The sequence below is a fragment of the Psittacula echo genome (genome assembly GCF_963264785.1).
Source record: "Psittacula echo genome assembly, chromosome: 7".
NCBI classification, from domain to species: Eukaryota; Metazoa; Chordata; class Aves; order Psittaciformes; family Psittacidae; genus Psittacula; species Psittacula echo.
The window spans coordinates 36,345,237-36,489,415 of NC_137740.1; the positions used below are offsets into that span (position 1 = coordinate 36,345,237).

The 144,179-nt window shown below is 38.9% G+C and overlaps 1 protein-coding gene across 1 annotated transcript; it reads left to right on the forward strand.

The window, feature by feature from the left end:
- Positions 1 to 41,181: 41,181 nt before the first annotated feature.
- On the forward strand, positions 41,182 to 102,312 carry SI (sucrase-isomaltase; the record flags this gene model as incomplete). Its single annotated transcript, XM_080622299.1, has 47 exons — positions 41,182 to 41,305; positions 42,798 to 42,871; positions 46,973 to 47,093; positions 47,182 to 47,291; positions 47,960 to 48,111; positions 51,783 to 51,954; positions 53,294 to 53,393; positions 53,982 to 54,094; positions 54,921 to 55,046; positions 55,942 to 56,073; positions 56,255 to 56,374; positions 57,538 to 57,651; positions 59,328 to 59,412; positions 60,224 to 60,341; positions 60,730 to 60,901; positions 61,609 to 61,725; positions 62,729 to 62,883; positions 63,648 to 63,732; positions 65,008 to 65,064; positions 65,376 to 65,500; positions 65,888 to 65,976; positions 69,364 to 69,413; positions 70,675 to 70,845; positions 71,740 to 71,889; positions 73,494 to 73,700; positions 78,508 to 78,662; positions 79,906 to 80,074; positions 80,867 to 80,963; positions 81,075 to 81,187; positions 81,292 to 81,417; positions 82,485 to 82,613; positions 82,731 to 82,838; positions 83,115 to 83,177; positions 83,426 to 83,560; positions 87,392 to 87,476; positions 88,444 to 88,582; positions 92,354 to 92,487; positions 92,883 to 92,917; positions 93,009 to 93,125; positions 94,372 to 94,520; positions 95,530 to 95,614; positions 95,731 to 95,787; positions 96,447 to 96,571; positions 96,859 to 96,947; positions 98,659 to 98,708; positions 100,798 to 100,968; positions 102,250 to 102,312. The coding sequence occupies 47 exons, from the start codon at positions 41,182 to 41,184 to the stop codon at positions 102,310 to 102,312; spliced, it is 5,433 nt and encodes a 1,810-aa protein (XP_080478425.1).
- Between the last annotated feature and the right edge of the window lie 41,867 nt (positions 102,313 to 144,179).

The window sequence follows — 144,179 nt, forward strand, 5'->3', positions numbered from 1 at the left end:
TAACATGGGATAAGGGCAGCCCCTCAGAAATAAATCCTTGATACATTTGTTTACACAAGATGAGGCCATTCCCTTAACTTTTAAAAAAACCAAACAAAAGGGAGGCTTCATTGGAAGAGTGGGGATCAATGTGTTATTACGGTTCCACTATGTTTTTCACAAAAGACTTTTCAGGCACTGAATGTTATTACTAAAAACTAGATGGTATTGATGACGGTTCCTTGATTTCTGATTTTTTTGTTGATATGCACTTGAAAACCAGTAGATAAACATTCAAGTATTAGAGTCTTCAGTTTCTACTGATGAAGAAAATGAATACCAATATGTACTAATGCATTGCTGTGCATAGCATTCAGTACATATGGGCATGCTTCTTCAGTTAACATCCTTCTAACTCAGCAAATGATGGAAAAGTTCCCCTTAACAGCTGCCCTTTTACAAGATAAAATTTGTCTGTCAGCAGTTATTTGTTTCTGTAATCTGTGTGGCTCTCTCTTCAAAATGACTTCCAGTGCACACATTTTTCAGTAATTCCAAGATAAGACTCTTACATCTGCATGGAGACCTTAGACTTTGATCCAAGTTCTCTTAACAGTTCGCACACAAGTATGTGGTGCTGCTCTGTCAGTTCCTCACTGCATTGATTTGTTAACAGAGATAGACTGAGCACATACGGGTTAATATCAGGTGACGTGCTGAATCAAGCAATGATACTCATTGTCTGCTTCTTGCTTTTTCTGACTTTGTATTCAGAAAATATATAGAGAAAAGATTTTTCTGTACTTTGGGAATACAAATAAATATTATTGCTATATTCATGAATATATTTTGCTTGGACTATGGAAATTACTAAGGCTTCTAAGCACTCACTTGAGCTAATGCTCTGCATAAAAACATTTAAAACTTTACATGTCTAGTACATAATCAACACATTATGGACACTTTAGAGAAAGAAATCAACATCAAGCTTGAATGAAAGAATATTCGTTAACATGAATATTTTTGGGCTTTTTTTATTGAAGTTCCTAAAGTAAAGTAATCTATTTATTACTACCTGGTGAGCTTCAAATAAGCACCATTCATCACTATTACCTCAGCTTCATAAAGGAGCAATACATTTGCTTTACTTTGAGAGAGCACTTCAGTGTTTTCCTGAAATAGGATATATACTAATAGAAACTAGGGGGAGAGACTGCATGTAATTAATTAATAATTTGTAATTTGTACCTCTTACCTTGAGAAACCTTCTAGGAGAGTTTTTTCTGAGAAGACATTGCAGTGTTTGCTTTTATGTATGGCAAGGTAAGCACTCTCTGAGTGGGCTCACTTGGGACAACAATATCAGTGTTGGACATTGTTATGAGCTGAATTGTTAAAATTAATTAGGCATCTAACAATGCAGGTAGATACTTCTGAAAGTGAGCCATGGAAATATGTATGTCCTTAAGCTGTCTCTCCTGTATTTGTGATACCTGTGTGTCCTCTTCCATTAGCTGGCAGGGAGATGCTGCACAGAAGAAGGTCCTAGCTAAGCACAGCTGTAGGACAAGCATAAAAAGTTCCTGCTTCTCAGCTGTCTCCTTCGGTAGCATGGTTGTTTCCAGCTCTGCTGGTTGAGATGCCCAGGGGCCCAACAGGACCTTGCTTCTTGTCTAAATCCAACTGCTCTAACAACTGTAATTCTATATTAGCAGCCCTCTATGACACTGAAATAAACATATATGTACACACACCCACCCCTTCTATTTCTCTGTCTTCTGAGTTTTCTACCTTTCCTGTGGATTTGTTAGATTTTTTATTTTCTTTGCAAATTTGATAGCTGTGGAGGAATTTGACAGGAGAAACTAATTATATGCTGTCAAGATAAAATTACTGAAGAAAGTGATGCAGAGTATGATTTGCCCTGGTGAAATATCATGAAGCTCATTTTTGTTTTCAGGAGCAATATGTATGTCAGCTCACATTTGTCTCTATATAAACAAACACTGTTGTAGAAATAATCACATTTATTTTTTATGTCTACTAAATATTCCTCTTATAAGCTACCTCTTCTTAATAATTAGTACATTGAGGTTTGAAGATAGTTCTTATCTGAACAGCTCTATTGAGTGTAGACTCATTAAGTTAAACTAACAGTGAACAGAATCAAGTTTGACTAATTTCAAGTGCTCAAGTTCTGTTTCTCATTAAATTGTTCTAAGTTCTCTTTTACAAGGGAAACAACTATTACAGTAGTTGTTAAAATTTCTAAGGTTTTTGTTGCTAATAATAACAGAAAAACAACATAAGAAAAGAAATGAAAAAAACAAGGCACTCTTCTTTCCATAGATTAGACATAAAAACAATTATCTTGCAAGATTAAGAAAAATATAGATTAGATGTAAAATCTAATCTATGGTGAAAGGTGATGAAAGCACTCTATTGTTCTCTATTGTAAAGTTCTATTGTTTGCTAGATGTGCATAGATATTCCCCAGAAATAGTACTGCTATATGCAGATTTGCCTGAAGATCTATCACATCTGCTTGCTTGTGTTGCCTATGTATTTGGAGAAGCATTTGTTTTAATGGAAAACCTTCTCATAAAGGAGACAAATGCCAGGAAGAAAAGAAACCAGATCTGTAGGAAGATGTCAGGATTTTTATTTTTATTGTTGGCTATATTTTGAGAAGTTTCAAGTTCTACCTGTGATACATTTTTAAATACCCCAGAACAGATGATTTTAATCATCTTACTTTCCCTTTTTATCCTTTAAATAAATGGATAACTTATATGGAGTTCAAACTTTCTTCCTGTGTTTGGAAGACAACACTGGAGCCTCCTTTGGTGTTTTCCTAATGAACAGCAATGCCATGGGTAAGAAATCTTTCTCTGTAGCTCTGAACATTACAGTTAAATGTCTTTTAAAATGATCTGTGGGATTGGGATCAAAATTGAGATGTTATAGCTGTCCTTTTTTTAAAAGATACTTCATGCAACATTTTAAAGAAAGTTATCTGCAGATATCTGATGACAGTCATTACTGTAAGCAATAGTATTACACATGTACAATACAAGTAGTGTGCATCTCACAGATAACTTGAAGATTACAACTGAAACCTGATGGTTAGGAAGCCATTTGGTGCCTATGGAGTAGACCAAATTCCTTTCCATGATTTAAATTGGTCTGATTTTTTAACTTTTTTCCCAGTGTATGCATATTAGCACCAAACAGGAAGGTAAAGGTTGGGAAGAAATAGATTAATGGGCAGTGTTACCTAATAGTCAGTTTAAATGTGTTGAATGACTCTGTCATTAAAGATGGGCAGGGGAGAAAGTGCAGTTCAAAACAGAGGGAGCCCATAGAAGCTGCTTCTGGTGTCACAGAACTGAAAAGGCAAACATGTTGCAGCTATGCGCCATTGAATTTCTGTCTCTGAAATAGCACTTTTCAAATTTGGCAGACTGTTTTCTGCATGATGAAAAAAAATAATAATAGTAATAATAATATTATATTTATTTTCAGCCTCAGGATCCAGCTGTGTTTGGACCTGATTCAGTCTGTGTGAAAACCTCCAAGTATTCCTTTCCTTTTCTTCAACATTCACTACACCTTCCTGCCCTATCTGTATGCACTCTTTATAAAGCTCACACTCAAGGAGACACAGTTGTATGGCCACTTGTGCAGGAGTAAGTTTACTCATCAGCCTTTGTGATAGTCTTATTGGGAATAAATAAATCAAACACACTAAATGTTGTTAGATACTTTCTGAAGACTGATGTAGTCTGTGAAAATGCACACTGGAATGTTTATAGACACCTTAGTTCATGATTTACCATTTGGAGTAGTCAGAATCTATCTGTAATTTCTCCGTCTATGCATCTGTTATTATCAGTCACTCTTACAAGATACTATGACATGTTATTGTCAGCTAATTAAATTATTCTCCCCCATCATATATATGTATTTACATGTTTGTATATATATACACACACATTAGAATGCATGTGTCCTTGCCTTGAAACTCTTGAGTAAGCTATGTCAAGGACATATGCACACCTACACTTTCACACGTGTAAAGAATACCAACTAAACTAGTAAGATTTTTTTAAAAAGGCAATTTTGATATGCCACTCTACAGTCGTGATTCTAGACATAATGGTATAGTTCCTAAAAAATAAGCACTGCTATATCCTTTCCACTTGCCCAGGTTCTACTCTGATGAAGAGACATGGGATATCTATAAGCAGTTCCTGTGGGGTCCTGGGCTGCTTATTTCCCCTGTACTTGACCCGGTAGGTTTGGCTGTTTTGGTATCTATCTCCTAACCACTTCACAGGGCACGGGGATATGTTGAGGCAGCAGCTCCAGCTCTTTTCTCTGGCAGGCGACTGCAGCATAAAATCCCAGAGTTACACTATTCTTGTGATTCCTTTATTTCTCTGATTAAAAACCACCTTCAAGTTCTGAACCTTTGTTGTTTAGTCTTGTGACAATTCTGTTATTCAGCTTAAAGGTTATAGCTCACCTACTATATATGCCTTTCCTGCTGAAATCACACTCCCCCTCCTTTTTAATGCTGAACAAGCTGAACCACAAAAGTAGGCTCTGCCATTTCCCCAAGGATCCCAGGAAATTTGCTCTGGTCCAGTTCTTTGTCTTGACCAGACCTGTAAAGTCTTTTGGCAAAGTGATTGTGGAGGGCCTTGTTCAATAGCATTGCCACAGCTCTATCCCCAGTGCAAACATGGTTTTTGCAAAAATCTCAGTGAGAAAAGAATGGAATGATATGTACTTGCCCGCAGACAAACTGGGACTCCATTTGAGAGGAGGTTATATATACCCTATTCAATAACCCGCTAACACAACAGTTGCAAGGTCTGCCTTTAAACTGAGTGGTTTTATGCTTTGTTCTGGTTCTTTTTCAAGCGTGGGCATGGGACTTTCAGGTTTTCAGCCTGTAGACGGATTCCCAGCAAGCTTAAGTTTTCCTTTTTCTTTTTTTTTTTTTTTTTTTTTTTGCCCCTTCTTCATTTATTATTCCAATTTTATCACTGCTGAAATGAAAAATCTTGCACTTTTTGCTATAAAATCCAGTTATTTTCCAGTCCTCCACGGAGTCAAAATCGTCTGGTCTGATATTCTGATTCACCTCAACTTTGGTTTATCCCTGAATTTCCATCAGAATCAGCTTTTCTTGCTGATTTTCAGCTTGTCTGAGGTGCAAGAAGAAAACAGATTGTGGCTTATTCTGTGGCAGAATCTTGTAACTTGTAACTGTTAATGCCAGTAGCACATACGCCATGGAGAAAACCAAAACATTTATTAAATACATAAAATGAAAGTAAGGATCTGAAAGGTGCCATCCCAAAAGAAGGGAAAATAAAGAAGACACAGAGATACTTGTGGTTATGATATGAGCTACTGGATTTGAAGCGTTGTGACTTTGGGTTGCAGCCAATGAGCTGCTGCATTGTAAACTGTTGATTCAGTGGCCTCCCAGCAGCTTTGCAGAAATTGTGCTTGGATTGCTCTCTTCCTTTCTGGATATCATTTCTTTTTCATCTTTCAGGGTGTGGTTTCAATTCAAGCATATATTCCTGATGCTGTGTGGTATGAGTATGATACGGTAAGTAAATGCAGCGGAAGCTGTGGGGAGATTTTGTAAATGGTGATGTGATGAAATAAGATTTTCAGTCCTGCTTTGGTGAGAGACACCTAAAGTAAACCCTGCAGGAAGGAAACGGTGAGATAAGGGAAGAAAGGTGGTGGGTTAAGTGCATGAGTCAATGCCTTTATGTGCCCATTGGCACGTGGATATTTACAGAATTTGAGCCTTTTCTTAAAGGAAGCATTAAGATAAAACTCAGGGTATAAGAAAACGTTCACAGCTGAGAGTAATGCAACGTACCCATTCTCTTTTAATTCCCTGTCAACAAGGGAGCAAAAATCTCAGTGAGAAAAGAATGGACTGATATGTACCTGCCAGGAGACAAAATGGGACTCCATTTGCGAGGAGGCTATATCTACCCTACTCAACAACCAGCTAACACAACAGTTGCAAGGTATGGCTTAAAACTGAGTGGGTTTATGGATTTCTTTTCAAGACTGGCCTTGGGACTTTCAGGTTACGAACCAGTAGCAGCCCATTGTATTTAGCATTTTCACCTTGAAATATGGGGGTAACTGTGAGCTGCACTTCACTTCCACAGCTGTTTACATTACAGATGCAGTGATTAATTCCAGGTTTATTTGCATAGCATTTTGTAAACTTGCCATGTGTTTTAAGAAGTTGACATAAAAATGAAAGGCAGCCAAGGGCTAATCTAAGGTAATTCTCAAAGTATTGCAGCCTTGTTGAGCGTCACATTCTCAACATGAACATAAAGCATGCATTCAGACTGGTTTGATATTTGTTACAGATGTAAGACAGAAAATCTCTCTTTCAACAGCCGCAAGAATCCAATGGGACTTATAATTGCCTTGGATGACAATAATGCTGCTTCTGGGAACTTGTTCTGGGATGATGGAGAATCTACAGGTGAGCAGTTAACAATTGTGAAATAAGTACTATTAGCAAAACATTAATGCGTACAAGTTTCAATCATCCTGCTGATTTCATGGAGCAAGAGTAAGACATTGTGAATATTGAAGCATCCTGTTAATACCTGAGCATTACTTTTTCACCAGTTTTAATAGGGAAGCTGTAATTGTTCTTGATTTAGTTTTCACTTGTTTAGGTTTCACTATGGCCTTAAATACATAAATGCTTGTTACATTAGCATGCTGTCAAGCCATATTCTGGCATACATAGAGATTGGTATCAACAGGTGCAAGAATGCAAATAATTAGTGTTTGATGCTAAGAATCGGAGGAAGATTAAAAACTAACACTAGTTTTTATTCACATACTGGAATTATTTAAATTGCTTATGAAAAGAGTAGAAATATTGTTACCTCCAAATTATGGTGCCGAAACCAACTTTTTTTATGCCATGTGTTTTCCAAAGCATGGTGGTGTATAAGCATGTGAGTAAGCTTGTATAGGATATATTTGTCATGTTATAAACCTCTGCTTTAGTAAAGAGGCCAGAGAACTTGTTTCCTCCTTGGACTGTAAATATGCAAGGCCTGTCAACATCATTTCTTGTGATCATAGACTCATTGAATGGTTTGGATTGGGAGGAACCTTAAGGATCTTCTAGTTCCAACCACCTTCCATGGGCAGGAACACCTACTAGACCAGGAACACAGAATCTCAGAATCATTTCTGAAAGCCACATCCATCCTGGTGTTGCAGTTTTTCGCCATCCTCATAGTGAAAAATTTCTTCCTAATATCTTAATCTACCCTCTTCTAGTTTAAAGCCATTGTCCTTTACCCTATCACTTACAAAAAGTCCCTCTCCAGGTTTCTTGTTGACCCTTAGGTACTGGAAGGCTGCTCTGGGGTCCCCCTGGAGACTTTTCTTCTCCAGGCTGAAGACCACCAGCATGGAGGTGACCCTTGAATATTACCCATCTTTTCTTGGCCTCTCTTCCCTCCAGGGTTTTAGCCCATGTTACTCTACCAAGCAGATCCCGGAGGAGGCTAAAGTTCGCCCTCTGGAATTCCGGGGTTCTGAGCATGCTGTGCACCCTCCCCACTGCCTTAAGGATCTTAAAGACCTCTATTTGATGTCCGTGCAGCCAAGGCTGCCCTTGAGCTTTGCATTCCCCACCCGACCCTGCCTGTTGGTGAGAACAAGGTCCAGCATTGCACCTCTCTGCATTGGCTCCTCTATCATTTGGAGAAGGCAGTTATCATGTTGAACTGGTGATGACAGCACTTACCTCAGCATTCAGTTTTTTTCTTCCAAATGATTTCCAACATACATTCCTTTTTTCTTACTCTAAGATTAAGGTCACTGCTTAATTCAGCTGAAGTTAAAATTAAAACCAAGCAAACAACACAAGGCTTTAATATGAGGTAAAATTTATTTGTGGAATACATGCATGTCTGAGGAAAGCAGAGGTCATTCTCAAGCAATGGAAAAAAGCTTTTGTATTATATATCCATAGACATATACTTCATTTTAATCTTGAGATGAAGGAAATTTTGGAAAATGAAGTGTCTAAACCTAAGCACTTTAGGCTGCTCTTGCAACCTTTGTCTTTTATTACACACTTTTTAGAAAAGTCAGCAAACAGTTCAAAGGGTTCTTCTGAAATGAATTTTTGAAGAAGTTTTACAAAATGCTCAGGCTTGTATAGACTGATTGAAGGACTTGTATTTCACAGAATTTATTGTTTTATTTGCAAAAAACCATGGCATTCAGAGCTGAGGACTTTGGTTTACGGTGTATGCCCGTTCATCGTGTTGCATTTCAAGTAGATCCGATGTCCTGATTCATGTATCAATGCTGTATCCATAGACTACCGTCAGTGGCAAAAGTGCCAAAATTTCCTTTAGATGCAGTGAAAAAAATGTAGTTTAAAAAATAGGAAATTGGCAACAATAAGAATGTACAGATAAAAATGAAGTTGGAGTCATGCTATCATTGAGGTAAAAATAAGTGATGCTTATATTTTTGCTAATGCAAATAATGACATGCAATATTATGTGTATTCAATTTATAATCCTGAAAATTAGTTAGAGGTCCTGCGGGCAGTAATTCATGGAGGTATTTTATACACCAGGTGTCTGCCTATGCATGCGTGTTTTTTGGGAGAGATATTTAGGATGTATTCAGAAGATGACAGAGATTGTCCCATATGAATTAACCTCACTGCCGTAAATCTACAGCAATATCTGAATTCGTACATTCTTACTTCAGATACAACTAACAGAAGACTAACATCTTCTGATGTAACTAATCACCTTCTTCTAGAAACTTAAGTGGTCCAGTTCTCTAGTTTATTCTCCGTTTAATAAAAGCTACCTTTATCCTTTGTCACAATTTATTTGTTTCACTTGTGCAGGTCCCAGGCCTCCAACTCAGCTTCCATGAAAGCAGGCAGGTCTTGGCATTCAAAACTGCATTCCCATTTCCTAATTGCATAGCTACCTTGTTCTCTACAGTATGCATTCAACCTGTGGATCTCTAATTTGTCATTTTCACTTTACCAATCATATCACCCAAAAAAATACTCAAGCCTCTATTTCTTTATTTTTAATTTTGTGGAAGTTTGGGATGCTTTTAAGAAATAGAGCTGTGATTTGGCTGGTTATTGCTGCCATAAATATTGAAGGCCTTGAGTGGCTGCTATAGGTATGGGGGACAGCTCTATGTACTCCTTTGTCAAGGCCTAAAATAACAAAGCTATTATTGTACTCACTTCTCTTAAGAAACAAAGCAATAAAACATTTTATGAGTTTATTTCCTGACCAAAACTTACAGGTTGAACTCTCTTCAGGGAAACTCTTTACAATTTGTTTGCAATGACAGTATATTCCCTTACATACATGGTGGAAAAAATGCCAGATGGACACAACATTTGGATTTCTTTTCCCTGGCTGTGCATTATTTCCTCTCTTATGGTTCTGTGGTAGAGATTATTACCATTATTATTGTCATTTTTGCATGAAAAGCACTATATAGGGTATTTTAAAGGATTAGCTTCGAGCCATTTATCTACATTTAAGACAAGGTAAGAAGGTGTAACAGTAAAATAAAAAAAACCCAGTACATTTCAGAAAAGCTGGTTTCAATGAATTTTTGGGAAATGTGGAAAATTAGACATCCTGGGAGATTGTCCTAAGGAAAAAAGTAAAGGAAATATTTCGTTTCTCAAAGAAACATTAGTAAATGTTTGGGATGCTCAGGGCAGTTTCTGAATGCAGTAATGATAATAATTAGAAACCTATTGGTCTCTTGTAGTAGCACAGTCTTGGTTTTAATGCTATTCCTTTCCACACTGCAAGTGTAAACTTCTTTCTTTACCTTTTAGGTACAATTGACAGTAAAGCCTACATTTACCATGAGTTCGCAATTTCCAATTTAGGTATTTTATTTTCATAGAATCATATAATAGGGTTGGAAAGGACCTTAAGATCATCTAGTTCCAACGCCCTTGCCATAGGCAGGGACACCTCACATTGAGCCATGTCACCCAAGGCTCTGTTCAACCTGGCCTTGAACACCTCCGGGAATGGAGCATTCACAACTTCCCTGGGCAACCCATTCCAGTGCCTCAGTAAAGAATTTCTTCCTTATATCCAATCTAAACTTCCCCTGTTTAAGTTTGAGCCTCTTACCTCTTGTCCTATCACTACAGTCCCTAATGAAGAGTTCCTCTCCAGCATCCTTGTAGGCCCCCTTCAGATACTGGAAGGCTGCTATGAGGAAAACTCATGGCCCTCCTCTGGACTTGTTCCAACAGTTCCATGTCCTTTTTATGTTGAGGACACCAGAACTGCACACAATACTCCAAGTGAGGTCTCACGAAAGCAGAGTAGAGGGGCAGGATCACCTCCTTCCACCTGCTGGTCACGCTCCTCTTGATGCAGCCCAGGATACGGTTGGCTTTCAGGGCTGCAAGCTCACACTGTCAGCTCGTGTTCATTTTCTCATTGACCAACACCCCCAAGTCCTTCTCTGCAGGGCTGCTCTGAATCTCTTCTCTGCCCAACCTGTAGCTGTGCCTGGGGTTGCTCCCATCCAGGTGTAAGACCTTGCACTTGTCATGGTTAAACTTCATAAGGTTGGCATCAGCCCACCTCACAAGCGTGTTGAGGTCCCTCTGGATGGCATTCCTTCCCTCCAGCGTATCAACCAAACCACACAGCTTGGTGTCATCGGCAAACTTGCTGAGGGTGCACTCAATCCCACTCTCCATGTCACCAACAAAGATGTTGAACAAGACCAGTCCCAACACCGATCCCTGAGGGACACCACTCGTTACCGGTCTCCAGCCGGACATCGAGCCATTGACTACAACTCTTTGTGTGCGGCCATCCAGCCAGTTTTTTATCCACCGAGTGGTCTACCCATCAAATTGATGTCTCTCCAATTTAGAGACAAGGATGTCGGGTGGGACAGTGTCAAAGGCTTTGCACAAGTCCAGGTAGATGACATCAACTACTCTGCCCCTTTCCATCATTTCCGCAGCCCCATCACAGAAGGCCACCAAATTGGTCAGGCAGGATTTCCCCTTAGTGAAGCCATGCTGGCTGTCACCAACCACCTCTTGTTTTTCATGTGCCTTAGCATGCCTTCCAGGAGAATCTGCTCCAAGAGTTTGCCAGGCACGGAGGTGAGACTGACTGGTCTGTAATTCCTTGGGTCATCCATTTTCCCCTTCTTGAAAATGGGGGTTATATTTCCCTTTTTCCAGTTGTTGGGAAGTTCACTTGACTGCCATGATTTTTCAAATATGATGGCCAGTGGCTTAGCAACTTCATTTGCCAGCTCCTTCAAGACCCGCGGATGGATTTCATCAGGTCCCATGGACTCATGTACGTTTAGGTTTTTAAGATGGTCTTGAACCAGATCCTCTCCTACAGTGGGCACAAGGTCTTCATTCTCACAGTCCCTGTGTTCACCTTCCAACATTTGGGTGGTGCGGTCAGAGCCTTTGCCAGTGAAGACTGAGGCAAAGAAGTCATTAAGAACCTCAGCCTTCTCCAAATCCAGGATAGCCAGTTCTCCTGATAGTTTCTGGAGGGTGTCTATGTTGTCCCCAGTCTGTCTTTTATTTGCTACTTACCTGTAGAATCCCTTCCTGTTATCTTTAACATCCCTAGCCAAGTTTAATTCTAACTGGGCCTTAGCTTTCCTAACCTGGTCCCTATCTTCCTGGACAACATCCCTGTATTCTTCCCAATCTGCCTGTCCTTGTTTCCACCTTTTATAAGCCTCTTTTTTCCTTTGAATTTTTCTCAGTAGCTCCTTATCCATCCAAGAAGGTCTCCTGGCCCTCCTGCTGCACTTCCTTCTAGTTGGGATGCAACACTCCTGAGCTTGGAGCAGGTGATCCTTGAATAACAACCAACAGTCTTGGGCCCTCCTGCCCTCTAGGGCTATATCCCATGGAACCTTACTAAGTAGGTTCCTGAAGAGGCCAAAGTCTGCTCTCTTGAAGTCCAGGGCAGTGAGCTTGCTGCACGCTCTTCTCACTGTCCTGGGGATCTCGAATTTGACCATCTCGTGGTCACTGCAACCAAGGCTGCCCTGGAGCGTCACATTTCCAAGAAGCCCTTCCCTGTTGGTGAGCACGAAGTCAAGCATGGCACCTCTCCTTGTCAGCTCCTCTGTTACTTTCAGAAGGAAGTTTTCTTCCACACAATCGATGAACCTCCTGGATTGCTTGTGCTGGGCCGTGCCATCCCTCCAACAGATATCAGAATGGTTGAAAGACCCCCATGAGAACCAGTGCCTCTGAGCATGAGGCTGTTCCTAATTATCTATAGAGTGCTTCATCCACAGATTCCTCTTGATCAGGCAGTCTGTAACAGATCCCCACAGTAATTTCCCCCATTGCTGTTCTCCCTTTAACCCTGACCCACAAACTCTCTATTGACTGCTCACCTGTCTCCAGCCTATCCCTAAAATAAATAGCAACTCTCCCTCCTTGTCTGCAGTGCCTGTCTTTTCTAAAGAGCCTGTAACCTTCCATTCCAACACTCCAGTCATAGGAGCCATCCCACCATGTTTCTGTGATGCCTACTATGTCATACCCCAGTAGACGTGCACACATCTCTAATTCCTCTTGTTTGTTCCCCATGCTATGGGTGTTTGTATAGAGGTGTCTGAGCCGAGCTCCAAAGGAAGCCGGCTCATTGGCTGGAGTGGCTGGAATATCTCTACATTGCTCTGAGCATTTATTGTAGGTGCTGGCAGCTGACTGGGTGTGTTGGGATGGAACGATGCCCCCCTCCCCTGACACATCTAGTTTAAAGCATCCTTGACCAGTCTGGCAAGCCTTCTACCAAAACCACCCTTTTCCTTCTTTGTCAGATCAGCTCCACCAGCCCCCAGTAGACCTGGCCTACTAAATTGAGTCCCAGGACACGAATCCCAAGTCCCCATTTTAAAAGATCTTACAATAATTTTCAATGTTAGCAGCAGTACCTTCAAGGACTGTTCTTTTCTCTTTCCTTGTTCTACTGTAAGATTTACTAAGAAGCAAAATATTTAGTAAAATCAAAGAGAAGTCATGTTCAAAACACTGTCATTTTAACTGGGATTAAAATCTGCTGGGTTTAATTTTCCTGGTTAACATCAGAATCTACAGAAATTCTATTTAATAATAATAATCTCAGTAGCAACATTTATAGAATGAGAGGAATATAAAGCATCAGTGGCAGTTAAAACAGAGGCCAGAAGGTGGTGAATGTAGTCTTTGCGATTCTCAAAATACTGAAAAAAATCTTTGAATATGGTAAAAATATAGCTGAATGTTTCCAAAGAGTGAGGGAGACGTACGCCTTGTCTGTACCCACAGAATCTACTTCAAGGCTATGTTTTAGGGTTCTGGTTTTTTTAAACTGAAATATCCTTGGCAGGGTTAATTTATGGCAGAGTGAAGTCCAACTAGTGTTTCTATTCAATAAGACAAGGACTCCAAGTGATACGATAGCATATTTTTAGTATAATAATAGCAATAATTTCTGCTAAAGGTATTCTTTCCTTTGCCATGGTGAAACACCAGGGCAGCAACTGAGAAAGAATGCATGAGAACATGAGAGTGAAGCACGTGCATTAGTGGGGTTTTTTTAATCATATAATCATTAGTAGATAGGAAACCTCAGTTACTGTTGGAGTTTGAGACTCTTGTAACAAAATCATTACCTGGTTGTAATATTGTTGAATTAAAAATTAACATAAACTTTCACGTGGAGAGTAATAAGGAAGTTACACGCTGGCACATGTGCCAGTCACGATACAGATCCATTGTTTGGACTTCTAATATACTATGGAATGGAATTGACTTTGAACTGGTATTTTTGTATCAGGAAAAGTGAATATGAACCTTCACTTGTTAGAATGCCACAGGATCACAGTAGAGTAGAGGTTAACTGCCTGTAACAGACACCTGCCAGCCTTTTCTTATTTCTGAAGCAAGCAAAAAAAGCAATCTGGAACACACCTATGAGATATCTTTTTTGTAATTTTGGTCATTTGAATATGACTGTCCCTGTGAAGTCAAACTCCGGGCCTGTTATGGAGGGAATATACACTTGCTCAGGTTGAAAGGTGCTTTGATTTTGGTGAAAACAGATGATTAAATATCCATTTACAATTAAAATGTGCGAAGTAGGCGTAGTTTCATGTGAACGACTAGGCAGAATTGATGATAAATATCCAGAGGTGGAAGGCTAGTTCATTAACATACACTAGCTTATCTAAACTCAGAATACTTCAACTGAATGTTTATGTTCAACTGCAGCAGGAAACTGAAAGTAATTTTAAACTTGCTGTGAGGAGATCTTCAATAAATAAGTTGTAATTCTCAGTGGCTATTTTAAGGATAACTTGTATGAATAAAGCAAATGAAACTTCTCATCTAGTGTTGCTTGAATATCCATTAGGTTTTGGATAAATGCCTGTATTATCCTCTAATTAGCATATATCTATAGAATAGCATTTTAGAAATACTAGAAATACTTGTTATTAGCTTGGCTATATTTAAGTACTTATTAGCAAGTATTTATTAATGGTTTATTAAAGCACTCATGTTGCTTACTGTTGTAATGGGTTATTATGCAGAGTTTCTCAGGAATTCTTGGGAAAATAACATTCAGATATGGACCTTCCCACTGTGCCACTCATATTTTGTTTTTATGGATAACGTGGTAGCATTTAAATAGGTTTGGAGTTTCTTCTAAATTAGCATATACTGTATGTCTGTAGTCACAGTATTTTCAAAATTAATATTCTATCTCTACATTCATATGGCTAAAATTTTCACCAGTTTATTTAATAAGCTTGAGAAATCTTCCTTTTCATTCCATTATCTTTGCTTCTTCAGTTCAGCTAGAAGTGGACTTTGATGTTCCAAAGTTTAAGCAGCAGTTCTGTATCTCTGGCAGTTGGGATTATTTCAGTCCCTTTACTGGTTAGCACAGTGATCTTGCCCATGGTGCAGGAAGGGTGATATGAACCCGAGCTGCTGGAAGGGATGTGCAGAAGGGGAAGTGGGTCTGCACAGTTCTAAGCTGAAGCTGTGCTTCTGTGATTTCACTGCAGTAAATACCTTCTGCAACCAGAGCCAGCTGGAAGAAAAAACCCACACCTGCTCAAGCATGTCTACACCTGCAGCTGCATCACTGACTGTCTCAGGATAAGCAGGCAAAGTCTTTTGTTTTGAGTCTAGTGGCTTTAAAATCACTGACCCTGAGCAGATACAGTTTTCAAGGTACATTTTCAAGACAGTTTACCCAAGTCTGATACTAAAGAAACTTACTGCTTGCCCAGCTGGGGAGCAGTTCTTGGCATACCTGTTCCAAGATCTTCATCCATATAAACATTATGTTGTGCAAATTTAATTACTGACCTGGATTATGAAATAAGATGGCTACGGTGCTGTTTCTCATATAGTTTAATTTGTATGTAATTACTTGCCATTGAGTGTTTTCTTGTCCCAACACATTCACACACAACATGTAGCCTTTTCAGCAGAGGTTTCTATTATGAGGCAGCAACCAAGACCAAGCCAGGGCGATGCTCTGCATTGTAAATGGAAGCAATCAATCCAAAGACTCTGCTCAGGTATTCATTCACAAGGCAGAACGGAGAACAGGTCTGAACATTTTGATCAGCTCTTGGGAACAGTAATTACTCCAGGATCACATAATTACTGTAATTAAAATATAAAATACTTCTTGTTTCTAGATTTAGCTGGCACGGCCTAGTTTGCTTCTATAATTGACAATAATTTGACAGCAATAAGAATATTACCAGCATTTCTGTGTGTTAAGTATGAATGGAAATGTAGTGAAATGTTTCTTTCTGTTTTGAGAGGTACTGTAACTAGAAAGTATGATCATTTACGTACCATTTTCAGACATTCTCACACTTGAAATTTATAGCAAATAGCAGCCTCCCAGTATCTGAAGGGGGCCTACAAGGATGCTGGAGAAGGACTCTGCATCAGGGACTGTAGTGATAGGACAAGACATAATGGGTTCAAACTAAAACAGGGGAAGTTCAGTTAGGTATAAGGAAGGAGTTCTTTACTGTGAGGGTGATGAGGCACTGGAACAGGTTGCCCGAAGATGTGGTAAATGCTCCATCCCTGGCAGTGTTCAAGGCTATGCTGGACAGAGCCTTGAGCAACATGGTCTAGTTTGAGGTGTTGCTGCCCTTGGCAGGGGGGCTGGAACTAGATGAGTTTAAGGTTCTTTCTTACCCTAACCATTGTATAATTCCATGGTTCTATGAATCTATATATATAGCTCAGTTTCTGCTTTAGTCTTTGGTAATAACTGAAGGAGTACTTGTGCAACAGAAGACATGTAACTGCTTTTCACGGGTACAGCTTTGGCTCACCCCTGGAGCACAGAGTTGGCACCTTGAGTCAGTAGAACACTGAGGCCATACTCATTCTTGAGCAGTTCTATGCCTAATATACACTTCCTTTACATTTGAAATTTTATCTGCAATTTCCAAAGTATTGATGAAGTAGAGTAGACTAAGCAGAGGCTGAAAATGTTGCGTAGCATGTTACAAAGAAATAAAAGATACTAGAAAACTTACAGTTTGTCTTGGAAGAAATAATTGCAGCACATTAGTCTAGTCCAATTACTATGGTAATTAAAGTGACTTGTATATTTTTTCTGTAATTATAATGTCACTAAAGCTGCAAATCCAGTAGAAAAATAAATAAATAGTGCATTATTGAAGCAGCTGCTTAGACAATTATTGTGGAGCTAACATCGGAAAGCAGTGTGATTTAATCAGTGAAGCTTTATGATCAGTACTGTGGTTTAGTACTTTGCTGTAATGATTCACAGTGGATGCATGACTGCAAAGGAGTTGTTCTAAGAAAGTGGAGCAGTAATGCATCCATGCTGGTCACACAGCATAGACCAACAGCATATGCTAACAGAGAAAGGTGCTCATATCCTCAGTGGAGGAACCAGGAACCATAAATTTCCCTGAACTCAGCGATTTTGGTTTGTTTTTTTTTTTTTCCCTTAAGCTTACTTGGTTGCCTCTGCAGGTACTTTGTGGCAATGGCCAAGGCTTCATTTGAGAAAATTAAATATTAGTTTTAAGCATTTGAGAAATGGCATTACTTGGTGAAAATATATGACTTGTGTAACCATTAGCATACCAAAGTGGGGAAAATTTGTCAGGTATATCTGTTAGGTATGATGGAGTTCAGTCTCTTTGGAATATCTTATGTAAGCTAATGAGTTATTACCTTACATTTAATTTTCTTGATGCTGTATATAAATTTATTGTATCCCAATTGGGTCATTTTGAAACTTTCAGACAGGAGCTGATATCTGTGGCTTCTTCAGAGACTCAGAGTATGAGCTGTGTATTCGCTGGATGGAACTAGGCGCATTTTACCCATATTCAAGGAATCACAATCAGAAAGGAACAAGAGTGAGTCACAAGTTTTTAACAGTTGTTAACTGCTGGGCCTTTGCAACACAATATAGAGACCAAGCAGAACATCGCACAAGCTCACCTGGCTCAAAAAATTACATTCCAAGCAAAATGGACACAAAAAGATGTTTTGCTCTTTATCAAATAAAAATTGTCTTTATTTATGTGCTAGCTTGCCTATAAGGCTCCCCCTCACCTGGGAAGCTTTATGCTGCTCTGGGATTTGGACTGCTTGCAGGAAGCATATTCTAAGTTTGCTTTGACTGAATCCAACTCCTATGTATTTTTCCCTGTGTATCATTTTTATTTAAACACACTACACCGGCAAGACTAAAATAGAACGCCTTGGTGGCAAATGCACTTAAAGGAGCAAAGCTGACCTTAGTGCTCTCAGCCCTAATTGACCATAATTATACATCAAATGAGAAAATGGAACAGAGTAATAAGATTTTGGAGTAAGACTCGGCAATTTCTGTACTCTGCACATATGCCACCATCAGATATTGTATTTCTTTTAAGAGTAAAGGAAAGTAATTGCCTAAATGTCGGTCTGTGCTGGCTAAGGACTATATTGTAGAAAGCTGTAAAATAAGATAACTGGAAAAATAAAAAAAAAAAAAATGGGAACAGCACTTCTGTTCCAGTTAAAGCTCCAGGTCTAGCAGAGTAGAGCTATTTATATAGCATATATCTGACGGGTTAAAGTCTCCTTTTCAGAAACTGTGTGTTTTATCCTGCAGCAGCATACCTTTCGATAGGTCTCTTAAAGCCTTTAAAAAAATGCAGATTCAGGGTTATCATGTTGCTTCCAGTCTTGCCCAATTTGCCAAGGTATTGTGCAACACATTTAACAGAGATTGGAAGTGCTCCCTGACATCAGTCATTAGTGCTTCACTCTCTGCTTGCAAGTCCTGAGTGCTGCCCTGCAGAAAAGAGGGATAATAAATTATGTACACTAGGATGTGTCACGCCTTTGGGCCACTTTGCATTAAACAGTTTTTATAGTACTCCCCACAGGTTTTTCTCATCTTTCCTCTTTCCAGTTCCCCTCTTAGGGCTGACAGTGGTACCTGCTGGTTTTAGCGTCACTTACTTCTTAATTGAAGCATAAATAAATGAAGGTGCTCAAATTTGGCATAGAAATTTCCTTGTCTTTCTCTTGCTATGTTGCTTTTAGTGCATGTTTGGCAATTGCTAATAGGCTATATGACAGACAAACATAAATGAAAAGAGATGCCAACTGTGAAACCTTTTATAAATATTAACAAATTCGTTAACCTGGTTTTTGGCTTTTTGCTTTTGGTTGGGTTTTTTAGATTTTCTGAACAAAACAAACAAGCTGGACTAATAAAGGCTTTTCTCTTTCATAGGCAATATCTTGTTTCCTGTAAATCAACATCTGAGGAGATTTCCAAGAACATGCTGAATATAAGATGCATCCTGTTATCCCATCTCTGCATATTAATGCATGCCGCCCATGCCTATCCATGGCAGCACCATGATCTGCCCTATGCTCCATGAGTAAGTGAGACTCCTTTGATCTTCTTAGCAGGAAATTCCACTCAAACTTCTGTAGTTATGACACTCTTAGGATTTTTTCCTTAGTTACAGCAACTTCCCTTTCAACAAAAAAGAACAAGATTACGAATATGAGCTTTCAGGCTCATCTCATTTGAACAGTACTCTTAAAACTATTAGGTAGTTATTCCTGCAGTAAGAGGAGGATTTGCAGTTCTAATGAATCTGTCTAGCAAAACGTGATAATTTCATTCTAAGAAAAAAAAAACCTGTAATGTGAAAGCAATTTAGTAGAAGGCTGTTTTGTCATAAATGGATAAAGACACTGGCTTCTGGGGACAATTAAAACTTTAACCAGCTTTTTATGAGTGTATCCAAAGCAGATATAGCCTTTTTGGCAAAAGCCTGCTAATACAACTTTTTACAGGGAAGATTGACTGAAATTTAAAATCTTCTTTTGCACAAATACAAACAAATAGAATACTACCAGACTTCAGAGAAGATACAGGTATGATGGCACTGAAGCTTTATGGATGGTTTTTCTTTCCTCCTAATGGCCTCCTTTAAATTTCATAGGATTGGTTTAGGAAGATGACTCTGGGAGATAAATTGAGCGGCATACAATATTTTTTAAACACATTGTAACAATTGAGAAATATGAAATGTGATTGACTACCTGAGGATGCTGAGAAAAAAATACTATGTTTTCTACAGCCGAAAAAACCCCATGGGACTCACTGTTACTTTGAATGACGCTGATTGCAGAAGGACAGCTTTATTGGGATGGTGAGATTTGCATTGGTACGTATGGTGCATTTTAGAATCATAGAATAGTTAGAGTTGGAAAAGACCTTAAGATCATATAGTTTTAAACCCCCTTCCATGGGCAGGGACACCTCACACTAAACCATCCCACCCAAGGCCACATCCAACCTGGCCTTGAACACTGCCATGGATGGAGCATTCAAAACTTCCCTGGGCAACCCATTCCAGTGCCTCACCACCCTCACAGGAAAGAACTTCTTCCTTATATCCAATCTAAACTTCCCCTGTTTAAGTTTTAACCCACTACCCCTTGTCCTATCACTACAGTTCCTATTGAAGAGTTCCTCTCCAGCATCCTTGTAGGCCCCCTTCAGATACTGCAAGGCTGCTATGAGGTCTCCACGCAGCCTTCTCTTCTCCAGGCTGAACAGAACCAACTTGCTCAGCCTACCGTCATATGGGAGGTGCTCCAGTCCCCTGATCATCCTCGTGGCCCTCCTCTGGAATCGTTCCAACAGTTCCATGTCCTTTTTATGTTGAGGACACCAGAACTGCACACAATACTCCAAGTGAGGTCTCACGAGAGCAGAGTAGAGGGGCAGGATCACCTCCTTTGACCTGCTGGTCACGCTCCTTTTGATGCAGCCCAGGATACGATTGGCTTTCAGGGCTGTGAGCACAGACAGCCGGCTCATGTTCATTTTTAAATCGACCAACACCCCCAAGTCCTTCTCTGCAGAGCTGCTCTAAATCTCTTCTCTGCCCAACCTGTAGCTGTGCCTGGGGTTGCTCCGACCCATGTGTAGGACCTTGCACTTGTCATGGTTAAACTTCATAAGGTTGGCATCAGCACACTTTACAAGCATGTCAAGGTCCCCCTGGATTGCATTCCTTCCCTCCAGTGTATCAACCAAACTACACAGCTTGTTGTTATCAGCAAACTTGCTGAGGGTGCACTCAATCCCACTGTCCATGTCACCAACAAAGATGTTGAACAAGACCTGTCCCAACACCGATCCCTGAGGGACACACTGAGGAGAGATGAAACAAATTACATCAGACCCTGAAAACCAAGTAATGCTCAGTAGCTGATATATAAGCTTTTTTCTCGGTGGTTTTCAACAACAACCCAGTTGTCAAAGTGGAAACTCCAAGCTGTAAGAAGCTGCATCTCTTAGCCTTTGCCTGGGGAAAGAGGTGCTGGTGGTTAGTTTAGACTTAGGAGTCCTCTGTGCAGCATGGCGTACTGGGGGAGGATCATTAAGAGCGGATGAAAATGATGGACTCTGGCCAAAGCAATCACATTTCTGGAGGACATATTTGAACATGCCTTCAAGAAGCAAAATTGAAATTAAACCTTCAGAGTAGCATTACAGGAAGTTATTTTTCCTGATTTAAACTGCATAATGCTGTGATTTACAGAATTAATATGTTATATAAAGGAAATTGTGCCTGGGATGGAAGGCAATACAGATAACAAGGATTTGTCTTCAAACCAATGGTAAACATAACTGTTGATTATGTGGAAAGCTTTAACTAATTTTGTCAACATTACTGAACTTAAATCGTCTTCAGATAAGAGATATTTAAAAGTCATTTATCCTTTCCATCCAGTGTATTACTGTTGTAATAACAATAAACTATCACCCAAGATTACTGCAAGTAATGGCAGAAAATGGTGTTATTTTGCATAATAATGTGTAGGGAAGTTGGCAGGATGTTGTTAGTGTATTTTTTGGTGCTTCGCTTACACCACTCCCTGTTAGCACTGGATTTCAGAAACGACGGCTGGATTTATGGAAGTCTGATGATAAATGAAATTAGCATAGATTAGAAGGTGCCTCTCACCAGGGTGCCCATGATCTAGTTTTGGTAAGGCAGAAAGACAAGAACCTACAGTGCTTGTGATTATCAGCATTACTTTCAGTGCATTTAGTGCTTAATAATAGGATTGGTAAAATTTACAACGACAATTTCTATCATGGCCATGTTTCATTGGACAGTGAATAGAGCTGGATGTGGGAAATTACTTCCATGCCTTTTTCAATGAGAAACATTTTTTCTCTTTCTGGTGTCAGCACCCTGGATCTCACTAATGCTGTTTGTTTGCTTTTTGTTTCAGACCTCTAAAATGTTATTATTTTGTTCTTGTTTAATTAACACACTCTCCTATGAAAGTATTTTTTATGTAGAAGCACATGTCTTCTGGACATACAGAATTTTTCTTTATGTACGGTTAGACATATTTGTTTAAAGTATATGGACACAATTCTTGAACTGAAATGTTGATAATCTCACTTCTTCTGAAGTTATCAGCATTGGTTTTTATCTGCATGGTTTGTGCCTGTGCCTTACCCCCTCCCACATCTCACCTAGACAATAAATTCAATCACTCCTAAAAGCAGCTGAAATTAATATATATACCAGTATTGCCTTTCAAAATGTCTCTTCTGTGGAGCATCCTTCAAATATGATTAGCAACTTCAGTCAGGTGTTCACTCTTGTCATTCTTCTGATGGAGAGACTCTGCGTAACCTCTTTTTTTCTGGGATCTTACTACCCTTCCTTTGAATTTCAGTGTTCTGATAAGTCTTAGTTCTTTTTCTTTCATGGAAATCTGAAATTTTGTAAGCTTAGTACATCACCAAAAAGATGATTTAAAAATGTTAAAAAGAATGGAAGTATTTTATTCTGCTGTTGAATTTAGATGGAAAAACTTGGAATTGTACGCGCAGTTGAATTATATGTTTTGCTGCCTGCTCCTTTCCCTTCCCTACCCTTCCTTGCCCTGCTGTCTCCTCCTGTCTTTTGTTTTTATTACCTCTGTATCTCCATCTGAACACTTGTAACCACAAATGCTCAGCTTATTTTCAATGATCCTGAGGTGTTTTCTTGTGGGTGAATAATGATTTCTATGTCAATAGTATCACAACAGTTTTGGCATTCTACTCATTGTTTTGTCACTGAGGTTGCTTTCTACTCCCTTTGTATATGTGTCATCAGCTGCACTTCTAATTCATACAGAACACTCTTGAACTTAACAAGGTCCTTTTTTAATATTAATTTAGATTTAAGTCTGTAACACATATCCTTCCATCACTACTGACCTTCTAGTGTTTTGTAATTGAGAGTCTAGACATGAGCTAGTGTTTACAGGAGTGAGACTGGAAGGATTTCAGTAGTGATTATTGGATTGGAATAAAAGGCAAGGTGGCAGAGGTGGAGGATCACCCTGGTAGGAAATCTGGGGAGAAAACAAAGTCAGACTAAGGTGCAGCACCATGTGTAGGTCCTGGTAGCATGGTTCCTGGGAAGAACAGTCAGTAAGTAAAGTGGACTATTATTTCTTTCAAATAAAGTGGAAGATTTCACTAGATTCCTCTGGAGGACGCAGTGATATTTACAACCATAACTCTGTAACTACTATCTTTGGAAAAATTTTAGGGATTTCTGGATTTCATGGATTTTAAAATAAAAAAAAAAAATAATTATAGCATATATTTGGAGAGCTTGTATTCTTTTCCTAACATTAGGAAAAAAGCCTCAGGGACAGGCAGCCTGGGAAGAATACAGGGATGTTACCCAGGAAGCTAGGGACCAGGTTAGGAAAGCTAAGGCCCAGTTAGAATTAAACTTGGCTAGGGATGTTAAAGATAACAGGAAGGGATTCTATAGGTATGTAGCAAATAAAAGACAGACTGGGAACAATGTAGGCCCCCTCCGGAAGATATCGGGAGAACTGGCTACCCAGGATTTGGAGAAGGCTGAGGTTCTTAATGACTTCTTTGCCTCAGTCTTCACTGGCAAAGGCTCTGACCGCACCACCCAAGTGTTGGAAGGTGAACGCAGGGACTGTGAGAATGAAGACCTTGTGCCCACTGTAGGAGAGGACCTGGTTCAAGATCATCTTAAAAACCTAAACGTACATGAGTCCATGGGACCTGATGAAATCCATCCGCGGGTCTTGAAGGAGCTGGCGAATGAAGTTGCTAAGCCACTGGCCATCATATTTGAAAAATCATGGCAGTCAGGTGAACTTCCCAACAACTGGAAAAAGGGAAATATAACTGGGGAAATTCCCCATTTTCAAGAAGGGGAAAATGGATGACCCAGGGAATTACAGACCAGTGCCTGGCAAACTCTTGGAGCAGATTCTCCTGGAAGGCATGCTAAGGCACATGAAAAACAAGGAGGTGGTTGGTGACAGCCAGCATGGCTTCACTAAGGGGAAATCCTGCCTGACCAATTTGGTGGCCTTCTGTGATGGGGCTGCGGAACTGATGGAAAGGGGCAGAGCAGTTGATGTCATCTACCTGGACTTGTGCAAAGCCTTTGACACTGTCCCACCTGACATTCTTGTCTCTAAATTGGAGAGACAACAATTTGATGGGTGGACCACTCGGTGGATAAAGAACTGGCTGGATGGCCGCACACAAAGAGTTGTGGTCAACAGCTCGATGTCCGGCTGGAGACCAGTAACGAGTGGTGTCCCTCAGGGATCAGTGTTGGGACAGGTCTTGTTCAACATCTTTGTCGGTGACATGGACAGTGGGATTGAGTGTGCTCTCAGCAAGTTTGCCGATGACACCAAGCTGTGTGGTTTGGTTGATACGCTGGAGGGAAGGAATGCAATCCAGGGGGACCTTGACATGCTTGTGAGGTGGGCTGACGCCAACCTTATGAAGCTTAACCATGTCAAGTGCAAGGTCTTACACCTGGATGGGAGCAACCCCAGGCACAGCTACAGGTTGGGCAGAGAAGAGATTCAGAGCAGCCCTGCAGAGAAGGACTTGGGGGTGTTGGTCAATGAAAAAATGAACATGAGCCGGCAGTGTGTGCTCACAGCCCAGAAAGCCAACCGTATCCTGGGCTGCATCAAGAGGAGCATGACCAGCAGGTGGAAGGAGGTGATCCTGCCCCTCTACTCTACTCTTGTGAGACCTCACTTGGAGTATTGTGTGCAGTTCTGGTGTCCTCAACATAAAAAGGACATGGAACTGTTGGAACAAGTCCAGAGGAGGGCCATGAGGATGATCAGGGGTCTGGAGCACCTCCTGTATGAAGATAGGCTGAGAAAGTTGGTTCTGTTCAGCCTGGAGAAGAGAAGGCTGCGTGGAGACCTCATAGCAGCCTTCCAGTATCTGAAGGGGGCCTACAAGGATGCCGGAGAGGAACTCTTCATTAGCCACTGTAGTGACAGGACAAGGGGTAATGGGTTAAAACTTAAACAGGGGAAATTTAGACTTGATATAAGGAAGAAATTCTTTCCTTTGAGGGTGGTGAGGCACTGGAATGGGTTGCCCAGGGAAGTTTTGAATTCTCCATCCTTGACAGTGTTCAAGGCCAGGTTGGATGTGGCCTTGGGTGGCATGGTTTAGTGTGAGATATCCCTGCCCTTGGCAGGGGGGTTGGAACTTGATGATCTTAAGGTCTTTTCCAACTCTAACTATTCTATGATTCTATGATTATTTGTTAATAAACTCTCATTAATAAGATAGTAAGCTAAGTACACTTTTATATGCCCTTGTGCAAACTGATATTTTTTTTTTTTGTGATGTAGATTTTTAGTAATCTGCATCTTATTTAACAGGTAGAAACATCTTCAATGGATATGATCATTCATTTAAAAGCATTGTCTTACAGAATCAGAATTAGCATAATTACTCCAAGTAGTACTTTCTTTTGGGAGTAGTCTTTCTTTTCTTGGAAAAATTCCATTTGGAGATGCCTGTACTCCTTTGGCTTGTGTCTGACAATGGCAACTCAAGGAGTGTCCAATGTTGCAGCCAGGTTTTTGATTTGAGATAAATATGACTAGAATACAGCTTTGGGATAATAACACTGTACAGAACTTGAACTGGATGGAGAGGTACTAAAAGTGACCCCATGTATTTTGAAGCTTACATTTTTCCTTCATACATGAAAAGACAATGAAAAAAAATTTCAGAAGACTTGATTCATCCTACAGTGCACATATGTATGACACCATACCTATTTTAAAATTCTATACCTATTTTAAGAGACCACCGTACTTTTTCCTTTCCTCCTTCCTATGACACAGTAGTACCATTAACTACTAGATATGACAAAATATAAACACATTAGCATTAGGAAATCTTCTTGGTAATGCTTCAGGGAGAAAAATGTCATACTGAATTTCTTATTTGGAAAATATTTCTGGTAAAATCGGCAATCTAGGGGGCCCTTTGTAACAGAAAATAGGATTTCAATGAGACTTACAAGAAAGCCTTCTCAGACTAAAATTAGGTAAAGATACCCCTTTGTGAAATGATGTCAAGTACTTAATTCATTAGCATTCGTAATTCCTTCATGATAAATTAGGACTGTTATGTGAAATTTTATATTACTATAGTGACAACTTAATCTGTTTTAATTTCCCAATTAATTTATTCATTTTAAAATTAATTTGTGTTAATTATATGTGTTCACAAAAGTATATTATCAATCAAAATTAAATTCATTATTCAACTCTAGTAAACTCTACAGACAGTACAAGGTCATTCTGGTAATCAGTCTATTCCTTCCTTGGAGCAAAGATTTTTCTAGAGTGCATGATGCATTGTTAGATCTGTAGAGTTAGTAAAAGATTGCTTCTTTATCAACACTTCCTTAATAACAGAGTTCAATATTAACTGTAAGGATAACTAATTACAAAGGCTGTGCACAGATGCTGTTAATGGTTTATAATTATATTATTTAAGAAGTATTTCTTCAGTTGATTCTTGTATGCTGGTCACTATGAAAGTAACTGCCAACTTATCTTTGTTTTAGCATAAGCCATAGTTTTCCTTTTTGCCCAAGAATACTCAGCTCTTCTGCTGGCAGCGTAGAAACCTTGGGTACTTATGGGAGCTGCCTAAGCATCTATCATAAAACTTAACTTGCTGTCAGTGAAAAAAAAATATCCTTATGCTCCATGGCCACTTCTGCATCCCATAGAGACACCAATTTTAGCCTACAAAAATGATGGCATCTGTTGTTTTTTTTCAGTTCTGCAAGTTCCCTGCTCCTGTCTTTCCATTCTCTCACTGTGTTTTCCTCACCTTTTTCTCTTTCAGGAGCCATTGTCTACGGCTGATCCTGTGGGACACACAAGTGTCCAATTCTCCACAGACCTTGACTTTGTTCAGATCCTCCTGTGCATCATGGGATCACTCAAGCTGCAAAATCATTTAGTTACAGGCTGGACTGGGAGCTTTTCTCTCCCAGCAGCCATCAAAGAGGGGAGTATTGCCTGGTCCTAGTAGCTTTCTACCCCAGTCTGACGCACTAAGGTATTTTCCTCACTTGATTATACTAAGTAATGGCAAGAGCTGGAGTGAAGGACTTTGAGGTAATGTTTAAAGGAGAGGAGATTGAATGAGAGAGCATCTTAGAATGGAAATGAGGTGGTCACAAGGTAATATACTTGTGCTTTGAGATTTGTCATGTGGAGAGCATAACTTAAGGACAAGGTAAAAAATCCTCAATGTATATTAATGGGATAGAGCAATTGAAAAAATTATGGTGCTGAGCCTTGCAGTGACAGTGGTATTAAGGAACTCCAAATGAGCTGCAAGGTACATTCCGGTTAATGAATGCTGGTGTTAATACCTCAAGGTGTAGATGGAAGGGGTCTTTCTTGAACATGTGAAAAGTGTACCTGGTGATTTTTTTGGAGCTGCTTCTAATAATTTCAACTACTGTAACGTGACTGGGTTTCTGTGGTGTTTGCTGTACCCATGATGTGACCAGAGCATCATGAAATAAACACTATTGACAGAATAGCAGACTAGCAAATGCTCTGCACCCTGTACCCTTGTATTGTTTGTAGTTTTTGCCTCCGAACTCACTTAGGAGTCAAGGAAAGACAAGCGTACTTATGGAGCTTGCAGAGGAAGATCCAATGGATTTGAAGAAGAGGATCATATTTTCTAATCCAGACATCTGGAAGAGGAAAAAAAGAGTAGTCACCTACTGTACACGCCAGGTCTTCTGTGAGTAGAAAGCAATTCATTTGAGCAAAGTCAGTCAATGCATGCAGATTTGCAGAAGAGGAAGACTGGGGTTTCTCTGTGCTGGGTGTAAATATAGCTCTCTTTGCATCATCAGTTGTATGAGGTGTGATGCACAGTGCCTACATAACAATACTTTCAGCCTTCCTAGCCCCTAAAGCTTTTATTGAATTCTGGCACTATGTGCTGTTTTCATTTGTACTACCACTTGAGACTACAAGTGACTGTAGTAATATCAGTTGTTTTGGTTTGGTTCTTTTTTGTTTTATTTTTTTCTTTGTTTGTTTTGGTTTTGTTGGTCTTTTAGGGGGAAAAAAAGGAACCCTCCCCCCCCCCCCAAAAAAAAAAAAAAACAAAAACAAACCACCAAAAACCAAAGAAACAAACTTACAGCTGTTGTGTTTAGAGAGAAAACCTTGAAACCAGTATAATCAGAATATTTAAGAATTTGTGAGGAATGTGCATGTAAACCAGAAGCATCTAAGGGGAATATCGAACTTTTCAGGATTTTAATTCTTCATAGTAACGATACAAACATTGCAACTATGAGTAAGTCTACAGTTTAGGAAGTCACTGTGTAGCAACATGGAGGGGACTATGGTAAATGGATATCATTTGTCTTTGAATTTTGAGGTTTCCCACATCTTGAATGTTTTAAGTATGAACTGATCTATACTGCCTGCATGAGCACTAATGTCACTTACACAGGCTAGTTTACCTGGTGAGTGGTCACTAGGTTGCCATATAAAAACAGAGACATAAGAAAATTAGATTCTTGCCACTGATGTTATTACATCTTTTAGTTATTATTACAAATATGTGACTATTAAATATCACCCTTTCTTTAAAAAGCTCCTAAGACTTTAATATTTTTGTTTTCTTACAATGAACATCTACTATTTTTATTGGAAAAAAATGCAAAGCTGAATAATACCCTGTAATAAAATGTGTAAATAAGTAAAAAGCTGGTGAGGAATCAGTGTATAATAATGATTGCTTTGCTTTGTTTCCTGCTCAGTAGCAGTAAGACCACAGGCATTGGCTGGATAACCATCTGCAGCAAGGACAAGGAAACTCATAGAAACAGTCAGCAGACAAGCTTTGACAAAAAATGCAAAAGTCAAAACAGTGATTTCATTAAGCAGATACTTTCAGAATTATCTCTTCCTCACTCCAAAAGCTAGGAGACAATCTGTAATTTTAGCTTTTATTCAATAACAATATAGGGAAAAAAGAACAGTAATAGGTTACAAATTTTGGATAATAATGTAGAACTTAATAAGGTTTGTTTTAAGTGCTATATACCAACTGGAGTTTTTATTGTTTTTAGGTTATTGTCAGTATTGCAGATCCTATTTCACCTTAAAATACTTGTTTGCTGTTTCTTTTTCTTTTAATGAAGTGAAGATATTAACCTTTATTTAAAAAATATAATCAAATTTTCTGGTCTTCCTGGTTATAAGAAAGAGTAAATGTGTGTATGCAACTTCACAACTTCACAAGCTAAGAAAGTCAGAGAAAGTGGAGAGTCCTCTTTTTTATTTTGTTTGGGGTTTTTGGTTGTTCGTTGGTTTTTTTTTTGGTTTGTTGGTTGGGTTTTTTTTTGGGGGGGGGGGATTTTTTTTTTTTTTTATATGTGGAGTGTTTTAAATAGCATTAGAAAATATATCAAATGCTATTTTGGATCTGCCTGGATGAATGACTCAAGAATCTTTGGAGTTGACAGGCTCTTTTGCTTCCTAGTGGTCTGCGCATATGTGTCTTGAAACTGGAACAAGTAGGTAGTTGTATAAGTATTTGTTTTATGTTAGTGTGCATTTTGACAGCCTGAATAAACACTGGGGTGATTTGGGGTCTTAAATCCAAGAGTCTCTTTTGAATTATCAGACTGTATGTGCTTTAGTTAAGCACATGCATACTTTATCAATTTTTAGGAGGCAAAAAAGATAACGACGTGCGTTGGGAGATTTAAAAGACTGGTTTTCCCCCTTTGCCAGGAATCAAAGGATGAGGGAGGACTCCCTTTTTAAAGAGGTTTAATATCTGAGATATGCAGGGTTTTTTCCTGAAGCCAGTTCTTAAATTTTTCACCAATTAAATTTCATATGACATAATACACTTTTTGTATAAAATGAATGTTAACCTTTACATGTCTATGTTCAGAAAATGTGTCTAAGGTCTCTAGATCTGCTACTGGAAGTGAAAATTCCTTTTTGCAGATAGGAAGAAACATAAAAAAAGACTCACATAAAGCTGAAGAACTTGAGAGAACAAAGACTTGGGAGTAAAACCTAACAGCCGCTCTCAGCTATGAGACTCCAAAACAAGCACCCACAATAGGCTTGGTCTGTCAGTTTATGACATGCCTTGTGAACAATTGCGATTTAACACTCTGTGAAGTTCCACCCTTCAATAGTGCCTTCATTTTCTGAAAAGTCAGTATTTCTTGAAAAAGCATCTGAGCTCTGCTGAAGTAATTTTGCTAGCTTTCTCAGATTGTGAATTCAGATATTTGAGGAGGGATAAGTACTAACATATTAAACTTTCTGGTTTCTGGGATTTTTTTTTCAGCTTTTCTTTTTTTTCATATTGAGAATACCTTTCCATATTCTGCACATTGTCTGAAACAGAGCAGGAAGATCAGGGTCACTGCTAAAGAGACTGTTTGACTCCTAAGGAGGTCAAGGTGAAGGAGGGATCCACAAAAGACGTTTAAGGGATGTGGCACAGAGGCAGCTGTTGGGCCTTACAGCCCTGCAAACACCCTCAGTAGGCTTCAGCGGGAATGTGGTGCAGCAGCCCAAAGCTGCTTTAAGGACACGGACAATGTTATCCTCTTTGGAACATGCTTGAGATGGCAGAGCAGAATTGTAAGGATATAGCCGAGAGTTACTGGTGGTATACTTTCGAATTTTATGTACTGTTGGAGCTAGCAATTAGCTGGAAGCAAATATTAATTCTCCTTTCCCCCCTTTGTTTGTAGACAGTGAAGTCTATCCTAAAGTTAACATTATCAGCTACAAATAGCAGGTTCAAATCATTTGCATATGGAAAATTTTACAGTTTTTAGTATCCCTAATGCTATCTCATTACAGCTTAAAAAAAAAAAACAGTACACAGTAGATTTTGATGAAATAACAGTGTCAAACACATTTTGATATTTCCACATATGATGCATGAATAGCTAAAGAAAAAAAACCACAGTTTTTTTCAAGCAGTTTTGTAATTCCTTTCTCAGCTGAAAAGGTAGGCAAAAATTGGCAATACATAAGATTTTGCTCTGCTAAGACCTCCCATTTACTACCTTGAAGAACAGCAGTCATTAATTTACAGATATGATCAAGTGATTCATATTTGTGACTATGGTTCAGACTGTCATGATGCTTGCTCCTTCTACATTAAACACCTTCTTCATTTCTGCTTTTTGTGTTCACTAACTAAAAAAGAATAATGAGAGGGTTTGAGTCTTTTTGGAAGTCTTGTTATAACATTTTTGTTCTTATTTGAAATCTTAACGGAATCATCACAAGCACCTGAGAAATATGTACCGCACTAAATACAGTAAGACTTCCAGCAATGACTGCTATATTTTAGAGAGTCACAACAGGTAACTTCCTCATTAACACTAAAAATTGAATAATTTTTCCCCTTTCTGTACAGTGCATGTTCAGTGGAATTCTTATCTTTGTAATCACTATCATGGCTTGTATGGTCTCTAACTTGACCTAATAAAAAATTCAATTTTAGACTATCTTCATTACCTCTGCCATACTTTGTTGACTCAGAGGTGTTATTTGAATGAGGATCAAAGCCTGTGGTTTAGACACAGAAACCTATTTATCTACAAAAGGATAGTTTATACAATGTCTAATTACATTTCTTTTAGAAGCACTACATATATTTTGAAAATGAACTTCAAACATGTTCTGTTTTTCCATGACAATGAAATTATTCAATTGATGTTATTTCTATATCTGGTTAATAAACAAAATTAAAATCTTTTGGATGTCAATTGCTAGAAAATGAAAACTGCTTTTGTCTGAGACCAAGCTCACAGTATCTGATCTTGATTGTGAGGTTCTTTGAGAAAATGAGACAACTTCAAATGAATTCAAATTCATTCTCTGCAGAGTCTGGTGGAAAAATGTTTGCACTGCATTTGTGAGGCTTCCCAGTTCTTTGTCTTGCTTGGCCAGATTTACATTAATCTTACTTTGGTGTCTGAAGGAGACTCCAGGACAGGTACATACTTTTTATTCTTCTTTTTTTCATGAGGAGTTTTCTTCCTCAGTTTCTCCTTAAAATTTATTCATGGTTGATTTTTCTTGCTGAGCATAGGAATCTTCTGTGTCATCCTCAGCAGTGTGTAGTATGTTCCAATGCTGAGCAACAGTGTGCCTTCATGCTCAGATTCGGAACTGGGATAAAAATTTCCCAGGTAGCTCTGGTAAGGCTTCTGTCTAGAAGTTTTGATAAAAAAGCTGCCTCAAATTGGTGTTCAAAGCTCTATTCTGAACACTGGTTATTGAAGCTTAAAAAAAGAAAAATATGCTTATAGTGTGGCAAGCATTTACATTGTTACAGCCATTAATAAGCTTTCTGAAGGTGTTTTCTTTACAGTCCCTCCCCTTAGAAAGCTCACAGGTGCTGGAAAGTCCTGGAGAGGGTTGATGCAGCAGACAAAGCTGTTCTGTGAACCACATTACTTATTCCAGATGTTCACTGTAGTCTTGGAGAGTGCTATAAGTGGTTAAGGTGTGTGCTGAGATGCCTTCATATTGAATTCTACCAAAATCATCACACCTTATGATGTTTGTTTGGACTTTATTCAGGTTTCCGTTTACTCATGAGATAAAGAAAATAAGGTAAAATCTATGAAAAACAAAGGGGAAGAGGTATCGACCTACATTTTCCTTTGCTCCTGTTTAGCAAGTGCCAGGACAGTTTAATAATTCAGTGCTGGTCAAGCAGAGAAAACATGAAATTACTTCAGCTAAAAGGCTAAGATACTCCCTTCAAGTTAAGGAGTCCTAGTCTCCAAACTCTTTTTCAGCACTGTGTATTTTATTTACTGCTTATGTAAAATCAAGACATAACCCTGAAAGTACACAGTTTTTCTCCAGATGAATATAAGTATAGGAAAAGTGTAGTTATAGTTTCTCTTAGCTCTCTAAGGACTGGGGTTGTTCTGATATATTTTCTAAAACCTGATCTATTCCAGTATGAAGAGGAGCTGTGCTTCTATTTAATAAAGGTTTGGGGGGGTTTATTAGTTGAACACTGGAACAGATCTTCTGTCATTTCACTGTAAAAGAGGAAGATTTTGGTGGCAGCAGTAACATCCATGCAATCTACTTGTTATTTGATGACAGAATTTTATCAAGGGGTTCCCAGGAGCCCTCTAAAAGCTGTGCTGAATTTAGACTGTTTTTCTGCTTGTTTGCATCTGCCTCTAAAACTAAAAACATTAGTTTCAAAATATGTCATGAAATTTTTGGGAACAAATTCATCACCAGTATAAACTGACTTATGGCAGCAGAGTTACAGCAGGAACATATTTGGTCTCCCTCCAGCAACTTGATCAAGTCATATCACATCGAAATTGAGACTTTCACCAAAATGTTGATTTGACCCAATTATTTAAGTTTTGCTCAAATACAATATTTGTTTTGTCTCAGGAAAAGTAAGTTATTAGTGTATGCACAATCTGTAATGTTCATATATATGAAGACATAGAATCATTGAACAGTTAGGGTTGGAAAAGACCTTAAAGTCATCAAGTTCCAACCCCCCTGCCACGGGCAGGGACACCTCACACTAAACCATGTCTGCCAAGGCTTCGTCCAACCTGGCTTTGAATACCGTCAGGGATGGAGAATTCACAACTTCCCTGGGCAACCCATTCCAGTGCCTCACTACCCTCAAAGGAAAGAACTTCTTCCTTATATCCAACCTAAACTTCTCCTGTTTAAGTTTGAACCCGTTACCCCTTGTCCTGTCACTACAGCCCCTGGTGAAGAGTCTCTCCCCAGCATCCTTGTAGGCCCCCTTCAGATACTGGAAGGCTGCTATGAGGTCTCCACGCAGCCTTCTCTTCTCTAGGCTGAACAGAACCAACTTGCTCAGCCTATCTTCATACGGGAGGTGCTCCAGTCCCCTGATCATCCTCGTGGCCCTCCTCTGGACTTGTTCCAACACTTCCATGTTATTTTTATGCTGAGGACACCAGAACTGCACACAATACTCCAAGTGAGGTCTCATGAGAGCAGAGTAGAGGGGCAGGATCACCTCCTTCCACCTGCTGGTCATGCTCCTCTTGATGCAGCCCAGGATACGGCTGGCTTTCAGGGCTGCGAGCACACACTGTCAGCTCGTGTTCATTTTCTTATTGATCAACACCCCCAAGTCCTTCTCTGCAGGGCTGCTCTGAATCTCTTCTCTGCCCAACCTGTAGCTGTGCCTGGGATTGCTCCCACCCATGTGTAGGACCTTGCACTTGTCATGGTTAAACTTCATAAGGTTGGCATCAGTCCACCTCACAAGCTTGTCAAGGTCCCCCTGGATTGCATTCCTTCCCTCCAGCATATCAACTGAACCACACAGCTTGGTGTCATTGGCAAACTTGCTGAGGGCGCACTCAATCCCACTATCCATGCCATCAACAAAGATGTTGAACAAGACCGGTCCCAGCACCGATCCCTGAGGGACACCACTTGTTACTGGTCTCCTGCTGGACATTGAGCCATTGACCATAACTCTTTGTGTGCGACCATCCAGTCAGTTCTTTATCCACCGAGTGGTCCATCTATCAAATTGTTGTCTCTTTATTTTAGAGACAAGGATGTCGGGTGGGACAGTGTCAAAGGCTTTGCACAAGTCCAGGTAGATGACGTCAACTGCTCTGCCCCTTTCCATCATTTCTGTAGCCCCATCACAGAAGGCCACCAAATTGGTCAGGCAGGATTTCTCCATAGTGAAGCCATGCTGGCTGTCACCAACCACCTCCTTGTTTTTCATGTGCCTTAGCATGCCTTCCAGGAGAATCTGCTCCAAGATTTTGCCAGGCATGGAGGTGAGACTGACTGGTCTGTAATTCCCTGGGTCATCCATATATTTTGATACAAAGTGTAGTACAGCTGTGCCTGTACTGACTGGTAGGGAAGGACTTGTGCCTAGCCCTCCTGTCCCCATACCTGGGAAAGGAGCCCGAGTGCAGCAGAGCCATGGGGTGCTTCTATCAGAGCCAGTGACTGGGGACCAGTACCTCAGGTCACAGATCACAAGGCATTTGTTCATCAGGGCATAGCAGCCAGAAACTTCAGAGTTGTAAGGCTTTCTCAGGATTAACAATCCAGTGACTCCCTGGAGAGGCTGGATCCTCTTCTGTTCTCTAGGTAAGAATCTCGATACATCACTAATCAAATAATCCACTTAATGTGACCTCACAGTGACATGTATGTTTTGCTGTGGCCCTGCAATATTCTGTTAACACCAGGGTAATGTAAACTGATTCAGATCTGAACTACATAAATTGTTAAAGCGGAATCCTCTCATAGCTCTCACTGAAGCTCTTCCCGCTTTGACTAGTTTTGTCTTATGTTGTGTCTTGGAAAGACCACTATCCTACTTTCACACAGTGCCTTTCAGCTAAAGACTTTAGAAGTATTCACAGAACTATTTTCATCTTCATTACCCATAGGAAAAAATCATGAAGCAAGCAGATGAAATGTGCATGATGCGCAGGTGACAGTTAGCTAATGAGTAGCTGAACTGGGAGTGGAGTGTAGACCTATGGTTCTTTGCACTGAACAGTTATTTGTGTTTCAGTATGCAGAAAGGTGATAAGGGCTGGTATCAACTTGTTCTCCTGAAGGAATGAGGGCTGAATCTAGTGTTTCAGAGAAGGAGGAGACTTAATTTGGCAGCTACTTAGTCATGTGCAGAACATAAATCAAGATAGTTTCTTTTTCCCAGGCTTGAGGGATGAGTCTTTGCACACAAGCTTCCTCATAGCTGCCTCTAAAAACTGCTTAGCCTTCCTCCTTTCTTGAATATGATTGTAGCTGCACTGAAATTCTCCCAGTTTGCTGAATTCTGATTGCAAAGTGGATTCAGATATGCAAACATTTCATGTGGGAAGTACAGGAGTGTGCTCCCATTGTATCTGTGATGGACGTCCTTCCATGACAGCTAATGATCATGTTCCTGACTGAATCAGCAAGCAGCTTCTTGCAGGAATAAAGGGTTCTAAACTGTAACTTAAATTAAATGTTTGATAATAAAACAATGAAAAAGAGTGAAACCATAGAAAAAGTGTAAGCTATTTCTTTTTTCTAACATGGTCCCTTAGCTGAAAACTCAATTATTAGCAGAACTGTCTGTATAAATACAACCAAGGACCTATTACCAGTATCAAGTTTTTCAAGTTGTGACTTAATTAAAAATTGGTATGTTAAAATCTAAGCAATAAATGTCTCTTTTTAAATTACTATATTTTTAACAGTAGGTAATTTCCTAGCTTGTTTTCTTACCCTGTTCTCTACACTCTAGCCTATACTCTTGGGCTTATAGTAATTCTGCTTGCTAGCTGTCAGAAACGAATCAGCTTTTAATTCCTGAAAACCAAAGCAGGACACAGCAGAGACCATGCTGTTCTGGTTTTCGTTTTAATAGAGTTCTTGGCTGTCTTTATGGCCTCCCAGTGTCCCTGACTGAAGAGCCTTCCCCACTCCTCCTTTATGGAGTTCAATATCACATCTTGACCTGAAAGCCCTGTTGCTGTTGTCCTCTGTAGACTGATGAAAATATACTCAGATGGGAAACCTGCTGGTTAACGTTCTATGAGACCTTTTTGTTCAGTGTTTTTATCTTCTCATGTTGCATTGAAAACATTCACTTGGTGATTGATAATGTAAGTTTGTAGCACCGTAAATTCAGGAAAGCACTTAAGCAAATGGTTATATTGATGACAGGGTGACTGTGGACGTGCTTAAATGAAACACATGGTCATATGCTTTGATGGACTGAGTACTTTCCTGGAACAGGTAAATGAAGATATAAACCTTGGAAAAGAGATATACATCAAATAAAAACCCCAGGCCTCCCAAACCATTGATATCTTCATAATCCATGTGAAACCATTTACTTCTTAATATGCACTCATAAAGTGAGATATTTAGCCATATTGAGAGGGATGTTAGAATTGCATTTCCAGAGCTTATTTGCACACGTGTAAATATGCATGATGTTACAACGAAATAGAAAGAGTGAGATAACTAAATAACAGGCTGCATTTCGAAACTAGAGTTTTTTTCCCTATAATAGTTTCCCTATAATAAGTTGGGTTTTTTTCCCTATAATCTCTTATATCTTTTTCTTCTGCTATTGACTTTTATTGTTAGTATCACATGAAATCTATTTATATTAATTATACAATCATGAAGTCACAGATGGTTTGGTTGGAAGGTACCTTAAAGATCATCTAGTTCCAACTGCCCCACAATGGACAGGAACACCTTCCACTAGACCAGATTGCTCCAAGCCCTATCCAACCTGGCCTTGAACACTTCCAGGGATAAGGCAGCCACAGCTTCTCTGGGCACCCTGTTGCAATGTCTCACTCCCCTCACAGTGAAGCATATTAGTATTTTATATTGAAATTAATACTTCATAATTAATTCCTTAAAAAGTTTTAATGGTCATAAAATGGATTCTGTCTTACAGCTATTTTAATAGCTCTTTTCCTCATTTGGGAACCTTTAAAAACATTGTGTGGTGCTTAAAGCACAAAGTTTAGATGAATGTGAAGGTTCGATGAAGGTTCTAGTAACAAAGACATGGAGAAGGAAGAGAATAAAACATTGTTTAGTCTTGCAAAATGGATCAGCTTATTAGCATTTTATGCCTTCTTTTCTCTCATTTGCAGAATCTCATGTGTGATTGAACCAAAGTATTATTAATCAACCAGCCATTCCTAGGCTACAATAATCACAGTAACTATGTTTAGTCCAAAGAGTCTCTGCAATCTGCCTGTAATTATGCATGTACCTGCCATTGGTAGATCAGCTAGCAAACAGTGCAATGAACTGATAACAGCAAAGGATAAAGCATCGGTTTTGGCGTTGAGCTTTACATATCAAGAGCAGCAGATGAAGAAACCAGAGGGGCTTTAAGGTATGTATGTCATTCATTTTACTGCATTCAAATTTCTGGACACCTTTTCCTCACTTTTGAGTGCACATCATGCAACAGAACTTACATTTATAAATTATAAAACCTTATTTCCAAAGTCTTAGGTCTTGGAGAAGATCATGAGAAGGAAAGAAGTGAAACACAATGTTATAGTTGAGGGAGGGGGAAGCTTTATGCAAGAACTCTAATTTTTTAGAAAAAATAATGGGTTTTTAAATTTTATTTTATATAAATTGGGGTTTTTTAGTTAACATATAGTCAGGCAATATTAAACGGAACTCAGGAGAGGGACTGCTGAAGTATCATTTCCTCATTGTAAGGTACTCGCCTTAAGATGTATGCTTATCAATATACAGTGTAGTTGTAGACTTTAAGTACAATATTCCCTGGGAAGTAGCAATAAACATAATATGAAAAATGGCTACAAATTTTGTATTAATGGAGAAAATATCAATAGCACTATATTATTTACAAAAGCTTTTTTATTAATTACCATACTGAAAAACACTTAGTTATCCGAGTACTAGCTTTACTCTTCTGGGGACTGTTGATAGGACATGCCCTGGTTTCAGCTGGGACAAAGTTAATTTTTCTCCTAGTGGCTGGCACAGTGCTGTGTTTTGGATTTAGGAAGAGAATAATATTGCTAATGCAATGATGTTGTAGTTGTTGCTGAGCAGTGCTTATACAAAGTTAAGGACTTTTCAGCTTATCATACCATCCTGCCAGCGAGTAGGCTTGGGGGTGTACAAGAAGCTGGAGGGCTGCACAGCCAGGACAGCTGACTCCAACTACCCAAAGGGTTATTTCATGCCATATGGCATCATGCTGAACAAGAAAATGGGGGGGAGTTGGCAGGCAGATGGCAGTCTGCTGGCCAGGGACTGACTGAAAATTAGTCAGTGGGTGGTGAGCAATTGCTCTGTGAATAACATGTTTTGTATATTCTTTTGTCACTAGTATGATTTTCCATTCTTTTTATGTCCTTTTTAAAATGTTTTTATCTCAACCCATGAGTTTTACTTTTCTTCTGAATCTCTTCCCCCATCCCACTACAAGGGAGTGAGTGAGAGGCTGTGTGGTGTTGAGCTGCCTGCGGGGTTAAACCATGACAGTCCTTTTTGGCCTCCAACATGGGACAGGATTGAGATAATGATAGGCCTGATCAAAGAGTGTTAAAATGAGTTTGATATAAGCATTCATTGTAATAGTCACTGGTCACAGTTGTTGCACGTGTTTTCAAAATTGCGTTATGCAACACCTTGCTTGTTGCCTATGTTCCCTGTTGTGTTGTTTATTACCTCTGAGAGCTGGGCTAAGGTTATCATTTTGCTGTACTTATGATGTGATAAAATTATAATTCATGAGACTAATCTGGTATTTGTACTCAGCACTGCCCTCATCTCTATAAAGATGAGTATAAGCCTGTAGTAGACACTGGTTCACAGTGTACCACAATGCCATCAAAATATCTAGGGGCAGAACAAGTTTCTATTTTTGGATGGACAGGTGAATCCCAACAGCTAGCTGTACTAGAGGCTGAAATTGGCCTGACTGAGGAGTGGCAAAAGCACACCATTGTGACTGGCATCCTTGTTATAGACTGTCTCAGGAAAAGGTATTTCAAGGACCCAAAAGGATACTGGTGGGCTTTTTGGTATAGCTGCCTTGGAGATGGAGGAAATAAAGCAGCTGTCTACCTTGCCTGGCCACTCAGAGGACTGTTTTGTGGGGTTGCTGAAGTTTGAAGAAAATAGAATCATAGAATCAACTAGGTTGGAGAAGACTTTTAAGATCATCAAGTGCTGATCACTACCACAATGATACACTAGAGATAATATCATACCAACCGAGATTCCCTGATTCCCATCCATAATCTGATTTATTGACTGGAGAGTCAAGGAGTGATCAGCGGGACCTGCTCAACCTCTAGCAGTCCCATATGGCCAGTACAAAAGTCTAGAGGAGAGTGGATACTAACAGTGGACTATTGTGGCCTGAATGAAGTCATGCTGCCACTGAGTGTGGCCATTTCAGACATGCTAGAACTTCAATGTGAACTGAAGTCAAAGGCAGCCAAGTCATATGCCACAACTGGTACTGCCAATGTGTTTTTCTCAATCCATTTGGCAGTAGAGTGCAGGCCAGAGTTTGCTTTCACCTAAAGGGGCATCCAGTATACCTGGAATTGACTACATCAGGGTTGGAAACACAGCCCTACCATCTGCCATGGACTGATCTAGACTGCACTGGAATAGGGGCAAGCACTGGAACATGTGCAGTATATTGATGATATAATTTTGTGAGGCAACATGGCAGAAGAGGATTTTGAGATAGGGTGCTCTGAGTGCTGGAGATTAGTTTTAATTAGTTTTATTGCTGGTGCTCAGTTTAATGTTAAGAGCATAGTACTGTTTTTTGCACAGGGCTGAGCAGCTGCCTCTGCAGCTAGCACAAGCCTCTTAGTGGAGCAAGCTTTGCTCCACTGTGCCTCACAGTAAAAAAGAGCAATATTGGTAAAAAGATTACATTTACACAGGATTTTAAGACAAGTTTATGAGCATATGCTCCCTCATTTCAGTTGTGATTTCAGTAGCAACCAGTGTACCACTGCCTCAGATATGATATATTCTCCCACATTACAAAGAAGTGACTTACCCTGTTATCTATGTTTTATCTTTCCCAAGTGTCACAAGCATGGTCTCATAGCTCATTAGAGGTTTTTGTCAAGTATGTTTTTAACAAATCTACATCCTCCTTTATAAAACAGGGTGGAAAGAAATCTTAGAGGGGAAATATAAACAAACAGAAGGAAGAGGATTCTGATAGTTTTCTGTTTCAGGAGCATTAATAACATGTAAGAAACTTCCCAGTTAATCTCAGGAGGAAATTGTTCTCTGTGTGTAAAGTGTTCTGCAGGCAACAAAATACATTTCTGTGATTGCCCACTAGTGTACTAAATAGCAATAATCTATGTTGTGTGAATTATCCTGAATTAGAGACTTATTGCATGTAGTCCTTAAGGAATGTTTTAATTAAACCCCAGGATTAGGGAACATGGTTTAAAACCTAAATTAATTTATAAATTTTGCTGATTTAGTAAAGTAGTAATGTAATTTTTGGAGTTTTCCAAGCTATTACTGGTGTTTTACCAATGGTGTTCCTCTGGGTCTAGATGGGCAAGAGGAAGTTCAGTGGACTGGAAATCACTCTGATTACCCTCTTCTGCCTGGTGGTTATCATAGCCTGTGTCCTCATTGGGCTTTTAGCATCAGGACAACCTGGAGTCAAAAGAACAGGTAAGTGGTTCCCATTGCTGCTGTAGGACCAGAGCAAAACTCAGTGAGAGGTGCTCAGCTGTGCTTCCTGAGACTATTGTAAATGCCATAGAACTTCAGTAACTAACTGTTGGCATTATTTCCATCACTGTTGGATACAGACTGTTAAGGAACATGGATATTCAAATGAGGAAAAAAAAATCACTGTAAGCACTGTAGAGTACTGACTTTCAGAATTACTGTTACGTTATCATTACCAAAAGATAATGTGAGTGAACTTATCAGATATGACATGATAAATAGCATGACTCAGAATTCATTGATATGAAAAAAACCTTCTATCTCATCCTCACAAGACTGGACTTGCCTTATAAACATAGAACTGGTATAACCTCAAAATTTTTTAATATAAAAAAGACAACACTGAAAAAAAGAAAAGGGATCTGGGAGATTCTGTAGAAGCAGCCAAATTGTGTGAAACACACATTATAACCATAACAAAATATAGTGTTTCATATTAATATATTGGTACATTAGAAACCACTTGTCTTACAGGGGTGTGATATAAAGCACCCTGATTTACATATAGTTCCATTATGTAAGAATAATTCCACTTAAATGCCAGGATTGAAGCAGAAAGCTTGGAGGTAGAAATAGCAGTAAAATAAAAACTATTGCTAATGCACAACCAACACTTTTGTGTTATAGTAAAACTGCTCATACAGACTAATATGTGCAGATTTTCTGCCTGCTTTTGTCACAAGATGAGGAGGAGTCTGCCTGAGAAAAAAGTACAAGTGTGCATGTTGCAGACAAAGCAAACAGGTGACTCCATGTATTTGAGTGCATCTCAGTCTGAGACGAGATTTCTGCACTTGGTAGTTCTCATTCAAATATATACAATGTTCCAAAATACATGTAAAATAACTTTCAATGATTGGAGCAACTGAAACCCACCTTTGGGTCCCCTTTTTTCAGCTAAAGTTGCCATGAGGTCACCTTAAATTCAGTGAAATATAGCAGAGCATCTTAATGGAGCTTTATGGTGCTTTTACCTGAGGCTCTAATTCAAGCTCGAGTGGAAGAACAGTATTTCAGAGCCAGGAGCACATGAGAGAGCAGCAGCACAGTACCACTTAAGATAAACAAAAGTCCTTTCAATTTTAATTTATCATGTATTTTTACAAGCAGTAATGCATATTGAGCTACAGGACTTTCTGAAAACTGGAGTAATGTATACCTTAAGAAATAAATTTATCAAAGTCATCCGTATTTTTAAGAACTTTAAAGTGAAATTGTCATACCTTTATCTGAAATAGTTGTGTGCAATTTTTCAAAGGTAAGAATAAATTCCATTAGCAACAGTTTACACTCATTTAAATCAATATTAAAGTTAGAGTTTCAAGATGCTGAGAAATAACCAGTAGAAGCATTTAATGAGTAAGGATGTAGCCAAGTTATTGCTACATTTTGGAAATCCTGGTAATAACCCATTAATTTCTTTCCTTAACAGAATTTTCACCAGAATGTCCGAACTTACTAATATCAGAGAGAATTGACTGCATCCCGGATCAAGAAGCAACCAAGGTCTAAAAGCATTCCAGAAAAAAAATTAAAAAATAGGGTTTTTCCGATAAACCTCAGGCTTAATTATAGGAAACTTAACTTGTCTCTGTCGGTTGTTTTCTTAACCTTTTTTAATGTATGATTGTCTGAACACTTTGCAGAGAACTGTAGCTCCTGTTTAACTCTCTTCAGTCTGTTGACAGAACATCCGATCTTTCTAGCCACTGTAGCAGTTTGCTGTCAAAGATTGAAGATCATGTCAAAGTACACGCCAGCAGTTTGGTTTTGGTATAGATGGAAACAAAATCAGTCAGACATCAAAGAGTTAAAAAAGTCACTTTTTACTTTCAAAAACTTTGAAGAGTTTATTTTTGTCTGATGGTCAAGTACTAGCATTTATAATCATTGAGAAATAGCAGATGAAGATGCAGTTTACCCAGATGCACAAGACTTTTACAATGTAAGAGACATGGTCACAGTTTCTTTTCAGAACCAACTTGAATGTCATAGTCTTCCTTTCTTGGTTGTGGTGTCTTTTACCTGTGAGAGCACAGAGTTTAGAAATAGGCTTTTGGCTTAAGAATCTATGAGTTAAGATTCCCAGTTAAAAGTATCATCTTAATTTTTCAGTGCTTTCATATTTAGAATGTTTTTATTGTGGTTGGTCTTGAATGGCTATTATTGTTTATTATCATCATTATTTTTTATCTTTATTATGGGTATTCTTATTTTCTGATGAAAGCTGTAGGATATCTGGCATCTTTCTTTGGTTTAGTGGGGCAGCTTAGGAGAAAAAATAGTGCTTATACTATGATGTGTGATGTTTATGCCATTCGCAGGGGTATAAAAAATTATTAACCAGCTGTCTCAATTTCTGAAGAAATTCCCAGTCTAATTTCAGAAATGACAGTTGGTAAAGCTTCTGTTATGTCATGGGTTTTGTTATGATATATAGCTCAATAAAGTCCTGTGGATGAACAAGTTAGTAAAAGGTTCAGATCACACAGCTTGTTCCTTTACTGTTTTGGTTACTTCATTCCCCTAGGAGCAAGCACACGATGGTAGAAGCAGTCGTGCAGATCACTTTAATCTTTAATTGCTACCAGTCACCCCACACTAAGTGCTGCACTCATCATTCAGTACAGGAAACTATTTTGCTCTGGTTGCAACTATAAGCCTCATTGTAAGTCTGCCCTTGCTTTTTACTATCACTGACTAGAAAGAATCAAAAAAAAATAAAATTCAAGATATCAGCAAGGGCCAGATGCAGATGTGAACACTGAGGTAGGTGCTCTGGTATTAGAGGTAAAAGAAATGATTCCTGAATCTGTACTTTCCTTAGTGAAGACCAGGCAGCAAATTTCAGCAGATTATAGACAAATACCACCTTTAACTTGTGCCTTGATGAAAGCTTTTAGGTTTATGCCTGACACAAGCCAGAGTCCCACACCAGTGTGTCCATTCATTCCATATAAATTTTCTCCTGGAAACATTTTGTTTGGTTTGCTTGTCCTTCTTTAGGCTATTCTAATACAGCAAGCAGCAGAACTGTAAAATTAGAGGTACCTGCTTAGAATAAACCTGCCACGGTTTCCATCAGTGGTTTAGAGAATAAACAACAGCTGGGAAAAGTATGATTTGCCTAAGCTCATATACTAGGTTAGTGTCTGTCTCGATATCTTTATTCACTAAAGATGTCCCAGCTGAAGCCAGAAAATGAGTAGGATTACAAAAAATAGAACTATGGAAAGCAAATAGATATTTATTAACCAATTGCAGGCTTGACAAAGATAGGTATGCTGAAAGAAAGTAGATATTTATTAACTATTCACTGTTGTGGAAAATTGCCATGAAGTTTGGTTAGGCAAAAGGAATGCACCAGTAAAAAATGAACTACTATGAGCAGAGCTGGTGTGGTTTGTTATTGGACTGATACCTCTGAAAGCTTGAGGGAAGGTTGTATTGGTTTTGGTTTGGTTTATGTTTGGTTTTTTTCCTGCTGGCAGAGATTTGTTTGGATACACATGAGAGAAACATTTCAGTTCAGCAAATAGACAAGCTACTCTTTTAATCGTTGGTGCTCAGTTCAGTGTTCAGAAGCCATCTCATACTGTACCCCAGTGTAAACTGTTTTCTTATATCCAGGATTATTTCTAATGAAGCTTTGACTTTGGCTTTCTTGCATATTGGTATCTATTATGCTAGGCTTATAGCTCAGAGACTGTGATCAGCTCATGTCTTTATTCACATTAAATGATAGCTTTTATAACAGCCTCTCCAGTGTCTTTGGATGAACTCTGCTCCTTTCCTGATGTCAGGCATAACTGACCTTGCACTTCTGTATTTACTTCTTTATGCAGCAAACATGCACCATGAAAATACAGAGGTATAGCTTACAAGTCCACTAAAAGTAAGATCTTGCTAGAAGAATATCACTGGACTGGAAAGTAAATGCTGAAAATAGTAAAAAAATCATCAGAAGTAACTGGGGAAAAAGAGAAGTGTGCTTATGAAGTTGGGAATGCTGATACTTGAACTTCCAGGCTTTAAGGAAATTGGTTGTTCAAGCTATTCTGTGTTGCATGGGATAGTCACTGGTCTTAGAAGGGATAAGAGGATGGAGGTAACAACTCTGTTCTCAAGTATTTAGGATATTCTCCTATGTATGCAGTAACTGAAGTAAGAGAGCAAAGCTGTGATCTCTGCAGTCTTGGAGAGGATTAGCTCTTTCATTTACTCTGAAATAGTTTATAAAATATGAAATATGGAGTTCTCGTGGTGGTAGTTGAGAAGGTGGAAAGTAAGCATGGGTTTTTCACAGCCTTAGAAAGTGCATTCATTTGTGGATTGATGTGAGGGAAAATGAGTCACAATATCTCTCATGCAACCATGATTTTTGTTTGGAACCTAATGAAAACGACAGCAGGCATGTTTTCTGATGTGATGAGTCCAGGGCAGAGAGACAAACATTTATCTATTTGGTGAATATGGGGTTTATCTTGAGTGGGTTTTGCAGATTTCTGTGCTCCATGCAATCAAAATATGAAATAAATATGCTAAGACTTCTGAAGCCAGTGGGTCTGTGAGCTCCCTCTATGCTTTCCCTCAGCACATGCATGGTTTCCAGGCTGGAGCTGACTTATCTTTGCTCTGTTCAGTGGCTGAGAAAAGCATTTGACCTGTACTGACCAGGTTGGGCTTTGCAACCCAAAATCAAGTGCACAAAGGACAGCAGCAATGGAGATTTTTGGACTATCTCCACCTATTTAAAGCTGCAGAATATTTTAAATAAGCATGACACAAACACCAAAAACATTTGAACACAATCAAATGAAGGCAGAAACAGCTGTTAGGCAGCAGGTGGAGGAAAAAGTCTTGAAGATCTCCATGTTGGATTTGAATACTTGATATCATTTATGGACCCTGCCCTTTGCCATGAGTGATTTATTGTATTACCACTGCCTTTTGCCCTAAGAAAGGCATTGGGTTTTTAAGGTGAGAAAATGTATGGAAACTCAGTGATGTATTACTCATATCTTATCTTCAAACATAAAAGTCACTCAAACAGTGCATGAATAAGTTAATTTCTAACAACAAAGCAAAGAAACAGTAGCTTATTAAACTACTGGAAGGTAGTATAAAGGTTGGTGCTACTACATTGACATATGCTTTGAACAACAGGTTAATTTGTTTGAGACTTTTTGGGGAAAAATGTTGATTTATCTCAATTTGAGGTTCTGCAAAACCAATCTAAACATATCTGTTATTAAAAAATTACACTAAATGTAGATATTGCACATAATGATCAATTTTGCTTATGTAGATATTTAACCAGATGTTTACCAGATGTTAAAAAGTACATTTTTCCTGTGGATCTAGTGGTTTTAAGAAAGAATGGATGTCTAATAAGCAAGTTTCTACTCTAAATCCAGAAAAGAACCTTTTCTATATATCACATTTGATGCCAAAGTATTCACTCATTAGAGTTTCAGAGAAGGAGTTGATCTGATTTCAGATATTATTGAGGTTTCTGGTGTTCTAGGTAAAATGCACTCTATGTGCATTTTAACTGGTTTAGTATAAAGGGTTTATTTGTCAGCCTATTTTTGTCTCTCATGTCAGAGCACCTGCAATCTGCGTGGCTGCTGTTGGAGTCCTCAGAGCGATACGAGTGTGCCCTGGTGTTTTTTCTCTTCAAACCACGGATACAAAGTGGATGGGTCGACAAGAACAACACAGGCAGGTAAGCTATAGGCTGTGCTCCTTAATTTAAGCATGTGCTGATGTCTGATTCAACACAACAACTTTGCAACATGTGCTTTTTTTGCAAGGATTTGAGACTACATTAACAAGGCTGCCATCACCTTCTCTCTTTGGAAATGATATCAACACTGTCCTCCTCACAGGAGAGTATCAGACACCAAATCGCTTCCACTTCAAGGTTAATCTTTTTTCTATGCTGTTTAAGGTTCATGTTCAGTGAAAGATTTTAGGCTGTCTGTTACTGTGCAGTCAGATTAGGAGGGCTGGATTAATCCTTCTGAAGCACTCTTATGAATTCACACTGCTCAGCTCAGCTCCTTCTTTCCTTGTCCTCTCTGCTGTCACAATACGTCAGGTTAATGAATGTTTAGCACAGTGGGGTTTCTGCATAAAAAATTGATGAGACCTTTGAAAAGCTCAGCTTTTGTATAATCTACCTTTCTTCCTCGTTGTAGGATATTTTGGGGCTTTATTTACTCACTTTTTATTTATGGCCTGGGCATATATCTCAGTCATTTTGACAGACAGTGTTAACTCTTCAATTATTTCTGCTTTCTATGGAAAACTCAAAAGTAGATGCCATGACTGTGGGGTATCGATGGGTTGTAGAAGACCTTCCTCTTGCAGTGGGTTCTTGCTGAGCTAGGGAAACACAGAGTCAAGTGTGACAGAAATGGCTGAAAATACGTGATAAAAGTTGGAAGTGAACAGGAATGAAGGCAGAACAGGAGACTGGGATAGGGACAGCAATATCATAAGTCAGAACTATATATTAACACGGGAAACAATTTGAATTAGACATTAGTTTTTAAAAGCCCAACACTTCTGTTGTTTAAATATGCACAGATCACTGATCCTAGAACACAAAGATTTGAAGTCCCTCATGAACATGTGGGATCTTTCACTGGATCTGCAGCCTCCAATTTAAACTACAAAGTGGATGTGAAGCAGAACCCCTTTGGCATCGTGGTGACTAGAGTGAGCAACGGTAGAGTGCTGTAAGTAGTATTGGTGCCTTTTTTGAATAACACAGATGTCACTGTTTTTCTCTGAAAGCCCATGTTACCACACAAGCAATGTATGCCCAAGGTGTGAGGTGCCCTTTAGCACATGTAGTGTACTTCTCTTTGTTTGACTGATGAATGCTCTGCAAGGACTCTAGCTGTTCCTTTGCAAATAAATTCTGTAATATGGAGAGCTCTGCCTGAAAGATTTAGGTCTGTTTCTTTGTTCACTTTCTCCTAATACTAAGGAAATCTTTACAGCTCCTTTGTGCCATCATTACAGGGATTTTTATTATCCCAAGGGCTCCTTGCCAGTGCTTCAAATCTCATGGGAACATTCTTCATTGCTTCTTTTATCTTATTTGTGGCAATCATGCTGAAGCCCTCAATTGCCAAAACCAGGTTGCCCTTTGGACCTATGATATCCAAGAATAGCTGGTTCAAGCCCCTTATAAGCTGGTCATGTAACACTCCAAGTAAAATATTCGATGGATTTGTACATTGACTGTAGGTTCTAAAAAGGAATAAATAAAACAAGCCTACAAACCTAACGACATAGCTCCAAGACCTGTTAGAAAGGGCAAGTGTCAGGATGAACGTGATTATTAAATCAGTCCAAGAATGATTACCTGTCATAGTCATAGGCCAGTTGGATTATCAATGCTTCAAGTTTAATTAATTAGCGATTACTTCTGTGCTCTTGTTAGTATTGTTTCCTTGTTTAGAATCCTCTCTAATGATTGATTTGCAATTACAGACAGCACGAAAGATGGACTTGGCATTCAGTAGTACGTGACTGATTAAAGAGGTATATTGAGGGAGAATAAGAAACCTATTCCAATAGAAGCACGTTGAAGCAGTGCTCTGGAGGACTGTCTACACTTTCAATAGGTTTTTGTTTAATTTTATAAAAGTGGATGCAATTTTGTCTCTAAAGAAGAAAATGACAATGATGCTTGACTCTGAGTTTGAGCATCTTAAACACAGCTGATGTTAGCGTGGGATAAAAGCAGCCCCTTATAGAAAAATCCTTGATACATTTGTTTACACAAGATGAGGGCATTCCCTCAACTCTTAAAAAAACAAACAAAAGGGAGGCTTAATTGGAAGAGTGGGGATCAATGTGTTATTACAGCTCATTGTAAAAATCCTAATCATCCAGATACTTATAAAGTCTATGACCTGACATCATCATTTAGTGTACTTCAGCTCCCCAAAAGAGTTGGAACTCTGATAGATCTATTGCCATCACAATTTACACGAAAACCTAAGAGATTGACATGGTTTCATGGGAAATACAAACTTCTTCCTCGGGAAAGCAGGTTTCAGTACAGTTTGTGAGCAGATGGGCAAGATAGTCCTTGTAATCATTACAAGTGGACAGAAATGTACCAGATGAGGTCTTGACCTTTGAACCACTTCTCAAGTTTTAGCAGTTTAAATTAAAAAAAAAAAAAAATAAAAAATAAAGGTAAATGAGCAGAGTAAAAGTTGCAAGACCAAACTCCCCAGTTTTTGTTGCTTGTTTGTGAGCTGTTTGTGATTATACTGTGTATTGAATTGTTTAAGGGTCTCTTTAAGCATCTAAGATTTTCAGGATAATGAGATACTTAAAGTGATAAGTATTGCTATAGTTTACTAATACCTCTGAAGTGATGAAGTCCTTTAAAAAAAATGTGCCTGAGTTTGCATGAAATCAAGAAGTTACATTCCTCTGTACAAATATCATGACTGTTAAAAGTCACAAATATCACAGGAAAATAAACTTGCAAAGAGTTTCTAATTACAACTAGATAAAGTGAATAAATAAAAGCATATTCCTTTGAAATTGTGTATGATGTTAATATACATCAAGGTAGTTTGCCACCTCAAATAATGTAATTTTCTCTGCTTTTGAGGAAAGATGGCATTTCAGCAGATCCCTATAAGATCTTGGATTATGAAGCTGAAGTTAACATTCAAATCTGAGGATCAGCTTCATTCCAATTGCTTTCTGCTTTAAATCTGGTTTAATTCACAATTACTTTCTATTTATGATTGTTTCATTTTAAGAGTGATGACTGATTGAAATTGAAACTACTTCCAGGTAGGGGTCAATTTTGACACATTTGCCAACTGGAAATGTTCAAAATTTTAGAGGAATGAAAAAGTAAAATGAACATGATGAATTTCAAAAGGAATGAAATTGAATGGCTTGATTGCTTCTATGAGTTCTGGGAGACCCTTTCCCAGGATGATATTTAGTGTTGCTTAGGAAATACAAAGCAGTTAAAACATTCTGGTGCACTTCACTTATTAGGGAGCTATTTAATTGCATCGCTAAAATCAATGTGCCCAAAATCTCAGCATGTACATGACAGGAAATGACCACATTTTGGTGGTGGTGTGAGCACACACCTGGCTGTATAAAAACGTCCCTATGGGTGGTCCTCTCTATCCATCAAGAGGAGGATGCAAGATGCCCAAGAGGAGGTAAGATGCCCAAGGGAGCCTTTTTGGCACTGCTGGGGACTGCAGACAGGGTCACAACCTGAAGTATTGCTGGTCAAGGGAGTCTAGAGTCTGGCTGACCATTATAGTTGCAACAGCATAGCAGAGCTAAAGGAAGGAGAGTGGCTCAATGTGTCTACTGCCTTGCAGTGTGCTGATCCTTGGTGCACCCTGTTGCAGAAAATGGACTGCTTCCCGCTGCTCTCTGCCTCAGCACCGCTCAGATTTCCCCACTGTTTCCCAAGTCCTTCCCATAGAAATAAGGAATAAAATTAGGTTTGGCTGCGTATTTAAAGCTCTCATCATCCTTGTTTGGAACAGGAATTGTTTGTCTGTAATGAAAGGGAATGGTGAAAGGTGCAAAATGAAATCAACAGAAGAAACTTCATTAATGAAATTGACTTTTACTGTCTGTTTTGGTATTAGATGTAAAGCAGAAATATTCATCTCTGGCTTGTTCTGTTTGTACAGATGTATACAGCAGTCTCTGTATGTATTTCCAATAGCACCAACTTCATGTTCCTTAAAGAGCTTAGCAGTTACTTTATGAAGACTTTACCACAGGAGATGTGATAGCCGTCAAACGGGATTTGAACCATGCTAAGGATCATGTCATCACTTTAATCTTCACTCATCTGTGCTCAGCTTATTTGAGAGCTAGCACATAGTCGTAGTCTGCCTTTCCCTGTAGTGACTGGCCTAGCAGGACCTAAGAGCAGGTCGGGTTCATTTTTTCTGGCAAGCAAAAGCTGCAATTGATTTGAAAAATCTGATGGAGTGGATTATTTTTGTCTTTCTGTTCACCCAAGGAAATTTTCCATCTGCCCAGTTTCTGTGAATAGCCATGGAGAGTGGATTCAGGACTAGGCAAAACAGATGCAGGGTGGGAAGCTTGGGTGGAAGACAGGAGTGCAAATGTTCCCCTGAAAACGGATGAGCCACTTGTATGAGAGGTTTCTGTGGGATCAGCTGGCACTGCTTATGTCATCTGTGCAAGGGTTGTTCTGCTCCGGCCCCACACCACCCATCTCCCTCTCCTTCAAGTCTCTGGATGGAGACCTGAACCGGCTAGCTAGCTCTAACTAAAAGGAGCAGAAACAGTCATTGCTACAATTCTGTGTTAAAACCAAAACCAAAACAAAACAAGAAGAATTTTTTTTTCTTTGTTTTATCAGGTTTGATACTACCATAGGACCACTGCAGTATTCTGAGCAGTTTTTACAACTATCCATCAAAGTACCTAGCATCAACATTTATGGTGTGGGAGAGCATGTGCATAAGCAGTACCGGCACGATGTTTACTGGAAAACCTGGCCCATGTTCACCAGGGATACTGGCCCCTCTGCAGTAAGAACTGGTTTTATTACACCTCATTCTTCACAGATGAATTCTGTAATCTGAGCCTATTCTGCAGAAGACACATTAATAACATCTACTGTGTTTTCCCCAAAAGATTTTCCAGGCACTGCATATTATTTCTAAAAAGCTAGGTGGTACTGATGAATGTTCCTCTATTTCTGATTTTTGTGTCGATGTACACTTGAAAACCAGTAGATAAATATTAAAATATCAGAGTCTTCAGTTTCTATTGATGAAGAAAATACATACCAATATGTCCTAACGCGTTGCTCTGCGCAGCATTCAGTATAGATGATCATGCTTCTTCAGTCAACATCCTTCTAACTTGGCAAATGATGGAAAAGTTCCCTTTAACAGGTGCCCCTTTATAAGATAAAATATGTCTGTCAGCACTTATTTGTTTCTGTTGTTTGACTGGCTTCCTATGAAACAATTTTTGGGGCACCCATTTTTTGATAATTGTAAGAGTATTTGTAGCCATTAACTCAGTTTCATAAAGCAATAACTCATATGCTGTACTCTAAGAGAGCAGTTCAGTGTTTTTCTGAAGTAGAAACTGGAGGGTGAGATCACTATATGTAATTAATTAATAATTTGGAATTTGTACCCGTTGGCTTGAGATGCCTATCTCCTCCCTTTTGAAGATTTTACCTGAACAGCTCTATTGAGTGTAGACTTATTAAGTTAAACTAACAGTGAACAGAATCAAGTCAGGCTAATTTCAAATTGCTCAAGTTCTGTTTCTCATTAAATTGTTCTGAGTTTTCTTTTGTAGGGGAAGAAGCACATCTATTACAACAGTTGTTAAAATTTCTAAGGTTTTTGTTGCTAATAATAATGGAAAATAAAATATAAAGGAAATAAAAAATAAGCAAGTCACTCTCTTATTTCCATAGATCAGATATAAAAACGATTACCTTGCAGGAATAATAGAAATAGTAGAAATATAGATTGGATGCAAAATCTAATCTATGGTGAAAAGTGATGAAAGCACTCTTCAAGTTCTATTGTTTGCTTAATGTGCATAGATATTACCCAGAAATAGTACTGCTATATGCAGATTTGCCTGAAGATCCATCACATCTTGCTTGCTTATGTTACCTGTATATTTGGGGAAGCGTTTGTTTTAATGCAAAATGTTCTCATAAAAGAAAATAATGCCAGGAATTAAAAAACAGGTCTGTAGGAAGGTGTCAGGATTTTTATTTTTATTGTTGGCTATATTTTGAGAAGTTTCAAGTTCTACCTGTGATACATTTTTAAATACCCCAGAACAGATACTGTTATTAGATTTTCATCATCTTACTTTCCCTTTTTATGCTTTAAGTCAATGGATAACTTATATGGAGTTCAAACTTTCTTCCTGTGTTTGGAAGACAACACTGGAGCCTCCTTTGGTGTTTTCCTAATGAACAGCAATGCCATGGGTAAGAAATCTTTCTCTGTAGCTCTGAGCACCTTTTTAAGTGATCTACAGAATTGGAATCAAAACTGTGGTGTTCAGCGTATCAACATAAGCAGTAAGTAGTGCACAGTTAACATTCAGATTGCACTTGAAACCTGAGGGCCCAAACTGTATCTTAAGCGTGTGCAGCTTTGTGCTGCTGTGCAGGACTCTGGAATCAGAGCCTAAATTTGTAGTGAGCAATACTTGAAAGTAAATGCACTTTAGTCTCTTTGATAAGCACACATATATGTATGCTTTACAGAGCTCTTCACATCCCTTGAGTTTTGGAAAGTTGTACTAAAAATTCAAAGATAGAAGACTGAGCCACTGGATTTCTTCTGATACTCTTGTCTGTAGGATCTAAGGGAATGGAAATATGGACTTTTAAGAGAGTAATCTGAATACATTCCCCCTTTTTGCAAGTTTAATTAATGGTTTGGGGTTCATTAAGTATTTTTGGTTTGTGTTTTTTTCTTAGTAAAATTTCTAATAATCAATTAGAAAATTGCAATGTTATTTTAGAATTCACTGGTATTCAGAATTGGTTTTGTGCACTCTTGTCTGGCAGAGTTTGTGGTGCAGCCTGCTCCAGCTGTGACCTACAGAACCATTGGTGGGATCCTTGATTTCTATGTCTTCTTGGGGAACACTCCAGAGCAAGTAGTCCAGGAGTACCTGCAGGTACCTTTAGCTAAAGAGATTATGCATTGTAGATTTTTAAAAGTTCTTGGGATTTTTTGTTGTTGGGTTTTTTTTTTCTACCTCTTTATATGACAGTATGTCTTCAACTACGATATCTATTAACTGAAAATATGACTCAGTATATATATTTAACTAACTGTTAGTATGTCCCTAATGTAAATGCTGTCATTAGTAATCACTAGCTGGGGTTAACGTGGGATGTAGATATTTTTAGCTGGCCTATTACAGGCAACTGAAAACTAAGCACTGCTTTTGCTGGAGATGCTAGAGCAGAGACCGCGCAACAGCTTGAGACTGTAAAAGTCTGTAGCTGTTAAATTCATTAGTCTGTATGGCCTGACTGATTTACACAGTGGTCACCAGAGCTAGAGATGGTCTACATGGGATAACTTATGCTTCCTTGTTGGGGCTTGTTCTTGTTATAAGGACAAATTCCTGTTCATACAGCAATATTATACAGTAGATATTGTGCTTACAGGTATGTAATGATTTTATGATCGTAAGATATCACTGATGTCTGTTGTAGTTCTGGAGATCTGTTTAGGTTTTAGTGACACTTTAAAAAATGGGCATTACCCCAAAATAAAATAAAATATAAAAAAAACCAAAAAACAAACAAACAAACAAAACCCAACACATCATAGAATAATACCACATTTGGGAGTGGCCTGCTCATTTCACAGACTAAAGCTTAGTGTATATTATTCAAATAGATTTGAGGAATATAGATCTAGTTAAATAGGCACTGAGGTGAAATACATGGTGTCCACTAATGATCCATGGGATTTTTGCTTTCCACTTGCAGCTTGTGGGACTGCCAATGCTGCCTTCCTACTGGAGCCTGGGCTTCCAGCTCAGCCGCTACAATTACGGGTCTCTGGATGAGGTGAAGAGAGTTGTGGAGAGGAACAGGGCAACTGGAATCCCTTATGTAAGTATGGGGTTTGAGGAGGGCAAAAACCCTGTGAAGGCAGAAAGAGCTCTGCAGGAGAACTACCCAGAGATCCAGGCCACAGTGTTCTTCAACTGGTTCATTTCACATCAGTTTAAATTAGTGAATTCCTTATATATAGGAGTCTGGTGTCAAAGGGTTGCATTTTTAATGGTAGAGCCATCATCAGAATGTGGGAAATGGTGAGGTTTAATTACAGGAAGTTTTATTTATTTAAGCACTTTATTGTAATATTTCTTCAGTTATACTTTCCTACTATATCCACTTATCTTTTTATGTTACCTAATTCATGAAGTATTTTTTTAATTATCATGTGGACAATTATGGAGCCATATATTATTTTTAATTGACAGTCAAAGGTAAAACACAATTAACTTTTTAAATTAGATTTCAGATTACATTAGCCTGATGGCTTAAATAGAATAAAAATACCCTCATGTTAAGCTAAGATTTGAGGAAGGTATATTTTTATTTAAACAGATAACTCTTGAAGTCAGGCAACTGCAATGAAATAGCTACATGTCCAGGGGCTATTTAAAAGGATGCCAATATATAAATTCATTTGAATTCTTCTAATGTTAAATGCAACTTTTTTTAGGCATAAAGATGTGCTTAATTTAATTAATTATTATTTTTAATATATTATTTTAATATGTTAATTATTAATCATTAATAAAGACTGTGAGGATGAGATGAGATACACATTGTTTGCAAGTGCTCCTGACAGCATACTTTTTCCCAGACTAAAGTTAAGTCCCAACAGTAAATTCACTATAGAACAAACGGGAAGTGTCAGATGAAATTGTGTTTGACTAACAGACAGTATCTTTACATACCACTTCTCATGTTAAAGCTGAACTCCCTTCTCCTTCAGGATGCACAGGTCACTGATATTGACTATATGGAGGAATGGAAAGATTTTACTTATGACAAAGTGAATTTTAAAGATCTCCCTACTTTTGCAGCTTATATGCATGAATATGGACAAAAATATATTATCATACTGGTAAGCATTTAACTATTTATTTTTCCTTTGTAAATGTTATCATTATAACTCTTTATTATTATTATTTACTTATTCTATGTAATTTTTATATTTATTGCCTAACATTCTAGTGGTCTATAGTAACTGATGGAGCTTATGTATCCTGGTTTCTTCTTATTTTTTAATTCCTTTTTATTTTTAGGACCCTGCTATTAGCACACAAAGTCTGCCTGATGGTAGTCCATATGGAAGTTACGTCAGGGGAGAGAGCAAAAAAGTCTGGGTTAATGAATCAGATGGAGTAACACCTTTAATTGGGGAGGTAATTACGGTTTTATGCAATTGAATTTGGTCTTGTTTGGTGCTCTTTTTTAAATTCTCGTTTTCTAAGTTGTTTCTTTCAGTAAAATTATCTGCCAGCTGGAGCTAAAGTCTATGAGGCCTCTCTCAGGCCATGATTCTTCTCAAGCTTTCTTTCTTTTTTTTTTTTTTTTCAACTTTTTGCATGGAACAGAAATGAAAACTAAGGTGCTTTGAAGGCTTAAGGGAATATTCATCAGCCACCTCACATATATTTTCAGTAGTGACTGAAAAGCCAGCTACCACATTCTCCTTTTCATTTACAATTTTAACATTCATTGAGAAATTTTTCTGCTGTATATTATTCCTTGTACGACTCCTTAGAATAAAAGCAATAGACAACTCCAAAGTTAAGGAACTCATACTCTTTCTGCCTTCTTTATGCATGCAAGCTATTGTCACTCTCAGTTTGTTGTTCAAAAGTCTTGATTGGAACAATTAGCACTGACCTGATGGCTAACCATGGGAGTCCTGGCTGAACATGAGTCAGCAGTTTGCCATTGCAACAATGAACGTAGATCACATCCTGGGCTTCATCCACAGGGGCATCACTAGCAGAGATAGAAGTGTGAACATCCCACCCTACGCAGAGCTTGTCAGGATGCATGTGGAGTAGTGTGTCCAATTCTGGTCCCCACAATTGAAAAAAAGATGTAGAGAGACTGGAGAGGATCCAAGAAGGGCCACAAAGACAATCAAAGGGCTGGAGAACCTGCTCTATTAAGAAAGGAGTCAGGTTGTTTCTACTTAGAGAAGAGTAGGCTCATGGGAGATATTCACCAAAATATTCCATTACTGAAAGGACTGCTACAAAGCAGACAGAGGTTCTCTTTTCACAAGGAGCAACATGCAGAATACGAGGGGAAATAGGTACAAGTTGCTCTTATGGTGAGAACAGTCACTGGAACAACCTCCCCAGAGACATGGTAGAGTCCCCATCGTTGGAGGATTTCAAGATGCAATTGGACAGGCTGCTAGATGATCTCATCTAGGTTCCCTTTCCCAGGAAAGGTGGGGCCAGATGATCTTTCAAGATCCCTTCCAATCTGAGCTGTTCTATGATTCTATGAACTCTTTTTAATGTCATTAAAGGTTTAATTAGTTATTTCCCTTTTAATATGGCAGGTGTGGCCAGGGGAAACTGTATTCCCAGACTTCACCAACCCAGACTGCACTAGCTGGTGGGTGGAAGAATGCACACTCTTTTATAGCACAGTACCATATGATGGGATCTGGATTGTAAGTAATACAGAATTTTAATTTTCATTTTTATTTTAAAAAAATAGGTGAAGATAGATGTTTATCAAATTCAATTTGCATTGAATTTGAAAAGGATGTTTATTATTACTAACCTGAAATCAGTGAAGTATGTGTATGTCTTCTGCTGTTGAATTTGCAATTCATATTTTAATTTAAAATTTTAAACTGAGCAATTAATCATAACATTCAAATGATCAGTGTGCTGGATTTTGGATGTTCACTGCTTCAATTGATGGACCATTGCTAAAGGCAAATGCTAGCACACTCCTGTACTCAGAATGGTAATATGTGAAGACCTGCATACCTGCTCAGTGAATATGTGACACTCAAGTCCTGAATGCAGGGCATAACACATAAAATCTGTGCTTGTATGCTCCAAGCAGCTCATGGAATTTCTGTTTAGTAAACCTGAAATTGCTATTCCAGATAAGGATTTGGAATAATCAGGTTCTTACACAAAAGGACTAAAATACAGTTTTGCACAGTGGATTTTAGGTACAGTACAAGGAAATCAGGTGTGATTGAGAACCATTTTAACCATATTAATTTTTTAAAGGAATATCCTGTAATAAAGTTTCTAAAAGTAGGGTGCATGAAAGAAAACTGTGCTTGAACTTCTCATTCCCTGTCTCAGAACCTGGAGCACCTCCTCCCCTTCTTCTTCACTGATGTATCTGCAGAATTCTTTCTCTCACATGTTCTCAATTCTCTCTCCTGTTGCCATTGTGCAGGTTTTTATCCCCCTTCTTACACACATCATCCCAAGGCGCTAGCACCATTGAGATGTGGTCAGCATTGGTCCATCCTGTAGCCAGCTGGCATTGCCTTCCTCAGACATGGGGGAAGCTTCTAGCATCTTCTTACAGAGGCCAACTCTGTAGCCCCCCTGCTATCAAAACCTTGCCACACAAACCCAATACAATGTGATAGAATAAGATTTTCTGACTTATTTTTGCTGATTCTGTGGTTCCATCAAGTCAAGCGATGAAGTGTAAGACTGCACAGCTCTCTTATAGGAAGCAAATAATTTTATTGAAGCAAATTGTTCACTAGAACAGTGCCTTCAAGATAAATTTGATATCTCCTTTCAAGCATGCTTTCCTGAAGCATGTTCAGGAATGCACATAGAAATGCACTTACAGCACTGCCAAATAACATAATCATGGAAGAAAACAGCAAAGTTTGGAAGTATAATGGCTTGGGAAGCATTACAAAGGACATGCTAAAGAATAGTCACTTTGTGCATTTTGACAGAAAGTAACAATATACCTTGGTTGGTTCTGCATTTCTCTCCAAAACACACTCCATACCAAAGACATTTCCTTGAGTGTGTGGAGTTGGTCATAGGCAGAGACAATGTATGCATGAGCAATTCACGCAATTCCTTTCTATGGAGGAATAAGATACAGCTCTTGCAACGTGACACTCAACCTGCATATAGAAGTCTGTCCAACACTGTCACTGATATTAATACAGGAATGGACCAGTATCTGAGTTATATCCTAACTCAGTATCTGAGTTATATCATTCTTGCCTAATTGATTGGTGCTAGTTCTAAGTAATTATTTCTTGAAGGATAAGGGAATAGAATGTTACGCTTTGTTAGGAAAATGTACTTGAGGAACTTTATTACATTCTACATCTTACCTTTTCAGGATATGAATGAAGTAGCCAACTTTGTTCAAGGCTCGAAAAAGGGTTGTGAGCAAAATGACTTAAACTATCCTCCTTTCACTCCAAGTGAGTCCATTTACTTTAACTAGAAAGCAAAATATCAAGAGGTTTATGAATTGCTGTGTAACTGGCTACAGGTGTGCAAAGTGATTTTAGCGTAGTTCTTACAGGTGGGGTTTGAACATTACTATTGACAGGTAAAAGCCTCATCCCTGGAAGTTTTCAAGGCCAGGTTGCAAGGGGCTTTGACCAAACTGGTCTAGTTAGGAACTAGATAATTAACGTCTCTTCCAACTTAATCCATTCTATGATTCTATGACACTATGATTCTATGAAAATGATGATATACTTTGGCCCTCCTCAAAGGCATGGTTTATTTAACTGGGGGGGGGAGGGTGTCCCATTTCAGATTATTATTGAATATTGTTGTTGCTTCAATTATGTCTGATAATGTAATTTATATAATTATATATAATATAATAAAAAAAATAAAGGAGATCTCTCACTATCAGTAGCTTTCAAGATGCATGCAAAACTAAAATGGATTTCATAGTTTGTATTAAGTAGTAAGTCTAAGTAACTATTGCCAACATGTTGTCAGATAATAACTCAGAAATTCAGGGCATAGTTCTCAGGTATTCTTTGCATGGGTGAGAAGCTCAGAAGTAGAAAATGTCACATAGCAAAGATTAATCAAACCAGCAGTCAAGCATTTTGTTTTTGTAGTTTTTGTTCTGTAGTAGTAATACTGGCCTTAGTGCAAATATTAAAGATAAAAAAAAACCTTGAATGTCATGAATGTGCATGAAAGAAATTATTGGAAACATTCATAATAATAATGTGCTTTAAAAGAGATATTCGTATTCCTTTATTAAAGGTATTCTTGATAAGCTCATGTTTTCCAAGACACTTTGTATGGATGCAGTACAGAACTGGGGGAAGCAGTATGATGTCCACAGTCTTTATGGATATTCCATGTCCATATCAACACGGAAGTAAGAAATGCATTCTAAAATCATTACAAAAAGGGTTTCAGAACAGTATTTGCCCTGCATTTCCCAAAACAGCAAGAGATTTCACTTCTACAGGAACCCAGTTCCTGGAAAATACTGTATTATATTTAAACCAATGCAGCTAAGGCAAAATCTACTAACTAAAGTTGGTAGTAAAAGCCACACATTGGGTGTCAAAGCTATATAGAAAGTTTATTTAAAATTAATGTATTGAACTTCACTAAAGTATGCCTGGTTTACTGTAAAGGAGTCCAAATCCCTGGGATGAATAATTATTTTAAATCAGTCACTGTAAATTACCTTATATAAAACTAGTGATGTCTGAGTTGTCTTTTTCCTTTGCATAATTCCAGTCTCATTTCTTTTTAAGAGTCATTGAAGCACTGTTTCCTGGAAAACGAAGTTTCCTTATTTCAAGGTCTACTTTTGCTGGTTCAGGAAAATACACAGGACACTGGCTGGGCGATAATGCAGCAACATGGGATCACATAAAGTGGGCGATACCTGGAATGCTGGAATTTAATCTCTTTGGAATTCCTTATGTATGAAATTAGTTTGTGACATCCTTTCAAAACATATGGATAAACAGTAACTCTACCTCTGTAAAAACAGATTATCTAATGAAATGTTGTCTAGAGAACCATCTTAAATTTTCAGCTCCAAATTAATCCCCTTTAGAAATCTGCTTTAAACATTTATTTATTTATTTATTTATTTATTTATTATCCAATAACTGATTTTTGGTTTAGGCCACTTTTATTACTGTGGCTGTGTGTGTATGGTGAGATAAAAATGTGGGTAACAAAATTACTATCTTATATATCCCAATCTACCTGTTACTTCTAGCAATTTTTAAACACTAGCGATATATGTGAAAAGCTTTGTTGTTTTTCTTATAATTTCAAATGAGAGACATCCATTTAAAAGAGAAATAGCAAAATTCCTTTCCATGATTTAAACTTGTATGACTCTTGAGCTTTTTTCCCAAGGTACCCATATTAGCAACAAACAGGAAGTTAAAGATTTGGAAGGAACGAAATGATGAGCAGTGTTAGCTAATAGTCAGTTTAATTGTTTTTGTACGACATAGTTGAATTTGAAAGAAGAAAGGCACAAATGTGTTGAATGGGTCAGTCACTCTGCCTAGCAATTAAGGTTGAGTTAATTCATCTCTGAAAACTAGAAGTTTTGTGTAGAGATTAGAGGTGCAACATACTGTATATCCAACATATTATGTTTTAATTTGAAGATTGGAGCAGATATTTGTGGTTTCTCTGATGACACCACAGAAGAACTTTGCAGACGATGGATGCAAGTAGGAGCATTTTACCCATTTTCCAGGAATCACAACAGTATAGGATTCATAGTAAGTTGTGCTTTCTCTTACAAAATGCTTTGTGTTACAATATCATATTCCCTTTAATAGTATTACTAGTAATCATTGCTCTGTCACTGATGATGATGTAGCTGACAAGTTTGAAAATGGCAGAACCTAAAACTCTCTATGAAATGCCAGATCTGAGAGGTTTAGCTTCATAAGGTTTAATTGGGACTACACTTATTTGGCAGCTGTTTCATCACTGTTGGTTGTGTCTGCCACAAAGGGCAAGCACTCACTGCCACAAAACCCATCTGACTGGCTGTAGGAGTTCCTCAGCGTGCACCTGACTGCACACCAGGATGAAAACTGGGCTAACCCTGATGTGCCCTCCTTACAGATGGGTAGGAGGGCCATGCAATGCGAAACATGGGCAGCCAAGAGTAGTGCTGCTGGAGAGGGCTGGAGCACCACTCCTATGAAGACAGGCTGAGAAAACTGGAGTTGTTCAGCTGGAGCAAAGAAGGCTCTGGGGAGACCCTAGAGCAGCTTTCCAGTACCTAAAGAGGCTACAAGAAATCTGGAGAGGGGAGTTTTACAAGTAATAGCACAAGGGGTAATGGCTTTAAACTAGAAGAGGGTAGATTTAGATATTGTAAAGAAGCTCTTCACTGTGAAGATGGTAAAGCACTGGAACAAGTTTCCAGAGAAGTTGCAGATTCCCCACACTTGGAAGTATTCAAGGCCAGGGGCTTTAAGCAACTTGGTCTAGTGGAAGGTATCCCTGCCCCTGGCAGGGGAGTCAGACCTAGATGATCTTTAAGATCCCTTCCAACCTAAACTATTCTATGATTCTGCGATTTTATGATTCTGTGATTAGGACCTTAGGTCACAGCACCAAAAAGGTGAACACCATGCAGCTGTGCACCTTTGTATTTCTGCCTGTATGAAACAGCACCCACTTATCACATTTGGCAGAGGGTTTTCTGCATGATGAAAATAATAATAAAAACAACAACAATAATAACAACACCATGATATTTGCTTTCAGTCTCAGGATCCAGCTGTATTTGGAGCTGATTCAATGTTGGTGAAAACCTCTAAGTATTACTTGAACATTCGCTACACTTTGCTGCCCTACCTGTATACACTCTTTTATAAAGCTCATACTCAAGGAGACACAGTTGTACGGCCACTTTTGCATGAGTAAGTTTACTCATTAACCTTCATGATAGTCTTATGATAATCAAACACATTAAATGTTGTTAGAGGCTTTCTGAAGACTGTGAAAATGCACACTGGAATATATATAGACAATTAGAACAGGTTGCCAAGACATGCGCCATCACTGGAGACATTCAAGGCCAGGCTGGATGTGGTTCTGGGCAACCCAATCTAGATGCAGATGTCCCTGCTCATTGCAGGAGGGTTGGACTAGATGATCTTTGAGGATCCTTTCCAGCCCAAACTAGTCTGTGATTCTGTGAACTTCTCAGTTCATGAAATACCATTTTGAAGTAATCAGAAACTATCTGTAACTTCTCTATCTATGCATGTGTTGTCAGTCACTCCTGAAGCTGCTATGAGATGTTATTGTCAGCTTGAAAAATTATTCACGATAATCACATATATTAGATATTTAATTTATACTATATGAATATATAATATTAAATGTTTATAAAATCTTTATTTTATATGTATGCATATAAAAATATACATATTAGAATATGTATAGTTTCTTTGCCTTGGAACTCTTAAATAAGCTATATCAAAGACATATGCACACCTACACTTTCACACATGTGTAAAGAATGCCAACTAAACTAGTAAGATTTTTTTTTAAAAAGGCAATTTTGATATGCCACTCTACAGTCATGATTCTAAACAATCATTGCCCTGAAATCTTTGGGTTGCTGCTGATGGTATAGTTCCTAAACACAGTTACTGCTATATCCTTTCCACTTGCCCAGGTTCTACTCTGATGAAGAGACATGGGATATCTATAAGCAGTTCCTGTGGGGTCCTGGGCTGCTTATTTCCCCTGTACTTGACCCGGTAGGTTTGGCTGTTTTGGTATCTATCTCCTAACCACTTCACAGGGCACGGGGATATGTTGAGGCAGCAGCTCCAGCTCTTTTCTCTGGCAGGCGACTGCAGCATAAAATCCCAGAGTTACACTATTCTTGTGATTCCTTTATTTCTCTGATTAAAAACCACCTTCAAGTTCTGAACCTTTGTTGTTTAGTCTTGTGACAATTCTGTTATTCAGCTTAAAGGTTATAGCTCACCTACTATATATGCCTTTCCTGCTGAAATCACACTCCCCCTCCTTTTTAATGCTGAACAAGCTGAACCACAAAAGTAGGCTCTGCCATTTCCCCAAGGATCCCAGGAAATTTGCTCTGGTCCAGTTCTTTGTCTTGACCAGACCTGTAAAGTCTTTTGGCAAAGTGATTGTGGAGGGCCTTGTTCAATAGCATTGCCACAGCTCTATCCCCAGTGCAAACATGGTTTTTGCAAAAATCTCAGTGAGAAAAGAATGGAATGATATGTACTTGCCCGCAGACAAACTGGGACTCCATTTGAGAGGAGGTTATATATACCCTATTCAATAACCCGCTAACACAACAGTTGCAAGGTCTGCCTTTAAACTGAGTGGTTTTATGTTTTGTTCTGGTTCTTTTTCAAGCGTGGGCATGGGACTTTCAGGTTTTCAGCCTGTAGACGGATTCCCAGCAAGCTTAAGTTTTCCTTTTTCTTTTTTTTTTTTTTTTGTTTTGCCCCTTCTTCATTTATTATTCCAATTTTATCACTGCTGAAATGAAAAATCTTGCACTTTTTGCTATAAAATCCAGTTATTTTCCAGTCCTCCACGGAGTCAAAATCGTCTGGTCTGATATTCTGATTCACCTCAACTTTGGTTTATCCCTGAATTTCCATCAGAATCAGCTTTTCTTGCTGATTTTCAGCTTGTCTGAGGTGCAAGAAGAAAACAGATTGTGGCTTATTCTGTGGCAGAATCTTGTAACTTGTAACTGTTAATGCCAGTAGCACATACGCCATGGAGAAAACCAAAACATTTATTAAATACATAAAATGAAAGTAAGGATCTGAAAGGTGCCATCCCAAAAGAAGGGAAAATAAAGAAGACACAGAGATACTTGTGGTTATGATATGAGCTACTGGATTTGAAGCGTTGTGACTTTGGGTTGCAGCCAATGAGCTGCTGCATTGTAAACTGTTGATTCAGTGGCCTCCCAGCAGCTTTGCAGAAATTGTGCTTGGATTGCTCTCTTCCTTTCTGGATATCATTTCTTTTTCATCTTTCAGGGTGTGGTTTCAATTCAAGCATATATTCCTGATGCTGTGTGGTATGAGTATGATACGGTAAGTAAATGCAGCGGAAGCTGTGGGGAGATTTTGTAAATGGTGATGTGATGAAATAAGATTTTCAGTCCTGCTTTGGTGAGAGACACCTAAAGTAAACCCTGCAGGAAGGAAACGGTGAGATAAGGGAAGAAAGGTGGTGGGTTAAGTGCATGAGTCAATGCCTTTATGTGCCCATTGGCACGTGGATATTTACAGAATTTGAGCCTTTTCTTAAAGGAAGCATTAAGATAAAACTCAGGGTATGAGAAAACGTTCACAGCTGAGAGTAATGCAACGTACCCATTCTCTTTTAATTCCCTGTCAACAAGGGAGCAAAAATCTCAGTGAGAAAAGAATGGACTGATATGTACCTGCCAGGAGACAAAATGGGACTCCATTTGCGAGGAGGCTATATCTACCCTACTCAACAACCAGCTAACACAACAGTTGCAAGGTATGGCTTAAAACTGAGTGGGTTTATGGATTTCTTTTCAAGACTGGCCTTGGGACTTTCAGGTTACGAACCAGTAGCAGCCCATTGTATTTAGCATTTTCACCTTGAAATATGGGGGTAACTGTGAGCTGCACTTCACTTCCACAGCTGTTTACATTACAGATGCAGTGATTAATTCCAGGTTTATTTGCATAGCATTTTGTAAACTTGCCATGTGTTTTAAGAAGTTGACATAAAAATGAAAGGCAGCCAAGGGCTAATCTAAGGTAATTCTCAAAGTATTGCAGCCTTGTTGAGCGTCACATTCTCAACATGAACATAAAGCATGCATTCAGACTGGTTTGATATTTGTTACAGATGTAAGACAGAAAATCTCTCTTTCAACAGCCGCAAGAATCCAATGGGACTTATAATTGCCTTGGATGACAATAATGCTGCTTCTGGGAACTTGTTCTGGGATGATGGAGAATCTACAGGTGAGCAGTTAACAATTGTGAAATAAGTACTATTAGCAAAACATTAATGCGTACAAGTTTCAATCATCCTGCTGATTTCATGGAGCAAGAGTAAGACATTGTGAATATTGAAGCATCCTGTTAATACCTGAGCATTACTTTTTCACCAGTTTTAATAGGGAAGCTGTAATTGTTCTTGATTTAGTTTTCACTTGTTTAGGTTTCACTATGGCCTTAAATACATAAATGCTTGTTACATTAGCATGCTGTCAAGCCATATTCTGGCATACATAGAGATTGGTATCAACAGGTGCAAGAATGCAAATAATTAGTGTTTGATGCTAAGAATCGGAGGAAGATTAAAAACTAACACTAGTTTTTATTCACATACTGGAATTATTTAAATTGCTTATGAAAAGAGTAGAAATATTGTTACCTCCAAATTATGGTGCCGAAACCAACTTTTTTTATGCCATGTGTTTTCCAAAGCATGGTGGTGTATAAGCATGTGAGTAAGCTTGTATAGGATATATTTGTCATGTTATAAACCTCTGCTTTAGTAAAGAGGCCAGAGAACTTGTTTCCTCCTTGGACTGTAAATATGCAAGGCCTGTCAACATCATTTCTTGTGATCATAGACTCATTGAATGGTTTGGATTGGGAGGAACCTTAAGGATCTTCTAGTTCCAACCACCTTCCATGGGCAGGAACACCTACTAGACCAGGAACACAGAATCTCAGAATCATTTCTGAAAGCCACATCCATCCTGGTGTTGCAGTTTTTCGCCATCCTCATAGTGAAAAATTTCTTCCTAATATCTTAATCTACCCTCTTCTAGTTTAAAGCCATTGTCCTTTACCCTATCACTTACAAAAAGTCCCTCTCCAGGTTTCTTGTTGACCCTTAGGTACTGGAAGGCTGCTCTGGGGTCCCCCTGGAGACTTTTCTTCTCCAGGCTGAAGACCACCAGCATGGAGGTGACCCTTGAATATTACCCATCTTTTCTTGGCCTCTCTTCCCTCCAGGGTTTTAGCCCATGTTACTCTACCAAGCAGATCCCGGAGGAGGCTAAAGTTCGCCCTCTGGAATTCCGGGGTTCTGAGCATGCTGTGCACCCTCCCCACTGCCTTAAGGATCTTAAAGACCTCTATTTGATGTCCGTGCAGCCAAGGCTGCCCTTGAGCTTTGCATTCCCCACCCGACCCTGCCTGTTGGTGAGAACAAGGTCCAGCATTGCACCTCTCTGCATTGGCTCCTCTATCATTTGGAGAAGGCAGTTATCATGTTGAACTGGTGATGACAGCACTTACCTCAGCATTCAGTTTTTTTCTTCCAAATGATTTCCAACATACATTCCTTTTTTCTTACTCTAAGATTAAGGTCACTGCTTAATTCAGCTGAAGTTAAAATTAAAACCAAGCAAACAACACAAGGCTTTAATATGAGGTAAAATTTATTTGTGGAATACATGCATGTCTGAGGAAAGCAGAGGTCATTCTCAAGCAATGGAAAAAAGCTTTTGTATTATATATCCATAGACATATACTTCATTTTAATCTTGAGATGAAGGAAATTTTGGAAAATGAAGTGTCTAAACCTAAGCACTTTAGGCTGCTCTTGCAACCTTTGTCTTTTATTACACACTTTTTAGAAAAGTCAGCAAACAGTTCAAAGGGTTCTTCTGAAATGAATTTTTGAAGAAGTTTTACAAAATGCTCAGGCTTGTATAGACTGATTGAAGGACTTGTATTTCACAGAATTTATTGTTTTATTTGCAAAAAACCATGGCATTCAGAGCTGAGGACTTTGGTTTACGGTGTATGCCCGTTCATCGTGTTGCATTTCAAGTAGATCCGATGTCCTGATTCATGTATCAATGCTGTATCCATAGACTACCGTCAGTGGCAAAAGTGCCAAAATTTCCTTTAGATGCAGTGAAAAAAATGTAGTTTAAAAAATAGGAAATTGGCAACAATAAGAATGTACAGATAAAAATGAAGTTGGAGTCATGCTATCATTGAGGTAAAAATAAGTGATGCTTATATTTTTGCTAATGCAAATAATGACATGCAATATTATGTGTATTCAATTTATAATCCTGAAAATTAGTTAGAGGTCCTGCGGGCAGTAATTCATGGAGGTATTTTATACACCAGGTGTCTGCCTATGCATGCGTGTTTTTTGGGAGAGATATTTAGGATGTATTCAGAAGATGACAGAGATTGTCCCATATGAATTAACCTCACTGCCGTAAATCTACAGCAATATCTGAATTCGTACATTCTTACTTCAGATACAACTAACAGAAGACTAACATCTTCTGATGTAACTAATCACCTTCTTCTAGAAACTTAAGTGGTCCAGTTCTCTAGTTTATTCTCCGTTTAATAAAAGCTACCTTTATCCTTTGTCACAATTTATTTGTTTCACTTGTGCAGGTCCCAGGCCTCCAACTCAGCTTCCATGAAAGCAGGCAGGTCTTGGCATTCAAAACTGCATTCCCATTTCCTAATTGCATAGCTACCTTGTTCTCTACAGTATGCATTCAACCTGTGGATCTCTAATTTGTCATTTTCACTTTACCAATCATATCACCCAAAAAAATACTCAAGCCTCTATTTCTTTATTTTTAATTTTGTGGAAGTTTGGGATGCTTTTAAGAAATAGAGCTGTGATTTGGCTGGTTATTGCTGCCATAAATATTGAAGGCCTTGAGTGGCTGCTATAGGTATGGGGGACAGCTCTATGTACTCTTTTGTCAAGGCCTAAAATAACAAAGCTATTATTGTACTCACTTCTCTTAAGAAACAAAGCAATAAAACATTTTATGAGTTTATTTCCTGACCAAAACTTACAGGTTGAACTCTCTTCAGGGAAACTCTTTACAATTTGTTTGCAATGACAGTATATTCCCTTACATACATGGTGGAAAAAATGCCAGATGGACACAACATTTGGATTTCTTTTCCCTGGCTGTGCATTATTTCCTCTCTTATGGTTCTGTGGTAGAGATTATTACCATTATTATTGTCATTTTTGCATGAAAAGCACTATATAGGGTATTTTAAAGGATTAGCTTCGAGCCATTTATCTACATTTAAGACAAGGTAAGAAGGTGTAACAGTAAAATAAAAAAAACCCAGTACATTTCAGAAAAGCTGGTTTCAATGAATTTTTGGGAAATGTGGAAAATTAGACATCCTGGGAGATTGTCCTAAGGAAAAAAGTAAAGGAAATATTTCGTTTCTCAAAGAAACATTAGTAAATGTTTGGGATGCTCAGGGCAGTTTCTGAATGCAGTAATGATAATAATTAGAAACCTATTGGTCTCTTGTAGTAGCACAGTCTTGGTTTTAATGCTATTCCTTTCCACACTGCAAGTGTAAACTTCTTTCTTTACCTTTTAGGTACAATTGACAGTAAAGCCTACATTTACTATGAGTTCACAGTTTCCAATGTAAGTATTTTATTTTAAAAGATCTTACAATAGTTTTCAATGTTAGCAGCAGTACCTTCAAGGACTGTTCTTTTCTCTTTCCTTGTTCTACTGTAAGATTTACTAAGAAGCAAAATATTTAGTAAAATCAAAGAGAAGTCATGTTCAAAACACTGTCATTTTAACTGGGATTAAAATCTGCTGGGTTTAATTTTCCTGGTTAACATCAGAATCTACAGAAATTCTATTTAATAATAATAATCTCAGTAGCAACATTTATAGAATGAGAGGAATATAAAGCATCAGTGGCAGTTAAAACAGAGGCCAGAAGGTGGTGAATGTAGTCTTTGCGATTCTCAAAATACTGAAAAAAATCTTTGAATATGGTAAAAATATAGCTGAATGTTTCCAAAGAGTTAGGGAGACGTACGCCTTGTCTGTACCCACAGAATCTACTTCAAGGCTATGTTTTAGGGTTCTGTTTTTTTTAAACTGAAATATCCTTGGCAGGGTTAATTTATGGCAGAGTGAAGTCCAACTAGTGTTTCTATTCAATATTGACCCTAGATACCACATGACAAGGACTCCAAGTGATACGATAGCATATTTTTAGTATAATAATAGCAATAATTTCTGCTAAAGGTATTCTTTCCTTTGCCATGGTGAAACACCAGGGCAGCAACTGAGAAAGAATGCATGAGAACATGAGAGTGAAGCACGTGCATTAGTGGGGTTTTTTTAATCATATAATCATTAGTAGATAGGAAACCTCAGTTACTGTTGGAGTTTGAGACTCTTGTAACAAAATCATTACCTGGTTGTAATATTGTTGAATTAAAAATTAACATAAACTTTCACATGGAGAGTAATAAGGAAGTTACACACTGGCACATGTGCCAGTCACAGTACAGATCCATTGTTTGGACTTCTAATATACTATGGAATGGAATTGACTTGGAACTGGTATTTTTATATCAGGAAAAGTGAATATGAACCTTCACTTGTTAGAATGCCACAGGATCACAGTAGAGTAGAAGTTAACTGCCTGTAACAGACACCTGCCAGCCTTTTCTTATTTCTGAAGCAAGCAAAAAAACCAATCTGGAACACAACCATGAAGCATATTTTATACATGGTGAGAAGTATTATTGTGATAATAAGCAGGGTAATAATTAATAAGTTAGGGAAAAAACTACTGGCTTACTTAGTGAAAAAATTGTTTAATCAGGAGAATTTTGACAGGGTTTTTTTTATAAAAATGTGCTCACTATTTTTTTTTCAGAATGTTCTGACTATGACTGCTATAAACAGCAATTATGCTGATCCAAACAACTTGATGTTTGAAGAAATCAAGATATTGGGATCCCTTCAGGAAATAACAAAAGTTACTGTATCTCAGAACAATGTTGTGGAAAATTCTCCACATAATATCATCTATTATCCTTCAGAAAAGGTAACACAATAACAAGAAAACACAAAGCAAACATCTATGAAATTGCATCACTTTATTTTATATACTTCGAAGGACAGCACTCAGTCGTCATGTGATTTCAATGAAATATGACATCTATTTTGTTACAGAAAAAAGTACAACTGCATTCAACTCAGCTGCACAGAAAGTGCTTCTACATTTTTCTCTCAGGCTCTCTGTGCAACTGAAAGTTTTGTTATGCAGTTATTCATGCAGAAACATTTAACATCTAAGAGGAGGAGTAGCTTTTATGATTTCATGTTATATTGGAGGATGGTTACAAATACTTATGTTTTAAATTAATATTTTTGCATTGATTTTTAAAACAAAATCACACTGTTTAAACCTCCTTTATCACTTCATGCAGAATTTTTCACAAGGTGAATCCAGAGGAGAGCAACACGGTGCATTCATGTACAAAGCAAGTGCGCTGTTGCTAGTGGGAAGCTTTCATGCAAGTGCTTTCCCATGCTAAGGATGGTTCCGGCATTGCTTTGAATTTGCATTGTACACCCTCAATTATTGCAAGCACCTGAATTACCTGTTATCTCAGTTGTTGAACCAAAATAAATCTATTTTTTCTTACCTCTTGCATTCATATTTCTAAAAAAGGAGGAGCTGTGCCCTTACATTTATTCCTGCTTTATTCCAAGGAAGCTGTGGGATTGTTTGTTTTTTTTTAATTTATTGTTAATTTTTTAGATTTTATCTTCAAGCAAATCAGTTGTGTGTGTTTGTAAAAGTGAAACTACATCAAATGTTACAGAACAAGTTTTTTTTTTGAATTGACATGTAGCAAAATGTGTCCTCTGCTGACTGAAGGGCAAATGGATGTGATGTGGGATTTATTAACTGTTTATTGTTTAATATTTACAGGTTGCTCATATAACAGGACTTCAGCTTGAACTAGGAAAATCTTACACAGTACAATGGACTCAACAACTGAGTGTCAATGAAAGGTTTGACTGTTATCCCAGTCCCAATCCAACACAAGAAAGATGTGAACAGCTTGGCTGTATTTGGGATGTAAGCAAAAATAATTTCTCTGATTTCATGAGACAGAAACATTTCCAGGATCATAGCTTTCTCTTTATAGTTGTTATAGTGGAAAACAAAAATAGTCCGTCAGATTTGTCAGATTTAAATAAAATGGGGGCACAGATATCAGCTGTACTAGCAGATGTTATTTACTTCACTAAAACTAAAGGTAGTTGCCAACCGTGTAAGCTCTTCTGAAGTCTTTCAGAAACCAAGCTAAAATGTGACATTTTTTGGAAGACAGAAAAAGTTATATTAGAGGTATGAAAAAATAGAATAGTATCTTCAGCTACCTCTTCTGTTTCACTGGCACTGTGGCCTGCAACGTATATCGCCTTTGTTGCATCTTCGTAGTCACTCAAGCATATTTTAAGTCAAACTGATTCCTCTGGATTTCAGTTTGGGAGAAAATCCTTAAATCCACCAAAACTTTTGATTCTTATGTGAACTTAATTGCATATACCCATGTTGAGGAGCTATTTTGAAATCATAATCTCTGACATGCAGTTCTTTAACACATAGCTTCATTCATTAACATCCCATGGGATATTAATGGGATATTATATGGGAGCCGTGTGCCCTGGTAAGGTTAAACTTTAGAGGGTCCCTCCAACTAAATTACTCCATGATCCTCTAAATCTAAATTTTACAGCCTGGACATACATCCTAATCATGAAGACCAACATTTTCTGCTAAGTACTCTTGAACCAGCAACAGCTGAAATGGCTGTTGGACTGTCCTGGTTTTGTTACACTATTAGGAAATTTTTTTGAAATTTTTTTAAAATTTTGGACATTTCGAAATTACTGTTCCTGTGAAATCAAACTCGGGTCCTGTTATGAACTGAGCATGTTTTGAATGCTTGCTCAGATTGAAAGGTGCTTTGATTTTGGTGAAAGCAGGTGAATAAATATTCATTAACAAAATGTGCAGAGCATACATAGTTTCGTGTGAACAACTAGGCAGGATTGATGGCAAATATCCAGAAGTGGAAGGCTAATGCATTAACATTCACCAGCCCATCTGACCTCAGAATACCTAGTGTGAGTGTTCAACTATAGCAGGAAACTGAAAGTAATTTTGATCTTGCTGTCAGAAGATCTTTGATAAATAGGATGTAATTCTCAGTGGATATTTTAAGGGTAATTTGTATGAATAAAGCCAATGGAAAGGTTTCATCTGCATATCCAATGGGTTTTGGGCACATCCCCTTGAAGGCAGCCAGGGATCAGGGAGCAATGGGATTAAAATGGAGGAAGTTTTAGGAATTCTAAGAGGCCAAAACTAAGCTATGCTGTAGGATTGAGCTAAAGATCACAGATACAGGGAAATTAAATTCACCTTCATAGTGCAAGCATTCAGTTTCCTGACTGAACTATTTGTGCAGCCTTCACTGGATTGTTTGTTTATATCTGATTTAGTGTAGATATAAATGGGTACTCTTCACTAGTTGAATAAGTTTTTTCCACAAATTCTACATTTGATAGATATCTGGTAAAAATGGGAACTTTGGATTCCATGCTAATAGCTATCAAAAAATGCAGCAGGCCAGTGTAGCTCACTAACCTGTAACTTATTTCTATTTGCATTAGGAAACATCAGGCCCGGATATTCCATCCTGCTATTACGGCTCTGACAATGCTTATTCTGTAGACCAAGTAGAATACACCTCATCAGGTTTGGCTGCTAACCTCATCTTAAACAGTGCCAACACCAAAGCTAATGAGGACTACACTACCCCAATTAGTACACTACGCTTGGAGGTGAAATATCATCTTAATCACATGCTGCAATTTAAGGTAATGTCATTCCAGAATTTCTACGAGTATGCAATGTCCCACTGATAAAAACAGCCTTATTTATAGAAATTATAAGGGCTTTTAATAGTCAGTTTTATATTACAGACTGTAGCACCCTTGCTAGATAGAATCATAGAACAGTTAGGGTTGGAAAGGACCTTAAGATCATCAAGTTCCAACCCCCCTGCCATGGGCAGGGACACCTCACACTAAACCACGCCACCGAAGGCCTCATCCAACCTTGCCTTGAACACTGCCAGGGATGGAGCATTCACAACCTCCCTGGGCAACCCATTCCAGTCCCTCACCACCCTCACAGGAAAGAATTTCTTCCTTATATCCAATCTAAACTTCCCCTGTTTTAAGTTTTAACCCATTACCCCTTGTCCTGTCACTACAGTCCCTGATGAAGAGTCTATCCCCAGCATCCTTGTAGGCCCCCTTCAGATACTGGAAGGCTGCTATGAGGTCTCCACGCAGCCTTCTCTTCTCCAGGCTGAACAGAACCAACTTTCTCAGCCTATCTTCATACAGGAGGTGCTCCAGTCCCCTGATCATCCTTGTGGCCCTCCTCTGGAATCGTTCCAACAGTTCCATGTCCTTTTGATGCTGAGGACACCAGAACTGCACACAATACTCCAAGTGAGGTCTCACGAGAGCAGAGTAGAGGGGCAGGATCACCTCCTTCCACCTGCTGGTCATGCTCCTCTTGACGCAGGCCAGGATACGGTTGGCTTTCTGGGCTGCGAGCGCACACTGAAGACGGCTCATGTTCATTTTCCAATTGATCAACACCTCCAAGTCCTTCTCTGCAGGGCTGCTCTGAATCTCTTCTCTGCCCAACCTGTAGCTGTGCCTGGGATTGCTCTGACTCAGGTGTAGGACCTTGCACTTGGCATGGTTAAACTTCATAAGGTTGGCATCAGCCCACCTCACAAGCGTGTCAAGGTCCCTCCAGATGGCACCCCTTCCTTCCAGTGTATCAACAGAACCACACAGCTTGGTGTCATCAGCAAAATTGCTGAGGGCACACTCAATTCCACTGTCCATGTCACCAACAAAGATGTTGAACAAGACCGGTCCCAACACCGATCCCTGAGGGACACCACTCGTTACCGGTCTCCAGCCGGACATCGAGCCATTGACAACTCTTTGCATGTGGCCATCCAGCCAGTTCTTTATCCACTGAGTGGTCCACCCATCAAATTGATGTCTCACCAATTTAGAGACAAGGATGTTGGGTGGGATAGTGTCAAAAGCTTTGCACAAGTCCAGGTAGATGACATCAACTGCTCTGCCCCTTTCCATCAGTTCCGCAGCCCCATCACAGAAGGCCATCAAAAAAAAAAAGGTCACCAACCACCTCCTTGTTTTTCATGTGCCTTAGCATGCCTTCCAGGAGAATCTGCTCCAAGAGTTTGCCAGGCACGGAGGTGAGACTGACTGGTCTGTAATTCCCTGGGTCATCCATTTTCCCCTTCTTGAAAATGGGGGTTATATTTCCCTTTTTCCAGTTGTTGGGAAGTTCACCTGACTGCCATGATTTTTCAAATATGATGGCCAGGGGCTTAGCAACTTCATTCGCCAGCTCCTTCAGGACCCGCGGATGGATTTCATCAGGTCTCATGGACTTGTGTACATTTAGGTTTTTAAGATGGTCTCGAACCAGATCCTCTCCTTCAGTGGTCTTAGGGTCTTCATTCTCACAGTCCCTGCGTTCACCTTCCAACACTTGGGTGGTGTGGTCAGAGCCTTTGCCAGTGAAGACTGAGGCAAAGAAGTCATTAGGAACCTCAGCCTTCTCCAAATCCTGGGTAGCCAGTTCTCCCGATATCTTCCGAAGAGGGCCTACGCTGTTCCCAGTCTGTCTTTTATTTGCTACGTACCTATAGAATCCCTTCCTGTTATCCTTAACATCCCTAGCCAAGTTTAATTCTAACTGGGCCTTAGCTTTCCTAACCTGGTCCCTATCTTCCTGGACAACATCCCCGTATTCTTCCCAGGCCACCTGTCCTTGCTTCCACCTTCTATAAGCCTCTTTTTTTCCTTTGAATTTTCCTGAGCAGCTCCTTATCCATCCAAGGAGGTCTCCTGGCCCTCCTGCTGCACTTCCTTCTAGTTGGGATGCAACACTCCTGAGCTTGGAGCAGGTGACCCTTGAATAACAACCAACAGTCTTGGGCCCCCCTGCCCTCTAGGGCTATATCCCATGGAACCTTACTAAGCAGGATCCTGAAGAGGCCAAAGTCTGCTCTCTTGAAGTCCAGGGCAGTGAGCTTGCTGCATGCTCTTCTCACTGTCCTGAGGATCTCAAATTCGACCATCTCGTGATTGCTGCATCCAAGGCTGCCCTGGAGCATCACGTTTCCAAGAAGCCCTTCCCTGTTGGTGAGCACGAAGTCAAGCATGGCACCTCTCCTTTTCAGTTCCTGTATTACTTGCAGAAGGAAGTTGTCTTCCACACAATTGAGGAACCTCCTGGATTGCTTGTGCCGGGCCATACCATTGCTCCCACGGATGTCAGGGTGGTTGAAGTCCCCCATGAGAACAAGGGCCTGTGAGCGTGAGGCTGTTCCTATCTGTCTGTAAATTGCTTCATCCGCAGATTCCTCTTGATCAGGCGGTCTGTAACAGATCCCCACAGTAATTTCCCGCATAGCTGTTCTCCCTTTAACCCTGACCCACAAACTCTCTGTTGACCACTCACCTGTCCCCAAACAGAGTTCCATGCTCTCCAGCCTATCCCTAACATAAATAGCAACTCTCCCTCCTTGTCTGCAGTGCCTGTCTTTTCTAAAGAGCCTGTAACCTTCCATTCCAACACTCCAGTCATAGGAGCCATCCCACCATGTTTCTGTGATGCCTACTATATCATACCCCCGTAGATGTGCACACATCTCTAATTCCTCTTGTTTGTTCCCCGTGCTACAGGCGTTTGTATAGAGGTGTCTGAGCCGAGCTCCAAATGAAGCCGGCTCATTGGCTGGAGTGGCTGGAATATCTCTACATTGCTCCGAGCATTTATTATAGGTGCTGGCAACTGACTGGATGTGTTGGGATGGAATGATGCCTCCCTCCCCCAACACATCTAGTTTAAAGAAACCTTGAGCAGTCTGGCAAGCCTCCTACCAAAACCTCTCTTCCCCTTATCAGAGCAGCTCCACCAGCCCCCAGTAGACCTGCCCTACTGACTTGGGTCCCGTGTTCAAGACACCCAACCCCCTGACTATGCCACCACCCTTTTAACCATTTATTAACCTGGCCAATCCTCCTAGCTTTTTTAAGGTCCTCCCCTGTATCCTGGAGAATTGACGACAGTCTGAGCTCCAGAGCCCCTAACCAGCTCTCCCAGGGCTCTGTAGTCCTTCTTTATGTTCTCCAGGCCACTGCTATCAACATCACTAGCACCCACATATATCATTAGAAGTCGGTAATAGTCCTTGGGACTTACTAGAGCAGGTAGCCTCTCTGCAACACCCCTGATCTGTGCCCTAGGTAGGCAACACACCTCCCTCGAGACTGGGTTAGGCCGACAGATGAGTGCTTCTGTCCCTTTCAAAGTAGAGTGCCTACCACTATGACCCGCCTCCTTTTCCTGGCAGCACCAGTAGAGATCTTCTTTACCAGTGCATCAGCCAGTTGTTTCTGGTGCGAGTGTGTTTCCTCCTTAGCCCTCTGCAGGACAGCAAAGCGGTTCTGGGTGGAGACAACAGATTTAGGAGGAAGCCTGTTGCTTTTAATTATCCTCTTCCTCCTTTTTTTGTTGGTCTTCTTTGTTACTATTTCCCAGCTTCCTGGGTTGACGGCCTCCTCCACTCCTCCATGAGCTACAGGGGACACTTGAGGCCCCTGCACAGTTTGGGCCTGGAGGAGGCAGTCCTGTTTCCTCTCAGCTTCCCTGACATCTTGCAGCCTATTAACAGCATCCCGCAGCTCAGCCACCTGCTGCAGGAGGACCTCCACCAGGGAGCACCGAGTGCAGCCCTGCCCATTGGGCACCGTTCCCTCACGAGACCAGTGCAGGCACTCTCTACACTCTGAGCTCTGCACTGCAGCCTCCCCTCTCATCAGCTCTGTTTGGGTGCCTACGCTGGCCACCGCCGGGGCATATGTTTCTCCTTCTAATCAACTGTTACTGCTCTTAGCTTGCATATTTTTTGTCCTAGAATTTTGTACTCAGTTTTACAATGAAATTATATGAATCAAAGGTATAATGTCAATGTATATCTAAAATGTCAACCACAGACTCTGGAACTGAAGGCCTTTTGTCAATATACAGGTAAATTTATCTATAAGCATTATCATTATCACAGTTGATTTTTAAGTTAATCATTTTACTTCTATTCTAAAATTTTTAATATGCTATTTTTCACACTATAATTTATTACTGTGAGTGTAATAACACTTAAATAATTGTGAAGCCTTAAAGCAGTCAGGCATAAAAAACTTAACTCCCGTCAGCTTTCAGAATACAGCAAACTTTAAAAAGAATCTTTCAAAGTTGTCTAAAAGATGAATCAGAAAGATATTCACTCTACATACATATATGTATAACTATATTTTAAATATAGGTATGTATTTTAAATTCATATAAATAATTGGACAATCCATTCCTGATCCAAAATAGATCCTTTAGGTTTGGTTTTTTTCCCCCAAACTACTGTGAATGAATTGGTTAAACAATACATATTGAAAGAAAACACTCAGCAAGTGTTTTCAACAATTTTCTATCAGATCAGATTTCTATTACTATAGATAAGATTTCAAACAACTCGTTCATTGAAATGAATTGACTTTTACTTTATAGATCTATGATTATCAAAATGCACGATATGAGGTTCCAGTACCACTAAATCTCCCGAGCTCTCCAACAAGCACAGATGAGGAACGACTCTATGAAGTATCAGTTCAGAAAAAACCATTTGGTATACAAGTTCGTCGCAGAAGCACAGGAAGAATCATGTAAGCCACACTAATTCTATTTTATTTCAGTTGCTTTAGTTAGCTCTTTTCAAGCCAAACCATTTCCTTGTGTACTGTCTAAACACCTTAAGACTTGCTCTTGTAACCTTTCCATGAAATGGTTCTGTCTGCCAAATGCCAGATGCTGCTCCAGTGGAAGTTGTTTCACCATTGCATTGTATGAGAACACTGACTAGGGAGAGTTCAGAGAAAGTGCCCTAAGCAATATCCAGTTTTTTTCTCATAATTATATGAGGTTTGTCCCTGGTCACTTCTTAGTCTGATACTTGCTAAAAATCCTTTACTACATGTTGAAGTATGGAACACAGGCAACTCCAAAGTCCATTTCTTGTGCAGTTCCCAGTTGTCTGAGAGGCACAACAATTTTCCACACTTCCTAAATTCTTCCTCAGGTGACCACACCACTGATCATTAAGGACTGATCATTTGGTTTGGTTTTGAGGAATGGCTAAGAAAAAAATATAGAAGTAGTGTCTTAACTAACTTGCAGATGGATTTTGGTAATATGGCAGCAAACAAGTCTGATAGGAGCTTCATTTTTCTCCTTGATTAAGATGAATTTGGAGCTAGAAAACAGAACAATAATGTTAGCAGTTGTATGTGTTATTGTTTTTATATATAAAAAAAATACAATCTTATATCATTTTCTTAAAGTACCCAAAACTTCATTGCAAGCTGAGTTCCTTTTTGCCAACAAGAGTAATCATTCAAACCACAAATCAATGTCTTGGAATTATGTAATTCTTTGGCAGATCACCAACAGAGTGCAGCTTGTTTTCTGACTCTAAACATGCTGATTTACAACAAATACAGTTTTAGTGTAATCTGCACAGAAAGTCCAGTGAACTGTAAAAAGTACATTATTTACTATATATCATTTGGCACCAAGGATCAGTCTGGGAGGAAAATAGGATTATACTCTCCTGAAATATATTTTTTCCCTAAATTGCCAAAATATGCAACTTGGTGTGCATGATGCCTGTGTATAATATATATGTCTGTGAGAGACACAGAGGACTTTGTGTCTCTAAACTGCACATCAAATTCTTAGACATCCCCATTTCATATGCTTGAAGTTTTCTCCATAGCCATAACAGATTTATTCCAGCTTTACTGAAGAAAGAGATTTTTCAGAGAAAAAAAGTAGCCCCAAAAAAGTGTCAGCTAAACACAGACCTGAAAACACTGTATTCTTGCTTTTATTTTCTTCTTTCCATTTTAGCTGGGATTCGCAGCTGCCCACCTTCACATTCAGTGACATGTTCATTCAGATTTCTACCCGTTTACCATCCCAATATATATACGGACTTGGAGAAAATGAGCACCCAACGTTTCGACGTAACATAAGCTGGCACTCCTGGGGAATGTTCACAAGGGATCAGCCTCCTACTGTAAGTGGAAGCAAATGTGGCTTTTGGACCAACGATTCTAATGTGTGGAAGTATCCAGCAGCACTTTAAAGTCCAGTGGATGCCTGCTGGTACTGGACACACATATTTGCTTTGATTGTATTTATCATGGCTCATATGGATGGTGTCTCAATGGCAATGGTCTTCTCTAAACATATTCTTCATGACCAGCAAGATCAGTGTGTGGAGTCAGATGTCAGAAGACAACAAATGGCTTAGAAATAATAGTACATTCCTCCTTTTTTATTCTTCTTGGCTAATTATTCTGAAAAGTAGGCATGAGTCAGGAGAACTCCTACTACTTTGGGATTAATTTAGTATTTACAGAGGTAAATCAGAAATCTTGTGTCGATGTGTATACCTGTGTTATTTCCTATGAGATAGCATGTTTGCAGTTTTGAGGGAATGACCAACAAAATAGTTGAATTTCCAGTTCAGACTTGAATATATTTTTGAGTAAATGAAAGTGAACAAAATGCCACCAGCATCTTCTCCTGGGGAAGCTCTTTCTCATTAGCAAGTGTTAAAGGCAATAATATCTTTGCTTTCCTTTCTGCCTGGTCAGTCTAAAGAAAACTGACTCAAATTGTGAAGTTGAAAGTGATGTTCTGTAGGTAAGCTTTGTAGGTGTGTAGGGTTTAAGTATATATAATTCTGGAGTTTACTTGTATGTTTGGCAGTCATGTCTCATCTTTTATTAAATTTATTAATAAATGTAAGTTAGTGAATGCTTGTGATATTTCCCTATTAAAATGTATTTTATGTTGTTTGCAGTACAAGTTGAATTCCTATGGTTATCAGCCATTTTACATGGCTCTTGAAGAAGATAGCAATGCCCATGGAGTTCTGTTGCTTAACAGCAATGCAATGGGTAAGAAAACCTTAGATTTATTTTCTCAGTGTGTTTTATTTTTATGATCACTGTTTTGCAACAGTGGCAAGTCCAGGCACCCTTTTCTCATTTCACTTTCTCCATTTCCAGATGTGACATTACAGCCAACACCTGCCCTGACGTACCGCACCATAGGAGGAATCCTCGACTTCTACATGGTTTTGGGTCCAACTCCAGAACTTGTTGTGCAGGAGTACACTGCAGTAGGGCTCTTACTCTGTTACAAACTAGTTTTTGTTTAGTTGGTTGGTTTGGTTTGTTCTACTCATCTCATGTATTCACCACAAATATTCTTTCTTATTTTTAGCTGATTGGACGACCAGTCATGCCACCCTACTGGTCTTTGGGATTTCACTTGTGCCGCTATGGATATATGAATGACTCAGAAATTGCCCAGGTGGTGGAGGACATGAAGGCAGCTAGGATTCCCTATGTAAGCTGGTAGCAGTTGACATCTGAACTCATGCCTGAACTTTTGTCTTCTTAGTATTAATAAAGACCATTTAAAAACACAAAATCAAAGCCCTCACCATGGTAGCATGGAGCAGACTATTTTTATGCCAGAGCTGAACACAGAATCAAGAATAGTTTGAGTTGGAAGGGACCTTCAATGGTCATCCAGTCAAACCCCTGGCAATGAACAGGGACATCTTCATCTAAATCAGGTTTTCCAGAACCACATCCGGCCTGGCCTTGAATGTCTCCAGGGATAGCACATCTACCACCGCTTTGGACAACCTGTGCCAGTATTTTACCACCCTCATTGTAAAGAATTTTTTCCTCACATCCAGCTTAAATCTCCCTTTTGTAGTTAAAAATTATTTCCCTCATACATCTCTGTAAACTCTAAGCCATGTCAAATGTAGGCCATAGGCTGCTGTAATTTCTTTATCATTCGTACCAAAGCAGAACCCAGATGCCTTAGTCAGTCATGGGCTCTAGCCATGCTGATTATGAAACAGCAATGGTCAACAAGTGAAACAAGCAAGAAAAAAAATGAATCAACATCATTTCAGTGGTATGGTTCTGATTCTATGGTATATTGCTCTGTGCCTTATCAGCTATAATTTGGCTCAGGTTGTTGCCGGGAAAGTTGGAATAGCACCTATACTTAACAAAATTATACTGTAAATTGAATATGACTCTTCACTTTAAATGTAATAAGCATCACACTTTCAATACAGAGCAACTTTTTCAACCGTTTCCTTACAGATATGGTAGCATATGTAAAGTTTCTGTGTACATAACCGTATGTACAAATTCAGGACGTTTTTCTCTGTCGTGTTAATTTCTACCCTTAGACTAGCTGCAGTAGCAAAGCGTTTATTTTGTACTGGACTTGCTGATAGGGTGTGTAATATTCATTTAAGAGTTTTAGCTTAAGGTTACAGCTGCTTCCAGTTTTACAGTCAGAAGTTTTGGCAGATTTTCAATAGATTTCTATTTGGCAAAATAGAAAAAAATTATTTATTTATTTATTTATTTATTTATTAACTGCAGGATGTCCAATATGCAGATATTGACTATATGGAAAGGCAACTGGACTTCACCATTGGCACACGCTTTGCTGGATTACCAGCTCTGGTTAACAAAATAAAAGAAGAAGGAATGAGATTTATCGTTATCCTGGTCAGTTTTGAATACTACTTCTAACTTTCAATATATCATTGCAGAATGCAGAATATATTCAACAGCGTTTCTAAAATTGTTTTTTAAGCATACAGGTAAAAGTATTTTTAATTATAGGATCCAACCATCTCTGGAAATGAAACCAATTATCCTACCTTCTCAAGAGGTGTGCAGGATGATGTCTTCATAAAATGGCCTAATACCAATGACATTATATACTCCAAGGTACTGTTCTTAAAAAATGGTGATGGTAGAGGCATACTGTATCCAAGTAAACACCATGTCAGCCTAGGCTTTAGTGCTGTCCTTAGTGGGAAAGTCTGTTAGTAGCATGGTCATGCCTGTATGTAAATGACACATAATAAATACTACAAATTGAATTGCCTTCAGTTTGTGTTGTCATTCACATAGATATCAGGGAAGAATGGTTATATCTGTCTGTTGCTGATGCTCATTCAATGTGGTTTGATTATTTTATAATAATGTCCTTTGTCATATTAGGTCTGGCCATTTCTTCCTGATGTGGAAGTCAATGAGTCACTGCCTGAGGAAACCCAAATACAGGTAAATATTCCTATGATTTGCTTACTGACTCAAATATAGACAGAGCAGCATATGAATTAAGGAAAATAGCAGCAAATTAGTTGATGAATCTGGTGAGAAGAATAAGGTGCTGAAACTCACTAGACTTCCTAACAGAATCAAAAAAGTTACTGAAGAAGTAACTTATTTGTTTTTTAAAAAAAAATTCCAACATTGTAACAGGACACTTTCAAACATGTATCTGTTTTGTTTTCCTACTATTTTTATAGCTCTATGGAGCACATGCTGCTTTCCCAGACTTCTTGCGCAATTCCACAGCAGAATGGTGGAAGAGAGAAATCCTGGAGTTCTACAACAATCCCACCAACACCTCAAGAAGCATCAAGTTTGATGGCTTGTGGATTGTAAGTGTAGAAATGCGTTCAATTTCTGGGTTTTTTTTTTGTTTTCTCTGTCAGACACTAGCAGAGAAATCGCACAGTATATGTACTACTGATGAAGTTCAGAGGGTATTTGGTGTTGAATTGCCATTAGGTAAAATAAAAAAAAAAAAAGTAGGATGGAGGGAAAGCAATCAGAGCACAAGGCAGAACCTGATCCCTCAACCAAAGGCACCACTTTGGCTCTAGGTTGTACTCTTGCACCGCCTTGGTATGCTGTGACTTTCTTCCTCCACTGTGACAGTCTTTGCACATAGAAAGCAGCCCAGACTCACAGTTCTTCCCTTGAAACACTTTATGGCTCCTTGTCCTTGCACCATACCAGGGACTGTAGCGATAGAATCATATTATCATAGAATAGTTAGGGTTGGAAAGGACCTTAAGATCATCTAGTTCCAACCCCCCTGCCATGGGCAGGGACAACTCACACTAAACCATGTCACCCAAGGCTTCGTCCAACCTTACTTTGAACACTGCCAGGGATGGAGCATTCACAACCTCCCTGGGCAACCCATTCCGATGCCTCACCACCCTCACAGTAAAGAATTTCTTCCTTATATCCAACCTAAACTTCCCCTGTTTTAAGTTTTAACCCATTACCCCTTGTCCTGTCACTACAGTCCTTGATGAAGAGTCTATCCCCAGCATTCTTGTAGGCCCCCTTCACATACTGGAAGGCTGCTATGAGGTCTCCACGCAGCCTTCTCTTCTCCAGGCTGAACAGAACCAACTTGCTCAGCCTGTCTCCATACGGGAGGTGCTCCAGTCCCCTGATCATCCTTGTGGCCCTCCTCTGGACTTGTTCCAACAGTTCCATGTCCTTTTTATGTTGAGGACACCAGAACTGCACACAATACTCCAAGTGAGGTCTCACGAGAGCAGAGTAGAGGGGCAGGATCACCTCCTTTGACCTGCTGGTCATGCTCCTTTTGGTGCAGCCCAGGATACAGTTGGCTTTGTGGGCTGCGAGTGCACACTGAAGACGGCTCATGTTCATTTTCTCATTGACCAGCACCCCCAAGTCCTTCTCTGCAGGGCTGCTCTGAATCTCTTCTCTGCCCAACCTGTAGCTGTGCCTGGGATTGCTCTGACCCAGGTGTAGGACCTTGCACTTGGCATGGTTCAACTTCATAAGGTTGGCATCAGCCCACCTCACAAGCGTGTCAAGGTCCTTCTGGATGGCTTCCCTTCCCTCCAGCGTATCAGCTGAATCACACAGCTTGGTGTCATCAGCAAACTTGCTGAGAGCGCACTCAATCCCACTGTCCATGTCAAAGATGTTGAACAAGACCGGTCCCAACACCGATCCCTGAGGGACACCACTCGTTACCGGTCTCCAGCCAGACATTGAGCCATTGACCACAACTCTCTGCGTGCAGCCATCCAGCCAGTTCTTTATCCACCGAGTGGTCCACCCATCAAATTGTTGTGTCTCCAATTTAGAGACAAGAATGTCGGGTGGGACAGTGTCAAAGGCTTTGCACAAGTCCAGGTAGATGACATCAACTGCTCTGCCCCTTTCCATCAGTTCCGCAGCCCCATCACAGAAGGCCACCAAATTGGTCAGGCAGGATTTCCCCTTAGTGAAGCCATGCTGGCTGTCACCAACCACCTCCTTGTTTTTCATGTGCCTTAGCATGTCTTCCAGGAGAATCTGCTCCAAGAGTTTGCCAGGCACGGAGGTGAGACTGACTGGTCTGTAATTCCCTGGGTCATCCATTTTCCCCTTCTTGAAAATGGGGGTTATATTTCCCTTTTTCCAGTTGTTGGGAAGTTCACCTGACTGCCATGATTTTTCAAATATGATGGCCAGGGGCTTAGCAACTTCATTCGCCAGCTCCTTCAGGACCCGCGGATGGATTTCATCAGGTCTCATGGACTTGTGTACATTTAGGTTTTTAAGATGGTCTCGAACCAGATCCTCTCCTTCAGTGGTCTTAGGGTCTTCATTCTCACAGTCCCTGCGTTCACCTTCCAACACTTGGGTGGTGTGGTCAGAGCCTTTGCCAGTGAAGACTGAGGCAAAGAAATCATTAAGAACCTCAGCCTTCTCCAAATCCTGGGTAGCCAGTTCTCCCAATATCTTCCGGAGGGGGCCTACGCTGTTCCCAGTCTGTCTTTTATTTGCTACGTACCTATAGAATCCCTTCCTGTTATCCTTAACATCCCTAGCCAAGTTTAATTCTAACTGGGCCTTAGCTTTCCTAACCTGGTCCCTATCTTCCCGGACAGCATCCCTGTATTCTTCCCAGGCCACCTGTCCTTGCTTCCACCAAGGACAAGTGGTAATGGGTTTAAACTTAAACAGGGTAGATCAGGTTATAGATATAAGGAAGAAGTTCTTTACTGTGAGGATTGTGAGGCACTGGAACATGTTACCCAAAAAAATGGTAAATGCTCCATCCCCTGCAGTGTTCAAGACCAGGTTAGACAGAGCCTCCAAGCGATATGGTCTAGTGTGAGCATCACTGCCCATGGCAGAGGGGTTGGAACTAGATGATCTTAAGGTCCTTTCCAACACTAATTATTCTGTGATTCTAATATTCTGTGATTTTGTCAAGAAAACATGGAATGGCAGACTGAACAGCTCACAGCTAAACAGAGGAAGTGTGGACTGGATGGTCGGGTGGTGAGGTGGACTGCAAACTGGCTGGAGGACAGAAGCCAGAGAGTTGTGGTCAATGGGGCGGTGTCTAGTTGGAGGCCGGTATCTAGTGGAGTACCCCAAGGGTCAGTGCGGGGGCCAGTATTATTCAATATCTTAATCAATGACCTGGATGAGGGAATTGAATGTACTATCACCAAGTTTGCTGATGACACTAAGCTGGGAGGAGTGGTTGACACGCCAGAAGGCTGTGCTGCCATCCAGTGAGACCTGGACAGGCTGGAGAGTTGGGCTGTGAAAAATGTGATGAAATATAACAAGGGGAAGTGTAGAGTATTACATCTGGGTAGGAACAACCCCAGGTTCCAGTACAGGTTGGGGAATAACCTATTAGAGTGCAGTGAAGGGGAAAGGGACCTGGGGGTCCTGGTGGACAGCAGGATGAGCATGAGCCAGCACTGTGCCCTTGTGGCCAGGAAGGCCAATGGCATCCTGGGGTGTGTTAGAAGAGCGTGGTAAGTAGGTCAAGAGAGGTTCTCCTTCCCCTCTACTCTGCCCTGGTGAGACCGCATCTGGAATATTGTGTCCAGTTCTGGGCCCCTCAGTTCAAGAAGGACAGGGACCTGCTGGAGAGGGTCCAGCGCAGGGCAACTAAGATGATTAAGGGAGTGGAGCATCTCCCTTATGAGGAAAGGCTGAGGGAGCTGGGTCTCTTTAGTTTGGAAAAGAGGAGACTGAGGGGTGACCTTATTAGTGTATATAAATATATAAAGGGGGAGTGTCACGAGGATGGAGCCAGGCTCTTCTCGATGACAACCAATGGTAAGACAAGGGGTAATGGGTATAAACTGGAACACAAGAGGTTCCACTTAAATTTGAGAAGAAACTTCTTTTCAGTGAGGGTAACGGAACACTGGAACAGGCTGCCCAGGGGGGTTGTGGAGTCTCCTTCTCTGGAGACATTCAAAGCCCTCCTGGACGCCTTCCTGTGTAACCTCATCTAGGTGTTCCTGCTCTGGCAGGGGGATTTTGAGGTCCCTTCCAATTCCTAATATTCTGTGATTCTGTGATTCTGTGTGAAACTACAGCTGCAAAGGCTTCTTCTACAATGCTGTTTGTTTGTAATATAGAATTTACTGTGTTTTGTAGGTTTGAAGCAATTACAATCAGGTTTTACTCTATGTTTTTAGGACATGAATGAACCAGCAACTTTTCTGAATGGTGCCATTGGCGGCTGTAGAAATGACCTCTTAAACATGCCACCATATGTGCCTCGTAAGTCTAATTACTCCTTAAATGTTTTAGGTCATTATAGTTTTTATGTAATTTCTGATATGGTGTATGTGGCATAAATATGTAAAGTTAGGTATATAAGACCACAACTCCTAACTGAAAGTGGCCCTTAAGTTCTGGAGTATGGGTATATTTTAACCCCACCTATTTCAGTGGGAGCTGTAACTGCATGGCATTTTTAAAAATAAAATTACTCTCAGTTAGTTGCCTTCATATGGATTTTGATACCTGTTTTAGATCCAGGTGCTTTGCTTTAGGCATGGTGAAGAATGGAGTTCTCTGTTTTACAGGTTTCTCGGATTAATAATGCAATTAATTAAAAATCTAGAAAATATTCTTGTGTCTCTTCTCATTACCATTCAGCTAGAATAGATAATATATATAATACAGCTAGAATAGATAATTACCATTATCTATACAAATACTTGAAATACTTAGCATTTTTATCTTGGCTTTACATAAGTACCTGTGTACAGTACTAATTAGTAATTATTTATTAATGGTTTATTAACATACTCCTGTTGCTTACTCTTTCTTTTCAGTTATTATGAATAGTTTCTAAGAAATTGTAAGGAAGTTAATATTCAGACACAGACCATACTTCCTGCCACACCCATTTTCTCTGTATATATGGATGATCTGATGATGCTTACAAAGATCTGCAATGTCTTCTGAATTTGAATATACTTTGTCCTCTTTGAGCCTCTTTTGTAAGAACATCTGTAACTGAGCTATTAACACTTAGAAAATCAGATGCCTAAACTGGAATGTTAGAAATATTCTATTTTGGAAATGGTATTTTTTATAATTATAAATAAATAAATGACAGTGTACATGCCTAAAAGAGACTGAATGGCTATGAAATGATGAAAATTAAGGAAAAGTAACTCTAATAATTCATAAACATTTGAATGTTCATTATTAAGTGTTTTTGTTCTGCTTCCATTAGATTTGGGATATCGGTCAGACGGATTAATTGTCAAAACTCCATGCATGGAAGGTCAACAATATCTTCCAGACGGTACCCCAGTTAGACACTATGATGTCCACTCTCTTTATGGATGGTCACAAACAAAACCTACCCTAGAGTAAGTGAAGTCTGCATACTTTCTTATTGTCTCCAAAATGCGTTACACATGAATATTCTGTGTCTATATTCTTCGAGGCAAACTTTCATCAGCTTATTTAATAAGCTTGAGAAATCTTCCTTTTCATTCCATTATCTTTGATTCTTCCATTCAGCTAGAAGTGGACTCTGATGTTCCAAAGTTTAAGCAGCAGTTCTGTATCTCTGGCAGTTGGGATTCTTTCAGTCCCTTTACTGCCTGGTTAGCACAGTGATCTTGCCCATGGTGCAGAAAGGGTGATATGAACCCGAGCTGCTGGAAGGGATGTGCAGAAGGGGAAGTGGGTCTGCACAGTTCTAAGCTGAAGCTGTGCTTCTGTGATTTCACTGCAGTAAATACCTTCTGCAGCTGGAGCCAGCAAGAAAAAAAAACAACCCACACCTGCTCAAGCATGTCTACACCTGCAGCTGCATCACTGACTGTCTCAGGACAAGCAGGCAAAGTCTTTGTTTTGAGTCTAGTGGCTTTAAAATCACTGACCCTGAGCAGATGCAGTTTTCAAGGTACATTTTCAAGACAGTTTACCCAAGTCTGATACTAAAGAAACTTACTGCTTGCCCAGCTGGGGAGCAGTTCTTGGTATACCTGTTCCAAGATCTTCATCCATATAAACATTATGTTGTGCAAATTTAATTACTGACCTGGATTATGAAATAAGATGGCTACGGTGCTGTTTCTCATATAATTTAATTTGTATGTAATTACTTGCCATCGAGTGTTTCCTTGTCTCAACACATTCAAACACAACATGTAGCCTTTTCAGCAGAGGTTTCTATTATGAGGCAGCCACCAAGGCTAAGCCAGGGCGATGCTCTGCGTTGCAAAAGAGAGCAGTCAATCCAAAGACTCTGCTCAGGTATTCATTCACAAGGCAGAATGGAGAACAGGTCTGAATGTCTTGATCAGCTCTTGGGAACAGTAATTACTCCAGGATAGTGTCACACCATTATCGTAATTAAAATCTAAAATACTTCCTGTTTCTAGGTTTGGCTGGCATGACCTGGTTTACTCCTAGCACTGCCACTGTTTTCACCTTACACTGTACATCCAGTGAGGGAAAATGAATATAGCTTTTTAAGAATGTTAATTTAAGAAGGTCTTGATTATGTCCTCTATTTAAAACAAATTGAGTAGTAGTGAAAGGGGAAAACAGTGTCTTTTAAATTGTAAACTGTGTGCATAAAGCTTGACTTTTAAGAATTTATTTTCTCAGTTCCAAGGCAAATCTCATTATCTATTCCTTTCTGAATAGTACCCCATCTGGTATAGATAACGTCTGATCTAACGATAATATATCTGCTGTTTCATCTCCAATTCAATGAGTAAGCAAGGAACAGTGTTTCTGTAGAGGGCTTAACAACTTTATAGACCTTGCGACCTTTAATATTACCAGAAAAAAAAAAAAAAAAATTAAGGCTGCTTGAATTTTTGACTGAGTGGATGTTATACTTGGCAGCATGACATTGCAGCGCTGCCGGTCAAGGCAGAAGTGAAACTGCTGACAGGACAAGAAGGAATATCTGACACTTCTGCTGTCAGTCAAATCACATGCAATTTGGGCATTGTAAGTAAACAATAATTTGACAGTAACAGGAATATTACCAGCATTTCTCTGTATTAAGTATGAACACAAATGTAGTGAAATATGTCCTTCTGTTTTGAAAGGTACCATAAGAGAAACTATTACAACTTACACACCTTTTACAGATATTCTCACACTTGAAATTTATAGAAAATGTTATTTGCAATACATATATATATCAGTTTCCAATTTATTCTTTGATAGTATCTGAAGGAGTACTTGTGCAACAGAAGACATGTAATTGCTTTTCATGGATACAGCTTTGGCTCAGCCCCGGAGGACAGAGTTGGCACCTTCAGCCAGCAAAACACTGAGGCCATACTCATTCTTGAGCAGTTCTATTCTTTACATTTGAAATTTTATCTGCAATTTCCAAAGCATTCTTGAAGTAGACTAAGCAGAGGCTGAAAATGTTGGGTAGCATATTACAAAGAAATAAAAGATACTGAAAACTTAACAGTTTGTCTTGGAAGAAATAACTGCAACACATTAGTCTAGTTCAATTACTATGGTAATTAAAGTGACTTGTGCATTTTTTCTGTAATTATAGCATCACTAAAGCTGCAAATCCAGTAGAAAAATAAATAAATAGTGCATTATTGAAACAGCTGTTTAGACAATTATTGTGGAGCTAGCATCGAAAGCTGTGTGATTTAATCAGTGAAGCTTTCTGACTAGTATTGTGGTTTAGTACTTTAGTACTGTAATGATCCACAGTGGATGCATGGCTGCAAAGGAGTTGTTCTAAGAAAGTGGAGCAGTAATGCATCCATGCTAGCCACACAGCGTAGACCAACAGCATATGCTAACAGAGAAAGGTGCTTGTATCCTCAGTGGAGGAACCAGGAACCATAAATTCCCCTGAACTCAGCGATTTTGGTTTGTTTTTTTTTTTTTTCCCTTAAGCTTACTTGGTTGCCTCTGCAGGTACTTTGTGGCAATGACCAAGGTTTTATTCGAGAAAATTAAATTATTTTCTTTTAAGTATTTGAGGAATGAGGTTACTTGGTTAATTGGTTCTCCATCCAGTTCATTCACATCCACACCTCCCAGACCTCAAGGGCTCTTCTGAGTCATCTGCATGTCACAGTCTCCTCTCTCTGTAGCAATGATCCTTAGCAAGGCCATAGCAGTTTAGTGCCAGAACATCAGAAATACATGACAGCACTTTCCTGGTGCTAGCTATTTTTTATACCTCAAACCAAAGTACCTGCATGTTTCCCACTCTGTAGAGATTTGTCTCTAATTTGGGAAATAAAAATAAGTCCCACCATCCTCAAAAGTTAATTAACCTGTCGATGAAATCCCTTCTGCTTATGAGGAAGCCAAATGTGATCAGACCAAGAGGTCAGCCAATGCTAAGGTAGTCACACACATTGGTGTCACTCCTTCACTGTAAGACCTGTTACTTGCCACATGAAGAAAACAGCTGGTTTAGTATGTTGTTTACAGACAAATCCATATTGGTCGTTCCATACTGATATCATGTCACCTTGGTATTTCTGAAGTTATTTCAGATCCATTACTTGTTCTAATAACTTTTTGGCAACTGGAGTTATACTGGCAGGCCCAATAGTCCTGGCATCTCTATTTTGCCCCTTACATTATTTTTGATATGATTTTTGCTGAATCATTTTTAACTGCTGCTGCAAGTTTTCAGGTATGCCAAGAAAGGAACGAGGTGCCCTGGAACACACCATGGAGACCTTAGATGGAGACCTTAGAAAAAATGCAAGTTGGGCTACATCCGCAAGTTGTGGATGCTTCACCCCTGGAAGCATTCAAAGCCATTTTGGACAGGGCTTTGAGCAACCTGGTCTGGTGGAGGGTGCTCCTGCCCATGGCAAGGGGATGATCTTTTCCCTTCTAACCCCAAACATTCAATAATTCTGTGATTTTAACATGTCCTTGCCTGCCGTTCTTTTTCCAGTTACAGGTTGGCTGACACTGCTGAGCTACTGTCGATGTGTGAATTACAGTAAATGGCCATAAAAAGCACATCTGCATTGGATGTATGCACATTCATGCATACAGCAATGCCCTCCTTTGCTTTGAAAATATAAGCCCTTTAATTTCAGAGAATCTGGTATAATAAATTACCATGTAATATTTCTCATGTAATTTGTTTTTTGCTCTATTTTCAATCTCAGAGGCTTGCAGAATGCCACCAAGGAGCGTGGGATCGTTATCGCCCGTTCCACATATCCCAGCAGTGGAAGATGGGCAGGACACTGGTTAGGTGATAACACTGCAGCTTGGGATCAGCTAACTACATCTGTTATTGGTATGAGAAAGAAAAGTATCTGTATTCAATTTACTGCATGCAGTTCTACTTGCTTTTAGTATTCATGTGGTTTTATCTCATGTAAGCAATTTAATTGAGGAACCATAATAAGTGGTCAATTCCTTTTTTCACTTCTTTATTTCTGCACCACGTGCTAGGAACTCTTTTATTCCCTTGGGACCAACCACCTTTGTGCCCTATGTCCTGCCCTCCTTTCTTTGTTTCCATCTCTCTCTGTAGCAGAAAAACATGGCACACTGGGATTAATGCTTGGGTTTTTTTATTTTCATTCAGCATTACAATAAGTATTAGCTATGTAAGCATTAGCATACCAAAGGGGGACAAAAATCCCCACAAAACAACAGCCAGTAATATTGAATTATTTTTCCTTTCAGGTATGATGGAGTTCAGTCTCTTTGGAATATCTTATGTAAGCTAATGAGTTATTACCTTACATTTAATTTTCTTGATGCTGTACATAAATTTATTGTATCCCAATTGGATCATTTTGAAACTTTCAGACAGGAGCTGATATCTGTGGCTTCTTCAGAGACTCAGAGTATGAGCTGTGTATTCGCTGGACGGAACTAGGCGCATTTTACCCATATTCAAGGAATCACAATCAGAAAGGAACAAGAGTGAGTCGCAAGTTTTTAACAGTTGTTAACTGCTGGGCCTTTGCAACACAATATAGAGACCAAGCAGAACATCGCACAAGCTCACCTGGCTCAAAAAATTACATTCCAAGCAAAATGGACACAAAAAGATGTTTTGCTCTTTATCAAATAAAAATTGTCTTTATTTATGTGCTAGCTTGCCTATAAGGCTCCCCCTCACCTGGGAAGCTTTATGCTGCTCTGGGATTTGGACTGCTTGCAGGAAGCATATTCTAAGTTTGCTTTGACTGAATCCAACTCCTATGTATTTTTCCCTGTGTATCATTTTTATTTAAACACACTACACCGGCAAGACTAAAATAGAACGCCTTGGTGGCAAATGCACTTAAAGGAGCAAAGCTGACCTTAGTGCTCTCAGCCCTAATTGACCATAATTATACATCAAATGAGAAAATGGAACAGAGTAATTAGATTTTGGAGTAAGACTCGGCAATTTCTGTACTCTGCACATATGCCACCATCAGATATTGTATTTCTTTTAAGAGTAAAGGAAAGTAATTGCCTAAATGTCGGTCTGTGCTGGCTAAGGACTATATTGTAGAAAGCTGTAAAATAAGATAACTGGAAAAATAAAAAAAAAAAAATGGGAACAGCACTTCTGTTCCAGTTAAAGCTCCAGGTCTAGCAGAGTAGAGCTATTTATATAGCATATATCTGACGGGTTAAAGTCTCCTTTTCAGAAACTGTGTGCTTTATCTTGCAGCGGCATACCTCTTGATAGGTCTCTTAAAGCCTTTAAAAAAATGCAGATTCAGGGTTATCATGTTGCTTCCAGTCTTGCCCAATTTGCCAAGGTATTGTTCAATACATTTAATAGAGATTGGAAGTGCTCCCTGACATCAGTCATTAGTGCTTCACTCTCTGCTTGCAAGTCCTGAGTGCTGCCCTGCAGAAAAGAGGGATAATAAATTATGTACACTAGGATGTGTCACGCCTTTGGGCCACTTTGCATTAAACAGTTTTTATAGTACTCCCCACAGGTTTTTCTCATCTTTCCTCTTTCCAGTTCCCCTCTTAGGGCTGACAGTGGTACCTGCTGGTTTTAGTGTCACTTACTTCTTAATTGAAGCATAAATAAATGAAGGTGCTCTAATCTGGCATAGAAATTTCCTTGTCTTTCTCTTGCTTCGTTGATTTTGGGTGGTTTGGGGTTTTTTTGTAGCTTTTCCAAGCAAAACCCAGCTGGACTAACAAAGGTCTTTTTCAGAGGCAAGATCCTGCTTCCTGGAATGCAACATTTGAGGAGATTTCCAGGAATGTGTTGAATATAAGATACACCTTGCTACCCTATTTCTACACTTTAATGTATGAAGCCCATGCCCATGGTAGCACTGTGATTCGCCCCATGCTCCATGAGTAAGTGAGACTCCTATGCTCTTCTTATCAGGAATTTCCACTGAAAATTCTGTTTCCACTGAAAATTCTGTAGTTATGACCCTCCTAACACTAAAATTTTCTTTTCAGTTACAGCAATTATTATTAAAAAAACCAACAAAACAACCATAAGGTTAAGAATATGAGCTTTCAATATCAAGCCTGACTTGATTAGCACTAGTTCTTCATTTTTCAAAACTGAACATCTTATTTTCTGGGAGTAAAATTTAAATTTTAAATCTCACCATTAACCTCTTCTGGGGCAAGGAACAGAATGTCAGGTGTATGTAGAACAAAAAAAAAAATGCAAAAAAGAGCTGGATAAGAACTTTTAAGAAAAGAAGATGCAATTCTGCAATAAATCATGAGGGTTTTGCAGGGGAAATAAACTGGCTTTTTTGTTATGTCCAAGCTTATACAGCAGTTTGTTGTTTGTTTTTTTTTTATTAATGCCATTAGACACACAAGCTTTCTTTGTTCCTTGTCAGGTAGGTCAGTGCCTGTAAAAACTTTTAACTTCCATTGTGGAGTTAGATGTGCTCTTCATCTACATGCATGTCTTGTCTGAGGAACACTGAGTTGTTTCGCATGTATTGATTTCCTCTTTTCAAAGCAATTGCCTAAGAAAAAAGTGGCACAAGTTAGAAAGTGGTTCCCAGTCTGTCCACTACCTAATCTTATTATTGCTAACACTGGCTAGGCACAACAGACCTTCTGAGTTTTGTGATCTAAATACACTGAAAAGCTGTGGCAAAGAAATGGAAAAAGAAAGCTAATAGCTTGCATTTCTCTAATGAGTTTCACATTAGGACCTTTGTGCATTCCTGGCAAGCATTAACTGATTCATGAATTATATAATAGTAGAATAAAGATGAAGAAATATTAGGTACTAGGAACAGTACATTCAAATGCTTACAATAACGTTTTAAAGAAGGAACACTTTGGAAAAGTTCAGCATGCAATGTCTAACCATTTTTCTGCTAACTTGCAGGTTTGTGGAAGACAGAACAACCTGGGAAATATATGAGCAGTTCCTTTGGGGACCTGCACTGCTCATCAGTCCTGTGATGCAACAGGTACATTTTTAAGCACTTATGAAAATACTAATGTCACTTTAGCTTTCACTTTTCACTTTTCACTGTCACTTCACTTTTTCATTTAAGGTACCTAAACCAAGTATTCTTAATTCCAGAATGCTGTAACAGTGAACGCTTACTTACCCAATGCCCGCTGGTATGATTACCACACAGTAAGTAATTTTAAAAATTGTATTTTATATGTCTTCTTCACAATGCTGCTTAGACAGCAGAAGGGTGTCCTGAGAGTAGTGGTGAGGTGTGAACCCCTGCCCACCCTATTACAAACTTCCATACAGTATTGCTTTTTAGCAATGTAACAGCTACTTAGCTAATAAAAAAAAAATAAAAATCCTTGATTCCTGTAATTATTATCCTACACTAATTTATAATAACATAACCACAGTTAGAGTAAATTAATTTGAGGTCCTTCTATTGACTTTTTTAAGCCTCAAATAATATACATAATGACTTTGTACGGAATACTGGAAGGGAGAAACACAAAACACATTTAAATGCATCTTTCACAGAAAATAAGAAAAGATTTGGTAACTGGAAGAGCAGGCATAACAGATCATTTAATTAATCACAAGTTTGTATTTTGCCAGATTGGCCCCTTTAGTTTGGCTACTATGACCTATACTCAAGGCAATCTTTTATAGATTCTGCATTTCAGTTTCTCTTATACGCATTAGGTAGTTACTTCTGCAGTAAGAAGTCCTACTTCATCAGGCTAGCAAAACATGATAATTTCATTATAAAAAAATCCCCCAAACAAACCAGTAAAGTGGGAGCAACTCAGTGGAGGATTTTTAAATTTTTTTGTACATAGGATGAAGATATTGGCTTTAGGGGACAGTTCAGACTTTTACCAGCTCCTTTGGAACATATCAATCTGCATATCCGGGGTGGATACATCCTTGCTTGGCAAAAGCCTGCTAATACAACTTTTTACAGGTAAGATTGACTGAAATTTAAAATTTAGTTTTGCATAAATACAAACAAATAGAATACTACCAGTCCTCAGAGAAGATACAGGTATGATGGCACTGGAGCTTTATGGCCGGCTTTTCTTTCCTCCTAATGGCCTCCTTTAAATTTCATAGCATTAGTTTAAGAAGATGACTTTGGGAAATAAATTGAGTGGTATGCAATATTTTTTTAAAACATTCTAACATTTGAGAAATATGAAATGTGATTGACTACCTGAGGAAACTGAGAAAAAAATACTGTGTTTTCTATAGCCGAAAAAACCCCATGGGACTCACTGTCGCTTTGAATGACACTCTGATTGCAGAAGGACAGCTTTATTGGGATGATGGGGTTCGCATTGGTATGTATGATGCTTTCTGCCTTCATAAAATCCTTTTTTGCTATGAGGATGGATGGTCAAGGTCTAAAACAGTTTGCTCAGAGAGGCTGTGGAGCCTCCACCCTGGGATATTCAAAGCCCAGACTAAGACAAACAAAACAAAACCCACTGATATGAACCGGGGAGAGATGAAACAAATTACATCAGACCCTGAAAACCAAGTAATGCTCAGTAGCTGATATATAAGCTTTTTTCTCGGTGGTTTTCAACAACAACCCAGTTGTCAAAGTGGAAACTCCAAGCTGTAAGAAGCTGCATCTCTTAGCCTTTGCTTGGGGAAAGAGGTGCTGGTGGTTAGTTTAGACTTAGGAGTCCTCTGTGCAGCATGGCGTACTGGGGGAGGACCCTTAAGAGCGGATGAAAATGATGGACTCTGGCCAAAGCAATCACATTTCTGGAGGACATATTTGAACATGCCTTCAAGAAGCAAAATTGAAATTAAACCTTCCGAGTAGCATAACAGAAAGTTATTTTTCCTGATTTAAACTGCATAATGCTGTGATTTATAGAATTAATATGTTGCATGAAGGAAGTTGTGCCTGGGACGGAAGGCAATACAGATAACAAGGATTTGTCTTCAAACCAATGGAAACCATAACTGTAGATTATGTGGGAAGCTTTAACTAATTTTGTCAACGTTACTGAACTTAAATCGTCTTCAGATAAGAGATATTTATCCTTTCTATCCAGTGTATTACCGTTGTAATTACAATAAGCTATCATTCGAGATTACTGCAAGTAATGGCAGAAAATGGTGTTATTTTGCATAATAATGTGTAGGGAAGTTGGCAGGATGTTGTTAGTGTATTTTTTGGTGCTTCACTTACACCACTGCCCGTTAGCAGAGGAATGCAGAAACCACGGCTAGGTTTATGGAAGTCTGATGATAAATGAAGTTAGCATAGATTAGAAGGTGCCTCTCACCAGGGTGCCCGTGATCTAGTTTTGGTAAGGCAGAGAGACAAGAACCTACAGCACTCATGATTATCAGCATTACTTTAGAGACAGGACAAGGGGTAACAGTTTATACTTAAACAGGGGAAGCTCAGATCAGGTATAAAGGTGAAGTTCTTTGAGGGTTGTGCAGCACTGGAACAGGTTGCCCAAAATGCTCCATCCCTGGCAGTGTTCAAGGCCAGGTTGGACAGAGCCTTGGGCGACATGGTCTAGTGTGAGGCATCCCTGCCCATGGCAGAGGTGTTGGAACTAGATGATCTTAAGGTCTTTTCCAACCATTCTATGATTCTATGATTCAGTGCTTAATAACAGGATTGGTAAAATATACAACAGCAATTTCTATCTATCATGGTTGTGCCACTGGACAGTGAATTGGGTTGGATGTGGGAAATTACTTCCATGCCTTCCTCAGCAAGAAACATTTTTTCTCTTTCTGGTCTTAATACCCTGAATCTTTCTAATGCTATTTGCCTTCTTTTGTTTCAGACCTCTAAAATGTTCTTACTTTGTCCTCATTTAATTAGCATGCTGTCCTCTAATCAAAGTATTTTATATTTAAAAGCGTATGTCTTTTGGAAATACAAAAGTTTATTCATGTGTAGATACATACCATGTGTTTATGTGTGAAGTACATGGACACGATTTTTGAACTGAAATTTTGATAACATGTTGAGGTGAATTTAATGAATAAATTTTATTTTATCCTTTTTGTCAGATGCATACGAAGATGGTGTATATCTGCTAACATCATTTACTGCTAATCAGGTAAGTAATGTTAGCTCACATTTCTTTTAATGATCAGTTTAGGTTATTACTATTATATTTTTAACTTTGGGTATTTTAATTTGGAAATTCATAATGCCTTGGTATCTCACCCTAACATTAACTTGTACTCACAATGGAATAGACTACAAGTAATATGATTAAACTGCATCAAGAACAACTTTAAGAATGATTCTGAAGTTATCAATTATAGTGTATTGTTAAACAAAGTGTACATTTATGGCATTGTAATTTCTGATATAGTTCTGAAAGTGCAAGTTTATTTCACAAATTAGTTCTATACAGTGAAAGTGCATATCAGTGCTGAACCTCTGGAATATGCAGAGGGGTTAGAACAGCTATGCGAGGAAAACCAGCACCTGTCAGTGAGAAGGAAGCTGGAGGTTGCAGACAGGAGACTTTAAGGTCAAAAGGCTTTGATCCTGGCTTACAGCTGCAGAGAAATATCACTGCCCAGCAAAGAATTTGGTTTTCTTCTCAAGAATGGGCACATAAAATTGTTCCCAATCCATTTTGCAAGTTCAGGGTCTTTGCTGTTCTCTATCTTATTCTTCAGCTATGCTGCTGTTCCCAAAAGAAAGAATTGTTCATAGGGTCAGAAGGAGGGCATCTGTGTTAGTAGAGCACCACAGAATGTAATCTATTGTGTGCAATCTTAGCTCTGTGGAGAAGCAACAGAAAATACAGTCATTGGCAACTACAAAATAAATCACTCTCTAAAATGGCAAAGGGAGGGGAACATGACCTGTCCCATTAATGAGTTCTATTCATGCCCTCCCATTGATGACAAAACCAAGATGTGTTTGTGGTTATGAGCTGTAAACCTGAGTCCTAGTTCTCCAGGCATCCTAGGATGTGTACATTGACCCCATTCTATAGAAACAGCTCAGTATCCTGTAGGAGGCAGTGGGTTTTGCTGCTGTAGCCACACTGCTTTGCAAAGCCTGCAAGAAACAGCCTCATGGGGGAATGGAGAAAGTGGTTTAGTGCCAGCACAGCTTTGCACACTGCTGGTGTGGATCACGGCCTGGGTTTGGTATTACTTGTTCTCTTTATTGTTCAACGCAGAAAATCTGACATCCATTCCTGGATAACGGACTCAATGAATGGGAGTGCTCATTTTAAGTACTGGCTTTTCTAGGATGTTGCGTTTAAATTTTTATCATAACCAGTTTAATATCTGGAATTAAATCAGACTGTAATTATAGTGACTTCTGGTTTAAAAGAAATGCTTTTCTATTGTAACAGAAAACACACTTTATTTCATTAGCTTTCCAGAGTGCCAAAATGTCTTCTAATTTTCTTTCTTCATATTTAATTCTGTCTTTGTCAAATAACTGGATGTTAATTGCTAAGGAAGAGAAGTTTGTTTTGCTAATATTCAGCATTTGCAGTTGCAAGCAGATTATAAAATAAATTCACCTTTTCCTGCTCCTAAGAGAAGCTGGTAAGGAAAAGCCTAATTAAAGAGGCCTTGAATCAACCAACAATGAAAAATACTCACAGTAAAAGTAATATACTCTAAGCACTAAATATACAGAATTGTATCACAGCACATCTGCATGGGCTCACACTTGGGCTGTGAACCAGCAGGCATCTCTCTGGGCTGCTCAACATGGCATTTGCTCTCTGGAGACCTACTGGACCTGGGTACATCCCAAAGAAACCATGTGCCCATAATCTACCTAAAATCACAGCCACTGAAATATGAGGGGACCTGCAAGGGCTGAGGGAGGTGAGGGAGGGGTGGAGGAGCTGTTATGGGAGGGCATAATGCAGGAAGAGCAAGAACCTGCATCAATCTCACAGAAGCTAGCAGATGAGGCTGTGTTAGGGAAAGAGTAGCAATTAAAGACACAGCAGAACCCAGGATCTAGCCAGATTAACAATGTGAAGAAAATGGAAGCCTTCAACATTTGGAAAATGAGTAGCAACATATTGGTACTAAAAAAAAAAAGGCAAAAGAGGACAAATGAAAAGTTCAAGTGGATGTGTACCAGTCCAATGTCAATCTCCAGTCTATTTTTTTTTTCTTTTTTTTTTTTTTTTTTTTTTTCCCTTTTCCTTTCAGAATGTTTTAGATATTACGGTTTTGCATCACGGTTACTCTGATCCAAACAACCTGATGTTTACAGAAATTAAAGTTCTGGGAGTACCCTCCAAAGTTACACAGGTGACCATATTGCAGAATGGTGGGACAATTGCATCATCTCATGCTGTGGACTACAATGACACCAAGCAGGTGAGGTGTCATTTGCAGGGTAATGCCAACTTCATGGCTGCATATGCACTCTTAAACCTTTGGAGATCTCAGCTGTAATACCATATTTAAAATGTATTTAACAAAATACATCAGGTGATGATTATACCATACACTGTTTATTATATCATACAGTGATTATACTATACTGTACCTATTGTGCAGTAGGTATGGTAGAGCTTTTCAGCACAGCAATTACTGTTAGGAACCCAAACTGCTTCCAGCAGTGGAAAAGTGGTGGATTTTAGGTTGTGCTTTGTTTCCACTCTTCTTAATAGCTTACTTGCCACCTGTGAGATTTGAAGGAAGGAAAAGCAACTACAAGTATTTTCATCGCCTCAACACGACCCCATTGTCATTAGCCTTGTCTGACAACATTTTCATTTCCCAGCCCTGTTTGCCTACAATCATTCCCTATTCTTTCATAGCACATCTTGGCTGTAGGCATTGTAGCACAGGGTTCTTTCTTACATTTGAGTCAAATCCCACTTCTAAAGTTATCAGCACACTTTCTACCAACTTCAGAGCCCAGGGACTTCCACATGCATAGGTGATACTGGTCCAGAGCATTTTCCCCTCCCACCTCCCTAGACAATAAAGTCAGGCACTAATAAAGCAGCTGAAATAAATACATATAACTGTATTGCCATTTGAGATGGCACTTCTGTGGACCACACTTCAGATATGAACAGAATGGCTGAGGCATTCAGTCTTGCTAATTTTCTTACAGAGGGAGTCTGCCTAAACTCTTCTATTGATGGGATCTTACTACCCTTGCTTTGAAATTCAGTATTCTGTTAAGTCTTAGTTCTCTCTCTTTCACAGAAAGCTGAACTATGTGAGTTTTGTACATAACAAAAAGATAAGTTAAAAATGTAAAATCAAATGAAAATGTTTCATTCTGCTGTTGACTTTTGGATGGAAACAAAAGGGGGAATTCATATGCCCAGTTGAATTACAGGATGTTCCAAGTTTTGCTGCCTCTTCAAAATTTCTTAAAAAATAATAATAAAAAAAGTAACAGGAATGTTAACTCTAAAAGGGCCTCTGGATCAAGGGAATGGATCAGAGCCTCACCATCAGAAATCCAGAAATCTATGCTGGTTAAACTATGTTTATAGTGATACAAACACAAAAGCAAACTAAGAGGCATAAATTCTTCTTACCTAAACCAAGAAGCCACTATCTCTGATGAATATAGAAAAAGCAGTGGATCTTCAAGGCAGAATTGCTAATTGCTTATTTTGTCTGTTTTATTCACAGCTCCTGACAATCACAAACCTTCAACTTGAATTAGGCAGAAGCTACACCGTGCAATGGAGCTAAAATGCCTGCAAAATAACGTCACCCACACCACTGAATCTTCTCACTATTTTAGAACTGTCTTTCAATTTTCCCACTTTTATACTGCATCTGTGTCATCTTAGAATACTTTTTATTATAAAATCATACTAGTTACAGTTAGTTCATATTCATGTATTATGGATGATGTACTCTAGGTTACCCTGCTCTTGTAGGGGGGTTGGACTAGATGATCTTTTGAGGTCCCTTCCAACCCTCGGGATTCTGTGATTCTGTGATACAAAGCAGTCACATTTCAGTATTGTTGAAGGCCGACTACAAGGTCTCCATGCAGTGCAAAAATCTACAATTTAAACAGCATGGCACTTCTGTCTAACTTCATCTTTCAAAACTGAGAACTGAATGTAAACCTCCATGTTTTTTCAGAATAGAATTTCTGGCTGACCTCATGCGTGCCAAATCTTTGTTTTGTAAAAAAAAAAATAAAAAATGCAGTTGGTGTTAGGTGCATGGATTTGAGGCCGTAATTTTGCATATATTTAATTCATCTCAATTTTAATTGTGGCTATGTAAGTCACTACTACAGAGAAGTATTTAAGGCCAGACAAAACAAATGTTTTCAGATTACTGATTTAGCATGAAATGATGTTTTAATTTGTTGATACATAAAATATTAAGATACTTGTAGAAGTCATAGGGTTTCTTTTTTGCGTGAGTGTCAACAGGGCTTTTGTATGACTTTAGCCAAACATTTATGTTCCCCAGTGTTTTGATCTGAATATGTAAGATTAAACTTGAAGTTTCAAGGTTAACTAACAAGTGTTGGTCTCTGAGTGTTCATTTAGCTGAAGGAAATGCTGTTGTATGTTTACTATAATAGTAATTCATATTAAAGACTCTGTATCCCAAGAGTGCAACATGTGATCTAAACAGATTGGTAAAGCATGTTTACAATTAAATTTGATGGGAATAAACTGCTGTCAAAGGTAATAGTAAACTCTAGTGACCGTGCTTACCGTGCTTAAGATTCATTTAAAGGATTCCCCTCTGCTTTGAAATTTTGTGGTAAAACACCTGAGTAGCAAACATCTCATAGTTGGATCAATGTAATTAATTTATTGAATTTATTGAAACTGACTTCCTGGCGTGTCTCTTCCCTCCTGCAGTTTTTACAAGCAATTGAAGTCCAGCAGATCCTGGTCCCCACCACTCACTTCTGGAACGTCTGTGCAGCAGCACTGTCCTTCTCTGGAGATCACAGAAGCAGAACACTGAACCTGGGGACATTTCAATGCGGGTTGGTAGTAGCTCTCCAGGTAATGCTCCTTTTTGGGTCTGATACCTACATGTGTTGGGAAACATCTCCTGCTGCATGACATCCCATTAAAGTCCATAAGCCATGCTGAGTAGTGGGCAGCTTTCAACTGAAGGGAAGTGAGCAGCAACAAGCATACTATGTGAGTACAGGATGGGATTTTTTGACTACCACTCCCTCAGTAGTTTGACTTTCCAGCACTTAAAAAACCTGCTCATAAAATAGCATAGCACCACCAGAGGTTGACACAATCCTGCTGCCCACTGCAGCAGAAGATTCTCACTGAAGGCACAATACCTTCCCTGAAAACCATGAAGTTCTGCTTTCAATATCCTTTTTCAGAACTTTATTGGCTTGTTCCCTGGGCAAAATAAATCCAAAGAAAACAGTATTTGCAAGAAAGTCATATGTTTGGTATATTAAAGTTTTCAGGTAACTTTTCTCTAGTATTAAGATACCAGATTGACATTATGAATAGTACACTGTTGTGGACTTGCCCCATAAGGCATCAAGACAGCGTTACAGACCTAACAAACTGCTGAAAATGGGGAGAGTGTATTGAAAACACTGCTTGACATGCATCCTGCTCTGAAACCAGTACTGAGCACAGCCATAGGCAGGCACCACTAGATACAGCTTTTTGCACTGAGCCACTATCCATTTCTTTGGATGGATGGACAAAAGGAAAGCTCACTTCATAATGAGACATTATGCCTTTTTAATTCCTGAACAAAATGAAAGTTTAAGCCTGACTACTTTCAGTAGGGTTCTTCATGTCATATGTAAGCTGAAATTGGCCTTTGAGACAGACACATGGGTATACTGTATATGTATACAGAAATGTGTGTATACACACCTATTTATCCATTATATATATATACACATGAACATAATATATGCATATAAATGTGCACATGTAACTACATTTTATTTCATCATGTGTAAATGGAGCTCCTCTTTACAGAGACTTTTAAAAAACTTTAATAATGTTCAGGTTTTGGGGGAACTACCCCAGAGAACAGCCAGCTGCAAACAGGACCTTTCAAGTACACTTTTGTTTCTTCAAGAAATGTTCGAGTATTAAGTAGCTCATCCCAGAGCTGACCGAAACCTCATGGGAATCAGTGAGTTTCTGTCTGTGGGCTTTGGATCAACTCCTGACATGTCTGTTTTTTAAAACCTGTGTCTCCCACACATGCATGGGCAAAGCTTAATTTGTCAGAGCAAAAATGGTCCTCAAAAGCACTGTTGCAGACCAAAAGCACAGCCTGGAGATTAAATCAGGGTCAAGTAACAGGTTAATGAACTTCGTAAAACTGTCTCACCTAGCCATGTAATTAGAAGTTTTAATTAAAAAAGGACTTTGGCATTCCAGGTGCTTGAACCTTGCCATGCAGAGGCTTGGAAAACATAGAAATTTATGGCAATTTCACTTAAAGGCTAATGGTGGTTGTGCAGATCCTTCCAGCCTTGGCTAACAAATAAAAAAGGCGAAGAAATACGTTATGGCTATAAAAGAGCAGCAGATACAGAAAACATGTCCAATGAATCCCTCTGTAGATGACAGCTTTTCAGGTACCAGAGGATAATCCCACCTGTTTTAAGGAATATACGTTTCTTTAGCCACATAGGGAATGGTTAATGCTGCAGTTACTTATTGGTGCAGCAGCAAAGGTGCTGCACAAGCTGAGCTGTGCTTCAGCTCCCCAGGCTAGCCTGAGTGCAGGGCCACTGGCCAGCCAGCAACAGGACAGCTGGAGGCCAGGTCCATAACTCCATCACAAATTGCAAGGAAATCACACTTCCAATGACAGGCAGCATGACCTCCAATATTTCATAGCACAGAAGTACTTCATAGCCAATTATTATTAATTCATCAACCTGCCTAGCAAACACAGCAGTTAGCCTTGTGCAGAGAGCCCACACAGCCGACCCAAAGGAGAACACACTCTGACGAAATGTGGCATTTAGGATTGAAAGGCCAAGGTGGGGTTTTTTGGTGAATTCCTACCTGGCCTCTTTGTCCTCTGCTAGGAAAGCTCTGCTTTTGGTTTTAAAAAGAGAGAAATCAGAAAAAAATATAAAAGTGTTTTTTCATTTCTTTTCACAAGTAGTGAGTATATCAGACCTCTCTGCAGCCTTCTGCATCATTTAGTAGTGGCTATAGCAATACGTTGTATTCAGATTTAACTACCTTTCTCATGCTTCAGAAGCGGAAGGATCCAAGAAGCCTTCAATACTACACCCACCTGGAGCACAAGCCCGCCTGCAAATAACTAGAAGCTTGCTTTCTAGCAACCACAATGTGATGAGCACCATCGAGGAGCAGTTCTCTAAATTACAGCCCTGCCAGATGCATAGCTAGAGGATATTTCCAGAGGGTTGTCCTGTAATAACCAGAGGGTGACTTACCTTGAACAGATGATGACTCAAAACCTATGGAAACAATAATGATATACCAGAGTTTCCAGGATGTTTCTGAGTTGGAACCCATATCTCCAGGCCACAGGATTAATTCCTGCAGTATCACATCTGGTACTACTGTTTCCTGGGAAGATGACGGGAACTACAGTTTTCAGCAATATTGTTACAGCATATTCTACAGAAATAGTGAGGTTTATAAATATTTCTGGTTCTCACAAACTAAAAAAATATCTGGAATGCTTGCATTCTTTGCCTTTTAGAAGATGCCAAGTTGAGTAGCTCCAGAAAGGATGCCTTCAACACTAGAGTGAGGGGAAACACAGCGTCCAGGAGCCTCAATTCTGAACACCCAGAGCCACTAAGGGAGCCTCAAGTCCTCGACAGGCCTTGCCCAGGAGCCAGCAGCTAAGCCTGGAGAAGAGAAGGCTGCATGGAGACCTCGTAGCAGCCCTCCCAGTATCTGAAGGGGCCTATAAGGATGCTGGGGAGGGACTCTTTCTTTATTAGGCACTGTAGTAACAGGACAAGGGTTAACAGGTTCAAACTTAAACAGAGGAAGTTTAGGTTAGATATAAGGAGGAAGTTCTTTACTCGGTTGTCCAAGGGAGTTGTGAATGCTCCATCCGTGGCAGTGTTCTAGGCCACGCTGGATGGAGTCTTGGGTGATGTCCCTGCCCATGGCAGGGGGGTTGGAACTAGATGATCTTAAGGTCCTTTCCAACCCTAACTATTCTATGATTCTATGCTGTTGTGTGATTATCCTTCCTCATGTCTCATGTTGTGGCTGAAGGGTATTAGCAGCAAGCTGTTCAATACATCACCTCCCTTAGCTTAGATCTTCCTCCCTGAAACTGTTGCAATTTGAAAGCAGCTCTTTCACTGCTAAAAAGAAGTGCCCACTTAAAGGAAAACTGCCACTAATTGGTGTGGGAAGGAAATTACAAAGAATCAGATCACATTTGGCTTCAGCGTGACTCCGAAGGATTTCCAAATGATGCACTTACTTACTTATGCTGAAGAACTTCTCTTGGGTACGATGTATAGGAGTGACTGAATGGGCTGTCTGGGGGTGGAGTACCTTTGTTGAACAGAAGCAGACACCACTGTGCTAAAGAGACATTGATGGCCCTGAAATTACTATTCCACTAATGTAAAAGATAAAACTGTGTCACACTTGGCTGTGCCGGTTCTAATGAAGCTGCCACACATGCACAGTTAATTGAATTTTTCCTCAGAGCCTGGAAGAAGTAGCTGGATGGCAACATCTGGCAAGGCAGTGGGAGCGTGGTCTGGCTTGCAAAACATGAGTGGGATTTCACTGTTCGGAAAAGCACAGGCAGGGTGTGAGGTTTACAAATGTCTTCTCTGCTGTGGCACATGGAGCTGACCTCTATGTCCCCGCTGGGATGAGTTCTTTCTTCCTTCCTTACATTGTATTTATCTCAAGGTGGTGACCAAACTAACATGGTCGTATGTTTTAAAGCTTGTCTCAACACCAGTGACAGGCACTAACATTTTAGTTCTACTTTATAAAAAACTGCAGGGGTCATTTGTACTATCAGATGATGAACTTCTGGTGTGTGTATATATATATATTAATTATTTTTTTTAGCTAATCCAGGAAATTTTGATAAGAAGTTGCACCAGTACTGAAAAGTTTATATGTTCCTCTTTACATTTGCTGAAAATGCCAATCTTACATTGTTCTGAGGATTAAGTCAAGCTTGATGGTGTTTTCACTGCTATTAGTAATATGAATACTGCAATATGAATTTTTTGAATGACAATAAATTGAAATGGAAATGTTAAAAACGAATCCAATGTGATATAACACTTCAAATTATCCTATGTGGCAAGGTTAAGTGTTTAAATACACATTTGGTATATGCTACATATATATAATACTTAAGTGCATGTATAAGTGTGTACACTTAGACAATAAATCTATTCTTTACATTATTAATATTAAAGTCTATTATGATGTAAAATAAGTGGGGTTTATTTATTATATTATTCTCAGTCATTTTAGATTAATGTTTAATGCACATGAGCCATTATGCACATTATAATAATTATGCAATAAGCAATTTAGAAATGCTCTCTGAACAGTGGTTGCCTTTTAATAATCTCGCAAGACCCTACAGGTGGATACAGCGTGCCACTTACTCCCACTGCTATAAACCCTATATTCAGGGTCAGGTTGCAAAGCAGCTAATACTAATATATTCCAGATATTTTTAAAAGTTGAAGCAATTTGCACTGAGCACTCATTGCAGCAAAGGCAAATAAAAGTGACATTCAGGTGGGGTGGCAAAAAAGCATTTGTTAAAAACATTGTTTGCCATATATGGCCTCTTAAAAATACCACAGGAAGGAGCAAAGAATCTGGTCCAGATAATTCCCTCCAGGTCAACAGCATGCAAAGAACTGAGCTGGAAGATCTGCTATATAACACTGGGAATATTCAACCTCTATCTCTATCTGAATATCCAAATACAGCTACACGAGATGGAATTAAATTAGCTGTGCAGAGGACACTGTGCCTTGTATTGACTGTAATGTCTGAAATGAAGCCAGCAAAAGGAAATCTGAGAAACAGTTGGGTTTTTTCTTTAGTTCAACCTTTTTGATTCACTAATACATTTAATTCTACTGGTTATTATTTTTAACAGATTCATAAGAAAATAAACAGCATTTCTCAACAGTATTTATACTGCCAGATACAAATCTAATAAACGTTATCTTTCATGACACCTTCTGTCTCCTCTGAAAAGACCGCACACTTCACTACATTCATTTAAAGGAACAGCTGAAAAATCTGTTTCCTCCTCTCTGTTATTTCCTATTTGATCTATGCAATTCCTCGCACCATCCCGACACCTGTATTTGTACTGGGGTGTTTGGATCAGAACAGATAGAAAAAATAAATCTGTTCTGGTAGGAAACAAAATTGGGTTTGCTGTTTAACTGTGACACTGTTATCGCTGCGCTGGGACTTGGGCATTCTACTCACTCCCTTCCCATGCTGGGGAGGGGCAATGCCAAGAAGGGACTTGACTTGGATAAGGAGCTGCTCAGGAAAATTCAAAGGAAAAAAGAGGCTTATAGAAGGTGGAAGCAAGAACAGGCGGCCTGGGAAGAATACAGGGATGTTGTTCGGGAAGCTAGGGACCAGGTTAGGAAAGCTAAGGCCCAGTTAGAATTAAACTTGGCTAGGGATGTTAAAGATAACAGGAAGGGATTCTATAGGTACGTAGTGAAGAAAAGACAGAGTAGGGACAATGTAGGCCCCCTCCAGAAGATACTGGGAGAACTGGCTATCCTGGATTTGGAGAAGGCTGAGGTTCCTAATGACTTCTTTGCCTCAGTCTTCACTGGCAAAGGCTCTGACCGCACCACCCAAGTCTTGGAAGGTGGACGCAGGTACTGTGAGAATGAAGACCTTAAGCCCACCGTAGGAGAGGATCTGGTTCGAGATGATCTTAAGAACCTAAACATACATGAGTCAATTGGACCTGATGAAATCCATTCGTGGGACCTGACGGACCTGGTGAACGAAGTTCCTAAGCCACTGGCCATCATATTTGAAAAATCATGGCAGTCAGGTGAAATTCTCGACGACTGGAAAAAGGGAAATATAACCCCCATTTTCAAGAAGGGGAAAATGGATGACCTGGGGAATTACAGACCAGTCAGTCTCACCTCCGTGCCTGGCAAAATCTTGGAGCAGATTCTCCTGGAAGGCATGCTAAGGCACATGAAAAACAAGGAGGTGGTTGGTGACAGCCAGCATGGCTTCACTAAGGGGAAATCCTGCCTGACCAATTTGGTGGCCTTCTGTGATGGGGCTGCGGAACTGATGGAAAGGGGCAGAGCAGTTGATGTCATCTACCTGGACTCGTGGAAAGCATTCAACACTGTCCCACCCAACATCCTTGTCTCTAAATTGGAGAGACATCAATTTGATGGGTGGACCACTCGAACTGGCTGGATGGCCACATGCAAAGAGTTGTGGTCAATGGCTCGATATCCGGCTGGAGACAAGTAATGAGTGGTGTCCCTCAGGGATCGGTGTTGGGACCGGTCTTGTTCAACATCTTTGTTGGTGGCATGGACAGTGGGATTGAGTGCGCTCTCAGCAAGTTTGCTGATGACACCAAGCTGTGTGGTTCTGTTGATACGCTGGAGGGAAGGAACGCCATCCAGAGGGACCTTGACAAGCTTGTGAGGTGGGCTGATGCCAACCTTATGAAGTTTAACCATGCCAAGTGCAAGATCCTACACCTGAGTCAGAGCAATCCCAGGCACAGCTACAGGTTGGGCAGAGAAGAGATTCAGAGCAGCCCTGCGGAGAAGGACTTGGGGGTGTTGGTCGATGAGAAAATGAACATGAGCCGGCTTCAGTGTGCACTCGCAGCCCACAAAGCCAACTGTATCCTGGGCTGCATCAAAAGGAGCGTGACCAGCAGCTCGAAGGAGGTGATCCTGCCCCTCTACTCTGCTCTCATGAGACCTCACTTGGAGTATTGTGTGCAGTTCTGGTGTCCTCAACATAAAAAGGACATGGAACTGTTGGAACAAGTCCAGAGGAGGGCCACGAGGATGATCAGGGGACTGGAGCACCTCCCGTATGAAGACAAGCTGAGAAAGTTGGGGCTGTTCAGCCTGGAGAAGAGAAGGCTGCGTGGAGACCTCATAGCAGCCTTCCAGTATCTGAAGGGGGCCTACAAGGATGCTGGGGAGGGACTCTTCATTAGGGACTGTAGTGACAGGACAAGGATAACAGGTTAAAACTTAAACAGGGGAAGTTTAGATCGGATATAAGGAAGAAATTCTTTCCTGTGAGGGTGGTGAGGCACTGGAATGTGTTGCCCAGGGAAGTTGTGAATTCTCCATCCCTGGCAGTGTTCAAGGCCAGGTTGGACAGAGCCTTGGGTGGCATGGTTTAGTGTGAAGTGTCCCTGCCCGTGGCAGGGGGTTGGAACTTGATGATCTTAAGGTCCTTTCCAACCCTAACTATTCTATGATTCTATGATTCTCTGACTTGGCTAGCATTCACCAACCCAGATGCTGCCAAAGTTTAAAACCAATGGAGGCAGATAAAGGGAAAAGTTTTCTTCCTGTGTTAATTCCACTAAAAAAATATCTCCTTGGTAATAACATTATAACAATATTTGCAAATCCTAGAAGAAATATTAATATGTTTCTCTAAGAGAAAAATATTAATATGACTCTTTAGCAACTCACAGTAAGTTCTCAAACTGCTTTTAATTCAGGACATTTTTTTGCCTTTTCTTGTGCTTTTATCTCTGTGGTATTGGAAAGGACACATGCCTTTCCTACCTCTTGTCTTAAGATGACTTTTGATTGTTGTTTTTGAACAGCAGCAGACTGAGTCCTCCACAGCCACAAATCAGGGATGCAGAGTTGGGTATTTTTCTGTAGCCTGCTGCTAATTCACTCTTTTGAAAAAGGAGAGCAATCCACAGTCTACTCTAACCAGAGACCCTTTGCTGGCATAAACCAGAAGACCTTTCCTCTCTTCCTCCTGTGCTGTATCACCCCATTAACTCTTCTTTCCAGTTCACAGGGGTCCCTGGCATCCCAGCTCTCACCCTCATCCTCCTTGGCTGCCGGGTCCCTGCAGAGATTGAGGGTGTGCCACCGGCTAAACAGATCCCTTGTGTGGGGGCACACTGGGCAGCTCAATCCCACAGCTGGCCGAAGCCCTGACATCCAATGTCTAAACCACAGCCAAACACTTTCTTACAGCAGGCCATCAAAGGTTTTTCTGATGTTTCAAAATTATACATTCCTTCATATTAAATAATGAATGAAAAGAAAATAAAATTTCCTGCACTGCATACGCAAGCTGTTAGATTAATTTGTTCCTATCCAATATTCCTGGATTCATTTTCCATTGCAGCAGGCACTGATGCTTGGGAAGCATGTTTTGTTATTTTTCATACCAGGCAGCTCTTGCTTCCTCTACAAGTTTCCATCTGATTCCTTTAATGAAATACCTCTCACAATTGAGCTAATCACCTCCTCTGCTAGTCCTTTTCTCATTTTCACTGCCAGCCTTTGCCTTCTGTTCAATGCTCTGGCTCCTACAAGGCTTGAGAAAATGCTTTTACTGGTTCTAACTATTCCACCTCTAACTTTAGAAAATGAAGTATTTTCATGCCACCTCTACACAACACAATTTTAAAGAGATCTAATCAGTTCTGCCCTCTACCTTTTATAACTAGAAACATTTTCAAATGAAAATGGAGGCTGCATCCTTCAGTGATAGCCTCATCTCTCATTCTTTCCCCATACGTTTCAAGCAATTAAAAAAAAAAATAAAGTTTACCTGACTTTGAGAACTTCTCACCCTCAGCACAAAAGCTTTTTCCAAGTTTTCATTGAAGCTAGATGTCTATTTAGGTTACAAAGTCCTATCTTTAACTTGAATAGAATAATTCTTTTTCTTGTATTTAACCTTTGATCAGCTACCTACCTTTGAACTGCTGGATAACTACCCCCTTCTTGCTATCCTTGTCCCATTTCTTCCATAACTCTTGCGTAACGGCACCCTATAAATCAAAATAAAGTTCTCTTTGGTTAAATTACTTTTTTCTTTCTTTTTTTTTTTTTCTTCTTTTTTCACAGAGACAGTTTCAGTCACTTTGTTTGTCCTTTTGTTTTTGAATATAACCACAATAGTGATCTAGGATATAATGCTGTAAGATGCTTGTAGAGTTTTAGATTAAACTCAGTATAGCAAGAAAAAAATATACGAATCATTAAACTAATACCAATATTCCAGATTATGTCTGAAGAATCAACTTGTCTATGATGGCCTTCGCCCTGCCTGTTCCATGGTCACTCACTGGACTCACCTTCCTCCTCCACTCGCTCATCACCCGCAGAGACAGACCACAAGCAAAATGTCAACCTGCTTGGGCAGGACACAGGAGGGATAGCTCTCTCCAAGGTGAGATGAGGGAATGAGTATTCTGCTACTGCCTGTGCTTGTGGGTGCCCCCTCCAGGTGATGGATAGATACCCTTAAGGATGCTCCACTTTCCTGCTAGGATTCAGAAAACTCAAAATAACATAAACCAGCAATACCACCTAAAAAGAAAGCAATGACACACTGCCTAATTTGATAGGCAGGTTTTTCAGAATTACACCTCCTTACACCTCTCTCTTCTGCCTCCCTCTGATCACACAAACGGTCTCTGGCAATGCGGGAGGGAAGCAAGTGACAATTGGTTTGCAGTAAGGCAAGTGGGTTGCAGTAAGGCAACATGCACTCCTTTTGCCCCTTAGTAACCTAACTACTGATGTAGGTACCAACCCTAACGTGCCTGGCACTTATGAGAGCTTCTGTTACAAGATTTTCTGTATTACATTTCAGAATATATGTTCATGGAAATGTATCATCAAATCCTCCCATGTTACTAGTATTGCTGAAAAGAACATGTTTATACAAATAATAGCATTCTTTTAAAAATTAACATAAATCTAAAATTAACATCTTAAAAACTGTGGTATGGTCTGAATTTTTCTATTTCTATAATATTGGCAGTGTATGACTTAGAACATTCTAAATTATTAATTACCTTAGTTTAAATGCTTGCACTAGATGACTTCTTGCTTCCAGGCAGACACAGGTAACAATCTTCCTTATTAATACTGGTCTCCAAATCAATTCAGAACAGAGAATTCAATTTCTGTAATCATAATGCAGGAACTAGTAAACAGTTATCAATCCCCTTCTCCCCAAATAGTTTCAAACTATTTAGATCTGAGTGATTCATAACTCGTATAGCGCTTGCAGACTTGGCACACGTGTAAATGTGGGGTATTTTCTTTTTCTTTTGAAATATCCTTTTTCATCACACATCCCACCTCACTTCTTTAACTAGCATATCCCAAATGAAGAGCACATGTTTTCTTAGCTAGTGTGCATACAGATATAAATAAAAAGCTGATTATAAAATTAATAATGAATCCTTCCACACTGTGGGTCTTAGAAAATCAGAGAGTAGAGTTGCATACAAGGGCAAGACACTTGGAGGGATGAAATGAAGTAGACTAAAACTAGTGACTGGGGTCTCAGTTCACAATCTATTTTGACACTGAATTTATTAGAGGCAAGGCTAAATATTTAATTTCAAAAGGTACACTGAATATAGCTGGAGATACCACCATTCTTTCTGTTCATATCTTGCTTTTTCCTTGCTTACATGAATGCATATCGGCCTCTGAAACACTCTCGAGGACAATTTATTGCCTGAGCATTTCTTTAACGCAACATTAAGTCACAGAGGCTTACTTCAAAGGAAGCAAACTTTGAAACAGGAACACGAAAAGTCTGGCTAGTGAAATCACCCAACAGCCTGGCTCATTTTGAAAACTATTTCCCCATAGATTAAGCTAATTTCTCCTCCATGGAGTAGCATGTTCCCAAAGAAACTGCAACATTGATGCATAATGGTAATAGAGGCAGCTTTAGGGCACGGTTATTCACCACCAAGGAAAGCTGCAATGGCTCCTCACTGTCCAGTTTCCTAGGGATGCTCAACTTCTTGCAGGCTCTTTTCATTTCAGCATGTTCTGCATGGCAGCACCTAGTAAATAAAGCACAAAAAATGGTTTTAATAAAATAATCTGGAATTAATAGATTTCTGAAACTAAAGGGTATTACTGAGATGACCATAAAGAAAGATCATCTTATTGAAACTAAAAATCATGATAAATGATACTGCTGAGAGGGTAAGCGAGGCAATATTCAGAAGAGTCTGGGAATGCAAACTTCAATTAAGTCTCTTTTCTGAGCATCTTTATATTAGTTCTATTTAGCATCAAAACATCAAAGCCTGCTCGTTCACGTGCCTTATTTCCCTGGGGCAACACCTCTGTGCCCAGGCAGCATTTTATAGTATTTTAAATACAGCTTTAAATTTGAATCAAGTACACTAACATTGCTCAAGTATGGTAACAGTGGGTGACACTTCAGTCATGTGGCTGTAGGCTGTAAAAAAGTGCATAAGTGTGTGAGGAAAGCTGGTTTGCAGTTACAAAAATATCCATAGTTAAAATATTTTGCCTGACCCAGTGATTTTCAGACCTACAGATATGCTTGTAAACATGATTTAGCCAGGCTTGTTTTAAACAAAAGTTATGTGCTAAGGTGAACCAGGCTGTAAGTCCCTGTGTATTATTTTATAACAGAATGCTTGAAGAGTAACTGGCATTTTTTCCTTTATTATCTAAGATGAAAAATATGCTATTTAAAAGCTTTTTCTCTCAACTATGTGAACGTTCCAGGAACAAGACAGGTCAAGAATGCTGATAAGGGGGATCTCCCATATGTCTGTTTGCATTACACCCCTGTGCTAGGAGGGCTGTGAGCTGGCAATGACAGCCTGGCTGGCATGTGGAGGGTGATGCATCCCCTTTGACGGAGTGGGGTCGCCTTGTACAGACACATCTGGCCAGTGTCCCCATGAGCACAGGGCAGACACATCAAGAGGTGGCTGCAGAGCATCACCTATGGCTTCTGGATGAGGCAGCAAAAGTAGCAAAAGCATAGACGATTCAGGTACAGATTCTCTAACCATGGATAACTAACCAACTCCAAAATAAACTGCAGCACAGAGACATTTGACATATGAGAATAATTTATAGTGCTGGATATTACATCCAGGAGAGAAAACAAACATTCCCATAGTTCAAACTAATGAGACAATCTAAGTCTCAGTGCATTTTATTTTGCTTTGATGTTTCCATTAAAAAACTAATTTGCAAATAATTTAAAAATATTATGCATATATATACACATACACACACATATATCCCACTCTGATATACAAATATGTCAATATTATTACACCACATAAATATTACACAACTATGCTGACATGCATTTATATACCTGTTGCCAGAGTGAATAGCTGAATATTGTGGAAATAATTTCCTGCACTGGCAGTGGCGGAGGCAAAGACCTGGGGCAGGGTGCTGCAAAAAGTAGTTCAGAAACATCAGTGAGAGAAGTCAACAAACATGCACCAAAAGTGACTCCCCAAATCCTCAACAAGTTAAATTTTCCTGGTGTTACTGTCAGACCAGCTAAACACATATCTTTCATGGGATCAGTAAAAATAATCACTGTATTTTCTCAGCATTTTTTGGACTTGGATTTTCTCTTTGGGTGTAAGTCAGGTAAGCCTTCACTGAAATTTCTGGAATTACACTGAAAAAAACTACCAGAAGATGCCCATGTGTTTTGTAGCAGTGTGCCATTCTGACTGTTTCTCAAAGTTTGTAGTTTCTCATCTGTATACTGAAAACATGTTTCAGATCAGCTTTCCCTTACCGGATGTATATTATGTCCTGTTATACTGACTTCCAATAAGCTTAATTTTGTGGTATTCAGATGTTTTTCTGCTTTTAAACAACTTTCAAAAAATGAATATTGCCATCAGCCAGGGCAGGCTTTTGCTGGCAGCACCACATGCATGACCAGAGTGATTATTTAAATACTCACTCAGTACCTAGAGAATAGATCCATTCATTAATATCTTATGAGAAGTATTTTGGGTCAGGCTTTTTGTCTCTCATAATGCATTTTAATGCATTTCTTATTGAGTCTTCCATTACAGTTCTGGAGAGCTAATTCATACTTTCCTTCTATTCAATGTTCCCTTGCAAGAGAAGAACAGAGCTGGAATTCTCTGCCTACTGCTAGATAATTCCTATGAGATTTTTTTTATTTATTACTAATAGATGCTTGATAGGGAATATACTTTCCACCATACCATAAGGCATATTTATGAGAATACAAATACATATATAGGTCAAAAAAGAAATTATTTTTTTCCTTAAAAAAAGGGGGAGCAAAACCAAAAGCAGCTTTTTATTTAATGACTACACATTGAAAATGTCGAACTTTGAGGCTATAAATTTACAACACAGATTGATTCAAAGTTCCTTTACATATTGAGTAATGAATCATAATATTCTTCTTGTTATTGCTGTTGTATAGGAACAACATCCTGGAGAGGAAATATTTTCAACTGCTAGAAATGTGGCTTTCACATTCATGTATAGCATATATCTACACAGAATGTGTCTATAGTGATAAATATTTACACACACAGACATGCATTTCCATATTCTACCAAACTGATTATACTACCAGGAAAATACTAAGTTAGCTGACAAAACGTACAGCTTTTTCTCTTTTTTAATATATAATGTATATAAAAACTCACAACATATATTGTAATGTTCTTTCCAGCATCTATGAAGAATACTGTTTTCATACTCAGTATGTTTCCTTTGGTTTTGTGAGATAATTGTAAATAATCATGAAATTTAATAAATCACTACACCTGTAGTAGCAAGGCCTGAAAATACTACATGCTTCATATTTTGGTAATTATCTTCAAGAATGATGACAAAATAAATATTTACTTTCTTAAACCTGATATTTTATCAGTTTTTTGATATTTCATTTTTTTAATTAAAAAATGTTAAAAAATCCATTTGTTTCAGTACCAAAACCAAATGCCCTTAATGCAAAATGTGTATGAGCAAATCACTGTCATGCTTAGGTGCTCACCACAGATAGTGTTGGGTACCTGCTGTAAATGAAAATGTGGTTGTGCTGCAGCAAATCTGCAGCGTTTTTCAAACACACTGCAGCCAAACAGCAGACAGAACTATTGTACATGGTGAGAAAATGTTGCTGAGAAACTTTAATCCCTCAGTCCCTTTACTGCAAGTATCATGCTTTTATTCTTATTTGCATTATAGGTACCTTATAAATATTTAAGTTCAACATGACCCATGGAATAAAATAAGCTTTTAGCACAAGGTGACCAAGTGGCTATTTAGTTTAACTTTAAGGTACAATTAAAACTTTTATTATCATTCTACTGGAGAAGCACAGACACAGTAAAATATACGAGATGAGGAAGTTCAGCCCAAGTGGCACCCCCTGAAATCCTGAGTGCACCCTACATCCTGGGGCAGACAGGGGGGATGTGGCACTGCCCTGCATGCTGACACCTGCAGACAGCAGGTGAAAACTGTTTGGTTTTATTTGTAAGTCACATATTTTAACAATAGGAAAGAAGCCATTGCTGTTGAAACCAAACAATTTCAACTTCTCATTCTTTTTGTTGTTGCTGTTGTCAGCTTCAGAAGTTCCCAAAGCCTAACAACATTATTTCAAGACATTTGGCTTAAATGTACACCAGATAATGAAAGAACATATTTTAAGAATATTTTCAGACACATAAACCCCCTCAGCAAGCCTACACTACTGACATTTTGACAAACAGCGTACCAAAAAATATCTGGTCAAAGAAATAAAGATGGTGGGGAGAGTGCCATTTTCTCTCCCTCTAATTGACAACCTGGGAAACAAACACATGAAAAGAATTACATTATATTACTCTAGCGAATACAGCCTGCCAGAAAATGCAGCCTGTTTATTAGTTTGAAATAAGCATTCATTTCGATCTCAGGCGGGGTACAGAGATGAGTTCTGGAAGCAGAAGGAATCTACCTGCAAAGGCTCACAGCACAATGTGCTTGGAGAAACAATGAAGGCGCATTTGAAGGCCCATTAGACAGCAGAAAGAGAATCTGAAAAGGCAGCAATTTAAATATTTTTCGTGCTCTGCGGCTTCTTTTTATTTAACAGCTTAGCAGGGCTGCATATATTACAGGCAAGTTGGAAATAACTTCAAGATGGGAAGCTGGGAGAGTAGTATGTTAAAAACATCACTCAGCCTCTCAAATGACTCTGATTCAGGACAGTGCAATTTAGAAGAAAAGCCACCTCCAAGAGCTGTGTTTGGAGAAAGACGCAGAAATCTGGCTTTAGATGTCTAGCATTTCAGACCCAATCATGTTACATCAAACTGTTCCTTGTCTGACTGTCCTGGTAGTCTTGTGGAAACATGGAACTGGGAATCTCTCAAATCAAGCCCAAAATTGCCATCCAGCAGCAGGAGGAAACAGAGTGCTGTTCACCTGAATAGCCCACATTAGATGCAAGCCTACCCCAAAACACTAAACCCCTGTATTTTGAATGTATTAGCCCCTGCCAATACATCCATCGTTAGCAGTTTTACCACAATAAAATCCACCAGCTCTAACAATCCTCCCAACTGCATCCATTTTTAAAGATAAGGAGCTGGGGAAAATGGAAAGAATGTAATAAATGTGACATCCCAAAACTTATTAATGAAACAGATAAAGTATTACTGGAAGATAGAAATGAGAAAGAAGGAAAAGAATATAGTAAGACCCTTTCAAAAGTGCAGAGAAGTATAACAATTGAACTTCAAATATGGCCTAACAATTTTACCACCACCCTCCCAAACCAAAATCAAACATGCAGATTTCAGGGCATTCAGAATCCAATCAAATTCACTCCTAAATTCAATTTAATTAACTACCTGGTTTGCAGACCCCCTACTACAGTGGTCTAAAGTGCAAATATAGGGAAAGGAGTATGGAGGTTAAGGCTTTCTTTATGTGAAAATGGTTTCCTGCTCCATGTTTCTCTCTTCCAGTTCTAAAAAAGTCCATAAATGTAAAATGCAATGTTAAAATGCTAAAAAAGATGCATTATTTACTTTGCACATAGTTGATTGCATATTTATATAAATGTCCAAAAGAATGGACAAAATTTCAATGTAACTGTCCTTTTTCTTTTTTGCAAATACCCCCCAGATGGGCACGGTGAAACCTCAGCATTCCTGATGTCAGAAAGCCTTTCTAGTGACTGAGTCCAGGATCTTTACTTCGGTTAAACGTCACTGTTTTTGCAACAAGTTTTTATTTTCAGGAAGTGAAAAATATTGTAAGAAAAAAATAATTCTATTAAAATAAGGCGTTTGAAATTAAGAAACCATATATGAATGTTTAGTCTTATTTTAAAAGGAACTGTACCAACAGCATTACTTTGACAGCTGAGCTATGCTTTCAAGGAATTTACCACTAATCCATAAAGAAGTAAATAGCAAAATTTCTATTTTTATTTGTCTATAATTGTGTTCAAACAAAAACACTGGATTTCAACTGGTTCTGCATTGCCTATGATGTCTTTGGTGGATATTCTTCTGCTGTTGGACTGCAGATTTACACTATCTATGTCTTGTCTGATTTTGAGAAATAATGGGCAAAACTTGAACAGTGCATTTTTCATTTCTATACCACGATATTACAGTTCAATTATAATGTCAATAAATATATTTTAAACTTTTTAAATTTTTTTCTGATTTTTTTTTTTTTTGCTTAGAATTAAAATAGTACTGCAAGTCTGGAGGCACCTGGCTTATTTATGGAATGGTGAACACCTTCCATTTCCTTCAGCAATAACCTCCACTGTGATACTGCAGGATCTGATACCTTTTAAAAAGAAAAATCTTCTCTTGACTTTCATGCATGTTTACACAAGTTAATTGTGATAAGCTTACCAAGCAAAGCATTGAAGTACAATTTGCTGCTTAAAACTAGAGATGCCTCTTGTGAGAGAAGTCCATGCAAGAGAACAGTTTCATCTCTGCTTTCCAGCAGGCACTGCTTTACCACAAGTTATTTCCCTGGACAGGTAATGGGCTGACTTCCCAGGTTACTCAAACGACTGCGGTGAATAGGCTAATTGATGAGCAGAGAGTAAAGTGAAGTCTTAATGAGCTCAGCTTAGCAGAAATCAGTGCCATGAGCCTCCAGGGGTTGGAGGGATCACTGATAACATGTGCCTATGGTCAGAGATGGCATGGAGCTACACCAGAGACTTCCTTAGGAGAAGGAAGCACTGACCAAATAACCAGTATCAACAGGAGTGTACCTAAAAAAATATCTCTATCTTTAGAGATTGTTTTCTCTTCAAAATTCATACTTATTAGAAAATTAACCACACCAATCAGAACAGACAACAGTAAATGCCATTTCACTTGGCCCCTTTGACAGCCTAATGGCAAGACCATCCACAACAAAATTATTGTATAATTTAGTAACAGAGGTGAAGCTTTCTACAGGAATGAATGAAAACCATCTACATTTGATGGTAGCAAGTTGGTTTAGCTTCTCTAGATGAATATTCCACATCCTTCTGCCTCCATCAAACTTTTCCAAGTAACTACTTCTTCTCTTTTGTGGGAATTTTCCACTTTTACTTTAATGGTATTTTCCACTGGCAAAGGAGGAGGAAAAAATCATTTCACCACTGTCCCTTAATAAGTCCTGAGCACTGGCTAAGCAGTAGTCTGTCCTGAGGTACTCTATCCTTTTCTCACTTTTCTTTCCCAAATAACTTCTACAGAGTTAATAAATAACTGCAAATATCAGTGAACACTAAATATAGGAAAGAAAAATAAAGAAAAAAGCCACACACATTATTGCAGAACAGTTTCAAATCCCTTATGCACACAAGTGAGGACCTGCGCTTAGCCCCTATAGCAAAATCCATTACACAGCCTGGCTGTCCTCAGGCATTTCTAATATGTGCAGGTAAATATTGCCTCATATACATTACATAAACCTCATTCAGAGTGCTGAAAATCCTCTGCCAATTCCCTGAAACTGTTGCAGAAAGGCCTGCTGGGCAGCCACTGGGATGAAGTGTTGAGCAGTTCTCCTGGCCAAGTAAATTTGAATTTTTATCCATCCTATAGACCTTCTATGTACAAAACCTGTCACCAGGGTGCTTCACAGGAACACTTTTGTGCTCCTGCTCTGCAGTCTGACTCGCTTCTGCCACGAGACCGATAGCTCACTTGGCATATTGAGGGTCTTTGCTTGTGCTGAAAGAATTCTCCTGGAGAAAAGTGTGATGTTTATTAGTCTGAGTGGAGAAAATCTATAAGCGGAAATCCTTTTTTTGAGCAGGAATGCACGCAAGGTGTGAAGTTACCTCATCAGTGGTGATAGGACTGTTCCTCACAGCCTCTTGCCACTGAGCAGTGGCATGTTTGCATAGAAGCTTGTGAACAGACCTTTCTTAATCAGGTTGCATTTTCTGTTCTTTTTGCATTTTCTCTCTTCAAACTTTTTAATGAACTAGACTTGTACAACTTCATCTTACAAGTAAGTGTTCTTGCTTTTCCTTGAACTTAACAATAATACCTTGTCTATCAGTATCAAGAGGGCTTTTAAAAATTTTATCTTTTACGAGCAAGAACATTGGTCCAGTTGTGCTTTTTTCTATACTTTTCATTTCTCCCTACCACAAAACCAATCCTCCATGAACTTATCATTGTTGAAGACAACAATAGAAAACAAAATGCACTGACTGAAACTTTAAAGCTAAGTTTGAAGCTACAACCAGCCCTTATGGCTACGTTAGAAATGTTACAAAATACATCTTGTTTATGGGAAAGCTGACACACTATTTTTGTGCCTCTGGTCTCTGTAGACCACAGCTGCACTGAGGAGTTTTGATGATTTTGCCATGAGAGTTATGAGAAACCATAAGGAAAAGGCCACCAGATCATATATTTTGCATCCAAAAATGATGCATTAAAGTTTGCCATGCACATTATCTGCTACAGCGATCACACAATTTCACAAATTACTAAAAATAAAGATAAGTGCATCTGAAGTTTTGGACGTTTCCTTTGCAGGCTCAGCTATTATGCATTTTATTTCATTTTACAGAGAATTTTGTTTGGTCTACTGTAGAAATACTATCATCAAATATTAATAGTTTTTCCCTATTTATAGTCATAAGTATTTGACTGTTTTCCATCATTCTAATAAACTATTCTGAAAGGAAAGAATTATGAATTGTCTTACATGACGAAGCAATATTATGCTTGCAGTTGAAAACAAAGTTCCATTTCTGAAAAGCACAATAGTGAGCAAGTCTACATGACTGATGAAGAAATGCTAGGGCTCTCGACATACAAATGCAATTTCTCAATCTTTTTTTTCTTTTTTTTTTTGTTTAAGTACCAGAACACTTCAGATATTCTTGTGGCTTCTTCACACAATTTGAAACCCTGTGGGAGGCAATTAACAATAATGAAAGCTAACTTCAGTGTTGAATACATTGTTTTTAAATGCCACCCACAGAAGTTCACGTAGATCTTGAATACTTTAGGTGAATAAAAACATCTATTTCAAAGAGATGGACAGAGTCTATCATGCACCAAGAACTTTAGTTTGCCTTCACTGCAAATTCAAAAAACTTGCTATCAAAGCAGAAATCACGTTTGGCGTTGAGAAGGTGAACACAATGGGCACAGACTCACTTCACTTAAAAAGACTAATTGTAACATGAATAGGAAGGAACTCAACTCCAGATTCACCTCAAATTCTGGGGCTACCTATCACCATCACATCTAGATTTCATGGCCTCTTATCTTTTTTACTTGGATGCATCTAAAGACAATGAGCAGAAGACACCTTTCATTTGCAGAGTGAAGCTTAAACAGATCTAATTTCTCACAAATGTCTCAGATTTTTTTTCTGCAATGCTTTTAAACAAAAGCTGCTTACAGAATAAAAGACAGTGTTAAAATGAAGATATTTTAGATCAAATTAATGATTTAGTAAGTGCAACTATTGCTGCTATTATGCTTCCACATAATTTCAAAAAAAGGAGATGGCTAGAAAAAAAATGAAGAATTACTACTAACAAAGACTGGTGTAACACATTTAACTACAAAACAACTATAAAGCAATAGTTTGAAGAAGATAATACAAGTGTAATGGTTTGCTTTGCAGCTCAAATAGATAATGAAGTAACTAGACACAATATATCTAGCAGTTAATGCACTCAGTACTATGTAAATAACAGATTACAGCAGTATAATTTAGCACACTAACAAAAACTAATAGATGACAAAATTATGGCTCTTTTACTCACACCACGGGTTCCACTGGGTGTTATTCTCCCACTGAAATTAGTGGGGCTACTCCCATTAGCAAGACAACAGCAAACTTTGGACCATTAGAGCTAAATATAAGCCAAAATGCTATTACTCTGCTTTGTGCAGAATAACTGATTTTGTGAATGGGGAGAGATGGTCAGGTCCTTTGGAATGGTGCACCAAATGTTTCCAGAGCACAACACGTTTGCAGGTCCCGCAGGAGCCTCCCTGCCCAGCTGGGACAGCTTCATCCTGGCAAGAGAAGGCTCCAGCCACTGCTCTCTGCCCTTACTCCTTGTCCCGGCCATCAGCACCTTCAATTTGGAAAGTTATCACAAAACAATGAACAAGGAAGTGAAGAAAAACAGTCATCAAATGGCAGCAGTCAAGGCTTCGGCTGAAATTAAACAATCTTGTATTTAAATGCTCTCTTTCTACTCACACTAAGAAAATCCTCTTGACACAATTTAATTACCCCTAAGAGAGCATTATACCACAGCGTAAACAAGAAAATCTGAGAATACTGTGTCATAGCCAATGACATTATTTGAGTCACTTTTGATGGGATTAATGTTGTTTAAGTAAGCTGAAGAGAATTTCACTGCACAGAAGAGGAACAGAACAACAGGTCCAGAGGGTGAATAATGCTGTTATAGGCAAAGGCAGATAATTATGAAATGTAATTATACTTTGAGTTCCTCGGGGAAAGGAGCAAGACTTGATAAACTTTTTAGCATACTCCTGCTGTTAAGAAAAAAGGACATCTTAAGGAAATTAAAAACACAGGCCAGCAGTTTTTGCAGCAAGAGTTTGAAATGCTGAATCCTGGGATTAGAGGGGTCTCTTAAATATATGAGAGAATAATTTATTTCATGCAACCTATACCTATACAAATAAAAGTAAATAAGAGGTAACAGGAATACCACACAAATACATGCATATATGTGGATGATGAGAATGTAGAATCTAGAATTATTTATCAGCTAAACCTAACACAAAAGCCCCCTTCTCTTTGATGGTGGCCTGCCTTCTCCACAATGCTCAGAGGGAACCCCACCACTTCTTCAACAGCAGTAGCTATGGAGTGGATAGAGCCTGGATGCTCTAAACTTTGCATAACATTCTACAGGGAAAAACTCATAAGAGAAAGGAATAGAGCTAAGGAATCACATTCATTCTAGTTCCCTACACCTTAGTACTAAAATGTGTGACATTGAATAGTTCACACTGACATTGCCCAACATGGGCTGAAATGGATTTAGCATGTCTTTTCTATTATAAAATGTGAAATAGACAGGATAATAGGATGACAGTGGCTATGATTTGCAAAATAAACACACATTACTGGATAAAACAACAAAATTTTTGTTCACTCTTTAGTTTGTTGTGAATTCAAGTGTTTCCACATAGCATGTCAGATAAAAAATTAACGATCTGCTCCCTCTCCATTCCGGCATACAAAAAGAAAAAAATGGGATGTGCTCTACTGAGGACTCTTAAAGTTCAAAAAAGTTGTAAAAAGAAGCATTTTAATGGAAATATTTTAAAATCACTCTACTACTTAGGTAACATAGTTGGATTCCAAAAATCCAAAATCCAAAAATTCCAAAATTTGACTCCTCAAAGCTGTTGCAAGACATGGCCTCAGCTGAACTAAAATTTTCTTATTTGGAGCCACCTGTGCAAAACTGCTATACTTTTTTGTGTTTATCTGATTTAGGACAGGTATTATGGGGCCAGAAATGTGCGATGGCTGCAGAAACAGAAGTGCCAAGAAAATCTATAGCCGCTTTAACTGTGATCCTTCATATTTTTTCAGTTCAAATCAAGATCTGACTTTGCCTATTTTGATGAATCTGTATTTGAATATATTACATATACCAAAAAGAAATTCAGCATATCAAAATCTTCTAATAAAATCAGTGACAGATTAAAAATATGCTTTGTGAGGTTAACAGGAGTAACTAGAAGATACATCTATGTGTGTATTATCATCATTTGGTGTCCCCCTTAACAATAAAACCCCGTAAGCTGTCAAAATGTCAAGGTGTGTTGACTTCACAACAAGCAAAGAAAGAAAAATCTTGGGAAATAGCACAAGAATAGAAATGCTGAAAGAGAAAAGAAAACTTTGGGTTACTGTATATTTTTCAACATTTACTCATATCATGTATCTTTCAGATCAAGTATCTAAAAGTAAAAATGTCTACCTTTCCCACTAAATTAGTCTCAGCCAGAGTATATTGTCAGATACATACATTATATAAAACCAAAATAAAAGGGTATTAAAAATAGAAGAAAATAAATAAATCAAATACCTTGCTTTCAAAGAAGAGATTTGCTTTCATATACATAAATACAAATGATTCTTTACTCATGGCATATGTACTCTTAAGTAGAGGTCTATGTACAGGATTTTTCAAAAAACTACAGAGGTTTTGTCAATATACTTCACAATGTACATCTGAATAGTCATGCTACATTAAACTACAGCATGCAGAAATGAGTTCTGCAGAACAACATGGAGGCTTGTTTACAGCAATACATTTATAACTTTTGTTTTTAAAAAACACATTAAAAAATCAAAAAGAGCAATGAATCCTGCAATTTGGTGCAGCATCTAAGCAGAAGTTAGCGTTCTAAGCATCGCTACACATCCTGATTTGAGAACACAGTCCTACAAGCAGAAGACTTGCACAGTGCTGTGGAACATGCAGAGATATAGAACCTCTAATTTCAGCTACAGTGCTATTGCAGAGGATCTAGGAGGAAAAATAACCAACCAATCCAACTAACCAAACTAAAAAAAGCCAAACAAAACCAAACAACCAAACAAAAAAATAACAGGAAAAAACAGAAGGCCAAGCACCCCTGATTACTTAGAGCTCCCACGACTTCAAATCCATAAGGTTGAAAGCACTGCTGCCAAAGCTAGTGAGGAAAGCACACCGATAACATTTGACCCAAACATTTTCCTGCCTTCTTGACACATTTTTTAGACTAAAACTGCACATCTGAAGCTGCACCTCCACTGACTGCTGAAAACTCAGGATTAAATCTAATAATCATCTAACAATCACTAACATAACTATAAGCATGTGAGATGTTTCAGTATAAAATCACAAAGTATTGCTGTTAGAGCTCAGTGGGTGACTTTGCAAGAAAGAAAACAGAATCAAGCAAGAAAGGAAATCATTAGCAGTGAAAAAGAAATCCTTGGGTACAAAATATGATGGAAAATTATTTCCTTGGAAGTACTGTATTAGAAATCCAACACGTTGCTTGTATTAATTAAAAAGTAATGGAAAAATGGAATCACTTTCCACACTGATACTGGGAATGAAGAATACTTTTTGGACATTTAGAATTTTTCAGGAATTTATTTGCCTATTGAGATGTCTTCAAAATAACTTCTAATGTAAAGCTAACAGAAAAAGTAGAAAACCAGTTCACTAGCAGTGAACATCAAGATTTAGCAGTTGAGATGTATTTAGACAAACAATTATTAGAAGATCTGATCCACTAACAGTGATATGCATGGTCTTATAAACTCATGTGCCAGTCTCTGCGCTAGGGGGTATTCTTAACACTGCTAATGATAGACAAAGTGTTGGTCCAAGAATGTATTTTTGGAAAATGCAGATTCAGGTCAACAGAACTATTTATATCTAATTCACAAGACTGTCTCATCTGAGAAAAAGGTTTCAGTAGACATCAAAGTGTATTTTTTGTTTTAACATTTCAAAGGAAATTGTTTCTGGTTTTTATTTTCAATGTTTCATTGCAAAGTACTTCTTTTTTAAAGACTAAACCATAAAGACACTGTAAAGATTTTTGTTTTGTTAGAGAAGCTAATGAAAATACTTTAGACTAACATATAACAAGCCACTAGATGTCTGAGGCATTTCTGGCTCACCCAGCAAAAAGTATCATTAACTACACAATTTCATAACTTCACAGCTAAGAAATTACATCCTACCACTCAATAAATAAAATACAGTCAAATGGTCATATAGTAATGTGCATGTGTTCCCATTCCTCAAAGTATGGTATTAATAAAGTTTAATTTCCTTTTCTTATTTTTTACAGATTTGGTATCAAATAAGTCAACAGGACTCTATGCAAAGAGCCTGCTGGTATATTCTGAAAGTTCAGAGCTTCTGGTGTGCTGTGTGTGTGCAGCTGTATGTACTACTTGTCCACTGCATATTTCTTATTCTGTATGTGTATTTTATATATATATTTAAACATCCTTCATACAAACATTTTTATATAAAGGCACTGAAGTACTGAGAATGAGTATGCAGTTTTGAAGCTTCTGCTTGCTTCTCTGGCTTGGTCACAGAAATCTAGTAGCGTAGTTTCATAGCTGAAATGTGTTTTTTTATTTCTCCTTTATTTTATATATTTTTTTCTACCTTTAAGATTCTGTGACCTATTTGTCAAAGAGGAAAGAGCCTACCTGTTTGTTGGAAGGTGTCTGCCTGCCTGTCTGACTTGAACAAAGCCATCAGCTTGATTATAGGAGATGCAGCTATTTTCCCCAGCTAGGCAGCATGTAAGAAGCTCTTCTGTTGCATTGTTTCTAAACATTTACCTTGGAGGTACAAATCCCATCATTCTTTACTTTTAAGGCTCACACCACAAATCCAAGAATATTTGGGAAACAGAGCATATTTTAGAATTCTTACTTTTCATACAAGGGAAACAAACCATTCAATCAGTCATCTCCATTCAGACAATTTCTCAAGAAATGTCATAAGAATTTATAAGGTACTACTAATAACTTTTTTTTTTCCCTCTTTCCCATTCTGATCACAATTTAAACATGCAGAGTTTGTTTTGAAGAGTTCACAAGCCCTGCAAAACACCAGGACAAAACCTGGAAGATACCACTTTGCCTGAACTCTAGCTAGCCATCAGAAGAGAAGTTACTTGGATAGAACTTCTGTTTTCAACAGCTAAGTGTTTCAAAATTATAGCAACTGTAATCAGATGGATCGATGCTTGTGACCTCTGCTTAATGACAGATATAATTCCAAACCATTTGTCCAAACCTCATGAAGTTAGTCTACTAGCATACTTATTCTCTGAAAAAAGTTGAGAACAAAGCCACACCCAAAGGACACTTTTGTGTTTGCAATGCTGGTTTAGGGACTAACAGCCATCTTTCGTAACAAGCTCTTCTTTTTATGGTCTGGAAGTCAAACAGGGAAAAAAGGCATTCCTGCTAGAGGAAGGATAAATGCATTAAGGAGTGAGAACTCCATTCTAGGAAAAAAAAAAACAGCCAACCTGATAAAAACTAAGAAATAAATATGCTTCACCAAATCTAGGAAACAGAAAACAAATTCCAGAGTGGTACGATCATTCTGAAAACATGAAATAGAAATAAAATTAACAGTAGACTGCACTAGAGAAGAAAAATTAAGCAACACACTTTCCTTCAAGCCTGTAAGATTCAGTCTAATATGTGAATAAGACCTTAAAAAGAAAATAAACCTGGGTCTTTACAGCAGGTCAAAGCCTCAAACCATACCTAAAGCATTTGTATGGAGAGCTTACACTGAGAAGGGGAAACCTACACTGAGAAGGGGAAACCAGGCCAACAATAGAGCTCTCTGGGAAGGACGTGTTTCCACAGAGCTACTAACTTCACAAGGCAACACAATAAATCCTTTAACAGACCATAATTGGATTTCCATGGCAGAATCTTCACATTCAGATATTATTATGATTCAATTTCTCAAGTCACTGGGACATACTTCTCTGAGAGTCTCATAAAGCCCATTTTTCTTAACTGCTGTGGGACTCCAGCAGACAGAAGTGCTGGGTAACAGATGGCATGCTCACTGCTTTGTAATATCAAAAGGCAGCTTGCGCTGCTTTTGTTTTCCAATTTGTTTAATTTTACAGATCTGTGGATATGCAAAATTAAATTAAACCTTCTCGTCCCTCAGCCTAATACATAGTTATGGTTTATGTTCTAAATAGCCCCCAAAAATGTTCAAGGACTCCATTACAGGAGCAAATCTTCAAACTCATAACAAATGATAGACTTTGCTCCAAACACCTTGCAATTAGAACAGAAATAAAAAAATTATGAACAACTGGAATAGCTATTTTCTCATCCTAAAAGTGGCAAAAGTTGCTTCTGGTTGAGCAAAAACCTGAGAGTGCTGAGTATGGGTATGATAGCTCAATGAAGCAATTCTTTTTCCTTTCTTACTATAGCCAGTTTACATAGAGGTAGCTGCAGGAAACTGATAAATAACAGAGAACTAATTTTACACATCTAATTGCATACTTAAGCCTACGAGGGTAAAACAATCCAGAAAATCTGCAAGCCTCGTGCAACCCCACTGCCACCAAGCTATAGCAGTGGGGCTTTCAGGGATGACAAAGATCTGGATGGAGCTTACTGAAACTCCAGCAATGCCACTTGTCTATCATCTGGCTCCACTGTGCAAAGAAGCAAAGATCCAAGTAGGGCCATAGAATAAGCCAGTTATAGCCAATATCTATTGATTACCTGCAGCCCAGGAGCACTGCTGACATGCTCAACAGCAGGCACTGGCCTCAAGGTCTGCAGTATTGTCCTTTCTGGCCAGTGTGTTGCAACAGAGTAGTCTGGTAGAAAAGGTGAGTGAGAAGTTTCAAGTTTCTCTGTTGAGATGAGATATACCTCCCCAGTTAACCCATGCTTTTGTGTTTTGATTTAATTTAAAGGAACACCTTTCTGAATGAGAATCATCTTTAGGCTTTCACTCCTCCTAGCCCTACAAGAAATGTGCCAGGGACAGCAGCGCTCTGCTGTTGCCACGCAAGTCATGCAGGAAGTGGCACCTCATGAAGAGGCAGAATTAGAATTAGACCTTAAAAAAATCCCCTGGGTCCTTCCAGCAGGTCACACTGCTATCAGGCAATGCCTCTCTGAGTGTCACTGGATGTATCTTGATACTGCCTCCAACTATTAACCTAAGTTTATTGGTATTTGTTATTGATCTGAGGGAAAGCAGCGAGGCAGACTCACTGGCCTTTTTGCTGTTTACTAAGGCCAGACAAGGTCAGTGCTGTCGGTTCCATGCATTAAGCACAGAAGATGATGTCTGTGGTAGAGCAGGACAATTTACCTGTTGATTTACCTAGACCCAGTGAAACTCCAACTTTGGTCTGAATAGCAAGGCCAGAGCTTGGAGTGGTGTTTTTGTGCTCTGTAATGCCTGGGTAGCAGAGACAAACTCAGGTACGTTAACCTCCAATATTTAGAACAGTGAGAGCACTGCAAATATCAGCTATCGAAGAGGCATTCACAGAAAACATTGGCCTTAGCAACATAGTGTATATATCAGAGCAAACTTTGTGGGCATAGGATTTGAGGACCCCAACTCTACTGAGTTTTGAACTCTTACTGCTCTGCAAGCACAAAACTGTGAACCTTGGCTGTGTCAGAAGAGGTGCTCCACCAGCTTTTTAAACAGACCAGCATCAGCTCAAATGATGCAGATGAATGACAGCAAAAATTGAAAAGGCTAGATTATATATGGGTATGTATGTGTGCATATATATGTATGTACATATATAAATATCTCACTTTAGCTCTCTCCCAAATGTTGTGAGAACTAAACTAATTACATTCTTCACAACTTTAATTAAAAGACTATGGCTTTGCTACTTTTCAGGAGCCTTTTCTTTTTTAAATTTTGGGAGAAAAGTAGAGCATCTGATGTAATGAACTCCTGTGACTTAAGCAGTTCTGGAAATTGCAATAGTATGCTTGAATTTGCTATTTATGCCTTCTGTAAGTTTCTTCAAATTATGGCCGAAGTTGTAATGACCATGTACTGCACAGTAACCATCTACTGTAACCTCCTGCTCTGCTGGCTGGGCAGCAAATCACACTTCTTGTGCAGAATGACATGGAATTTTTCCCTTTTCAATATGCCCCCAGGAAAGCCAGTTGATTTTTGTTCTGCAAAACTCAGCTCCTCAACTTTTAAATTTCTCTCAAAGATACAGAGTGATACCATAAGTCATCCAGAAGTATATTTGGATTTAGGAAATGAATTTTGCCTGGACTGTTCCCAAATCCAGGCAATCCACATTAGGCTTACAGGGTATCTGCTCTGTGGAAAGCACAGAATTGTATTAACCACACAGGTTATTTCACCTGCAAAGAAAGTTGAAGGAAACAAGCAAACAGAAATTGTTTAAAAGAAATGCCTTTATAGCTGCAGTTACAAGTTATTCCTGCAATTAAAAAAAAAAAAAAAAAAAAAAAGTCAAAAATAAAAATCTTACAATAACATCATAGGGGAACTGTCTTTCCTGATTAACAGATTCTTTATGTATCAGTGACATCAGGAATCATTTTATGTTGTATACAGATGTACATATTTGCAAAGGAAATGGAAAATTTCTAATCAGGATTCACCTGCTGCCAGACCCAGTGTGAGAATATACCAGTGACTGTCAAAAAAGTGTCAAATGAAATTATGCAATGTGCGAAATAAATGTAGGGCAAGATCATTTGGGAGACATTAGTAATCATGTTAAATACACACTGCAGTGCTAAAACCCTGGATTTCAAAGGCCTGGAGGTGCCTGATGAGATATTTAAAACTGCTTTTTTTTAGCAGTACTGAAACATGTCAGAAGGTGGCTTTCTGCACCTACCTACATTTGAAATGATCCTTTGATGTTTCTGTTTTCAGATCGAAAAATACCTTTCTGAAGCTGTGGAAGGAACCAAGGCAACTCCAAGGAGCAATGCCATCTTAAGACTAAGCAGCAGTTAAAGGAGATGATCTCTGACACCAGGTAGCAGGGCTCAGAGCTGGTCTCCTCTGAAGCCATCTGCTCTATCACATTTCTAGGGTTCAGGTACTCCTTAACACATTACTTAAGTTTCTAAGAACAGGGTTCTGTAATTTTTCAGCTTGATCTAAAACTAGATCTGCAGCTAAGCAGAGTGGCACTAAGCATGGTTCAAACAGCATGGAGTGTCATCAAGGAGTCTTGGGACAGCTCTGGAGCACTATGTAGAGCCAGACAATAAAAAAACATAGAAGGGAAAAAATCCTGGATTTTATTTTACTATGAAAGAAGCCAAGCCTCACTGAGCAAAATCACAAATATTAACAGGTGAGTTTGGAGGACTGAGGCTTGAGACCAAACCAGGGAGCTAAGCTTTTGACAGCACAGATATACTTGTAATTTCAAACAACTCTATTTTTTTCCTGCTTTTAAATTTGCTGTTTCCCTCTTGGTTCTTAAGAGAAATATATCCTCTTAAAGATAAGGGTGAATATTGCATTTGAAAAATGCAGTAAAAAGCCATTTGTCACTCCCCACCCCCCAGAAAAAAACAATCCAAACTATTTGCATAGCGATGCCCAGGCTGTCCTTTTCATCCCCACGGGCAGAATCTGATGCTTCAAAACCACAAAGAGCAGAATACAAATCAGTTACCACTTCCATGACATCCCATGATTTCAGCTGAGAGCAATTTACTTAAGATGTATTTCTTTAGCTGGGAATACACAGCACCAGTTCTCCTTATTGTCCTGGACATTTCACCCACAAAACCATTAGTTTCCTCTGAGGACAGAAGTAAATAGCACAATTTGTTCTCACAGAAGACTAGCTGTTTCTGAAATGTGAAGAAGCTCATAGCAAATGGGCAGAATGTTAGGAATAAATAAGAAAAATGGGGCAGCAGAAATAAATCTTCTATAATGACTTCTCTCATTCATTTAAATGGGAAACAGTCTTTGCTGTTGCTTGCAGGAATCGAGACACAGCAAAGTCTGCAGGTTCCAGAGAAAATATCTTTAGTTCATTGGTAATTTTCCACACAGATTTGAAATATAAACTTTAAAGAAAAACCTGAATATATGGGCTTCCAAAACCAGCTAGTAATTTAAGAAAATCAGCAAAGGGAGAAAAGATGCATACAATAGCCATTTAAACAATAGATTGCTTTCAATGTCTTTCAAGGCCAATTGTTTGATTGTTTCAAAGCCAATGAAAATACAAAATCTTATCCTATTTTTTCAGAAAACTACTGCTAACCCAAGGCAAGAATTAAATAGTACATATTGTACCTGATCTTACAGAAAAGTTTAATATCAGTCACACTTCATAAGTCTCTGCAACTCCATCTGGCAAAAGATTCACCTTTTCCAGGTGCTATTTCTTGCTTTTCTCTTGGCTATTGCAGAATTCTCCCTCTGCAGTTTAATCTAAGTCTCTTCAGATGCTTAAGAGAATTAGATGAAAATGGTAAGTCCATCTCTCTTGATGCTTTTCAAATCAGGAAGATTCGGTACAAGTGCGGGTAACAAACTTGCCCCAGCCAGATTTCATTGGGAATTTCCTGAGCAAAAGCAGAAGCAAGAGATCTCACTTGTCTGAATTCTTCCTGAATTTTCTAATGATATAGTGATCTAGCCAATTCTTCCCAGAAGACTTTCAAATGATCATACTTACTGGGGCAACACAAAGAGGAGTTATCATCAAAGCTGCACAATTAGGGAGAAAGGGAAGAATTAGGCAAACAAAACTTTGCTTGGAAACATTGGTTTCCAAGTACTTCTAGATTTTAGCTGAGGTAGAGGATGGCTCAGGTCAATTAGAATCACAGGTGTATCTAAAAAATTTAAAACCCAATCTCCTATCCCAGTGCCATTCCCTGTGCTGCCCCTTCCAGCAGATACCTCACCCCCGTAAGGAGCAAACACAGTGGCACCTACAACACACAGCTCTGGTGTCCAAAGCAAATCTCTTATCCAAAACAGTCTCTTAATTCAGTTTTTTCCTATCCTTTAGGGCCAGAGAGGAATTAAAAGAAACTTTCATAATCCAATGTGTCCAAAGAAGATAGTCCCCCAGAAACATTTTCTTTCAGTAACAAAAGTCCATGAGTTTGTTTAATTTGCAATTTATTCTCTTCAATATAGACTATGATTTCACTTCACAAACAGCATTTTCCTTCTCAACCTGACCAACTGATTGATCATTCCTGTTATCTGTCTCAGAGCTCCTACGCTCAATTTTGAAGAGAAGTTACAGGATGAAATAAATTCATAAGGTAAAAGTGGTTGAAATTAGAAACCTTCAAATTTAAGACCAAATTACAACACTTCACCTTTTTCTCCAACTCTAAACCAGCAGAGATGTGGGCATTTTACAAGTGCAAAAGTGCCATGACTTGATTGCTGAAGAGCAGAGCAATACACAAATCACATTAAAAGTAACCAATTTAAAATTTCAAAGCATTTCACACTCAAATGACTTAGCAACTATGCTCCTTCCGTTTATATTCAAGGAGAGTTAAATTTGGATTATTTTAGCATAAGAGGGCAAGAAAGGTTACTGTAAATATGGTTTTGTGTTGGTGAGAGTGCATCCACACCTGTCTATGAAACTGGAAGCTGACATCTCATATGCACCAGGGGATTAATGGATGGCATGAACAGAAGGGCTACTTCTGTTTAGATTCCCTTGAACATGGGTACAGTTAGGAATTTGGTCCATAAACTTTAAAGATTATTCAATTAATGTTTCCATTAAAATGTGTGTTTGGCATGAGCTCCATTAAACCTTTTGGCTGTAACAAATAATGTCACCAGCCAGTCACAGGAAAACACATCCTGCAAAGTCTCAGCAGATACCACATAGCTATAGCTAAAAATATGGCTAAAAATAGCTATTTTTGTGAAAGTGATTGTCATGGGAAAAGAATTGCCATGTCACAACTGCAGTTTTCCAAATGCACTGAAATGCAGCCTCGTCATTAACGGACTTTTACAAACCTACAGGATCCTACACAAGGAAGGCTGAAGATTTTCCTACCTCTGCATATGAACAATTTGCCTTTCCAGATTCTTATGGCAAATAAAGTGTCACTGAACAGTTATACCAATACAGGAGACCTACACATTGGGTGTGAAGGCATGATGTTAACAAACAGCTTAGCATCAGGTTGTTCACCTACACAGTCACAGACCTGGACAACAGCACCTCAAGGATGCCATCAGACAACTTTAGGAGAAGATGAAGAAAGCATGAAACAGATAATTTTGTTTTCAAATGAGAATAAATGCAGTTTTCAAGAAGATGCGGACAGAGCAATACAGTAGCCTACAAAAAGTGTTTCACCTCTCTACCAGATCTTAAAAGTGGTAAGAAAAGCAACAGTAGCTCTGTAATGTGATTCTGTCTGAAGATGTGAGATATGTGTCTAAGCCGAAGCTCAGATGAGCCATTTCAACCAAAACACTGGGTGCAGTCGTGAGTTTTGTGGTGGTGGTCATCACAGCACTTGTGTGGAGCTCATGGGTTCAGATTCGGTAACAATCTGAGAAGCTATAAACAGAAAAGGTTTCATACATATTTACCAGCCCACACAGCAAAATTTCCTACATCGTTACCAGGAAAGCTTGGTTTCACACTCAGCCTTGGGGCTGAACAGTAAATGGGGTTTTCTACCTCTGACACCAGAGGTGCCACCATTCTGCTTACATTTATTTCTTTTAGTCTCAAACAAATGTATTAGTACCAAAATGTTAACAGAATCATAATTTTAAAAAGAATCAGTTAAAATAACTTTGCCTGTGAAAACTGTAACTCAGGTTGTTCAAACACAGGGGAGAACCTCTTTTAAAAGAGAGTGTTTCTCGATCAAAGAAAAAACACTGAAGAGAAGACATATCAGACATATGCAAGATGAACTAAGCTTAAGAATAATTTTTCTTCCATATTAATAAAAACTCTGTGCACATGGAAAGTTTGTAATGTTTTACATTAACTTGTAGCACTTGGATCTAACAAACTTGTCAAGCTCAAAAAAAAAAAGTGCATGCAAACTACAGTCTCCTTTCTAGATTAATATTATTATTAGGCTACTGTGGTTTCCAAAGAAGATAGATCATATTCAGGACTTTCATTCAGTAATGCATGTTGCAAATAGTTTAATATGTCAGCTATGGAGAGGATTTCACCTTAGCAAGATTCAAATATTAGGCCAATATGTTAACAGAAATACTTTGTTGATGCTGGTAAAATGGCTATATAAATATCCACAACAGAGTATCATGAAAAGCAACTTTAATAAATTGAAAACTTGGTTAGAAAGTGTTTATAAAATGCATTCAATTTCTCTGTGAGTCATTCAGCAAATAGAGAGAATTTGTTGTTGGAGTGGAAAGACATGAAGTTGTTAAAAACAGCTATTTTGAAATCACAGCAAACACCCAGGCTCCACACAAAGTCTGCCCTGTACTGAATTTCCGTCTTAATCATTAGCTGCCACGCCTGAAAATCGTCTTGCATATTTTATTCTCATTTAGAATACCTGAGACCAACAAACTCCAAAAAAAGGAACAGATGCTTTGTAAGTTCACCCAAAGTGATTAATACCTCTTGACTTCAATGCAACAATAGGACATGTCTGACCTACACCACTGAGAGAAATGATGAACAGACATGTAAATCTTCCTTAATTACCTCTCTCTGTAATGTGGAAAAAAATGGGTGGTAACTTGAAGAAGAAGTAATCAGTCAGTCAAATCACAGAGTAGTGGAAAGGTCAGATTCTTACAGGCTAAACATCGTGAATTACAAGAAATATAAAGCATTAAAATTCCAAATGGTTTCTTTCTGACAGAGGTTTTAATGAGAACGGAAAAAGAGAAAGCAATCTATCCTCACGACAAAAATTGTAATGAGAATATTCTTCTCCTCTTTAAAATCTCTCTAACGAGAGAAAATATGCTTCTGAAACAGGACTATGAAGGATTTGATTCGTGTTTGCACATTATACATTTCAAGAAATTTCACATGATGAATTGATTTGTTTGTCATTTCTCCATTCAAAAGCAACTATGCTGAATCATCTGGCATGGCTTCCAACTGCTCTCTGCCTCGACTCCCATTTCCCACTTGGTTTGTGAACCACACATCCAAATTCTCTAGTGGGCAAGGAGTAATTAAGAAACAAGCATGAACAATTACAAATAAAAGCTAAGCAAGCCTATCTAAATTATGAGATTTTAAATCCACCATTAAAAGCATGCCCATTAGCGAAACTGTCAGAAGAACAAGATTTCATTTTTCCTCTGCAACACTCCAAAACACAGATCAACATTGGACAAAGATCCCCAGAGTTCAGTCCCATCCCCTCCTGCACAGGCACCACAGAGCCATGTACAGGCTGTGCTGGGAGAGTGGCTCGTTCCACTTCAGTGGTCACCAATTGAGTGCTTAGCTGCCGCTTACCAACCTGCAAGCACCAAAGCAACTTCTGCAGCCTCCTTGCCCAGCTTTCAATGACCTCCATCAAGGACTTCCTGAGTTTCAGATGGCATTTCTGTACTTAATAACCCTTTAAAAACGTGTCCAATGATTTTAATTCCATAAAGCCTTCCAGAATGTCCTCACTGATGTACCTCTAATATGCCCAGGAGAACAGTGGCTCCCAAGGGTGAAAGCTCTGTTCTTGGCTTCTTTACTGCACATTTCATCAAGGATGCAAAGTAAGATTGTTTTTCCATAACAACTAGAAAATAGACTTTTGTGTAGGATTGGCTTGTGTGTTTGTTTGTTTGGGGGAGGGGGGCAGTTATCAGTTTATCAGGTTTTGGTAAGTGGCTAACAAAAAGCATGTGTTACTTCAAGGTGATTGCCTCTGACGCTAGGTTTAAAGGAGCCTCATACTGATACCATCATTACTACTATGAGCAGGTATAACAAGTTTAAAAACTAATCATGGTATCATGGTGTTTTACCATTGAACTTCCTTCTTCTCTTGCCCTCTTACTACATGAAGCCCCACAGGAAGCAATCATTTCTATGCAAATGCTGTGTAATAGAAATATAATTTCTCCATAACCTGCCTTTCCTTGGGGAAACCAATCTGCTGTCTGTGTTTGGATACATACAAAATAAAACCACTGCGGTTTCCAAGCAAAGCACTAAGCTGCAAAATTTTATGGTATTAATGACCTTCTGCATCATTTACATATTCATGTATTGCTTCTGACTTGTGCACACTTGATTATTTTTGAGGAGCAATAATAATCTCATTTACACAGTAACAGAGTCAATAATCTGAAGTAACTGGTAAAAACACCACACAGACCTTATCAGCTATGCCATCCCCTGTAGTATTATTTCATAAACCACTCTGAAAAAATAGAAGACGATGACAGTTAGGAGGAAGATCGCTGGAAGGAACAGCTAATTGCAAAGTGCTTCATATTCCCTGATCTCAGTGGGGAATGTCAAGGTTGACATTCAGTGACCATTTTGGGTTAAAACATGAGAAATCAGCTTGTTCATAGCGAGGTATGCAGGAAGCCACTTCGCATATGAACCGCTTGTCTCCTCCTGCTCAGAGGTGAAAAAAATGGCAGATATGGGTAATAACTGAGAGGAATTACTAGCAAAGAGCACTTCTGTCATCTCCATCAATCTGCAGCACGGCTGGTAATCTCTTGAGTAAGTACAGTCTTGCTGATGAAGCAAATAACATATTCCCTATGGACTGCAAGACATGCTGCAGCAAGGTTTGGGCTAAAAGGGCCAGATTTGTCCTTTTTGTCTGGAGCCCAAAATGTCACACTGGAAGTCTCACAGTGGGAAGGAAGAAGAGGCTCTCCTCAGCATTACACAAAACCTTCAAGACTCCTCCTGAATGCACAAGCTGTGCTATATTAATTTCAGACAAGACACCAAAAATATCTTTGGCTTTCTAAAAAGATTGGACTTCCAATGAAAATTATAAACACACAGGAGATTTATTTATGAGAAACTTTAACTAATACATGGGGTCCTTGGTGCTGATCTCAGCAGCACTGATAATTTAAAAACAAGTTGTACTATACAGACTTTTCATATATGTGCCCCCATTACTTAAAAGCAAATAAATAAATAACAATTCAAGCCCTTTGTATGCATAATATTAAAAACAAACATACCAATAGCTATTTCCAGGCAGCCTGCACTATTTGCTCTTGCACATCTTCCAGTCACATGGTGGATTTGATCTCTCCTGATCTTAAAAAGTCACGATATCAAGAAAGTAGGCTCCTAAGAGCTTCTCTCTAATCACTACTAGCATGTGTAACACCACCAATCTATCTTTTCAATTTAGCCTTTCGTGACTGCCCAAGGATGTGGAAGTTAGTCCTCACAGCAATCACTGCAAGCAGATGTCAAGCAGGTTCTCAAGCATATCTGTGGAATAAATTTGGGTATTTGGGTATATTTGCAGTCACTTGGAGGCACCACAAATTGCCACATTGCTTTACTGCACAGTCTTTTTGTACTTTGGAGAAAACAATGCCTGGAGAAAGGATTTCTTATATAAAAAGCCATGGCTCCAAAGTGGGCTTTGAATGCAGAGATGTGCTGAAGTGCACAACAGTGAAAGAGCTCCTGTCTAGCAAAGGTTAATCCAGAGAGGAATTTATGCTGTGAAATCTTAGTTACACAATTGCCAGCTCACTCGGAAAATGTTTTTGAACATGGACAGAATATCAGATTTGGTACCCTTCTGACCAAGAACTGCAGCTGTTGCTAGATGCACACTTTCAAAACAAGAAAACGTACCAAACAAATATAGACAAGACCATTACTGTGGATACCGCATGCAAACAAACATGTTTCCATCCGCACCTCCAGCTGCAGAGTTCAGCCTCGTAAACACAAATCTCTTTATCTCAGTAGTTAAGGACCTTGCCACTTCTGACCACCAGCATCCCTTCATTCTCAGTTTTCCAGCTGAAAAAAAAAAAGGGGGGGGGGGGGGAAATAATAGTGGTGCATTCCTGCTTAACATGATTGTTTGGAGAGAATGTACAGAAGGTATGAAACCTTGCAGACAAATAGATATAGGAGCTATATAAAACTAAATATAGTTAAAAACCAAGCACTAGCCAGAGACCATGACAGGTTCTGAGCACCAGGATGTTGTAAACGTAAAAAGAAGGCATGGTGAATTGTCTACTCAGAAATAAATGAATTAAATGCTTCACCTTTTTAAAAAATGCGTAAGATTGAAAACAAAAAAAATTAGTCTGAAATATAACATTTCCTTCAAGTAAGAACTGCCCAAAGGTATTTGCATAGAAATTCCTATTCTCTATAGTTTCAATGTGAAAACCAATAACAGCAGGAAAACTAGCAACTTAAAAAAAAAATTAGCAACTTAAAAAAATAACTCATAAAGATTTAAAAATGTTCATATTAAATTTAGCAGACTTACTGCTTCTTTTCATCAAAGCCCTTGGTCATACTTCACGTGAACTTGTTCACCTTTCTAATCTTATCTGTGGGGAGGTAAATGAAACCAAATGCATTGTTTCTGGCTGATGAAGCATTTTAGCCTCCCTCCACAAGCTCATCTTTCCATTAATAACACAGTCTTACTTCTAACAAAGATAATATTTTCAGAAGTGAAAACAGAGAAGAAAAAAATCAATGCATAGGTGACATTATTTGTGGAAGTAAATAGAAAAACTTTTTCCACTAATCAAATGGAAATGAAGGAAAGCAATGTGAGAGTCAGCAGTCTGGAGGCAAATCTCCATCCCTTTGTGGTTCCTGGTGCCTGCAGGTGTCTCTTTCTGTCTTTACTGTTCTGGTTTTGGGTTCATTTTTTCTTGTGTTTTGTTCATGTTTTGGTTGGTTGGTTGGCTTTTTTTTTTGTTGTTGTTGTTGTTTTGGTTTTGCTTATTTTGATGTATTTCTGTGGCTAAATTAAGACTCATTGCAGGCTCATGTGCTAAATCAGCATATTCTTCAACCTGAAGAGATGCCATTTTCCTGCTACTGGTACACCAGAGGCCCACTTTAGGAAGATCACTACTGGGTGCTGCAGCTGAATGCCACCCCTTACTCAAACTGGGAAGAATTGAGCCCTCATCTATTTGTGTTTAAAATGGCTGGAAGTGTACTTCTATAACCTCGTGGGAATTTTAAAACATTAGCCCAACTAAAATTGCTATATTTGTTTTCTTCAGGCTCTCCCTTTTATCTGCAGAATAGTGATTTTGTCTCATCAGTTCCAGAAGTGGATAGAAAGAGTGAGTGACAGATTCATATAACGAGATTCTAAATGACTACAAAAGACTTTATATTGCTGTGAATCACCCATCTACAGTGTTGCATTATTCAGAAATTAATGCAACCCTATAAATGAATAATGACTGAAATGTGCTTTTAAAAAATGTTAATGCTCAAACATTTTTTCCTTCTCTAGATAATCAGAAAAATGATTATTACTATGACTAGACCTATGTTCTTAATTTAACTTATGTAATGGTAATGTAGAAAAAGCCTTCTGACAACAATAAAATTTGAAAGATTTCCAGGAAACTAGGTATGGGTTTGTAAACTTCAGAATTCCCTAGACAAATTCAGTCAACTTCAGAGGAACTGACACCCAAAAAGCCTCTTGAAAGGCTGCAGGGTCCAAAGACAAATGAATTATTGTCTTATTACTGAATAAGTCGATGAAAGAGATCCAGAACACATTAAGATCTATGTCTAATTGCTGGGGAGGGACTATTCATCAGGGATTGTAGTGATAGGACAAGGGGTAATGGGTTAAAACTTAAACAGGGGAAGTTTAGATTGGATGTAAGGAAGAAATTCTTTACTGAGAGGGTGGTGAGGCACTGGGATGGGTTGCCCAGGGAGGTTGTGAATGCTCCATCCTTGGCGGTGTTCAAGGCCAGGTTGGATGAGGTCTTGGGTGGCATGGTTTAGTGTGAGGTGTCCCTGCCCATGGCAGGGGTGTTGGAACTAGATGATCTTAAGGTCCTTTCCAACCCTAACTATTCTATGATTCTATGATTCTAATAACTAAGAGTAATATGACCACAGTAAACATTTTGCTCTTTTTCTCATATTGCTCTTTTTTTTTAAACAAGTGATTAAGAGAATCATAAAACAAGGAGCCGTATCAGCAGTAGTAATAACACAAACTAACGTCCAAGCATTTATCTGAGGATGATCACCCATGCAGATTATCTGATGAACAAAACAGGGTGAATGCAACCACAGCCTTCATCACTGTGGGATCTATAAAAGAACTTCACTTCTCTATTTGGATTTTTATTTTTAGAAAACACTGATAGCTCACTCACTTTAAGGCAACATTGATAAACAGATTCAAAACCGCGGAAGGGAGGGAGTTACATATATAGAGAGGTAAATAGTTGTAGAGAACAGTCATATACATCTTCAGAAACCAGGTTAAAATCCAGTCGAATGTTACAGCACTGGTTTCGACACTTCTAAGATTCAAATACCCAAGCTGTCCCTCCAGGCATGACATGTCCTCAGTGTATACCAGGTACTGTAATGAAGATGACATTTCCAATTCTAGCCCTGTAAAGCTTGTTCTACTAGAATCACTAGAAGTTTTCTGATGTTTTTAGAAGGATGGCGGATGCGACCAGGATTAGAAATGGGTTTATGCATTTTACCAAACACAACGTGAACAATTTATAAACCACTTCTTTAGGCACATATTTTAAATCAAAGGTTACATAAATTATTAAATGCTTTCCTGTTTAACTCATAATATCAATTTTTCAGAAGCAGACCAAAGATGAAAAATTGCTCTCTTCACACTAAACCAATTGAAACAAACAACTTTCTTCACCAAAAGTTGTTGAACAGGGTTTCTTTCTTGAGCAATTATAATAGTATAAAGGACATATATTTAGTGTGTCATTGAAACTAGACACTTTAAAGAATCTTTATCTATAGAAGATGGTTTCAATATTGTCATCTCCCATTAAAGTTGCCTGATACTCTGCAAGTCCCTACTAAATTATTGTAAATCACTGATGCTATAAAGGACATGAACTCTACTAAAGCTACAGTCACAGAGGTCCTCCTTATTAAAACCTTGCTAAAATCATTACCACTCAAGCAGCAGAACTGAGTTTGTATCAAAGCTGCAGGGAAATACTGTCACCCACCTATCAAACCACTTGCTCCTTCCAATTACTTGGAGTTTGATAAACTTAAGAGTGTGTACTTTTGTTACCACCTAATTCTGCTGATAAACTGTGAACTCAACATTTTTGCCCACAAATTATTTATTAGGTCGAAAACAATATTGTCTGTCTTAATTCATCTTACCCAACGAGTCTTTAAAGGACTGGATGAGTGTTGGGACTGTGCAGTTATCTGATTCTTTGATATGGGACCACCCTGCTTGCCCTGAAAATCATTTCAGAGGTAAC